The sequence below is a fragment of the Hemibagrus wyckioides genome, linkage group LG14, assembly GCF_019097595.1.
Source record: "Hemibagrus wyckioides isolate EC202008001 linkage group LG14, SWU_Hwy_1.0, whole genome shotgun sequence".
NCBI classification, from domain to species: domain Eukaryota; kingdom Metazoa; phylum Chordata; class Actinopteri; order Siluriformes; family Bagridae; genus Hemibagrus; species Hemibagrus wyckioides.
This window is the reverse complement of record NC_080723.1, coordinates 18,385,011-18,507,510: the sequence shown is the minus strand read 5'-3', so window position 1 is coordinate 18,507,510 and position 122,500 is coordinate 18,385,011. Positions and strand designations below refer to the sequence as shown.

General features: G+C 39.9%; 4 protein-coding genes across 9 annotated transcripts in view; 3 read left to right on the top strand and 1 right to left on the bottom strand.

Annotated features, from left to right (window-relative positions):
* Positions 1-5,094, bottom strand: part of hars (histidyl-tRNA synthetase) — a 16,984-nt gene extending 11,890 nt beyond the window's left edge. The window contains exons 1-3 of one of the 2 annotated variants that reach the window (XM_058408761.1): positions 4,937-5,094; positions 3,730-4,071; positions 3,122-3,211 (exon numbers count right to left, since the gene is read on the bottom strand). In XM_058408761.1, the coding sequence (XP_058264744.1) occupies positions 3,122-3,211; positions 3,730-3,840 (201 nt within the window). In that variant the 5' untranslated portion in view covers positions 3,841-4,071; positions 4,937-5,094. The remainder of the gene's footprint in view (positions 1-3,121; positions 3,212-3,729; positions 4,072-4,936) is intronic. The other variant, XM_058408760.1, reaches the window with a different exon arrangement.
* A 559-nt stretch (positions 5,095-5,653) lies between these two features.
* trappc11 (trafficking protein particle complex subunit 11) lies at positions 5,654-26,433 on the top strand. Its single transcript, XM_058408712.1, has 30 exons — positions 5,654-5,810; positions 7,520-7,752; positions 7,844-8,013; positions 8,637-8,707; positions 10,181-10,295; positions 10,427-10,526; positions 12,417-12,490; positions 12,585-12,681; positions 14,013-14,146; positions 14,426-14,573; positions 14,866-14,959; positions 15,875-15,954; positions 16,387-16,465; positions 19,024-19,078; positions 19,169-19,314; positions 19,451-19,512; positions 19,767-19,899; positions 20,748-20,878; positions 20,980-21,135; positions 21,211-21,398; positions 21,532-21,680; positions 21,780-21,901; positions 22,094-22,213; positions 22,321-22,386; positions 22,483-22,639; positions 22,723-22,834; positions 23,762-23,853; positions 24,208-24,341; positions 25,018-25,185; positions 25,953-26,433. Exons 2-30 carry the CDS (start codon positions 7,549-7,551, stop codon positions 25,992-25,994), a joined length of 3,399 nt encoding a protein of 1,132 aa, XP_058264695.1. The 5' UTR covers positions 5,654-5,810; positions 7,520-7,548; the 3' UTR covers positions 25,995-26,433.
* A 10,078-nt stretch (positions 26,434-36,511) lies between these two features.
* On the top strand, positions 36,512-59,658 carry slc22a21 (solute carrier family 22 member 21). The gene is made up of 11 exons (XM_058407661.1): positions 36,512-36,619; positions 36,988-37,324; positions 42,146-42,249; positions 46,504-46,658; positions 48,192-48,363; positions 49,327-49,468; positions 49,559-49,644; positions 50,718-50,932; positions 52,205-52,387; positions 57,519-57,654; positions 59,272-59,658. The coding sequence occupies exons 2-11, from the start codon at positions 37,010-37,012 to the stop codon at positions 59,339-59,341; spliced, it is 1,578 nt and encodes a 525-aa protein (XP_058263644.1). The 5' UTR covers positions 36,512-36,619; positions 36,988-37,009; the 3' UTR covers positions 59,342-59,658.
* Positions 59,659-61,029: 1,371 nt separating this feature from the next.
* stox2b (storkhead box 2b) lies at positions 61,030-121,840 on the top strand. Of its 5 annotated transcripts, none has more exons than XM_058407656.1 (4): positions 61,030-61,920; positions 109,650-109,802; positions 112,338-114,594; positions 119,972-121,840. In XM_058407656.1, the coding sequence occupies exons 1-4, from the start codon at positions 61,593-61,595 to the stop codon at positions 120,159-120,161; spliced, it is 2,928 nt and encodes a 975-aa protein (XP_058263639.1). In that variant the 5' UTR covers positions 61,030-61,592; the 3' UTR covers positions 120,162-121,840. The 5 variants fall into 5 exon arrangements, with proteins under 5 accessions (XP_058263639.1, XP_058263640.1, XP_058263643.1 ...); XM_058407657.1 differs by lacking the exon at positions 61,030-61,920 and adding an exon at positions 83,401-85,080; XM_058407660.1 differs by lacking the exon at positions 61,030-61,920 and adding an exon at positions 96,547-96,685 and having other exon boundaries at positions 119,972-121,839.
* The last annotated feature ends 660 nt before the right edge of the window (positions 121,841-122,500 follow it).

Genomic DNA, 122,500 nt, shown 5'->3' with positions numbered 1-122,500 from the left:
CAAAGAGACACACAAACACAGACACATGCACAAACACACACAGACAGACACGCACACATACGTGTAGACCCGTACAAGCACACAAACATTTATAATGTCTTCAATTGTTTCTTCAAGGCAGAGTATAACAGTACTGTACAACCCCCCCACCACCACACACACACACACACACACAGAGACAGACACTACACACAGACGCTACAAAAACACACAGACGCTACACACAAACACTACACACACACACAGGCCCTACACACACACAGGCCCTACACACACACAGGCCCTACACACACACACACAGGCCCTACACACACACACACAGGCCCTACACACACACACACAGGCCCTACACACACACACGCAGGCCCTACACACACACACGCAGGCCCTACACACACACAGGCCCTACACACACACACACAGGCCCTACACACACACAGGCCCTACACACACACACACACACAGGCCCTACACACACAGGCCCTACACACACAGGCCCTACACACACAGGCCCTACACACACACACACACACACACACACACACACACACACAGGCCCTACACACACACACACACACAGGCCCTACACACACACACACACACACACACACACAGAGGCCCTACACACACACACACACACACAGAGGCCCTACACACACACACACACACACACACACAGGCCCTACACACACACACACAGGCCCTACACACACACACACAGGCCCTACACACACACACACAGGCCCTACACACACACACACACAGGCCCTACACACACACACACAGGCCCTACACACACACACACACAGACCCTACACACACAGGCCCTACACACACACAGGCCCTACACACACACAGGCCCTACACACACACAGGCCCTACACACACACACACACAGGCCCTACACACACACACACACAGGCCCTACACACACACACACACAGGCCCTACACACACACACACAGGCCCTACACACACACACACAGGCCCTACACACACACACACAGGCCCTACACACACACACACAGGCCCTACACACACACACACAGGCCCTACACACACACACACAGGCCCTACACACACACACACAGGCCCTACACACACACACACAGGCCCTACACACACACACACAGGCCCTACACACACACACACACACACAGAGGCCCTACACACACACACACACACACAGAGGCCCTACACACACACACACACACACACACAGAGGCCCTACACACACACACACACAGAGGCCCTACACACACACACACACACACACACACACAGAGGCCCTACACACACACACACACACACACACACACAGAGGCCCTACACACACACACACACACAGAGGCCCTACACACACACACACACACACACACACACAGGCCCTACACACACACACACAGGCCCTACACACACACACACAGGCCCTACACACACACACACAGGCCCTACACACACACACACAGGCCCTACACACACACACACAGGCCCTACACACACACACACACAGACCCTACACACACACACACAGGCCCTACACACACACACACACAGGCCCTACACACACAGGCCCTACACACACAGGCCCTACACACACACAGGCCCTACACACACAGGCCCTACACACACAGGCCCTACACACACACACACAGGCCCTACACACACACACACACACAGGCCCTACACACACACACAGGCCCTACACACACACACACACACACAGGCCCTACACACACACACACACACAGGCCCTACACACACACACACACACAGGCCCTACACACACACACACACACAGGCCCTACACACACACACACACACACACAGGCCCTACACACACACACACACACACAGGCCCTACACACACACACACACACACACAGGCCCTACACACACACACACACACAGGCCCTACACACACACGCCCTACACACACACACGCCCTACACACACACACGCCCTACACACACAGGCCCTACACACACAGGCCCTACACACACACAGGCCCTACACACACACAGGCCCTACACACACAGGCCCTACACACACAGGCCCTACACACACAGGCCCTACACACACAGGCCCTACACACACAGGCCCTACACACACAGGCCCTACACACACAGGCCCTACACACACAGGCCCTACACACACACACACACAGGCCCTACACACACACACACACAGGCCCTACACACACAGGCCCTACACACACACACACACACAGGCCCTACACACACACACACACACAGGCCCTACACACACACACACACAGGCCCTACACACACAGGCCCTACACACACAGGCCCTACACACACAGGCCCTACACACACAGGCCCTACACACACACACACACAGGCCCTACACACACAGGCCCTACACACACAGGCCCTACACACACAGGCCCTACACACACAGGCCCTACACACACAGGCCCTACACACACAGGCCCTACACACACAGGCCCTACACACACAGGCCCTACACACACAGGCCCTACACACACAGGCCCTACACACACACACACACACAGGCCCTACACACACAGGCCCTACACACACACACACACAGGCCCTACACACACAGGCCCTACACACACACACACAGGCCCTACACACACAGGCCCTACACACACAGGCCCTACACACACAGGCCCTACACACACAGGCCCTACACACACACACACACACAGGCCCTACACACACACACACAGGCCCTACACACACACACACAGGCCCTACACACACACACACAGGCCCTACACACACACACACACACACAGGCCCTACACACACACACACACACACACAGGCCCTACACACACACACACACACAGGCCCTACACACACACACACACACACACACAGGCCCTACACACACACACACACAGGCCCTACACACACACACACACAGGCCCTACACACACACACACAGGCCCTACACACACACACACAGGCCCTACACACACACACACAGGCCCTACACACACACACACAGGCCCTACACACACACACACAGGCCCTACACACACACACACACAGGCCCTACACACACACACACAGGCCCTACACACACACACACAGGCCCTACACACACACACAGGCCCTACTTCTCCTACCTTCGCTGTCTTAAGAACAAACATTTGTTTGCCATCGTCTCCTCCGAGCCGAGCCTTCAGCTCTAACAGTTTGGCGACTTCTTCATCAATCTGTCAGGAAAAAATAACCCCAAAACTATAAATAATCATTAATACCCGTCACTAACAGCGGGACATTCAGAGCAGGACATTCTTCAGTACATGCAAACTAAAGAGGCATGCAGTCTTCTGCAGTCATCAAGAGTTCTCTAGAAAAATAAGCAGCTATGCAGAACTCATTTCCTGCACATTCTTGTCCTGGGTGTTTTTACATCCTTCTAGATGATTCTGATAAAAAGCAGCCATGACTCTACAGTTCAGATTGAGCTGTTATTATAATGCAAAAGCTAGCTCTTCATGCATGTGGCTTGTGTCTGGAGAGAAGCAATAATCATTTATAGATCTAATCTATGAACCCTTATTTGCTCTCCTTCAAGAGGTCAGCTTTATCAAAGTTCACCATTTCAGCTCTTTCTATTCAGGGTTTCATTATGATGTCTGCAGTAGGACATTTGCGCATCTGCTCCCATTCACATAAAGAATGAATGCAGAAAAGAGTGGAACTCGTAACAGGGTTTCTTTTCTCCTACCTGAGATACGGTCATCCCAGAAAGGCAGCGCAGGGGGCGGAGCCACGGCGAAGCCCGGCGTGCCATCAGTCCAGCGCAGAGACGCACACACACCAAGCCCAGGGTGGCCATTTTACAACACACACACAGTCGTCGCACCAGAGTTCAGGAATCGGACACCATCCGCAGGTCAGGTCCAGAACACGTGAAATCCAAGCAATTGGAAGCGTCCACCAATCAGGAGAGCAAGACGATGCCGATGATGATGATGATGATGATGAGTATAGAAGAAATATGGAGGAACCACAGGAGCAGCAGCAGCAAGCAGGAAGAACAGGAGAAAAGTGGTGAGCGACCCTAGCACTAGGGGCATCGCAGCATCAAGGAAGCAAAACATGAAAGCAAGGTGTGAAAATCAGGCGCAGTCTAAACTGCATCAAGAGAATAATCACACAGGAACACACTACTCTCATCAAACCAACATACCACACCGGCTCATTGACATGGACCGAGTTTCCGACAGTTTTGACTAGTCAGATGGGCAGATGAGAAGCGAGACTAAATCACTAAAGCGCCGCTGCATCACTAAAGGTGTGTAGTCGAATAGAGTTGTAGGTCACACAGGAATCCTTTAACACGTCAATAAAGAGGAATTCCAGTACAAAACAGATCTGATGATCGTGTATTAATTTTCGAGATCAATATGCAAAACTGGATTACTTTCAGGATGGATTTTTTTTTACTTAATTAACAAAAACTGACAAATGTGAAGATGAGGAGATGGATCACAGACATCGTTTGTTCGTCTCTAATCATATAATAATCAGATTATCACTTTAAATATAGTTAAAGGTCATATTTATCACCTAAGTATCATGTTAAAATCTAGCAGGCAGTATGAAAGTAGACAGTAACTCTGTGGCATTGAGCCAGCACTGCCTTCTCTCCTAACAGCTCTATCCTAATATTGCATCAGCTCCCTGCTAACACTGAGTAGCAACATGCTAAGCGTAGAGAAGCTCTAAGCTTATACCAACTGTACCATCACTGGATCGGTGTTTACATCGTGATGCAATGAGCCGTTAGAGCAAAATATAACTACAATGCTGTTTATGGTGTCGAAGCTAAAAGCACATGTTAGCATCCAGTCGCTCATGACGTCATGAGGGTAATGCTCGTACCGGGCTTGCATTAAAAACAAGTATAATCGCATATGATGCACACAGACCTGTTCCTTGCTGGCTTTTTCTGTTTTAAGTTTTCGCACCACCTCTCCTTGTACTTTGATCGCCTCTTGTATCTGCGCTTTGTCGGCCATGGTGCTTCTGCATTCACCGGTATGAGTACCTTTCCTTGCCTTCTTCCTGCGCATGCGCACTCACTCACCCACGCATACTCTTGTCGCGGACATTAGACGTCGGCACCGCTACAGGATTATTATTATTTTATTATTATTATTAATATATTATTATTAGTAGTAGTAGTAGTAGTAGTAGTAGTAAATTTCACATTAAGGCGCTGTGTCTTTACTTCATGCTCTCTATGCAAAAAGAATTAAGTCTGTTAAACTTGTGTTTTTCAACTTAAATGTATGCGATCGTGGCAAAACATTTATTACATTTATATTTATGTTTTATTCTTCTTCTAAAAACATAAATATAAATGTATATGTTAATAAAAAAAACATACATGTTAAAAAATCTCCTTAAATCGAGAAATTATCTAGTGCGCATGCGTGGATTTACAGCTTTCACGCTATTTATTTTTTTGCCATCTTTTTGTTTTGTTTATTTTTTAATCTCAAGGGCTGAGATTTGAGAGAAACAGATGAAAAAGAGACAGAGAAAACAGATGAAGAAAAAAAACAGACTGTAAATTTTATAACACTTTAACTCCTGAGGTTTTCCTCATTTCTTTATAGTTGTCTCCAGTCGACCGATAGATGGCGGTAATGTCTCCAATGCTAAGGAAGACCACCGAAGAAGAGTCGGTGTGTCATGGGTTGTCAATTAGCTTGAAGCTACACGGATATAAACACCGTGCATAAATCAATTAAATGTATTGAGGTTACACTGTCCAAAAGAGCAGAGTCACCCAGAGCGGTATGTACATGTTAATAAACAGCTTGTGTCTGTGGTTCTACTGAAATTATTGTTAGAAGAGGAGGATTTAGAAACAAGCTAGCTTAGCATAGCATAGATAGCTATGTGCGGAACTGGATAACAACAACAACAAAATAATAATAATAAAATGGCGATAAATACTGCTACTGCCAGTGTTACTATAGTAAACATCACACTCACACTGTTACCTTTTTACCATGGGGTGTCTTTATGAAACAATTATGTTTTAATCCTGTCGAAATTGATAATGTTCAGTATACTACAGAGAACATTTCTGCACAGGGTTTACGTTTAGTGGATGTAACTAGTTTACTAACTACTTGTTAACTATTAACTAGTTATTAACACGTCTTACTATCGCAACGGTTTGAGGTAAAAGTACTGAAATGCAAGCTAATCAAATCTGTCCATTTTAATGCTGTGTATTAGAAGTATGTACACTGACCAGGCATAACATTATGACCACCTGCTTAATATTGGTGTTGGTCCCCCTTTTGCTGCCAAAACAGCCCTGACCCATCATACACTGTGTATTCTGACACCTTTCTATCAGAACCAGCATTAACTTCTTCAGCAATTTGAGCAACAGTAGCTCGTCTGTTGGATCGGATCACACGGGCCAGCCTTCTCTCCCCATGTCCATCAATGAGCCTTGGCCACCCATGACCCTGTCGCCGGTTCACCACTGTTCCTTCCTTGGATCACTTTTGATAGATACTGACCACTGCAGGATAGATACTGCTCACTGCCGGGAACACCCCACAAGATCTGGAGATGGTCTGATCCAGTTGTCTAGCCTTTACAATTTGGCCCTTCATCAAACTCGCTCAAAACCCTTACGGTTGTCCATTTTTCCTGCTTCTAACACTTTGAGGACAAAATGTTCACTTGCTGTCTAATATATCCCCCCACTAACAGTTGCCATGATGAGAGATCATCAGTGTTATTCACTTCACCTGTAACTGCTCATAAATCGGTGTATTTCTTTACTTTATGGCATCTCCATGCATACGTCATCCTTACTACTGAAAATGAAAGCAAAAATACATGCTCACAAAACAGCACATTTCACCCAAAAGGACATTTTTCCTGTGTAATGTGCAACACAAACTGCCTCATCTGCCCTGCTAGATTTGCCTCTGTAGTTTATTGCTATTATTAACAACTAACTAATCAGTATCTGGATAGATAACTAACTAGTTTTTCAAGCCAGCAGAATATAAAAAATAATATAAAACACCAGTTGTTGTTGTGCATCAGACAATCTTTATTGTATCTTCATTTCCATTTACAAGTATTCATTTAGCAGATGCTTTTATCTAAGGTGACTTACAAATGAGGAAATGCAAGCAAAGTGAGAGAGTTAAGTCTTTTTTTTTTTCATATGAAGATAGTCATGGATTCTGCTGCTTGGAATAAGGTCGGAAGTTCATTCAGCCACTGAGGGACAGTCATTTTGAAAGTTCTGGAAAGGGAGCTCATAAACAATGAATGTTTTTAAGGCTGTATGTTTTGTGCTTATTCAAATTCCTTTTCTATGTCTAAGTCATTACACCACTCATAGAGCAGTGTGTGAGAATGTTCGTCCACTCTCAAAGGAATTCTGATCTATCCTGTCAGAGTTGCACCTCTCTGTAAGTAATTTATCTTCTCTGTGATGGCAGTGTAACTGATGAGTGTTATTATAGTTGTAGGTTGGTGAAGCAGCTGCTTGAAGATGAGTCCGACACAGTGGGAGCTCCCTCCGGAGTTGTGCTGCAGGCCCATGGCCTTTGTGGCTCTGACAGGCCTTGACGTGGTCTACAACGCCATCCATCGCGCCATCTGGGACGCCTTCTGTGCCAACCGACGGGCAGACAGAGTTCCCATTTCCTTTAAAGTGCTGCCAGGAGACCATGAGTACCCGAAGTGCAGAACCAAGGTAAAGAGTGACTGAACTTAAGCTCTCATACAGCAGTGACTCTTATTTATCGGCTCTGCAAGTGACTTGATGCTCTGGTGTATTTCAACAGCGAACCTCCTACGAGTGGTACATCCCGAAAGGTATCCTGAAGACAGGTTGGATGAATAAGCACCTGAACCTCGTACCTGCACTGGTGGTGCTCTTCTACGAGCTGGACTGGGACGACGCTCAGTGGAAGGAGAAGCAGTCCGAGTGCGCCACTAAAGTAGAGATCGTCAGGTAGCTCAGGAACTTATTTTGGAGTATATTTTTTTTTAGAGCTTTCTTCTGCATGATGATTCCTTTTATTGAACTCCAATGTTATCATGCAACAATATTTGACGTCTCTATGATAAGCAATAATTACTGAGATATACAGACAAACAGCCAACAAAACAATAGTGTTGCATTTAAAATAATCTAACATCTGTCTATCATCTGGCAATGATTCAGAAAATTCTAACATTAAATCAGCAGAGTTTGTTAATGTTTTAATGACATAAAAAGATATTTTGATACTTGCAGTATCTCAGAAAAGAGAAGTGTGACAGTTTAACACAGATATCTCTATAATGTTCTCATATTGTCTGTCCCAGCCCACAACCTCAGCTGAAACTGTGCAAGCTGCATTTTAGGGAAATGGATCTGATTTCTGGGCCATTATTTTTTCAACAGGAAAAAAAAGTACAGCAAATGGCTTTCCATGGCAAGAAATACAAATCCCAGTTATAATAAATTAACTTTAAAATAATTTAATCACTACCAGTATATCTGTATGTTTTTCATCTGTATGTTTAACCAGAGCATGCTTTAATGTCTCACATATTCTCTGTGGGGTTGTTTTTTTTTGTTTGTCTATGTAGGACAAGTCTGCAAGGCAGAAACACTAAAGTTGCTGTTGTTTTAATTCAAAAGAAGACTCCTCTTCCCCCTGGTATGGCTAAAATCCACTTCCATATAACCATCACATCTGTATGAACTGAAGGTTCAAATATTCATCACATCTGTATGAACTGAAGGTTCAAATATTCATCACATCTGTATGAACTGAAGGTTCAAATATTCATCACATCTGTATGAACTGAAGGTTCAAATATTCATCACATCTGTATATACACACTGAAGGTTCAAATATTCATCACATCTGTATATACACACTGAAGGTTCAAATATTCATCACATCTGTATACAAACACACTGAAGGTTCAAATATTCATCACATCTGTATACAAACACACTGAAGGTTCAAATATTCATCACATCTGTATACAAACACACTGAAGGTTCAAATATTCATCACATCTGTATACAAACACACTGAAGGACCAAAAATTCTTCACATCTGTATACAAACACACTGAAGGTTCAAAAATTCTTCACATCTGTATACAAACACACTGAAGGTTCAAATATTCATCACATCTGTATACAAACACACTGAAGGTTCAAAAATTCTTCACATCTGTATACAAACACACTGAAGGTTCAAATATTCATCACATCTGTATACAAACACACTGAAGGTTCAAATATTCATCACATCTGTATACAAACACACTGAAGGTTCAAATATTCATCACATCTGTATACAAACACACTGAAGGTTCAAATATTCATCACATCTGTATACAAACACACTGAAGGACCAAAAATTCTTCACATCTGTATACAAACACACTGAAGGACCAAAAATTCTTCACATCTGTATACAAACACACTGAAGGTTCAAATATTCATCACATCTGTATACAAACACACTGAAGGTTCAAAAATTCTTCACATCTGTATACAAACACACTGAAGGTTCAAATATTCATCACATCTGTATACAAACACACTGAAGGTTCAAATATTCATCACATCTGTATACAAACACACTGAAGGACCAAAAATTTTTCACATCTGTATACAAACACAGTGAGGGACCAAATATTCTTCACATCTGTGTAGACACACACACACACTGAAGGACCAAATGTCCATCACATCTGTGTAGACACACACACACACTGAAGGACCAAATGTCCATCACATCTGTGTAGACACACACACACCCACTGAAGGACCAAATGTCCATCACATCTGTGTAGACACACACACACACTGAAGGACCAAATGTCCATCACATCTGTGTAGACACACACACACACTGAAGGACCAAATGTCCATCACATCTGTGTAGACACACACACACACTGAAGGACCAAATGCGCTTCACATCTCTATACACAAAGTGCAGGTTGAAATATCCATCACATCTGTATACACACAAATATCCAAGGAACAAAAGATCTGAGTAACTATACCGACTATAGCCAAATAGTAATTAAAAGTAATCTATAAGCCATGTAGTTTATATGATGTGTATGTCGTACATTGCTGATGGCCGGTCGTTGTGTCCTGTCAGGCGAGGACGTAGTGGCATCGGAGAGAGCCGCTGCTCTGTGTAACGCCTGCGATCTCTCCGCAAAGTCCCTGTTTGTCCTCCCTCACACCGATCACCTGGTGGGCTACATCATCAGGTCAGACTGGCTCTCGTTCTCATACGGCATTTGATACAGCTGGAATTATCAAACACGTTCTGAGTATTGAGTATGCTATGTATTGTCTACAGGCTGATTTTGTGTCTTTCTTACTTCTTGTCCACGTGTAGGTTGGAGAATGCGTTTTACGAGCACGCTCAGACCTACTACTATAACGAGATACGGAGAGTAAAGTCTCACAAAGAGTTCCTCAATAAAACTACTCATCAGGTAATGCTGAAGGTCCTAAGAGCTCTCACACCTACTGTGATCTCTACATTGAATTCCGTCATGCCTGGTAAATACTAGAGGGTTGTTTATGTATATGTGTGATTTGTTAACCATTAATGTTTAAAGCTCTGACAGCAAGGTGAGGTGGTGTTTGGGTGCAATATTAAATCGAGATTTAGGTTTCATGGCTGAAATCTGTGCTAAGAACAGACTCAGGTGTTGTTTCTGGGGGCTTTCACACTGTTCTCTTACTTGACACCTCAGGTAGATATCCAAGATTTAAGATTCAAGAGTTTATTGTCATATGTACAGCTAACAGTGTGTTACACCATACAATGAAATTCTTACTCATCAGTGAGATGGTGTAAGTCTGATGATGAGGAGATTGTCTCAGAGTCTTAGAGGCAGGAAAAGGGATTTGGAGCTGTAATTTCTGTGACTGTAATCGTAAGCAGCCATAATTATTGTAAGACATCATGACATGGTCCAAACATAGCCATGCTATTATTTTTCGTTTTGGTGTTTAAGTGTTTTCAGCTTCCATGTCCGACATCTCCTCATATTCATTCACTAGCAGTTTTTTGTTTTTCAGCAGCACTCTGGTCTCTATGATTTGTTTTGCTGTTCATTTTTTTATTTATTTTTTTGCTTGTTCCTCATTTGTTCCTCACTTACGTATAGCTTTTTCTTTTGAACCTGGAAGTTTGCACACCTTTTAGTCACTTCCTGTTAGATTACATGTAAAACATGTACTGGTAGTTGATATAAAAACACCAAGCATTTATAGCATTTAGCAAACAGTGCTTTACATACTGTAGGGCACGAGGGAGAGCTAAACACATTCAAAAAACTTACACTATATTGCCAAAGGTTTAGGGATGTCTGCCTTTATATGCACATGAACTTTAATGACAGCCCATTCTTAATCTGTAGGGTTTAATATGGAGTGCCAGCTATAACAGCTTCAACTCTTCTGGGAAGGCTTTCCACAAGGTTTAGGAGTGTGTTTATGGGAATTTCTGACCATTCCTCTAGAAGCACATTTGTGAGGTCAGACACTGATGTTGGACGAGAGGTCTCAGCTCTGATTCATCCCAAAGGTGTTCTATCAGGTTGAGGTCAGGACTCTGTGAAGTTCCTCCACACCAAACTCACTCATCCATGTCTTTATGGACCTTGCTTTGTGCACTGGTGTGAACAGGAAGGGGTCATCCCCAAACTGTTCCCACAAAGTTAGCATGAAATGGTCCAAAATGTCTTGGTATGAAGCTGAAGCATTAAGAGTTCCTTTCACTGGAACTAAGGGGCCGAGCCCAACCCCTGAAAAACAACCCCACACCATACCACCAAACTTTACACTTAGCGCAATGCATTCAAGCAAGTACCGTTCTCCTGGCAGCACCCAAACTTAGACTCGTCCATAGATTTGCCAGACAGAGAAGTGTGATACGTCACCCCAGAGAACATGTCTCTTCTGCTCTAGAGTCCAGTGACAGTGTGCTTTACACCACTGCACTAACTTCTACACCACTTCTAACACGTTGCGTTGCTCTTGGTGATGTAAAGCTTGGAGGGGTGTCTCAAAACTTTTGGCAATATAGTGTATTTTGTATACATGGTTATTTGTCATAAATTTTTATTAAAGTGCTTTTTAAAAAGTAAATCAGACTTAAAGTAAGTAGCACTTACTTTACACGTCAGTGTCCTGTGGGCCCATGTTATCAGTTTGTTTTAAAGTTAAAATGATAAAAAGTGGTTTGTTATATTTCCTTTTTTCTATCTGAATTGAATTGAATTTTCTCTTCTCTAATTCTATCAGTAAACAAAATGTTTACGATGACCCTCATCCTTCTGAAACCTAAATGATTTTGTCATCTGTTTGTGTTTCAGCTGCTGTTTGTGAGGCACCAGTTTAAAACTGGTTTCTTCAGCGAGCTCAAACAGGACACGCAGAATGCTCTCAAGTACGCTGCAGATTCCTGTTATCTTTGCTGTTAAAGTTTATTTCCCAGGAACAACAATTTAATGCTCTTTATATCTGTTTATTCACCTCCACAGATACTACAAAACAGCCTACAGTCTCATCCACGAGCTTCGTGCCTATGAAACCAACATGCTGGAGATCAAGACTTTGGCTGGGTTTATCAATTATAAGGTGTGTTCATAAAATTTCTAATTGTTTTCTGTGATATTGATTTCAGTTGTATTTGAATCACAATCATATATGTATTGCCAAAAGTTTTGGGACACCCCTCCAAATCATTGAATGTTGTTTTCCCAGGGGTCGGGCTTGTCCTCTTAGTTCCAGTGAAAGGAACTCTTAATGCTTCAGCTTCATACCAAGACATTTTGGACAATTTCATGCTCCCAACTTTGTGGGAACAGTTTGGGGATGACCCCTTCCTGTTCCAACATGACTGTAATATGGAGTTGACCCGCCCTTTGCAGCTATAACAGCTTCAATTCTTCTGAGAAGGCTTTCCACAAGGTTTAGGAGTGTGTCTATCGGAATTTTTGACTGTTCCTCTAGAAAGCACATTTGTGAGGTCAGACACTGATGTTGGATGAGAAGGCCTGGCTCAGAGTCTCCGCTCTAATTCATCCCAAAGGTGTTCTATCAGGCTGAGGTCAGGACTCAACTATGCATGTCTTTATGGACCTTGCTTTGTGTACAGTCATGTTGGAACAGGAAGGGGTCCTCTCCAAACAGTTCTCACAAAGTTGGGAGCATGAAATTGTCCAAAATGTCTCGGTATGAAGCTGAAGCATTAAGAGTTCCTTTCACTGAAACTAAGAGGCCGAGCTCAACCCCTGAAAAACAACACCTGAATTTAATGATTTGGAGAAGTGTCCCAAAACTTTTGGCAATTAATTACTGAAATATACATAAAGCAACCACAAAGTTATTACAGCATCCCTTGGTAAGAAATATACACACACACCACAACATTTAAAATACTGTCATTTTAAAGATGCTGTTTGACCACACCATGTCTGCAGAAACTACTGTAGTGCAGAATTTTTATAGTGGGTTGCTGTTAGAAGCAAGAGAGTCACAGCTGAGTAGATCTGTTTTGGGTGTAGAAGAAGAAAACTTCTGGGCCAGAAATACGTATCCCGATGACTTCAGTGAAGTAACTAGTCAGATCCATTGCAATATTTATGCTACAAATCACCAGTTTTGTGAAGTGCAGTATATTTGAGCAGCAGATTTTACAAATTGCATCTTTATGAGAACAACACAAGAATTTACCAAACATAAAAGAGCCAGCATTTGCTTTTTAAGAGCATCATTAACATTTCCTCATTTTGTAACTATAGTTAAACCTCATGGAAGGTTTTTTTTTTTTTGCTTCAGTACTGCCCACAAGCCACACACGATCTGCACACGTTTCCTGTTTAAAAAAAAAAAAAAATTAAATCCTCCCACGGCTTGTGAAGCCAGTGTTGATCTCACCTCTCTTACACTGCCTCATCTCCCCTCAGATCTGCAGGCTGTGTTTTCAGCACAACACCCCTCTGGATGCCATCGCGCAGTTCAGGAAACACATCGACCTGTGCAAGAAGAAGATCGGGAGCGCCGAGCTGGCCTTCGAACACGCCGCCTGGATGTCTAAGCAGTAGGAGACAGTGTTTTTGTTAATATTTCTGTACCAGGCTTTAGCAGCACCTTAAAAATGATTCAGTGGTGCATGATAAATGTTTTAATCCCAGAAGTGCCTATATAATGTGTATGTGTATATATATATATATATATATATATATATATATATATATATATATATATATATATATATATATATATATATATATATATATATATATATATATATATATAATATCTCATAGGCTTAGTTTCCATTTTTTGGTGAACAAGTTCTCTCTCTCTCTCTCTGCAGGTTCCAATCATTCGGTGATCTTTTTGATGAGGCGATTAAACTCGGCCTGACGGCTATACAGACACAGAACCCTGGCTTTTACTACCAGCAGGCTGCATGTTACGCCCAGGAGCGCAAGCAGCAAGCCACCCAGCTCTGTAGCCATGAGGTATAATGCTACTCACTCACACAACACTCTTTCTCCTCAACCCCCTTCCCCCCACTCACAAACACACACACACACACACACTTGCTGTGTAAACAAGGTTGTTCACTGTGACAGAGCATTCTTATCAACTTCTCAGTTGAGCAAGAACATGATGAGCTTCAAAAGCAGGACATATCTTTTGAGCTTGAAGCTGCTTCTTCAAGCAGTTTTCTTAGAATTTTTTTAAAACAGTTATACAGTGTGTGTGTGTGTATTATAATAAAATTATTCCATGTGTGTTATTATTCTGTAGACCAGTGTGAGTTTTCCAACACCGGACCCTTTGGAGACAGTCTCCGGAGCTCTGGATTTTTATGGACAGAGACCCTGGAGACAGGGCCATCAGAGTAAGTGTCCACAACATCTTAAGGAGCAAATACACTGTTAGGGCATTGTTCACATACACAAATCAGCAGGTGAAGTTAATAACAATGATTATCTCCTCATCATGGCACCTGTTAGTGGGTGGGATATATTAGGCAGCAAGTGAACATTTTGTCCTCAAAGTTGATGTGTTCGAAGCAGGAAAAATGGGCAAGTGTAAGGATTTTGACAAGGGCCAAATTGTGATGGCTAGACCACTGGATCAGAGCATCTCCAAAACTGCAGCTCTTGTGGGGTGTTCCCGGTCTGCAGTGGTCAGTATCTATCAAAAGTGGTCCAAGGAAGGAAAACTGGTGAACCGGTGACAGGGTCATGGGTGACCAAGGATCATTGATGGACATGGGGAGCGAAGGCTGGCCCGTGTGATCCGATCCGACAGACGAGCTACTGTTGCTCAGATTGCTGAAGAAGTTAATGCTGGTTCTGATAGAAAGGTGTCAGAATACACAGTGCATGATGGGTCAGGGCTGTTTTGGCAGCAAAAGGGGGACCAACAATATTAGGCAGGTGGTCATAATGTTATGCCTGGTCGGTGTATTTGCGTTACATACATGTGAAAAATTAAATTCAGTGTCCACTAGATGGCACAGCTACAATCTCTGTAAAACTTTCTGCTGTCTGTGCGATTGTTGTCATTATGCTGCGTCTCAGTTTAAAAACTTAAAAAATATTTAACAGTATTTTATAATCTAGAAAGTCAAGAAAACTGAAACAGCTTTTAATAGGATTTTAACATTCAAACACTGACTGCACTGGGGAAACTGCATGTGTTGATACTCAATAATGATCTATGGGATTTTGTTTTATTATTAATATTGCACTTTTGTGCCACATCTGGATCTTCAGGTACTCTGTTTTAGTATGATGTCTTTTCGCAGGCATTGATCCACCTGATGCAGAGAAGGAAAAACAGGGCATCCTTGCTCTCCAGCTGAAGGAGAAAGATGTCCTGCATTCGGTAGGTCTCTTTAAACATTCCGATTTTTTACTAAAGTGTTTAAGAGAGAGCCCAGAGAGTTCGGCCATGCACGCTTGAGCAGTTTCTGATCATCACAGATTTGTCTTCACACAGATGTTGAGTTTCCTCTGTTCGTCCCTCAATTGCACAATTCTTTAAAAAGAAAAAAGTAACCTCAAAGCTGTATCAACACACATCAGGGCTAAGCCCCCCACCCCCACCCCCCAGATGCTTGCATAATTAAATGCAGTAATAAAAGCAGGAGTTATTTTTAAAAAAGTGTAAAAATTATATATGTTAATAACTTAAATATTAAGACTGTACTTCATACATTTTCTTTTTTGATTAATTAAATATGATAGTGTAATTTTTAAACAGTTAATTAGTACTGAAATTTTATCCAGCGTTGTGTGTGTGTGTGTGTTTCCACAGGAGCTGATCATCGCATTGCTCAGTAATGCCGTTGCACAATTTAAGAAGTACAAGTGCCCTCGTATGAAGAGCCATCTGAGTGAGTGTGCAGTGTGTTTCTGACCACATCACCTCCTCCTCCTCCTCCTCCTCCTCATCCGCTTGACCATGCAGAAACCTAACCCATCAAGTCGTAAACTTCTTTTACATTAGACACAGGTTTTACATTCACATTTTAACTGCTAATTTTTCTGAGACCCACACATCACTGCTTGATATGGGAATTACACAGGGTATGAATTTGATGGAATTTTAAACACGTCGCTGCTTACTGCATCCTGGACTCGACCTTTTATCCAACATAGAATTTCATTTTCAGAGAGGCAGAGATACTTTCCCATTGTATACAATACAACAAAATCTAATGTGGCAACTTTCTGAAGGCTATATATATGTATGTATGTATGTATATATATAGCCTAATATTATATTTTTTATATACACTATATTGCCAAAAGTATTCGCTCACCCATCCAAATAATCAGAATCAGGTGTTCCAGTCACTTCCATGGCCACAGGTGTATAAAATCAAGCACCTAGGCATGCAGACTGTTTTTACAAACATTTGTGAAAGAATGGGTCGCTATCAGGAGCTCAGTGAATTCCAGCGTGGAACTGTGATAGGATGCCACCTGTGCAACAAATCCAGTCGTGAAATTTCCTCGCTCCTAAATATTCCACAGTCAACTGTCAGCTGTATTATAAGAATGTGGAAGTGTTTGGGAACGACAGCAACTCGGCCACGGAGTGGTAGGCCACGTAAACTGACGGAGCGGGGTCAGTGGATGCTGAGGCGCATAGTGCGAAGAGGTCGCCAACTTTCTGCAGAGTCAATCGCTACAGACCTCCAAACTTCATGTGGCCTTCAGATTAGCTCAAGAACAGTGCGCAGAGAGCTTCATGGAATGGGTTTCCATGGCCGAGCAGCTGCATCCAAGCCATACATCACCAAGTGCAATGCAAAGCGTCAGATGCGGTGGTGTAAAGCACGCCGCCACTGGACTCTAGAGCAGTGGAGACGCGTTCTCTGGAGTGACGAATCGCGCTTCTCCATCTGGCAATCTGATGGACGAGTCTGGGTTTGGCGGTTGCCAGGAGAACGGTACTTGTCTGACTGCACTGTGCCAAGTGTAAAGTTTGGTGGAGGGGGGATTATGGTGTGGGGTTGTTTTTCAGGAGCTGGGCTTGGCCCCTTAGTTCCAGTGAAAGGAACTCTGAATGCTTCAGCATACCAAGACATTTTGGACAATTCCATGCTCCCAACTTTGTGGGAACAGTTTGGAGCTGGCCCCTTCCTCTTCCAACATGACTGTGCACCAGTGACCAAAGCAAGGTCCATAAAGACATGGATGACAGAGTCTGGTGTGGATGAACTTGACTGGCCTGCACAGAGTCCTGACCTCAACCCGATAGAACACCTTTGGGATGAATTAGAGCGGAGACTGAGAGCCAGGCCTTCTCGTCCAACATCAGTGTGTGACCTCACAAATGCGCTTCTGGAAGAATGGTCAAAAATTCCCATAAACACACTCCTTGTGGACAGCCTTCCCAGAAGAGTTGAAGGTGTTATAGCTGCAAAGGGTGGACCGACGTCATATTCAACCCTATGGATTAGGAATGGGATGTCACTTAAGTTATGTATGTATAGTCATATGCGAGTCAAGGCAGGTGAGCGAATACTTTTGGCAATATAGTGTATATATGTATATATGTGTGTATATATATATATATATATATATATATATATATATATATATATATATATATATATATATATATATATATATATAATATTTATATCTATCTATCTATCTATCTATCTATCTATATATATATATATATATATATATATATATATATATATATATATATATATATATATATATGTATGTATGTATTTTTTTTTTCAGAACTGAGGGCACAAAGCCTTTATTATCACCACATATGTATTACAGCACAGTGGAATTCTTTAATTCTTTTCTTCACATATCCCAGCTAAGGAAGTTGGGGTCAGAGCACAGGGGCAGCTATGATACATAGCCCCCAGAGCAGGGAGGGTTAAGGGACTTGCTCAGTTGCACAGTTTATTTATTGCTGGGGTTTGAGCCCTGATTCTCCAACCAACAACCTAGAGCCTTAACCACTTGAATCCCTAACTGTGTTGCCATGATTATTGAAAAAATGTATTTATTGCACATAGACTAAGCTAATAGTGGCATATTGCACAGTGTATAAAGTGACCAGAGTGAACTGTACACAGTGTGTGTACACAGTATAGCCTGGTCTAAGTACTGAAAAGCGCCACAGTACTTTCCTTCCTTAGCCATCTCAACATGTACATTTATTAGGATTTAAAATCTGGGTTAATTTCTGCACAACATCTATTCATTTTTTTCTCTGTGCATGTGTGAAACCCTTAAAGGAGAAGTCTGACTGTATTTGTTTGACTTTTTTCTTTTAATTAAAAAGTTTCTCTTCATCAGAAAATGTACTTAAATGACTGACTGTGCATTGAAATGAGTGGATCAGGGAAGCGAGCAATACACACTATTCTAACAGTGTATTTTTTGATTTGATGCTATTCATATGTGTTTGCAGTGGTCCAGATGGGTGAGGAGTATTACAACGCCAAGGATTACACTAAAGCCCTAAAGTGAGTCACTTGTTCTGAAAGCACTGTTTATGTTTAATGCAATCTGAGGCAGCTGGAGGAGTGAATTTTACACGTGTGTGTTTCCTCCAGACTGCTGGACTATGTGATGTGTGACTATCGTACTGAACGCTGGTGGACTCTGCTCACCTCCATACTGTGCACAGCGCTGAAGTGCTCATACCTGATGGGCCACATTAAAGACTACATCACCTACTCAATGGAGCTGGTGGGAAGAGGTATCTTAGTCCTCCATCACAATCTCTCCCTTCCTACACTCATTCAGTCTAAAGTATGCTGTGTGTGAGAGAGAGAGAGAGAGAATATGTAGTGTGTTTGTTAATATATTAACACTGCCTGTGTGTGCATGCCCAGCGTCCACACTGCGTGAGGATCAAAAGTCCAGGATTGAGAAGAACTTGATCAGAGTTCTCATGGTGAGTGAATCAGGGTGTAATTATGGAGCAAATTCTGTGCATGTAATACCGTACTACAGATTATTTAAAATCCGCATCTGAAGATTAAAGTGTAACATCCAGCAAATATAGAATGGGGAAGTATTATTACTGGAAATTGTCTGAGTGGGGGTGGTCTAATATTCTAATGTGCATGCTAGATTGACATGATATAATATAGAGAGCTAAAGCAGAGTTACTGTGTTAATACTCAGATTGTGTTTGTCTCTAATCAGAACGAGGTTCCTGAGCCAGAGCCGGAGTGTGACCCAGGCTCTGTAAAAGCAGCTCAGGTGCTGTGGAGTGACCGCGCCTCACTGGCCAGCAATAATGAATTCACAGTCGAGGTGCAGGACTATGTGCCCTTCAGTGAGTACTGAATGATATTAGAGATTAGTATGTGTCTGGTGTTATAAATAAATAAAGTCACAGATCCTATATATGGCCCATCATCCTGTATGATCACTACATAGTGTATAACACTGTATAACTGTCTAGTGCACTGCATTCACACTATAACACAACGATAGTATCTGCTTGAAACTATTCCATCGTCTAATACATTAAGAGCAGGCACTTTCTTGTTTTTATACCTAATTAGAAAACAGAGACTATTCTATAATTGTGTAGGAACCAGAAATAGACCCATGGATCATTTATTTTAAGTTGCACTATACCTATACCTAAAACAATTATTGGCCTTTGAATATGTAAACAGTATGGAAATGTTGAAAACAGTAAAATTATGGCAGTCATCTCTCTCTCTCACTCACACTCACACACACACACACACGAATCCATATAATGTACTTGCAGTCTTTTGTTCCACTGGAGTGTGAAATGCAGTGTACTAAATAATGTGGATTGATGCAGTTCTCAGCCAGTCCTCTTTCTCATCAAGCACATTTGAGCAACATTAATACACGTTACATCTAGACACAAAAAACGGAGCACTTGAGGTAAAACTATGAAGTATTCTGTATGGCAGAGAAGACTGAGGTGCTTATTAACGAAGAACAAAATGGGTTTGGTGCTAGACATTTTCTCTAGAATCTAAGTATAAAGAGTTCTGCCTCGAGTCTGATTATATAATTAAAACTGGAGGCCGTATGCATTCCTTGCAATTTAGCATAATTAGACTGTCATTATATGACACATTTTTAAAGAAAAGCACACAGGATATTCTAATGATAATGTGTTTCATATATCTGTCTCAGTCCAGTGCAAGGCCAAGTTCCTGTCTCCCAGCTTTCACGTAGACGAGCCTGTCCAGCTGCATGTTTACTTGAGAGCTGACTGCCCCCATCCTGTCCGCTTTGCCAAGCTGTGCGTCAGCCTTAGCAACCAGGTATATGCGCACACACACACATGCGCGTATATATCTTGATATCTTTCTCTCTTTTTTTCCTTTCTCTGAGTTCCAATTGTTGCTGTTGTCACTGTTTTCAGGAGTATAACCAGTTCTGCCTGGTGGAAGAGGCATGCAGAGGCAAGGACATCTTAGAAACATCCTCACAGCAGAACATGTGCCTCGTTCCCGGCAAGGCCCGGAAGTACTGCTTCAAATTCGTGGCCAAGACTGAGGATGTTGGAAGAAAAATCGAGGTAGGGTTTGTACAAGTACAAAAAAAAATTTTCAAAATTCCTTTTCATGTATAATTAATGACGTCTCTGATTCAGATCACGCATGTGGACCTGATGCTGGGCAGTGAGAGCGGCCGCTGTGTGTATCTGAACTGGAGGGGAGGAGGCGGTGACGCTGCATCTGGCCACGAGGCATTGCAGGCATCCCGCTCTTTTAAGAGGAGAATCTGTGTCCCAGAGCAGCAGGTCGACTGGGACGCCGTCTCCATCCAGGCTAGCACCATGTATGTTATTAGTCAATATTTTGTGATCTTTGCAGAATAAGGATGCTCAGAATCCATTACTCAGAATGTTATTGCAAACTGTGCACTCAATGAAAGATATTTTTAAGTGGGTGTGGATGTGTTTCCCGAATAGGATCATATCCCGAGTGCCCCGAATCTCTGTACAGCTTCATCACGATCCCCCAGCACTGACCAACGAGATGTACTGCATGACCGTCACCATCCAATCAGATGAAGACATGGTAGCCAGAGACGTCAGTCTCACTGCTGGCCTCAAGCCAGGTACACACACACACACACACACACACCTCCACATATCCAGAATGTTTCGTTAGACACTTATTATCCTGTAATTCACCACAACGGACGTCTGTGTTATAGGTCAGGATGCAAATCTCACACAAATGACCTACGTTACACTGAATAGTTCAGAAACGTGCGATGAAGCACATCCCGCCTTGCTCACTGATATTTCTATTGGAGAGCTGCAGCCAGGGCAAAAGGTAAAACCACACACACACACACACACACACACACACACACAAACAACTCATGCTGGTTAACAACTCATGCAGGCACAACAGATAATAGCCACAAAAGATAAAATATTAGCTTTTTAGAAAGTCTGAGATTGAGGTCAACATTAACATTTTGCTTAAAATGAAGCCGTGTGTGTGTGACTTTCTGGTTGCCAGATTGAGAAGAAGCTGTACATTCGCTGTGTGAGCACTGGATCCCGAATCTTCCTGTTTCATGTGTCCTATGCGATGAGCACCACAGTGGAGGGTAAAGACATCACATGCAGGTGTCACAAGGTGAGCTCTAAACCTCATCTGACCACAGTGCATGATTTTAACCGCAATTTCATTTATTACATTTTAAATGCTAATTGCATTTCTTTAACTTTATTGTCAATCATTAGGATGAAGCTGTGACCATAGACACAGTCGTTCCATTTGACGTGGCTTTCAAGTTTGTGTCCACTAAGGTGAGCTTTTGAAATCTTCATAGTCCCTTTTTCTCAAGCAACTTGTAGTGTGTTAGATGCGAATACACTACATGTGAGGTGTACTCTGTGTGTCAGTTCGAGCACCTCGAGCGAGTGTATGTGAACGTGCCCTTCCTGCTGATGGCCGACATTTTGAGCGCATCACCGTGGCCTGTGAATTTAGTTAGCAGTGAACTGCAGCTGGCTTCCAACATGACCGCCGTCGACGAGCCCCAGAGCCAGGTGGAAGGAGGTAAGCAAACAGCACTAAATCATTTGATCTGTACAGTGTGTGAATGCGTCTAATTTAGCGCTGTGTGTGTTGCGTATTTGCAGTGGTGCTGCAGACAGGCGAGTGTGCAAGCGAGTGCTTCAGTCTCAGCTGTCCTCCTGTTCGGAACGGCACCAGCACCGTGGCAGCAGGACACTACCTCATCTCCTGGAAGAGGTGTGACATTTCAATAATAATAATAAATACAATAATATTAACGATAGTGTTTTTCCATCTGTCTCCTGGTGGTCCAGCGGCAGGATCCCGTGCTCATATTGCTGTGGCCAGGGTTCGATATCCGGGCAGTGTGCTAACCCAGCCACTGAAGGGTTAACTCTCAGTGCTGGTCCCAAGCCCGGATTAAATGAAAGAACAACAACATAGTGTTTCTCCATCTGTAAAAGAGATCATGATGTAAAAGTGAACGTAGCTGCAGCATGACACTATCTTTCTGCACTGATTTGAAATTTTAAAAGGTGTTAAAAGTTATACACCAATTTACTACATATTAACCAAATAATGCAGAGTCACAAGATGAGGGATGAGGTTTTTTGTAGGCTAACCCAGATGTTAGCATCCTCCTGCTTCCATCAACAAGAAGCCAGTAGGATTATTCCAGTAGCTTTTGGATTATTGCAGAAAATTCATTGATTTATTACATTAAGATAATCTTCACAAATGAACATGAAAGTTTTAAAGCCAGACATAAAAAGCAGAGGTTGGGCTGCAAACGAACTACACCATGGTGACCAGCATGACTTCAATGTGATGTGACAGTGTTTACAACCTCTATTGTCCCATTTAGCCACTTGTTACCAACCACGACACATAAAACCTTAAAATATCAGGAGTGGGGTTTTACTGGTGTATTTTCTGCTGTAGAATAAAATGTGAAATATATCTTCAGCTTGTGGTACATATGTACCATATTTCAGGCATTTAATGGAACTTGTTTCTAGGGTTCAGTTTATGACAGTCAGTCAGTGATTACGATCCTGTCACATAGAATTAACTACATACACAGTGTGTTCAATTCTACATGTCACCACCTGTCCATATACAATAGCTATAAAATGATTGATACGATATAATTTTGTTTAACAGGAAATCTGCTTGTGCTGAAACACCCGTTGTCAAAACAAGCATGATCCTGCCTCATGTAATCGTAGAGACTATTCCTCTGTATGTCCATGCTGGTAAGTCAGATTTTAAGATTAAATAAAAATTATTAATCAACATAAAATAGGCTAAATATATTTTTAAATATTCTTTAATTAAACATTATACTGTATATGAAATCTTTTATCACCTCAGGCACACTGATATTTATTTAAAAATCATCAATCTGGCATTTTTTAAATAATTTTTATTTTTCATCTTTACCAAGGGTGCCAATAGTTCAAGAGCTGACTGATTATACTGCTTCTACTATTATTATAATAATAATAATAATAATAATAATAGTCAGACTCAAGTGAATCCCACAGTGAAGTGTGTTTCATGTTGTATGTGCTGCATTTTATTCTTTCTCGTGTTGTTTATGGGTCCAGACATGCCTTCGTTCGGTCGTGTCCGTGAGTCTCTTCCTGTGCGCTACCACATTGAGAATCGGACCGGACTGGTGCAGGACGTGGATCTGTCCGTGGAGCCCAGCGACGCCTTCATGTTCTCGGGACTCAAACAGGTCAGTGACTGAAAGAGATGTTGGAGTGCGGCTGTAGGGATTTACGTTCGTTCAGCTGCAGGAGCTTTACTGAGATCAGATACTGGGTGAGGAGGTCTGTCGTCCAGTCAGAGATTCAGTTCATCCTAGAGGTATTCAGTGGGTTTGAGTCTCAGATGAATCACGTATGGGTGTGATGATCAGGTGTCCACATACTTTTGCCCGTAAATAGTGGCTCCCAAAGCCGGTCCTGGATCAGTCATAGGGAATGTAAATCTTTGATTGCTTTATTTTGAGATGTAGTGCAATTAATCCTAAGTATAATGTGGTCAGAACTAACCTTTGGTCAGTCTTGTGTCAGTGTCAACTTTACCACTGAGAGAGAGATCAAAAGTTAATCCAGCAAGGTCATGCTGTTCTCCATAACAGGGTAGATTTCTGCATATGCTAAACAATCCTGATTCTCGTTATTGAGTCATGTAGCAGGGCTGGTCATCTTAATGCAGAGGGATGTCTCACACACGTTTATTTGACATTCTGTCTTTAAAATTCTACTGGATGTTAATAAACCATTAAATTTTAATATTTTTTGCACTGGGACTAACATTGCAAAACTGATAACAGGGAATATGTTTGTCTGTCTTTCTGTCTGTGTGTGTGTGTGTGTGTGTGTATTTCTGTCTCTCTGCGTGTGTAGGTACGGATGAGAATTTTGCCAGGTGCGGAGCAGGAGATGGTGTACAATTTCTACCCTCTGATGGCTGGATATCAGAACCTGCCTGTGCTGAACATCAACCTGTTACGCTTCCCCAACATCTCCAACCAGCTGCTGCGCCGTTTCCTCCCCACCCGCATTTTCATCAAGGTGAAAACTCACGAACACCTGCTGAAATTATGGAAATGAGTACATTTTCCATTTTCCTCCATAGGAAAATCTCAGTGCTGTTCCAGTTTCGTGGGTAACATGACAAGCTTCGTTTTTGTCTTATTATACTAAAGAGAAAGATGTTACAGATACGTAGTTATTATAAAGTTATTACTACACCGATCAGGCATAACATTATGACCACTGACAGGCGACGTGAATAACACTGCTGATCTTCTCATCATGGCACCTGTTAGTGGGTGGGATATATTAGGCAGCAGGTGAACATTTTGTCCTCAAAGTTGATGTGTTAGAAGCAGGAAAAATGGACAAGTGTAAAGATTTGAGAGAGTTTGATGAAGGGACGAATTGTGATGGCGAGACCACTGGATCAGAGCATCTCCAAAACTGCAGCTCTTGTGGGGTGTTCCCGGTCTGCAGTGGTCAGTATCTATCAAACGTGGTCCAAGGAAGGAACAGTGGTGAACCGGCGACAGGGTCATGGGTGGACAAGGCTCATTGATGCACTAAGGCTGGTCCGTGTGATCTGATCCAACAGACGAGCTACTGTTTCTCAGATTGCTGAAGTTAATGCTGGTTCTGATAAAAAGGAGTCAGAATACACAGTGCAGGACGGGTCAGGGTCAATAACACACTTCAGGATGTGCAGTTCTCATCCCACTACACTGTTGAAAATATTTCACTCTTTACGATTGCGAATGTTAAAAGTACATTTCTTTTGTGTGTGTTTGTCATCTTGTTTGCAGCCTCAAGGAAGAAATGGTGACGCTTCTATTGCAGCTGCCTGAGAAATGTGCTGCTGGTGAAAGCTCCGAAACCAGTTTAGCTCGATTGTCCTTTAACGCCGAAAGCCGCAATTTGGGTGGAATGAACTGGTCCGACATCGTCCAGGACAGACCTTCAAGAATAGACCAGATGTAATTATTTGAAAGTGATGAAAACAGGTCTGCAACTTTCAGCGATTCCTCCCAGAGAATCTTGTACACCATGACCGGATGAAGACAGACATTCTCTTTTCTCTTCTTGGAAATCTGATATGTAGTCAGTGTAATGATATAATATGTAACGTGTCGCCTCGTTGGCTTTCGTGTTTAATTTAAAATCCATGCTTTGTACTGAAGTGCTGTTTCTGCTGCTGTTATTAATTAATCCTAACGAATCTTGTGACTAAACATTTACTAATGTAAATCAAAAATGTGGTAATAAAATAAACAATTATTAATCCTAGCACTGGAGAATTTCTACCCATAAAGGTTGTGGATTCCAGTTGGACAATTTGGAGATTGAGCCTGCTGATTTTTTTTTAGGTCAGTATCTCTGATCAGGCTGCGTATTTCAGGACCAGAAATCAGCAGCTTTAATCTAAGAAAAGATACAGACATATTTTAAACTATACAGAATATTAAAGAATTGTCTTTGTGGATAAGCTGTGTCTAGGGATATGAGGGGAAATCCCAGCTTTAATTGAAGAATTTTAACATGTTACATTTATTATCATGCCAGTACTTTAAATGACCTGTCTTTACACTGGCCACTGATTTATTCTTCTACACTCATTGGTGAAATTGAGCAAGAAATCTGAGCTCATACCTTAATACTGAACTTCTGTCCAGTAGATTCTTGTCTACTTATTCTTGTCTAGCTTATATCTATGGTCCGTGAACAATTTTTGTGTTAACGCTGATGCATATTTTCCATCACTGTCTTGCATTGTCCAACCAGTTGTCCAATAGCTGCTACAATTTAGTGGTCAGCATCATCTGGATGCTACTGGGTCCTTGCCACCTCTACATCATGTGTTGGGAATTCACAAAATGAAAGCTTTTGTGCAGGGTTTAATTAAGGAAAGCCATCTTTATCTTCATGAATGTAGAGAAAAAACAACCTTAGGTTCCAGACATCGGACATTTCTCATAAAAGATTTTGTACAAATCAGTACTAAAAAAAATATTCATTAAAATTATTCATAGTCATTGCCACATAAATATTAATATAAAAGTAGTCATCTGCTTGTTTTCGGTTTATACCCAACCTACAATACATGTATGTAGTCACAGCCGTATACACGCTTCTTCCTGAATCTGTTGCCACCTCATTACAAGCGCACATATATAGGGTATCTTTGTATGCTGTAACATTTTAATTACGATTTCTCTTCACGGCAGTTAAGAGCTCCAGGCGTGTTCTTGCACGACAAACCCGTTTCTCTTTCTTTGCACAAAAGAACAGGAGTGGAAGAACCCTGACCTCAACCCCACTAAACACCTTAGGGACTCTTATACTGACCTTTTCCCTGAACATCAGTGTCTGATCTCAGTAATGCTCTTGTGGCTGAATGAACACAAATCCTCACAAGCATGATTCAGGATCTAGTGGAAAGAAGGTCTTCACAGAAGAGCGAAGCTTACTGTAGCAGAAATGGAGTATTCAATAAGCTCATAATGTACGTGTGGGATAGTCAGTGGTCCACCAAGCCACAGGGTGTGCCTTTCATGCCAAATCCAGCTCGAGTCTGGAGAACTCTGGTCACTCACACCGATAAACCTTCTGAATAGTTTGTTAGCATAAAGGTGGCATTTAACTGGAGATTTTCCCCTCAGTTTCTTCAGCTCATCATCCTCTTTGTCCATTGAAGCACTTGTGTCTTCTTCCACGAAGGTTCATTTCTGCTTCTTAATGATTTCACCAATACTGGATACTCATTTAATTTGAGTTTACTTTAATCATCACATCCTGACGAATGATAAAACGACTTTGCCCTCATGCTCATGCTCCAGTGAAACAGGAATTCAGGGATGCATGACCACGTAAGAGTTACAAAACGTTCAGGAGACCATATAAAAACAGTTTAATACAAATTGGAGAATAATTCAGTTTTTTGAATAAAATCGTGGAATAAATTGAATTATAAATAAATTCAAGGATATATTTCCCTTATGTTTTCTAGCCCATCTTTTTCCAAGGGTGCCTATAATTCTTTTTAGCTAGCTCTTTAGTAGTGCACGGGCCTAATAATCCAGACCCTGTATATATTTATTTCAATTTGATTACAAATTTTATTTGTCACATACACATATATTTTTTAAAAGCCTGTACATAATATAAAAGAATCCTTTTTTTAAAAAAAAAATTTGGAATTAAAATAAAATTATGATTTTATTTAAGTCAATAAATTAGATTTTATTTTAATTTTAAAATGCAATTAAATTAAATAATAAAGAAAAGAAAAGAAAAGAAAAATAATAAAATTTTAATTTTAAAAATAAGAAAAAAATTAAAATTAAATAATACATAAAAGAAAAGAAAAAACAATTTAATTGAATTTTATTTTTAAAAATCATTAAATGTAATTAAATTAAATAATAAATAAAATAAAATAAAAGGTACAATGCTAATTGGTGTGCAAAATAAGTTAATGGAAAATAAAATAAAGTGAACTGAGCAGTGGAAGATAAATAGACAAAATATTTAAATGCTAAGAAATAAAAAATTGAAACAAAATATTTAAAAAATATTTCTATGCTAAAATGCAGCATGTAAAAATGTTAAAGTGACTGAATAAATACGGTGATATGAATATAGAGTGACTTTTAGGAAGAACTGTGATGAATATAGTGCATATGTGTGTAGTTTTCACACCAAAAATTCTGTGATGCATATTAGTTTGTAGTTTTATACGATGTTGAGTGAAATGAAATCTACACAAAAACAATACATTTAGAAAAAGAAGCATGAGGAAGAGGTGTGTGTGTGTGTGTTTTAGTTTTACCGTGTGTGTGTGTGTATGCAGTTGAAATGAGTAAAGTTAGAATGTGTAAGTAGGAGGACCCGCCCAATGATTTTTTCCTGATAAGCGAATATAACAGTGTAATCTCGCGAGCCTGTTTATCTCACACACACACGGCTGCTTAAAGGCTTTCCTGAACGTGTTTCTCACTCATTCACTTTCACTTTTTACTGCTAAATATCCAAAATATCCTCTGTGGGATAAACTGTGGGAACGTTTGTAGCATGTTAAATGTTTCCTTTGCAACGCTGTGATTCTTTCTATTTGTGGGAAAGCTCACAATTCAAAGTTTTTACAGTAAGTTTATTTCTTATAATTCTGTTGTTTTTTTCTTTTTATTTGATTGACTCATGAAAATGAATTGTCTACTAAAACATTCTGTACATGGTGTAACCGATCAGGGACGGGGTAGGGGGCGGACGAACTTGAAGCAGAGCTTAAAAAAAAATGATTATTTTTCAATAACAGCACATCGTGAAGGATTTCAGTGGAAAGTAGTTGTTTCAGTGAAAACCTCAGTTGTTTTGACTGACTGGAAGGTGATGAGTTCAATCGCAACACTGCTGAGATGTTCCACAGAAGTAAGGAGATCTTTTTTAAATGCTGATTCTTGAAAAACCTCTATAGTTGGATGTAGTGCTAAACACTATGTTGCCTAGTGTCCTGCTTTAGCATGCAGAAAAGATGGACTCTGACTTGTGAAACTCGCCTTTGGAGGAGAAGGTAGAATTTTAAAATATGCATTTTTTCCCCTAAATAACAAGAAGATGACAAAAAAAAGAGAGGCCTATTCTTATTATCTTTATTATGCAGCGTATACACCGATCAGGCATAACATTATGAGCACTGACAGGTGAAGTGAAGAACACTGATGATCTCCTCATCATGGCACCTGTTAGTGGGTGGGATATATTAGGCAGCAAATGAACATTTTGTCCTCAAAGTTGATGTGTTAGAAGCAGGAAAAATGGACAAGTGTAAGGATTTGAGCTTTGAGTTTGAAAAGGGACAAATTGTGATGGCTAGACGACTGGATCAGAGCATCTCCAAAACTGCAGCTCTTGTGGGGTGTTCCCGGTCTGCAGTGGTCAAGGAAGGAACAGTGGTGAACCCGGAGACAGGGTCATGGACAGGCAAGGCTTATTAACGTACCTAAAGTCTACCACCATCATCCCCGTGCCGAAGAAGTCTCCAGTGTCCTGTCTCAATGACTGCCGTCCCGTTGCACTCACACCCATCATCATGAAGTGCTTCAAGAGGCTCGTCATGAGACACATCAAGAACCTGCTGCCACCTTCACTAGACCCCATGCAGTTTGCGTATCGTCCAAATTGCTCCATAGACGATGCCATCAGCACAACTCTCCATCTGGCCCTCACACACCTGGACAATAAAGACACTTACCTACGAATGCTGTTTATTGACTTCAGTTCAGCATTCAATATGATCATTCCTCAGCACCTGATCGAGAAGCTGAGTCTGCTAGGCATCAACACCTCCCTCTGCAATTGGATCCTGGATTTCCTGACTGGGAGACCTCAGTCAGTCCGGATTGGGAACAGCATCTCCAGCACCACCACACTGAGCACTGGAGCTCCTCAGGGCTGTGTGCTCAGTCCACTGCTGTTCACTCTGCTGACTCACGACTGTGCAGCAATGCACAGCTCTAATCATATCATCAAGTTCACCGATGACACGACCGTGGTGGGTCTCATCAGCAAGAACGGCGAGTCAGCGTATAGAGAGGAGGTGCAACAACTAGTAGACTGGTGTAAAGTCAATAACCTGTCTCTGAACGTTGACAAGACTAAAGAGATGGTTGTTGACTTCAGGAGAGCAAAGAGTGACCATTCTCCACTGAACATCGATGGGTCCATCGTGGAGATCGTCAAGAGCAAGACGTCAAGATCGTCTACAGAGGGACCATCGAGAGCGTCCTGAGCAGCTGCATCACTGCCTGGTTTGGGAACTGCACCGTCTCGGATCGCAAGACCCTTCAGCGTATAGTGAGGACAGCTGATAAGATCATCGGAGTCTCTCTTCCCACTATCACAGACATTTACTCCACTGAACTGAACTGTGCTGGACATAGTCAGACACACACACACTAAATTGTCCTGTTTGTACGCACATGCCACTTTACATCCATATATATTTATATTAATCCTGTTTACATGTGTCGCTTTAATATCTGCAATCACTGCATACTTGTTCATTGCACAAAGTCGGCCTATATGTTGTTTGTCTGCACTGTCTTGTCATGTCTTGTCTTGTCTTGTCTTCCTGTGCACTTCTGTTGTATGTCTAGTTCTTAAAGACTGCACCTTAAGTATAGTTTAATTTTTTTAAGTTTAATTTTAATTTTTAAATTATAGTTTAATTTTTTTTTATCTCTATGTCATAGCTCTATGTTTGTCTGCGTCACTGGTACTTTGTCTGTGTTCTGTGTAGCACCTCTGGTCTAGGAGGAACGTTGTTTCACTTCGCTGTGTACTGCATCTGCTATATATGGTTGAAGTGACAATAAAGCTTCATTGACTTGACTTGACTTTATTGATGCACGTGGGGAGCGAAGGCTGGCCCGTGTGATCCGATCCAACAGACGAGCTACTGTTGCTCAGATTGCTGAAGAAGTTAATGCTGGTTCTGATAGAAAGGTGTCAGAATGCACAGTGCAGGACAGGTCAGGGCTGTTTTGGCAGCAAAATGTTGACCAACACAATATTAGGCAGGTGGTCATAATGTTATGCCTGATCAGTATATATTTGGTGGTTGTTGTTGCTTGTTATTTGTGTTTCAGCTATTCACCTCTAAACATGACTGCACAATCTACAGTATATAATTAAATAATACACAAAAACCGAATGCTGAATTTATTTATTTAATTTTTTTGTTGAAGTCTACATGCTGAAATTTAGGTACAAAGTCCCTGATAGTGATTTCTGTTTGATCCTGTGATCATGGTTCATTATCCACATTCTCTGGGAAGATTTCCAAAAGTTCCTTCAGAACAATCCTATGCTCTTTTAGCCAAGTACAAATATCCGATAAAAGGTTATACTTGGGAATCACTGACGAATGTAGAGGGTACGTGAAAGCAAATACTATCATGTAAAAAGTTATGTATGAAAGAAAGTATGAAGAGACGACCTGAGGCTCGAGGTGAAAGGAGAGCTCTGAGATGTATTCGTGTGAAATACTCACATTTACATTCTTGATGGACTGGTATCTGATCATCTCTATTCCCACCTTGTTCCTGGGACGGGTTTCTGGATCCAGCGTGAACCAGCCCAGGATAAAGCGCTTACTGAAACCGAGTGAGTGTATAACATATGAAGAGAATGTCACACAAGTTCAGGCAGGAACACAATATTCTCACATTTCCTAAAGCAGGGTTAAATGGAGAAATGTGTAAGGATGCTAACCTGATGAAACCCAGCAGCAGCAAACAGGAATCACTGACCACTGAGGGGCCAAATTCTGACAAATTAAATGGAAATGTATGGAATTAAACTATGACTATAGCTCTGGAATGATGACCCAAGACATTATCGGGCAACGACGGTGTGTAAAAAATGTAACTGAACAGAGCACAGTGTGTGTGTGTGTATGTGTGTGTGTGTGGTCATTTTTAGGTGAACAACCAAAGAAATTCCTATGTGCATATTTCTGAAACGAGAAATATAATTCCACATGATGACAAACACAGACAAGAAACAAAGTTTCCTAGAAAAAACAAAACAAACTGTACAGGTATATAATATAAAAATATACAAATAACTACACTTTTACTGAAGAATGTCTGGAACGTGTGTGTAAAATGATTTACCACAATCTTACGTGTTGTGTGGACAGTAAGCTTGGTGTTGTTCATGAGTAAATCATTATCAGTGGATGAATCAAAGAATCTGTTGGAGGCCGAGCTGACACAAGAAAGCCACTGATAATACACAGCTCCGTGGATAACAATTAACCGGATGTCCATCAGACACAATTACAACTTTCTTCAGATGACTGTTTGTAAAAGATTAAACTGTCTACAGCTGCTATAAACTCAGAAGGAGTATTAGATAAGCTTTCTAAGCTCAGGCATAACATTATGAGCAGGGAGAGGTGACGTGAATAACACTGATGATCTCCTCATCATGGCACCTGTTAGTGGGTGGGATATATTAGGCAGCAGGTGAACATTTTGTCCTCAAAGTTGATGTGTTAGAAGCAGGAAAAATGGGCAAGAGTAAGGATTTGAGCGAGTTTGACAAGGGCCAAATTGTGATGGTGAGACCACTGGATCAGAGCATCTCCAAAACTGCAGATCTTGTGGGGTGTTCCCGGTCTGCAGTGGTCAGTATCTATCAAAAGTGGTCCAAGGAAGGAACAGTAGTGAACCGGAGACAGGGTCATGGACGGCCAAGGCTCATTGATGCACGTGGGGAGTGAAGGATGACCCGTGTGATCCGATCCAACAGACGAGGTACTGTTGCTCAAATTGTTGAAGAAGTTAATGCTGGTTCTGATAGAAAGGTGTCAGAATACCTCAATGGGTCAGGGCTGTTTTGGCAGCGAAAGGGGGACCAACACAATATTAGGCAGGTGGTCATAATGTTATGCCTGGTCAGTGTATGTGATGCAGACAAACCCTAGACACCAAATCCAAATTGACACCCCTAATAAAACAGGAAAAACCTGGAAAAGCTCCTCAGTTTTTGTTTCTGTCATCAAGCAATGACATGCCACACCACATTTCCCTGGAAACCTGGAAAAAAAACCACAGCACATGCTGACAATTTTTCAGCAAAGTTATCGTCATCACATAATTGTTGCCAACAACCTGTTTGACCACTCTCCTTATTCAGATCAGTGACCATGAATGTTTATGGAACCAGTTTGAGACGAGTCGTGCTTTGAAACATTATCATGCTGGAAGAAGCAGTTAGAAGAATCGGAGGCTAACAGTGATACACCTAGTCAGCAGTGATACTCAGATAAAGCTGTGACATACAAACAAAACCTGATCATTGTTAAGATAATGTGTGTCAAGGAAACATTTCCCAGATCATTGCACCAGCCTGAACAGGATACCTTTCAATGCTCACAATACAGATGAAATCTAGATTCATCAGAACGTCCAGATTCAGCGAGCCTGTGCTGACCGTAGCCTCAGATTCCTGTGCTAGGCTGACAGGAGAGGAATCTGATGAGGTTTTCTGCTCTTGTAGCCAATCCAACTCGATGTTGTGGATGTTTTCAGATCTGACATGCTTTTCTGCTCACCTAAAATGACATTCTCTGCTGAGTTTATTGACGTTTATTAGTCATTTACTGAGTGATTACATAATGAGAAACCTAACAAAAACAGATGTGTGCTTACAAAATGTTTCATCACCAATGTTCAAACTTTGCCTCCATTTTTTTTTTTTTTTGCATTTTCTCAGTATTTTGTACAGGGCAAGTAAATCTTGTAAATGTTCATTACAGTTCTTTGATACGTTGATGCTCCAGATCTCCGGATGCTTCGAAGCTACAACACTAATGTTACAGATATATTGAACATTATGTCCAGTATATCACAATACATTTCTAATATTGATCCAAAGTCTTTCCCCCACTGTCTAGCAGCAGGAATCATAAGAAATCCCTTTTTTTCCGATTTGTAGGAGTCAGGAATTGAAGTTAATAGTTAGCTATTATGATATCAATAAACAGGCTCAGAGTATAATTTTAACTGTAGGTAGGTGAGGGAGTCTGGAACTTGGATCTTGATTATGTGAGCATGTGAGCAAATGCTAAACACTGGCCATATTCAAAATCCTTTTTATTTTCATACTTCCAGAAGGCATCTTCTTATATTAATAACATCAACAGGTATAGGAAATATATTGACACCATTTGGTAGACAACCTTATCCAGAGGGACTTACATTTATACAACCAAGAAATCGAGGGTGAAGGACTTTGCTCAGAGACAGCTTGGTGGTCTTGGGATTTGAACTCACAACCAGTTGAGCAGCAGTCCAACAGCCTAACTAATGAGCTACCACTTCCCCAATACAGTACCTTTATTGAGCTCTCATTGAAAATAATAAAAAAATATATGCTGGTGTCTTTTTTATGAACACTTTAGATTGCGTTGTTGAATGTCCAAGAAACAAGTTAGTTCACTTGTTATAGCAGCTGTAAACTATCACAGAGATCATTTCAATCTAAATTAAATCGAATAATTATGCAGAATTTATCATTTAAATATGGCAATAACTATATAAATGAGTCACGTCAGTTAAGTGTGCATTTATTTAAGTTTTTAAAAAATTTAGCTCAAAATGTGCTTATGCGGGCACATTTATTTCATACTGTCACTTTTCATGTCACATTTATTTTATAATGACAATTTTACTATAAATAAATACTGTATTATTATTATTATTATTATTATTATTATTATTATTATTATTATTATTATTTCATTCTGCTGTAATCTGTTTATAGATAGATAGATAGATAGATAGATAGATAGATAGATAGATAGATAGATAGATAGATAGATAGATAGATAGATATACACTGATCAGACATAACATTATGACCATCTGCCTAATATTGTGTTGGTTCCCCTTTCGCTGCCAAAACTAGATCCCTGAAGGTGTGCTGTGGTATCTGGCACCAAGATGTCAGCAGCAGATCCTTTAAGTCCTGTACGTAACTTAAAGAACTTACAGGACCTAAAGGATACGTTTGATACTGCAGACCGGGAACACCCCACAAGAGCTGCAGTTTTGGAGATGCTCTGATCCAGTGGTCTAGCCATCACAATTTGGCCCTTGTCAAACTCGCTCAAATCCTTACTCTTGCCCATTTTTCCCTGCTGCCTAATATAACCCACCCACTAACAGGTGCCATGATGAGGAGATCATCAGTGTTATTCACTTCACCTCTCGCTGGTCATAATGTTATGCCTGATCGGTGTGTCTCCACGTTAAGAGGTGCTGTCTAACTATTTAACATTTTGTCCAAATAAACATTTTTTTGTTCATACTTCATGGAATTCTCTCCATATGTGTGTGGTTGTTGTAATTGTTGTGAACTTCTTTACCAATCTATAAAATTCGCTTAACAATACAATAGTGGAGGTAGATGGACGAGGGAATTTGTTCAATATATTAAACGAATACATAAAAACAAACAAACAAACAAACAAACACTACACTTATGGAATAACACTAAAATAATGTTATGCGCGTCTATATGGTGGTTTACGGTAACCAACCAGCGCTCCTCTCTTCTAGTTAAAACCCACACTATGGAAGCTGACATGGACGCCTTCTTATTAAGTAAAGATTTTTTCTTATTGATGAGAAAAGAAAAGATTTTTCTGATATATTTCTGATCATGTAATTTACAGTAATGTATAAAATGTATAAATGCTAAATTACCAGATAGAAATTCGCTGCAAAAAAATGCTTACATGCCTTCGTTAGAAACTGAAGTGTGTGTGTGTGTGTGTGTGTGTGTATACACGGTGTTTTACGGTAAACACCAGAGGGGCTGGGGTGACAAGCGGCCGCTCCACTGGCTCAGTTAAAATGTAGCCACTACGGAAGTTCACGTGCACACTCTCTTATTAATGACAGTAAGTAACATGTTTTGTTTTGACTAGAATTCAATTCTTTATTTTAACTTAATATTGGCCTAAAAAAACATTTCTATAATGTGCTATATAATAGCCAGATATAATAAACGGTATATTCATGGTAAGATGTCTACTCTGTTGTTTGTTACGTAGACATCATTTCACATGGATTTATTTTTAAAATAATAATAATAATAATAAAATAAAATACTTAAATAGCTCAGAAGGCAAAATTGGTAGGTTTATGTCAAGGACGTTTGCATAACAACAGTATTTGTTTATTTATTTTTTGTTGTTGGTGGTGGTGGTGATTAATATGCCCACCTGTATAAAAGTTAGTAATTAATACCCCCATTGCTCACATTCAGCACTCCGGCCCTTGAGAGAGTCATGGCGTCTCTGGACTATGAGGAAGTCACCGCATTCCTGGGGGAACGGGGCCCGTTTCAGATCAGCATCTTCCTCCTGCTCAGCCTCAGCATTGTACCAAATGGATACTCCGGCATGGCCATGGTCTTTCTCGCCGACACGCCGAGCTTCCGCTGCCGGTCACCGCACCTGAACGCCACTTGGGAACAAGTGGACACCGGCGGGGCGCGCGACACCACCAGCGGCTGCGTGCAGCACGTGAACGGCAGCAGCGAGCCGTGCGCGAGCGGGTGGGAGTACAGCACCGAGCGCTACCACGACACTATAGTGACTGAGGTAACACGCACGCTTTATTATTTTATTACGTAATCATTTTATTCTTAGCATTTTTTAATAAGTATGTGTCAGCGTGAACTGAGATATATTCAACATTTAGCCAAGGACTGGACGATATGATATGATACGATACGATATGATATGATATTATGGATATCGTGATCTGATGGATATCATGATACATTATATAAAGATATGCTTTCCAATATCATTTTAAAGAAATTATTTTTTTAACCCTTTCAAGTATGAGACCAAATTATTATTAAAACATATCCAGATTTTTTTTTTTAAATGACTTTAAAATTGCATGTTACATGATTATTAAAAACAAACAAACAAACAAAAAAACCCCACTATATACTAAGTACTATACTTTAATAATGTATAGGAATACCTTGAGTTAAAAAAAAAGCATAAGACATTTCATAGTGACGCTTTTATTTTATGACATTTTTTATAATGTCACATTTATTACATAATGGTTAATAAAGCTCTTTTGCTTCCCTGTTTTTTTTTTTTTTTAATTTCCTGTGATATTGTGGATATCATTTTAAATAAATTATTTTTTAAAGCTTTTTTTAAAGCATAAATTATTATTAAAATATATCCCGACTCTTTAGATGCTTTTTAAATTGACTTAAAATTGCATAATTTCTTTTAAACATATTTTTTTCTAAACATCGTGTACTGCATTAAAACATGTGCAGGAATACCGTGAGTAAAAAGGCGTGATATCATGTTTAAAAATTGAATGCACTTTTGTAATGCAATGTAAAGTAGCTCAAAAGATAGCAACATTCTTGACAAAACTGTACATTAGTGCTTAGGCTTAATAAATAACACCTTTGTCTCGCACCTCTGGGGTAGGGGGTTGGTTCTCACCTCTGCCCTGTGTCTGTGAGGAGTATGAATGTGTTCCCAGTGCTTTAGGGGTTTCCTCAGGGTACTCCCCTAGTCCAAAGACTTGTATGAGGCTGCCTGACATCCATAATGTGTGTGAATAGGTGTGTGAGTGGACAGTGGACACTGTCACGAAGCAGCTTTACAGGAATCTAAAAATTCAGCTTAAAAAAATTAAATTTTACATTTATGTATATATTTATAAAAAATCTATTCATCCCTAATGAGCACATTAAAGGCAGTGGTGGAGAGGAAAAACTCTCTGTGGTGTTCCCTGGCTTTTTTTTTTCATGAAAAGTGGTATGGAAAATAGATTGATGTAGGGATGAATATTGATTTATGGACATTGACGGATGGATTTGGCAGATGACCTTATCCAGAGCAACTTAATATTTATCTCATTTGGTACAACTGCACAACTGAGGATTAAGGGCCTCGCTCAAGGGCCCAGCAGTGGCAGCTTGGTGGACCGGGGATTTGAACTCACAACCTTCCAATCAGTAGTAGTAGTAACACCTTATCCACCATATCCCTCACACATGTATGTGATTTGTATGTGATTAAGGTACGCTCTATTTTAATATAATATATTAAGAGTATATTTTATCTACTACTACTACTAATAATAATAATAATAATGATAATGCCAATAATTTAATATATTACTTGTAAAATTCATGTTATTAATTAATTAGTTAGTGATTATTGATTATTAGTATAATAACAGTTATTAAAAATGGCTTGCTGGTTAGCACTGTTGCCTCACAGCAAGAAGGTCCTGGGTTCGAATCCCGGGTTCGAACAGGCAGGGACCTTTCTGTGTGGAGTTTGCATGTTCTCCCTATGCCTGCGTGGGTTTACTCCGGGTACTCTGGTTTCCTCCCACAGTCCAAAAACATGTACATTAGGTTGATTGGTAAGTCTAAATCCTCCATAGGAGTGAGTGTGAGTGTGTGTGGTTGTCTGTCTATATGTGTAGCCCTGTGATGGACTGGTGACCTGTCCAGGGTGTAACCCTGCCTATCACCCAATGTGTGCTGGGATAGGCTCCAGCAGACCCCCATGACCCTAATTAGGAATAAAGCGGGTATAGAGAATGGATGGATGTTGTGAAATATATATTTTTATCATGTAATGTATTGGATCTCACACAGCAAAATTCCTAGTGTTTAATTATGTTTAGTTTATTGTGAGTGTAAACTCCAGGTCCAAAAAGTTCAACTAGCTTTAATAAACAATGACAACAACATCAACAACAACAATATTAATAATAACAATTTATGGTAAATACTTGTAATTGTTAATATTATAATAATAATAATAATAATAATAATAATAATAATAATAATAAATACATTTGTGTTGAAAAGTTTGAAAAACCCTGCAGTAAATATGTGCAGACTTTCAGGACAAGACTTGCTGAATCAGCTGGCGGTGTCCATGACCAAAAAGTTTGATTGTGGCCTCATCTAAACCGCAACACCCAAATCCTGTTGTAGGTCTAAAGACGCTCAGGTCACGGGCTCATGGGCTGCATATTGTGAGATTCTCATAGGAAGGGTGTTATTGCAACACGTCTAAGCTGTTATGAAAGTGGGATGAAGTTTGTTAAGTTTATTTAGAAATGTGATACCAGTAAGAATCAACTGAACTGTACAGTCTTTGAGTTTCTTCACCATCCTCCTCGCTGTGTAGAGGAACACTGTGTTCATGGTTCTGATTTCCTGGCACATTATTATAGTTGTAATTGTGCTTAATGGTATTATTAACTGCTTACGTAGTTTAATATCTATTACCTGATGTTTTCGAAGGTCAACACACATCACTATTTGTTTGTTCCCATGCAAATGGATGACAAAATTTTCCATGTAGGCAAATTAATATTTATTGAAACTATTCCTTGACATCACTACAATTAAAAAAGAGATATATTTCTAATCAGATTAGTAGCTCTAATGATAAATACAGCCGTTTCACTTATTGTCTGAGTGTAAAATTTCTAGTAGTTTGTATAATGTTTATTTTTTTAGAAGGGTGCCAACAATTCTGGGTTAGTTCATTTCACTGTGTATGGTAATGTCCAAATATCAAAAGTATGTGGACACCATAGCATGCATTTGTGTCCAAGTTCTTTCTCGTCACTGGAGCTAAGAGACTTGAACCTGTTCCAGCATGACAAGCCCTGAGTTCCATGAAGACATGGTGTGTTAAGGTTGGAGTGGAAGATCTCCAGAGCCCTGACTCTGACTCAACCCCCACTGAACACTTTTGGTATGAACCAAACACCGAAACACCGGAACACCGACCACATCAGCGTCCGCTCTCACTAACGCTCTTGTAGCTGAATGATCACAAATTCCCACAGCTGCACTCCGAAATCAAGTGGAAGACACTTTCCCCCAAAGAGAATTAGTGCAAGTATGCGAGTGTTGAATGCTCGAGGATTAAAAGCCTCCCTTGGCTGTACAAACACCTCAGCCTCTAGTTTTTAGGCCGGTCTCTAGCACCTGGTTTAATCCGATAATTGTGTACGAGAAGTCAGTACAAGTTCAGCACGAATCCAAGTTCTGTTGCTGCACTTTATCTGCTGCCATTACTGTAGAACTTCTGTGGAAATGTTGACCTTGTGAGCATCATCGTTTCAAAATTCTTTTGTGTAATTCTGTAGACTGACTGCATTTACAGTGTTTTGAGAAGCGGAATGGAAAGAGCACCATGATGTAAAGCTTGCACAATGGCCCGTTGTGATAGACTTCCGCTGCTGCTCCACTGTTCTTTTCCTCACTTTCTCTCCATTGTTTTAGACACACCAGGAGGCATATGACTTTATACAGAAGAACTTTACTAGCATTCCAACCTCGGCAGCATGTATACACCTGTCCTAGTCTTAGTTACTACTAGTTACAAGAGACAAAATTACTGGTTACAATAGAGAAAATAGTATTGTGGTGTCCTTATGTCAGAAAGTTGTGTATAACACCACGAAACCACAACTTCAGGAAACAGAGCATTTCCTTTAACCAAATTTCAGCATTGTTTTAAAAATATGCTTTACTCTATATAACAATCCTCTAAGTGATATTTCTTATGTCAGGAGATCAGGAACACCAAACTTCACAGAATCCCATTACCAGGACCATATAACATTGTAGTAAATGTTTTTGTACATAGGTTTGATCACGTCGCACACGCTGACATAAACATGGACATGTGACTGAAGCGACTGAGCTAACCTGATTAGAAACTGTTTATTAGTAATGTTGCCTAGAAGTTCAGGTACATCAACAGATCAGGTTGTTGTGTTCACATCATCGTAAGTCAAAATTCTGACAGTTTTTCAGTAGATATTTTTTTTATTAAGAATGGTGGAATCCAATGAGATTGTGGGAGTGCTAAGTGCTAAGAGTAACTAGAGTGTCATTTCAGGCATACTGAGCATTTTTTGTGGTAATTTACCGACATATCTGAGAGAAATGTATACATTCCGAAGGGCTTTGACTCGTTTCTGATGTCCGTTTGCCCTCACAATGTGTGTAAAAACAACCTAAAACCATTCAAGCTCATGTTCACTAGTTTAACCCCATGTTTTATAGCTGCTTAGTGATTTACATTAGCAAAGCTGATTTTCCAGGAAAAGTGTTCTCTTAGCAAAATTATCCACTGACAGAAAACAATTTCAAGCTTAGCAATTAATGAAGATGTCTAGCAATAGAGCTAGGCTTCTGAGAAATAGAAAGCCTAGTTCTCATAATGAGAAATATTAGATCAATTTACCAAAGATATTTTTATTAGTCTTGATATCGTTCTTTGTAATTATTAGTCTATATTTGTTTCGTTAAACTGTTCCTATTCCTAAATAAAATTATGCGAATGAGATTTGATGATAAAACTGAGAGTGTGTGTCTGTGTTTATCCTCACAGTGGGACCTGGTTTGTGGAGACGCCTGGAAGGTTCCCTTCACGCTGTCCATCTTCTTCGTGGGAGTGCTGAGCGGATCGTTCATATCCGGAGAGCTGTCTGACAGGTACACAGAGAGATAAGAAATCGACATTTTTTAAGGTTGTAATTATAACATACAGGATTTTGTGAGATTTCACAATACAGTGGAACCTCGGGATATAAATTTAATTGGTTCTGGAGGCGAGTTCTTAAAGCGAAAATTCGTATTGGAATATGAATTTTCCCATAAGAAATAATGTAAATGCAGATAATCTGTTCCAGTCACCCTAAACATATTACCAGTATTCCCAATACGAAGCGTATGTAAACTGTACGGCTGCTTACAAAGAACTGACCCAAGCCAAGCATTCCGTGTCAAGGGTCCTCACAGGAAGTCGTGCCACCAAGCTTGGGCTAAAAATAGAACAGACTGCCCACGCCACCGATCTGTCAACAAAACAAAACGCACAAAATATCACATAGTTTTTAAACGCATGCCGAAGGCAACACTGTTATCGTACGTTGAGTACAGCTTTCACTGACTGGAAAAAATGTAAACTCACTTCGGTTAGCTTGGCTTTCCACTGACGCAAACACGTTTTGAATGGCTCTCAGACGTTCGCGCAACTTAGCCAGCATTCGTTTTGGTTCGTTCGTATGCCGAAAATGCTTCAAATGCCAATGTAAATTTCTTGCAAAATTTCAAATCTTAAGGCGGAAATTCATAAGGGAGGGCATTTGTATGCCGAGGTTCCACTGTATACCAAAACTGAGCTAGGCGAAGGTCAAACCTGATAATAGTAGTCACGGATCGAAGAGCTTACACGGACGATGATATCGGCAAGTCTTCGCAAAGACAATGAGTTAACATTTACTGTTGTGATTCGACATCAAATCAACATGGCGGCTCACAACATCAACATCAGTTGTATATAAACTATTATTTGCTTTAGATCAGTATACATATAGAGGTATTTGCTTGTTAAATCTATAAGGGGTTAAATGTTTTGAGGCGGTAAATATACATCACTCAGTACAGTTAGCTAACTATATCGAGGTTAATGTGTTTTTTTCCCACTGAGGTAAAACAATCCCGGGTCCGACTTCCTACTTCCGAGTGAAATCAAAGCACTGCAATTACAGCGCTGCAGAGATGACATAAACTTGTAGGCCAACCTGGTAATTAGCATCACTCTAGTTCCCTCAACAAAAAGCCAATAGGATTATTCCACTGGCTTTTGGATTATTGCAGGAAATAAGCTGAGATAATATTATCTTAACGAATGCACACAACTGTTATGAATTTTGAAGTATATGACAGGCAATAAATGAACTACATCACAGTCACCTGACTTCAGCATTCAAGCTTCAACTCTTTCAATCTTTCAAACACCATCTGCTTTTGGTGGATGAAGCTGAACGATTGAAAACTTTGAGATGGAAGTTTACAAAGCACATAATTAGTATAAACACAACAAGGGTGTAGTCGATGAGTTTCCTGTTTACCGTGATGGTGTTTAACCCCCCCGACAACCTCTGTAGTCCCGTTCAGCCACTTGTTAGCAATCGACACCTTTGTGATTTTATGTATTTTATGTTGTAGAATAAAACGTCCAAATATCTCAAGCTTGTCTTAACCACAGATCTTAAACCAGACATTTAATCAAAAACTGGAAGTGCTACAGTGCGAACCGGCTTGTAGACTCATTCCTGCAGCATTCTCCAGTCAATGAACAGGAAACGAGTGATAACTGGAGAAGAGTGGATGGAGGTGCTGTCCATTGGCATGATGGTCAATTGTCACTGGCAGATGTGACTGTAATGCTTTAACCAAGGAACAGGAAGTGCTCTTTTTTGGGATAAAATGTGTTATCATTGCTTGTCTCACATGAGAAGTTGCCCTGATGAATAATAAACAGAAATCAGTCAAACATTCACTTGATTTAAACCCGCCCCCTTTACATTAATATGAGTACTGGATGCAAGAGATTGCTCATTAAGTTAATAACTGCCCTACAGCCTGTGTTATAATTAACTTTAGAGTACACAGGTTGAAATAAACACTTATAGTAATCACTCATGCAGTGATGCAGTGGATAGAGAGAAGAAGGGATTTGTTTCGTCGTTCCTTAATGACCACAGGATGGAGTGACGCTTTAGAAAGGAGCGACTCTTATCCGCCTGTTGATTGATTTCCAATAACTACAATTACATTTTTTTATACACACTTGTTCCCTTTCTAGCTTCTCTCTCTCTCTCTCTCTCTCTCTCTCTCTCTCTCTCTCTTTAAGGTAAAAAACAAAAAATGCAGCTGGACTGTCAGTTAGTTTTATGGTGTTTGGCAGACGCCCTGTTTTTCATTTTCTTTCTTTTTAGTTCTTTTTTTGTACTTCAGGAAGTTTATAGACGTCGTTTTTCTTCATACCAGAAATTCCTCAAAACTTTCCTCTGTCTGTCTGTTTTGTCTGTTAAAAGCGACACCGGAGACATGATAAATTTCATCACAGACGAAAATAAAACTCCCCAGTTTTCTTTAATATGAATATAAATAAATATAAACAAAATTTTAAACTTTGTCATTTTTATTCCTATTTCTCTAAAGCTGCTTTGAGACAGTGTCCATTGTTAAAAGCTCTCTACAAATAAAATTGAATTGAATTTTGTTCATGTGGAATGTAGTAGTGTCACATCATTGACAGCCCTGAACTCCATTTCCCAGCAAACACTGCAGCCTACAGACATGGCAGCCATGGACTACATTCCCCACCACACACACACACACACACACACACACAGTCCCTAAGCGTCTCGCCAAGCACGTAGTGAAGTGCCTGTGTCCTGTGTCATTCTTACCAGTCGTTATCGTCTTCCTGGTTTATCTTCAATCTTTCTCTTTTTCTCATTTTCCTCTTGCCTTGCTTTATTCACCTTGTTTACTGACCACCTGACCACTGTTTGTGTATTGACCTTGGGCCTGCCTACCGATTCTGCCTTTGTGTTTATTCCCAGAGACCAAAAAATGGCTCCTGTTCGGCTGTGTTTATGTTCAGTAATGTTTTGGTCATGTCCCTTTACAGTAATGCTTAACATGAAGCTCATATGAAAGTAGAAACCTCAAGTATTTCTGTTTTTACTTATCCTACTAGGGGATATATATATATATATATATATTATTTAGGGATATTTATATATATATACCTGACCCATTTCTGCTCTCTGAGATGCCCCAAGTGCCCCAGAGTCCTGACTCATTTTATATCAGACTTGCAGCAAGAAAATACTTCATTAGTATATACTAATTGAAAATTCAATTCAATTCAATTCAATTTTATTTGTATAGCGCTTTTAACAAAGAGCATTGTCATATAAACATATAAACAAACAAACAGTCCTAGATGTTATCCCAAGTGAGCAAGCCTGAGGTGACTGTGGCAAGGAAAAACTCCCTTAGATGGTATGAAGAAGAAACCTTGAGAGGAACCAGACTCAAAAGGGAACCCATCCTCATTTGGGTGTGATTATAAATTATTCTAAACACCGGAGAGTGTGATATGAACAATGTCCTGCATTTCTGTATAGTCGATTGTGTGATGCCGATACAGTTAAAGGAATAAGGAGGTAGGAAAAAGTCCTATAAGCTGAATGAGTTGTCAGTGTACTACTGCCAAACCTGCGCTTACATCCGTCTCATCTACTTCATCCTGACAGTTTTTCCTTTGCTCTGTTATTGTGCTGTTATAGAAAATGGATCCACCCCTTCTGACCAATCAGAACTGAGAATTCAACAGCATTGTAGTATCATGCCGCTCAGTTTATTTATTTGTCAGTGGAGGAGCAACAAGGAACAAAGATTTTTTTTTTTAATTTTGCAGTGTATTTTATTTGTAGTAGGAGAAATAAAATCTCTTTGAGCAGAATGATGCTGTGAAAAGTCTTCAAGGCATTTATATAGACTCTGTTACTCCATAAATATAGACCACAAATCTATGAGAATAGAATAGGATGCATTTATTAATCCCTGGAGGGATATTAAGCTGTTGTAGCAGCTCGATACAATTTGAAACACAGCAGGGATACAAAAAACTAATCGGATAATGAGATAATGAGATAATGAAATGAGGCACCGAGTAATGAACAAAGAAGGTGCAGAGTGCAGTGGAGGTGGGATACATCTGTACAGATGTGTACAGGTGTGAGAATCTGTACAGTAAAAAAAGTACAAGAATCCTGAGGTAGTCATATGTGCAAGAATAGACAGATATGCTGGAAAGACTGATGTGCAAAATGGACAAATGTGCAATTACAGTGAAAACAGGTTCATGTCTTTGTCTCCCTGCAGGTTTGGACGGAAGACAGTCCTCTTCGCCACCATGGCCACTCAGCTGGTGTGCAGTCTGCTCCAGGTCGCCTCCGTCAACTGGGAGATGTTTGCCATTTTCTTCTGTCTTACCGGCTTCGGCCAGAACTCCAACTACATGGCGGCCTTTGTGTTAGGCAGGTGGAGGTTATCACTCACACAACTTCCCTTTAGCCCAAATATAGTCGATAACATGGTTGGCTTGTAATCTTTGCTTTCTAAATACCCCACAGCCTCTACAGTCTTGCGCCTCATTACAGACGAGGTCTGTCTCTTCCGCTGGTGTTTCCTTCGTAAACGTCTGGCTCGAATCACATCCAGTGATCCTCAGTGATATCGCGCAGACGTGCCATGTTTTAGGACACAGTGTTACTTGGTGTAATCTAGGAACACGAACAAAACTTTGAGATGGAACTGATTAACTGTACCATCAGACAAGAGTTTTGTCCATCAGGGCGGTTTGTTATCGTTCAGCAAGAGCGTTCTACAACCTAAATAAGGGTTACAGTTTGCTATTTAAACAGGATGTGCAGTGTATATCTGGGGAAATGAACATTTAAAGGAACAGTTCAGAAAGTTTAGCACAAATTACACCAAATTTATCAACTCCTTTACATTAGTGAATGTTCTGATTAAACACTTGATATAGTTCCCTAGGAGACTGTAAACTCTGATGTTTCACACCGTACATTCCTCACCCCTGGTTTAACCTCGCATATCTGTGCTGATTGGATAAATACAGCATATGAGGATGAGGTTCCCTTCTGAGCCTGGTTCCTCTCAAGGTTTCTTCCTCAGGGAGTTTTTCCTCACCACCATCGCCTCAGGCTGGCTCATTAGGGATAAAATACTGCTCGACTTGACTTTAAACTTTAAAATATTTTTTTCTATGTTTCTATAGCTCTGCTACTTTGAGACTATGGACACTGTTAAAAGCGCCATACGAATAAATTGAATTGCATATTGAAAATTTCACAGATAATACAGATTTCTTTTCAAACACTTTTTACAAATTTTATTCATTATTCATTTTTAATTTTTTTATTTTATGTTTTATTATTTTAATTTTTATTTATTTTTACAATTTTTGTTAACTATAAATAATTATAGTAAAAGCTTCACTTTTTACTATTTTTATGTCTTTTTTTTTCTTTTTCTTTGTTTTTTTTTTTTTTTACTGATTTTACAAATTAAATATAACTTTATTTTTGCATTTTATAATTAATTACAATACCTTTTACTGATTTTTTTTTTACAGATTTAAAAAAATATTTTATTTTATCTTTGCCCCCTTGTATTTTTTGCACACGTTATCTTATAAGACAGCGGTTGTTTGCTTTAAACAAAATCCTTTAAGGAGCTAGACACCTCAAAAGTAACCACAGAATCCTCCTTAAATCCTCAAAAAAAAATAAAAAAAAATAAATAAAACAAAACAAAAATTAGTTTTAGGACTTAGAAAGTTTCAGGGCCTAGACAGTAATGTTGTGGGAGTCAAGCTGCTCTGATAGAGAGGTTGAAAAAGTCAAGGCCACATGTAACTACTCTCTCTCTTCTTTTTTTTTTTAAATTTAGTTTTTCTTTGTTTCCATCTTGTTAACACTTTCATTCTTTTTTTTGTCTCTTTCTCTCTCTCCCTCTCTCTCTCTCTCTCTCTCTCTCTCTCTCAGGCTCGGAGCTGCTGGGGAAGAATCTGCGACTGGCTTTTTCAGTGCTGGGTGTGTGTGTGTTTTATGCAGTGGGTTATGCTCTCCTACCTCTATTTGCCTATTATTTGAGGAGCTGGAGGATTTTACTCACAGCGCTGTCACTTCCTGCGCTGCTCTACATCCCTCTCTGGTGGTAAGACTACAGCAGTGCAACAGCACCAATTCTCCATCCTGAGAGTGTGTAGTGCTAACTCATTAAAAACCTTAAAACATAGAGCGTGTGATTAATTACATACACATTTCTCAGCTTGCCTTTATTTGTGATTTCCATTCATTTGTACACTACCAGTCAAAAGTTTGGACACACCTTTTAATTCAGTGTTTTTTGTTTAGGGATTTATTTTCTACATTCTAGAACAATACTGGAGATTTCAAAACTCTGAAATAACACACATGGACTTCAGTAATCCATATGTAATGACAACAAAAAACAGTCAGTTGTTATTTTAAGACACGAAGGTCAGGTGTTCTGGAATAGTTCTTGCAAGAACAGTATTGTCAAGTGCATTTGCAAAACCCTTCAAGCACCATGATGAAACTGGCTCACATGAAGACCATCCCAGTAAAGCAAGACCAAAACTGACCTCTGCTGCAGAGGAGAAGTTCATTTAGAGTGACCAGCCTCAGAAATCACCAATGAACAGCACCTCAGATTAGAGCCGTTATGAAGGCTTTACAGAGCATCAGTAGCAGACATATCTAAATATCAACTGTTCAAAGGACATTATTGTGTATTTCGGCCGCCTTCAGCATTGTTTTACAATGTAGAAAGAAATAAACATCAGGAAAGACCATGGAATTAGAAGATGTGTCCAAACTTTTGACTGATAGTGTATATTTGCTCAATCCATCAAATAATGCATTATTTGTCAATTACTTTCCAATGAATCAGGTATTTTGTCATGTATAGGTTGTTATAGAGGTCCCTTTATGAAATTGATTGATTTTAGAACAATATTACAGATTCAGAAATGTTCTCTACGGATCCATAACTTTCATACCAAAAGATTTTTTTTCTTTATACAAAAAGAGTTTTATGGAAGCTTCAACCCTCCTGTCTCATGTGTGATCCGCTCTATGTTTTCTTCACCGCAAGGTTTATTCCAGAGTCTCCGCGCTGGTTGCTGTCTAAAGGCCGTGTCCAGGAAGCAGAGGATATCATCAGAGCAGCGGCAAGGAAAAATGGTATCACTCCTCCTGAGGTTATATTCAAGGATTCAGAACTGATTAAATCTGAGGTCAGGACTGCATGCTCATCTCTAAACACTCAGCAGGGATCAATGTACATGTGGGTGCTAAGGTGTGTGTGTGTGTGTGTGTGTCCAAAGTCTGCAGATTCTGTTTCTTACTCATATATGGACCTGATCAGGACTCAGAAGATGAGGAGTGTGACTCTGCTGAACAGTGTTGTGTGGTAAAATCATCATTGACTCCTTTACAGTTTAAAACAACCTTTTCTCATTTTTATAATTAACGACACTTAAAAAAGTAAATTTTTTAGTGAATTTTTTTTAAAGTGAATACCTTTGTAAAGTCCTACAAATATGAATAATTTTAACAAAAAGACTCATTTCCTTTAGTTCTTACTGTTTTTACTATTTTTTTAATAGATATAAAATGATTCTTTTTATCTTTTGCTTATTTTTCCTTTACTGCTTACTCTTTTTTTCGTTGTTATTTTTTATAAACAGTATTTTATCTTTTGCTTCTACTCACCCTTTTTATTTTTGGGAGATTTAAAGTATATTTTATTTGCTTTTTTTTTCAAACAAAAAGCAAATTTGTATAATTTTGTATTTTTTATTTTGATTTTTTTTTTTAAAAAAAACATTTTTATTTTAAGTAATTATAGTTAAATACTTTTTTCTTTTACTGCTTACTGTAGTGTTATTAGTGTAGTGTTACTGTTTTTACTATATTTTTACAGACATCTTTTGCTACTTTTTTTCCTTTATTTAGATTTTTTGCACATTTTATAAATAATTATAGTACAAATATTCCTTTCCTTTATTACCGACCATCTTTACTATTTTTACAGATCAAAAAGTCAATGTTTATTTTATTTTATTTATTTATTTATTTATTTATTTATTTATTTATTTATTTATTTATTTATTACACATTTTTGTACTAGAAATAATTTTTCCTTTTTTTTCTTAATTTTTTTTTTTTACTTCTTACTCTTTTTACTATTGTTTTTTTTCCAATTATTTATTGTTAGATTTTACACATTCGATTTTTAAAAAATTGTATTTTAAAAATTGTATTTTATCTTTTGTTTCTATATTTAATTTTATGCAGCTGTATATTTCACAGTTATATTTAGCTCTGACACCAATAAGTCATACATCATACATTATACACATCTACTAATATCACAACTAGAGCTTTCACACTAGGATCTGAGTTATTATACTATCTGAGTTATCTGAGTTAATATACTATTACTACTACAAGCTGCTCATAATGAGTGTTTCTTTTTCTCAGGTTCACCATCACCATCAGTTACTTCGGCCTGTGTCTGAGCACTCCTAACATGAACGGAGACCCGTACCTCAACTGCCTGTTCTCGGCTCTGACCGAGGTGGCGGCGTACGTGCTGACGTGGCTCTTGATCAAGGTAGTCCCGAGACGAGCGCTCATTACCGGTCCACTGCTGAGCGGTGGCCTTGTCCTGCTGCTTATCCCAGCCGTGCCTCCAGGTGAGAAACTGTAAACAAGCTGCAGTCAACCTTCAAACAGCAGCCAGGAAAAAGCCTCCAGACTTTTGTCTTAGATATAAAAAATGGCAGAATATATGATAGTATTTTTTTAATGCATTTGTAACAACTGGGATTTGCTAATTTAACTTTTTAAATATTAAAAAATTGCCAGTCAGTGTACTCCGATCTGGCATAACATTATTTTTAAAAATAATGTTATTAATTTTAAAATATGCATTTTTTCCCCTAAATAACAAGAAGATGACAAAAAAAAGAGAGGCCTATTCTTATTATCTTTATTATGCAGCGTATACACCGATCTGGCATAACATTATGACCACTGACAGGTGAAATGAATAACAACGATGATCTCCTCATCATGGCACCTGTTAGTGGATGGGATATATTAGGCAGCAAGTGAACATTCTGACCTCAAAGTTGATGTAGGAAAAATGGACAAGCGTAAGGATTTGAGTGAGTTTGACAAGGGCCAAATTGTGATGGCCAGACGACTGTGGCTCTTGTGGGGTGTTCCCGGTCTGCAGTGGTCAGTATCTATCAAAAGTGGTCCAAAGGAAGGAACATTGGTGAACCGGCGACAGGGTCATGGACGGCCAAGGCTCACTGATGCACGTTGGGAGCAAAGGCTGGCCCGCGTGATCCGATCCGACAGACAAGCTACTGTTGCTCAAATTGCTGAAGAAGTTAATGCTGGTTCTGATAGAAGGATGTCAGAAAACACAGTGCATGATGGGTCAGGGCTGTTTTGGCAGCAAAAGGGGGACCAACACAACATTAGGCATATGCCTGGTCACTGTATATGTCTTTGATCATATTGTGCAACAATTTCTTTAGCATGAATGACTGAATGATTAATCACCACTTCCACAATTACTAAGACAAATCACTGAGCCTGTTGATGAGACAATATTTTTTGTAAGGGATAAAACAGTTTGGGGAAAACAAAAGGCTCTGATTTAGCCTGATTTTTGGCTGAATAAAGATTAGGAGAAGGCACTGATACTGTACATACTAGCAATGTAATTTATTAGCTATGATTTGTGTTACTCTTATAAACCACTAAACATTAAATATTTAATAAACAAGCAACCAAATAATCAAATAAATATGTTTCATCCTAAGGTCCTGATTAACGTTTTCTAGTAGTTGTGACAGCGTATCATGTGGAGTACATGATTTCGGATAGCTATGAAGTCTGTAATTGTATGAATCCTATTCATGTAGTCGATGTAATGTTTGTTTCCGCTCCAGATTACGGCAGCGTGGCGGTGGTGTTGGCCATGATTGGGAAGCTCGGGGTCACTGCCGCGTTCGCCGTGCTCTACATCTCCACGGCGGAGCAGTTCCCCACGGTGGTGCGTGGGATGGGGATGGGAATCTGCAGCATGTGCTCCAAAATCGGCAGCACCATCTCTCCATTTTTCCCCTACTTCAGTGAGTAGCCTGTGTGTGTGTGTGTTTTTTAATCAGAGGCCAAAAAATGGAATTTGTGCCTGTATCTATGTTGAGAATTGAATGTCTTTGTCATGTCTCACTCCACAATGGTGCCTAATATGAAGCTCATATGAAATATGATATATGAATATTTTCTTACGTATTTCTGTTTTTCCCTACCCTACTTGGGGCAATATATTTTTTTTTTTTATATATTTTTTTTAATATATTTATTTATATTATATTATACGAAAGTTCCAAAAAACAGTAGGTAGATTTTTTTTCCACACAAATCTTCAAAGTAAATGTTGATATCAAACCCATTTCTGCTCTCTGAGACGCCCCAAGTGTTTGTGCATAAGCATCTAAAATGTGAAGGTGTTTATTTTCAACCACTAAAATTCTGTGTAAGGTTATCCAACAGAGGGAAAAACACACATCTCACACAGAAATCCAAGAGTCCTGACTCATTTTACATCAGACTCACAGCCAGAAAATCATTCATGTGTTTAAACGGATTAAAAATGTCCCATAAATTCATTTCAATTCGGCCAACTGAATGAAACAACAGTGTTGGTCTGTAGCGCTCCTAGTGGCCAAAATTAGTAACTACAACAAGTATTAATACAGGCCCTCTGGAGCAGGTATCATACAGCACCATGCTCAGGGAAAGAGCAGAGGACAGAAATGGTTTGTTTATTTTGTTTATAATAACCTGGGCTAGTTTTAAAATAATCACCAAAATCTTGTTTTATAATAAAGCAAATAATCTGAGTGTAATCTTATTTCCAACAAACAAAGGCAATATGTAAGTGAAGAGAGTGTGTACAGAGCCATTACTATTGTATAATATCTTATATTATTTTATCTATCTTATATCAGACATGTGTGCGCATTTTACAATGCTAATTTTTTTGGCCTGATTTCAGGTCTTTTGTGTGGTTTCTGAGTTGTTAGGACGATGTGGTGTGACACTTTTCTGGGGTTGTGTCGCGAATGAGGAGACAATGAGGCAGGATTGGGACTCATACAGTTTCTTTTTCTACTCCTGGGCCCTTCAGCAAGGCCCTTAACCCTCATCTAGCTGTATAAATGAGATAAATATAAATCGCTTTTGATAAAGGCATCTGCCAAATGTTAGAAATGTAAACTGGTGCTTGACCACATCCACACTTCCACAGATGGACATTTTGCTGATATCTGGCAACCCTGGTTAATGTTAAGTTGTCTTTATTTGTCACATATACATTACTGCACAGTGAAATTCTATCTTTGCATATCCCATTCTTGGAGGGTTGGGGTCAGAGCACAGGGTCAGCCATGATGCAGCGCTCCTGGAGCAGGGAGGGGTTAAGGGCCTTGCTCAAGGGCCCAACGGTGGCATCTCTGATCTCTGTGATCAGAGCAGAACTCAACAAATATACACATATAAAACCATCCGAGCCGAGCTAAGCTTTTGTGTGTGTGTGTGTGTGTGTGTGTGTGGGTGTGTGGGTGTGTGGGTGTGTGCAGGCTCTTTGTCTTAAAGCAAGACTTCCTGGTTTCAAGTAAATCGAATTATAATCTGAATATAAAACCCTCTGATTATCAGATTACGCCGAGTCCAAGAGACAAAGAGTTGTTCAGACAGGAATCACCTCAGGATGTCATGTTTCAGATTTTACCCAGTTTAAAAAGCGTGACTGGGCCGTGACCGTGACTTCCACCTGAACGTCATCCTTGTTCACACACAGAGCAGGTTGTACCTGTAGTAAGTTTATAATTACACCCCAGTGTAGATCAGAACTATGAAGGGTTTCTGTCTCCTTGGTATTTAAACACAGGGAAGTGTAAAATTTCAGCTAACCTGACGCACACAGCACTTAGCGGTTATTCGAGACGTCTTTTCACGAGCAGAAGGAAGCGGATTTCTCCCTCAGCACACTCACTGTGAGGTCCAGGGATCATGAGGTAATGCATTAGGAGTGTGGATCGTTTACATCTCCCATCGGTTAATGTAGCTGTATGTTGTCGTGTGCTCAGAATGTCCCGCCTGTTTAAAGCGTGTGTAACTATAGAGTTTATTTTCATTTTAATAACAGTCGCTTATATGAGACGTGACGTACGACTGAGGCCCAATTTAATTCAGGTTTGAGTTTTAAAGACTTCATGCTTGGTTTATATGGTTTTTAAAGTGTTGTATGGAAAAAGTCTCATCTTTTTGATTGAGCATGTAATGATTTACATTTCACTGGGGGACTAGCGGCAGCACAGTGGCTTAGTGGTTAGCGCTGCTGCCTCACAGCAAGAAGGTCCTGGGTTCGAACAGGCAGGGGCCTTTCTGTGTGGAGTTTGCATGTTCTCCCCGTGCCTGCGTGGGTTTACTCTGGTTTCTGTCCACAAACATGTACATTATGTTGATTGGTAATTCTAAATTGCCCATAGAAGTGAGTGTGTGTGTGGTTGTCTGTCTATATGTGGCCCTGTGATGGACTGGAGACCTGTCCAGGGTGTACCCCTGCCTTTTGTCCAATGTGTGCTGGAATAGACTCCAGCAGACCCCCATGACCCTAATTAGGAATAAAGCGGGTATAGAAAATGGATGGATGGGGTACTAGATAGAGACATATAAAAACAGATCTTACTCTTATATTACTGACTCTGACTCTTACATTACTGACTCTGACTCCTACATTACTGACTCTTACTCTTACATTACTGACTCTGACTCCTACATTACTGACTCTTACTCTTACATTACTGACTCTTACTCTTATATTACTGACCCTAACTCTTACATTACTGACTCTGACTCTTACATTACTGACATTTACTCTTACATTGCTGACTCTAACTTACATTACTGACTCTTACTCTTACATTACTGACTCTGACTCTTACATTACTGACATTTACTCTTACATTGCTGACTCTAACTTACAGTACTGACTCTTACTCTTACATTACTGACCCTAACTCTTATATTACTGACTCTTACTCTTACATTACTGACCCTAACTCTTACATTACTGACTCTTAATCTTACATTACTGACCCTAACTCTTACATTACTGACTCTTAATCTTACATTACTGACTCTTACTCTTACATTACTGACTCTTACTCTTACATTACTGACTCTTAATCTTACATTACTGACCCTAACTCTTACATTACTGACTCTTAATTTTACATTACTGACTCTTAATCTTACATTACTGACTCTTACTCTTACATTACTGACTCTTAATCTTACATTACTGACTCTTACTCTTACATTACTGACCCTAACTCTTACATTACTGACTCTTAATCTTACATTACTGACCCTAACTCTTACATTACTGACTCTTAATCTTACATTACTGACTCTTACTCTTACATTACTGACCCTAACTCTTACATTACTGACTTTTACTCTTACATTACTGACCCTAACTCTTACATTACTGACTCTTAATCTTACATTACTGACTCTGACTCCTACATTACTGACTCTTACTCTTACATTACTGACTCTTACTCTTATATTACTGACCCTAACTCTTACATTACTGACTCTGACTCTTACATTACTGACATTTACTCTTACATTGCTGACTCTAACTTACATTACTGACTCTTACTCTTACATTACTGACTCTGACTCTTACATTACTGACATTTACTCTTACATTGCTGACTCTAACTTACAGTACTGACTCTTACTCTTACATTACTGACCCTAACTCTTATATTACTGACTCTTACTCTTACATTACTGACCCTAACTCTTACATTACTGACTCTTAATCTTACATTACTGACTCTTACTCTTACATTACTGACTCTTAATCTTACATTACTGACCCTAACTCTTACATTACTGACTCTTAATTTTACATTACTGACTCTTAATCTTACATTACTGACTCTTACTCTTACATTACTGACTCTTAATCTTACATTACTGACTCTTACTCTTACATTACTGACCCTAACTCTTACATTACTGACTCTTAATCTTACATTACTGACCCTAACTCTTACATTACTGACTCTTAATCTTACATTACTGACTCTTACTCTTACATTACTGACCCTAACTCTTACATTACTGACTCTTACTCATACATTACTGACTCTTACTCTTACATTACTGACTCTTACTCTTACATTACTGACCCTAACTCTTACATTACTGACTCTTACTCATACATTACTGACTCTTACTCTTACATTACTGACTCTTACTCTTACATTACTGACTCTTACTCATACATTACTGACTCTTACTCTTACAGTACTGACTCTGACTTTCTTTCTGCTTTTTTCTTTTTCTTAACCTTATATTCTTCCAGCAATATTCCTTTGATCCATACATTTCATATAAAACTACTATATGTGAAGTTGAGTGAAGAGCTCATGTGATTTGGGAAGCTCTTCCTGGTTGAAGCTTCTCATAAAGCCGAAAAAGAAGGCACTGCTGCTATGGCTCCTGTCTCCCTCCTGACCTCCACCATTCATCCTTGATGCCTTTGTCACATGGACACCTTGCTCTTGCCCAAAGACTATGAACATAAAGATGCTCCTGCTCTCATCTCAAGAGTCTTAGTCATGATTTGCCTTGAATTTATTATACAGTTTTACTTTATCATATATAGTCTATGAAATAGTAATGATTTATACATAACTGCACTACTGGTGTCACCCAGAAGAAGATGGGATCCCATTTCAAACTTATTCCTCTAAAGAGCTTAAGATCTCAGGGTGTTTTGCTCCGTCTCTATGGCCTCATACTTATTAGGAATCTAAATCTACATCTGGCTTTCTGTAAACCTGCTTTGTGACAATGTCTACTGATAAAAGTGCTATATAATTGGATTGAATTGTACAGAACTGAAACCCTATCTTTTAGCTAATTGTTACTGTCAGAGTGTTTAAAGAGTACAGACAATAATCATGTTATTATTGTAATGCTGATATAATATTATTATTTTCAGTAGCTTTCGTGAGCAATGATAATTATTTCAGACTTCCTGTATAGTTGTGGTTGTCTCTGATTGTGTGTGTGTTGGCATTCCTGACATCTAACCTCACATTTAAACAGCATAAAGGTAAAAGCATGTGGAAAATAAACAAAACTACAGTTCAGGTTTGTTTTGTGTTGCAGGTTATTACGATCAGACTCTGCCCTACATTTTGATGGGAATATTGACACTGGTCGCCGGGCTGCTGAGCATTCTGATGCCAGAGACACGAGGCATTCCCCTCCCCGAGGCCCTCTCTCAAGTACAGGGTCTAAACTGGTATGTCTCTGCTTGCTACACAGCTCTACAGCCGCACAGTCAGCCTGAGGTGTAGCTTCTTCAGCTGTAATTATTACCTGTAGAAGAAAAGATATCTGTTCTCTACCAGACCTACATCCATATCAAACCTCCAATTAAACTTCACAGTAAAATATCAAAGGAAGGAAATGTCAGTGAACGAGATCAGGAGAGCTGTGATCCACTAGTTCAGTTACATACGTACATATAGTATTTTCCCTTCGCTTACAATCTAAACAGAGATTCTGCTTTGGTTATAGGTACGTTAATATATTAGGTAAGAAATGGGGGGATTAGCTCAAATGATAGAGTGCTCGCTTAGCACGCGAGAGGTAGTGGGATCCATGCCCGCATCCTCCAGTATACCGCCTGTTTCGGGCGGTGGTAGCTCAAGTGGTTAAGGCTCTGGGTGGTTGACCAGACGAAGCCCCAGCACCCCCAATCTGCCACTGTTGAGCCCTTAAGCAAGGCCCTTAACCCTCTCTGCTCCAGGGGTGCTGTATCATGGCTAACCCTGTGCTCTGACCCCAACCTCCAAGGATGGGATGTGTGCTGTAATGTGTATATGTGACAAATAAAGGCAAATTAAATAACGAACAATGAGAGATGGAAATAGACTTATGGGACATTTTCACTCAGTTTAAACAAATGAATGATGTTCTGGCTGCAAGTCTGATTTAAAATGAGTCAGGACTCTGTTGACTTTAAGTAACCTTACACAGAATTTTTGTGGTTGAAGAAAAACACCTTCAGATTTTAGTTGCTTAGGAGAGCAATAATGGGTTTGATATCACTATTTATTTTGAAGATAAAAAGATTTGTTTTCTGAACTTTTCTATGAATATATTGCCCCTAGTAGGCTAGGGAAAAACAGGAATACTTATGAAAAACTCTGAGTGTCTACTTTCATATCAAATTAATCATATATTCCAAATGAGGTCATTTCTCCCAAACGAACGTGACATGGACCTGTTATTAGATCCCCGTACAACCTCTAATTATAATCATACTCTGAGATCTATAATAGCGTCATAAACGCTGAGCCGAAGCGGAAGAGGTGAACTACTTCAGGGTTGAGTTTGTGTTGACATCCAGGACTTCTGACTACTTCAGACTGCTGCGTCCAGAGCTTTCATTTTTCCTGTAATATATATATATCAGGGATTTTAGTTGCTTAGGAGCATCTCAGAGAGCAGAAATAGGTTTGATATCAACATAGTATATTGTCCCTAGTAGGCTAGATAAAAACAGAAATACTTATGAAGCACTACAAATTCTTAAATCTTTGAGTATCTACTTTCATATGAGCTTCACCACTGTGGAGTGAGACGTGACAAAGACATTCAATGCTGAACACGGACGCAACAAAACAGATGGAAGCCTCTGGTTAAAAAAATAAAGTCCAGAATGTTACACAAATCAGAAGGTGTCCTTAAAGCAAACTTCAGTGTATCAACAATATTGTGTTTATGATTAGGTGTAGATGATGAGGAGTCCAGTTGCTATAGAAACTGGAGTGTATTAGATCAAGCATATTAATTGGAAAGCTGCGATTGAAGTGCGAGTGTTTGTGATTTCCACCTGTTTGTTTTCACCCAGGTGCTGCGGCTGGTGTAGAAATCGCCAGAGGACAAAAAAAACACACGAGTGTCTGGCAACGAAGCTGTGATCTGAGGATCCCAGTGCAGCAACGTGCACTTTTCTGATACTTGACCTTTATACAAACACCATTTCATATTGTTTCACTGAGTAGGTTTACACTACCGTCGATCATCTGGGGATCACTTCTATTTAGTAGTGTTTTTGTTTGTCAGATTGTGGTGTGATTTGTCTGAGCTAGTGCTAGTCAGTAATTAACAGATTTGCACATTTCTAAATATATGCATATCTAATTATGAAAATGTTTTTAAAGAGTACAATTAGAATACTTTTTTTGATATGTTCATATTTTCTATTGTGCTGATGTCATATGGAAAAAAAAACCTTGATGAAATAAATCAATTTGTTCAAATGAATCAGTACTTCAGATGAAGTCATTCCTCCCAAACGAACGTGACATGGATCTGTTTTTAGATCCCTGTACGACTTCTAATTATAATCATACTCTGAGATCTATAATAGCTTCATAAAACTGTAATGAAGCACTGAGATGAACTACTTCAGGGGTGTTGACATCCAGGAATTATGACTACTTGAGACTGCTGCGTCCAGAGCTTTAATTTTCCTGTAATGAATATCAGAGATTTAGAATGATGTACTAATATCAAATATATACAACAATCAGGCATAACATTATGAGCAGTGAGAGGTGAAGTGAATAACACTGATGATCTCCTCATCATGGCACCTGTTAGTGGGTGCGATATATTAGCCAACATTTTGTCCTCAAAGTTGATGTGTTAGAAGCAGGAAAAATGGGCAAGTGTAAGGATTTCAACGAGTTTGATGAAGGGCCAAGTGATGGCTAGAACACTGGATCAGAGCATCTCCAAAAACTTCAGCTCGTGTGGGGTGTTCCCGGTCTGCAGTGGTCAGTATCTATCGAAGTGGTCCACGGAAGGAACAGTGGTGAACCGGTGACATGGTCATGGATAGCCAAGGCTTTCTAATGCACTTGGGGAGCGAAGGCTGGTCCGATCCAGCAGACGAGCTACTGTTGCTCGAATTGCTGAGGTAATGCTGGTTCTGGTGGTCATAATGTTATGCCTGAATTATATGTATATTTATCCCCCCAAACACAGACATCAATATATTTTTTCAGACATAAGCCAAATAAAAAAATATTGTATCATGACAGCACTGAAAATGAAGAATTGCCCCTAATTAAATCCAATAAAGAATTCCAATACATTAAATTGTAATAAACTATGTCCCACATAGGTGCAGTGGGCAGTGTTGTCTCCTCACAGCTCCTGGTTCCCTGGATTGATCCGGATCTGTGGTTCCGGTCCGTTTAGAGTTTCTTTGCAGGTTCTTCCCATATCCATGTGGGTGTATTCCTGATTCTGTATCATCGGGGAAAGTGGACCGGTCACACTAGATCACCACTAGACCTAGAATGACTGTGTGCTTTCTGTCCAGGGTGTATTTGCTCTTCACACCCAGGATAAACCAGTCAGTGGAAATGGTGGGAAATGATTCAGATAACTGGCACTGGTTTAAAAGCAGGGCTTTCACTCAATAACATTATTATTATTATTATTGCCTGCGCTACAGAAAATGTGCGCGTGCACCCCTTTTTAATGCGCTGTACTGAGTGCAAGAACTGCAGTGGCATTGCGCCGGAGACAGGGGGCGCGTGCAGCCGGGGAACCTGGCAGAGCGCACGCGCCTAGGTAATAAAGTGACTCACCGGGAGGGAGGCAGAGGCACGCACCGGCGCGAGCGTCCGTGTCCTCGTCGGAACGACAACAAAAATAATATCTATACACATTTATCTTTCTCATTCGACTCTTTCGCAGTTATTTGTTTGGAAGCAGCTCTCCGCCCTGGTGGTCGTGTAGCTCGTCCTTCATGGTGATTAATGTTGATATGCTGACGGTGTCCGTGCGGATGATGCTGCTGAAGGTGAGAAAACGGATGAGATCAAACGCCATCGACGGAACCGTAACGTTATCTGCAATAACGACAGCACGTCACGACGCTTTATTTAGCCCGTTTTCCCCAGTGATTCGGTGCGGCCAGCTGAAATCGCCTTAGAAACGTTTCCCGTGAAGGAAACATGTCTCAACGCCTGCAGACCAAATATGATGAACTAAGCGTTATTTCTCGCGCTCTTTGTTCGTTAACGGCGTGAAAAAATATCATAGCAATTATAACCATACTCATCGTCGTCAGTTGGGGGGGAAAGAAAATACAACAAAACAGTCGCCTTAAATCCGAGTCATGTATGTGTTGTGATCAGCGCAACAGCTCGGAGAATGGAGCCATTCCTGCAGCTCGCGCCGCACTCGCTGGCCATCGTGCTGTCGCGGCGCGCGCCTGCGGATTCGCGCGGCGTGACGGAGAGCGCGGACCCGCCGCGCCACCACACCGGCTACGAGGTGTTCGCCGAGTTCAAGGCGCTCAACACCGAGCACTTCTGGAACAAGATGGTAGCTGACGCCATCGCGGAGACATTTTTCCTCGGCTGGCTGGACGAGCACGTGCTGCTCATCCAGGGCAAAGAGGAGCACCTGGAGGCGCTGCGCGAGGCCTGGACACGGAGATCGCTCAAAGCGCCGCGCGGCTTCGACATCAAATACCTCGGTAATTGACGAATAAACACTCTTTGCACCTACAGACATGCAACGCTGTGTGTGTGTTTTAATAATACGTTGCTGGGTGTATTTTCACTGACGCTTCGTCGTGTGTGTGTGTGAGACAGAGAGAGAGAGAGATTGAGGCCGCATCGTGCAGCCTTTAGAGCCGTATTCCGTCATCCATTTTGTTGATTGTGTAACGCGGCAGTTTCTAAGAATTTCTCAAAACCACAAATCCGTTTCATGACCATTTTTAGTTGTTGCCAGGGGGCGTGGAACCTTAAGCGTGCTGTAGTCGGGGGGGCGTGGTCCGCAGGTAGCAGTGTCCTCAGGGGGCGTGGTCACTGCCCGCAAAAGAAATATGCCTTTATTAAAGTTAGCGTTGAGAAACATTTTAAGTACAGTGTTTTGGGGAGAAAACCCTTGTTTAATCAACTACAGCTCCATAGTGGATGGATAAAGGTGGAGAATTCTAAGGCTGAACAGTAACAGCTAAGATGATGATCATTATTATTTTGCTCCACATTGCTTCTCAGGATCCCAGGTTCGATCTTGAGCTGTGATTACTGTCTATACAGAGTTTTCCCTGAGTTCTGCCTATGTATGTTCGGGGTTTTCTCCAGGTTCCCCGGTTTCCTCCCACATCCAAAATACCTTCTAGTAGGTTTAACGATGAATTTTCTTCAAGGAGTGTGTGAATGTCTGTGTGTGTGAGGTCCTGTAATGTATTAAACTGACGCCCCATCCAGGGTGTGTCCATGTCTTCATGCAGTGGATAGACAGCACAACCCTGACCAGGATAAAATGAGTCGTGAAAATGCAACAACAGTTTGATTATAAATAAACCAGTATTTATGAAAATGGACATATAATGAGCGTGAAAATTGAGAATCGCACAATTTAATACAAAATTGTCATAAAGCAGTTAACTAGCATTATGTTTCATTGCTGAATAATGGTATAGGAATAAAATCTACGTGTTTGAAGGAAAATGTGTTTTTCTTTCACTCGTGGTCCTAGCAAAAACTCATTTTATTTCAATGAGAGGAGTCTGAAAGTTTGTCCTGAAATGAGAGAATTATCTGTAAATCATACACATTGTAATGAGATGTTTCGTCATATCTATAGTACAATACACCAATGCGGCAGCACCGTACACAGGACTAGATGGCGTACAAATAAACACATGTATAAAGTGTTTTTGCACGCTGTATTTGTGATTGTACAAGGAGAGGGTTTGCTCAACAGTTTTAAAATCTCATTGGCCTGCTGAGCTGATGACATTGGAAGTAAATTCTTTAAAGCCGTATCCTGTCATTTTTAAGCCAGGTTGTATCCATCAGATTTACAATCACACACAGCAACCTCACCAGGGTATTTAATTACCATTGTGTCAGAACAGTAGATGTGTAGAGTTTTAATAAATGTTGATGATCCTATCTGGAGTTTCTGTTCTGCAGTTCCAAGCATTAAATCGCTCAGTGATGTGATTTAGCTCGAGTCTGTATAAGTTGGTTATAGGTTCAGATGTTTATCTTTTTAATAATGATTCTTGGACACTGAGAAGATCGAGATACGGCCGCCTGTCCGCCGAAACGCTTGTGCAGTGGTTCACCGTTCCAGGCTCTGTGAATCCCGAGCACTCTTTTGCTAAGTGCACTTTAAATAATGCTGTTCTTTTCATCAACAAATCGATATGCTAGTTACTTCAGTGAGCAACACGAGTAAAAGAGCACTTCATTACAGGCTGACTGTAAAGAGAATATAGACTGATACTACACTCTATCTGTCTGTCTATCTATCTATCTATCTATCTATCTATCTATCTATCTATCTAGACTCATGTGTATATCTATTTTTACCTAGAAGTTTGCATTTTCAGTCATTTAGTTCCTTTCAGAAAATGACATCCTGTTTTCTTTTTTAAACAACATTTATATAAACATGTATATGTGTTAAATTCGTATATTTAATGCTGTCGAATAGCACAGCAGGTCCCGTATATTTATCCAGTGTTTCTGAATGGTTGCCGCCGTATCCCGAGTTACTGATTTATGTCACATTTGTACCGAAATGAAAAGAAATCCGTGACATTAACAGCTGGTTAAATAATTAGTCACGCCAATGTTTCTGTTCTGCTGGTCACAGCGACTCCAGACACTTAAAAAAAAATCAGTCGTGTTGAAGTATGTGTAATGCATGACTGGCATGCTTGGATGGGAACGGCGTGTTCAGCCGTGCCTCACTCACCTCATACGTTTAGTCATAGTTTGTTTTGTGATTTCAGATTCAGAAAGACATTTGTTTTTCCGATTGGTTCATTCGGTCAATTCTCACTAAAAGCAAGCATTTGTGGTCGTTTTAAAGTTTCCATCTCATGTCGTGTCCCTTCTGTTTGGTTGGTAGTCTGTACTCATTGGCCACAATGAATAAGAGTGAATAGTGGTGCTGTTTTATCGTCAGCCCTGTTTTTTAATCTAGTTTCCATCAGAAATGAATCAAGATTTTTGTTACTACTTTCTCAGGTTGTCTTCACTTTCAAGTGTTTGTGATTGCAGTTGGACATTTTTTATAGTTTTATGACATCGTTTCGTCCCTAATTTCTCTCAAACGTTGAATTTCTGAGTGTAAATCTTACATATTATATTTCTGAGCATAAATGTGCACTTTAAATCAAGTAAAGCCAAAAAAACTATTTTATTTGTTATCTCTATAGCGATTTTTTTTTTTTAAATGGACATTTTGACAAAATTCAGCTTTATAGAAATATATAAATTCAGGATCTAAATTATACATTTATCCCTAATGAGCAAACCAGAGGTGACGGTGTGAAGGAACATCTCCCTGAGACGATATGAGGAAGAAAACTTGACTCTGAATTTTTAAGCGCTCACTCGGAAAGTTCTCACAGATGAATCGAGAAAAACGATTTGAAAGAATGTGTAACAGAAAACAGGAGCATTTCTGCTTCAGGTCCAAGCTGCTACACAGCCGAGGTGCTTTTAAAACCGAGCGGTCGTGCTACACCATGTCTTCAGCTCGTACTCCTGAGGAAGATCTTCTCGTATTACGGATTTCTGTGGATGCGGCTCGACGTTTTTGTTTTAAAATCCTAACCCTCTAGCCTTTATTCTTGGCGGTGATTCTTTTCTCCTTTATTCACGGCAATCAGAGCAGAACCTCTGGTTTAGTGTGTTGTACAGTTTATAGCCTGATGGTCTTAAGCTTCATGTATTGTCTCAGATCAGCCATTACATTAGCGCAAGCTGCCAGTGGACACGCTGCTGCAGCAGAACCATTACCGGGACATTTGTTAAAATCTCGGCAGGTTTCGGTATGCACTCTTACTACAGGCTGTTTTCTTTCTCGTCTCGTCTTTCCTTTCCATCTCTGTCATTCTGAAGCAGGAGGGAAAGCCATATCAGTGTCTTTGTGTTTGTCTCGTCTTGCGGAACGAGAGCGGCCCATTTTGCCGCGAGGACGTCTCCCAGAGCTCCCTTCCTCCCTCCCTCCCTCCCTCACTTCATCCCTCTATCTCTTAATGGACAGGACCATTCTTTATGTGTTTGTTTTCTTTACCGTGAAATTCCTCATCTTACACAATTAACGTCGGCTCATTATGAGTCTGCAAAGAGAGACGTTTCCTGGTCCATTGTGTCCTTGTCAGATGATGAGCTTGTGTTTGGCCTAGTGACTGTCGAAGCCTCAAATCCCACACTGATGGATCTTTAGAGACGGAGAGACAGGAAGACTGAGGTGGATTTAGTAAAGTAGTCACATGTTAAGTGCTTCGAAGCATTTTGAGGTAACATTAAAAAAAAAATCACAAGGTGTTTAAAAGAGGATGAACAGGATTGATTGAAAGCGAGGATTTCTTTTTTTCCCCTTTAAAGAAAAGGATTCACTTACGTTAAAAAGTGTAACAAGCTCCAAAGTATTTTTAGCCAAGTGAGGATTAGGCTAGTATAAATGGGCCATTATTCTGGTCTGCATGCCTCTGCAACATGAGATGCCATAATGTGTGTGTGTGTGTGTGTGTGTGTGTGTGTGTGTGTGTGTGTGTGTGTGTGTGCTCGCATGGACCGACCTATTTGTACCCTGAGGTGTGTGTCATCATCTCTTGCATATTTGCAGCAGGGCTGTGTTTCAGGTGTGTGTGTGTGTGTGTGTGTGTCTGTACAGGTCAAAGAAGAAGAAAAGAGGAAAAAGAGATATACTTCACTATGCTCTGCACATAAATCTTCCTCCTGTTACACATCACACATTTCTTTCTCACTGATCCCACACAAACTCCACAAAGAAATTTTCAGATTTTTGTGCGCTGAACCTACTTTAACTTGACACCTGCACTTTAGGGCATGTCCCTTCCTGACTTTTTACCACTTCCTCCCTGCTCTTGCTCCGTCCCTCATCTCTAGCAGAGGCGTCTGAGGTACGATGTAATTGTAATCGTAAAAGCCACATCAGTTACTGCTTCATAGCGATGCTTTATGTTAACGCCGAAGCGCTTTCAGGTGTGTTTCCCGACGCAGACGCTGTTATCATGGTTGAGCAGATGGCTCCTTGTTACTCAGTGGTGAATCATATTTAATGAGAAACTTGAAATGTCTTCACACCAAACTAGTTTTTGATGTCCTTACTTACTATTATCCCTTAGTATTATTATTCACATTCCTGATACTTGCTACAAACTATAAATACTCATTACATTTGTTTATATCTCTTACGTCAAGTGACCAAGACCAAAGCATGAATAATATTCCATTTTCAGCTTGCTCTGTACTTCTGCAGTTCAGATACTGTCTTGCCTTGTCTCTACCGGTGTCTCACACTCACTTGCAGCACATAACACATCACTGCCACAAAGGGAGGAAGAGAAAATATAAATTGCATCAGACGTCACCGCTCTGGCTCGTTACTAAATTCATCCTTCGCCACGTTGACCCAAACCAAACCACCCTACTCGCTTCAAATCAACCTAATAATCTCAAGGCTGAGTCCCAAATGATGTACTAGACTATACACTTGCACTATGTACTCGAGTATGAATGTTAGAAGGGTTGTATCGTCTCAAACAGAACACTATTTTTCTTTTACTTAACTGGAAGTATAAGCCGTTTCCCAGTTGATGAAACACGACCTCAAAAGTATGTAATGCAGCTCTTTTAGCTTTAGCAGAATACTGTGAATTTTTAAAATGTTCCATAAAAAATCAATAAAATGTGCATGGGCTAATTTAAAAGACATCTTTCCAGACGTCTTGGGTGTCATCAGCCATCTTTAAATTTTTCTCATCCAGTGTCAGAGCCTGGTAGCCCCGCCCCTCTTCCACTACGTAAGCAAAGCTGGAAGTGTCCAGCATTCAACACTTAATTTTTTATTTTTTATTTTAGCTTCATCCAGATTCTTGAAGTGCACAAAGAATAGTGCATATGGATGCGATTTGGGACGTACCTTAACGCTTTATATTACAGTTGCTGCAGAGATGAGTGATGCAAGGGTGTAATATTGATATTGCAAAAGATTAATGGCGTGATATATATATATTTTTCTGTGTTGTCATGTGTTCGTACTTTTATATTCTAGCTTTCAGTAGTGTTTGCTATGTTTCTTTTTGAAATGTTGCCGATAAATACTTATAAAAGAGGCTGTTTAACTGATCTTGCAAATGTCCAAACATGTTTACAAGCTACTAATTGTATAAAGAAAGCATTAAATATGTCCTGCTGTGGATTTTTTCCTAATATGTCCTGCTGTACAATTAAGATCTTGTGGTTCTGCTGGAAATCAGTGTTACGTTGTGCATACAGAGACGTAAAGGCAGCACGATTCTGAAGCTTGTGGCCAGAAAAGTGTACAAATCATGTCAGGCCTCCTTTGAGCTCTAGCATCTGATGTGTAGGATGTTAAAGCTTTCAGTTTTCTTTCTTTTCCTTGGTTTTGTTCACCTCGGAATGTTTCTGAAGATGGCACCAGCGTGTGGTGGTGTAAAGCACTCCCTCTTCTGGTGCAGACATGCAGTTACTCAGTCAGGCCTGATGTGGCGCTTTTTAACGGTGATGATCTGATGCATGATGTCATGATGCATGTATTAAATTATTACACACTGGTGGGGTCTGTGTTTGTATCTTAGGGTTATTTTTACTAGAATTTATTTGTATTTCTTTTTGCTATATTCTACTCTGTGCAGTACCTGATAGGGCATCCTACCTAAAAGATTATTCTGTTAAATGAAATAAAATAAAATATAATAATTAAAATGTATAATAAATAAACAAACAAATAAATAAATAAATATAAAATACAAAAATAAAATATGAAATTAAAAATTTAAAATGTAAAATAATATAATAAACTTTTTTCCAGGGTTACCTAATTGGCTTTGTTTTTTTAAGGTTTTATTTTTATGGGGTTTTTTTAATTCTTCTTTTTTTGGTTATTTATTGTAATATTTAATCAGAATTTAAAATCAGAAGAAATTGATTTCTTTCTTTATTTTTTAGTTAGTTTTACATTGTTTGAAATACTTCATTGTTGATTTTAAAATGTATTTGTTCCTTTGAGTTAGCTAGCTCCAGGTTTTATGTTTTAACCCGTCGCTTGCATTTGATTTTTTTTTTTTGTTTGTTTCGTTATTTTCTGTTCATTCATTTTCTGTGGGATTTAGCATTTAAAAGATTGACTACTAAAGTACTGCACTATTTAGCATGGCTCAGTGTTCCTTTGAGTAGAAAGACAGAACCGAACCATGGACCTGCTGTATAACATACAGTGTTGAAAATAGGCCTGCTTTCTGTTGCTTTAAAATGATAAATCTATTTCTTTCTATTTTAATTAACTTTTTGGGGATAATTTTCTGTCATGAATAGTCCTGGTGTCATTTTTGCTAGGTTAAATATCTGTGATTAGTAATTTAGGCGTTCTCCATAGATCACTAAGCTGCTGAGAAACTGAGGTGTTTTGTAGAAGGAAAAAACCCTGTGTACTGGAGGCTGGAGGCTTAAACCTTTGCCTTGTCGGAGCTACAGTACTAACAGAGACTCTAACCACTGGATATATAGTGGTATATTTAGATGTTCATTTCTTTTTCCTCCACTAGAGTGCAGAGTTGCACAGGACTGAAGCTTTTATTTGTCCATTCAGATCACGTGCAGTCCCTCAGACTATTTTTCTCTTCATTCAGCCTTGCAGTAAAGCTGTAAAAATTGTAATGTCAAGCATCAAACTTTTTAAAACCCTTTTAAACATTATTAATAGAGCTAAAATCGTACAATTCACATTTGTAGCTCTTTAAACTGAGAAACAACTGGATCTGATTATTTTGCTGCCGTATATAAGTGCAAGCTTTTGTACGGATGCCCAGATACGTGGTATATTTTATGTGGTATGTTATTTACAATAATGACAGTATTTTGCATTTGAAGTGTGATTTCTGCGCGGAAAAGCAGTAAATTAAAGCTGTAATATTCATATTTAAAGCCAGAATATAGCTATTTTGCTCTATATTTATTTCGGGATCATCAGAAATGTCCAGATGAATTAAAACAAAATAATAAAACTTGTCATTTAAAACCAGCATAAATCAGGGTTTTCTTTTCTTTCATATCTTTCATAATAAATATTATAAGGCTAAATCTTAGTCTTATTAAATACGACTTAAAATGCAAAACTTTAATGCATAAAACTGAGTCATAAAACTGTCAACTGTCCTAGATGATTGTTTAATTAACCGAGAGTCTCATGGTCACACTCCATTGTGCAGCACTACAGGAATGTTCATTCGGCAGGGGTTCATGTTTATTAAGCTTGTCAAGTGGTGATGTTGAGTTAATAACAGTAAAGGAGCTCCCTTAGGGGACGGATCTGTGCTGATGGGGGATAACTGTCGCTGGGCATGTGGAGGCAAAATCGATTTCATTAAGATGTCAGTTGTGTTCTAGAGGTTTTTGAAATTGGAACCCGATAAGAGCGTAAACGCTTTCCTCTGTTTTCCAGCTTAAAACCTGAGATGCTTATTATCTGTCATAAGTGTGAATTTCATCGCTATTATTAAGCTTTCACTTGTCAACTCCTCTCCATCCTTGACACCAGGATGTGTGTTTTTTGTGGTTCAATCTAACGTGATGTTTTTAAATTCCAAGCTGAGCAACAGGAACATGGGGAATATGCCCCAGAATATCGGAAAAGCCTTAAATATGTGAACGATATTCGTATTAAAAGCACTGCTTTTTCAGTGTTTTAGGTTTTACAAACGCCTGCTTGAAAAGAAGTAAAACATGACCGGAATCTTCAAATACTAGCACTTTCCAAACTATTTTAGTGTTTTTCTAGTTGTTGAATGTGATTGTTAGTTATCTGAACTGAAAAGAAAGTAGGAGTGGGTTTTTTTTTTTTTTTTGTTAGATTTTCTTTTTATCCTGCGAAGTTTGTAGCTACCTGGCTAAGTAGGCTAGCTATTAGCACTTCTGAGTGTTAGTAACTAGCTAGCTAGCTGCTTTACAGGATGTATAATGATCTGGCTGGTGAAATGCCATTGATGACCCTTATATTTTCTAGAAATTTTTCCCAGATTATTTTCAGCGAAAAATTTAGGTGTTGAAAAAAAGGCAGAAGTGACCAAAAATAAATCTTAAATAAATTTGCTATTGTATTTTACCGGTTGAGTAACTATCGATGCAAAACAGTTTCTTTTGTTTCACAAGTGACCACAGAAACCCATTATGGCGACTGTGGTTCTAAAAAAAAAAAAAAAAAAAAAAAAAAAAAAAAAAGTGTATTCTTGATATCCAGAAATTTTTAATGCATCGTAATGCAAACCAAATCCCAACTAGTCCACCTAGGAGGCTTTCACATTTTTCTCAGCAAGATCCGCAGTGTAATCCTCTCAGCACTAGTGAATAATCTCTTGTTTGATAAGTGCCATAAATAATCTTTAACAGCGAATAGGACCCAGTTCTCAACCATGAATTTCCCTGATGCCGAGTCATTCTTCGTTCTGATTTTATATATATACACACAGTGAGGATTCAGTATAAATGGATCTGGTTACACATAGAAGCATGGCTGTTAGGATGAGTATAAGCTGATGATGGTGTCTATGGCCTCATGCCATGTGAGAATCACGAATGATGGAAAAATAGAGGTCATATAGGGTCAGATACTGGTCAAACCATGTCCCTGTCCTCATCTACAGTCACATTATAGGAGTAAAGATCAAAAGAATAAATCCACAAGCCAAACTGGTGGTAGAAATTAGGCTCCTCGTGCTAATAGTAAGAAAGTAGTAACAGCAAAAGCCTTGAGTGGCTACTTTTCCAGCTATTTGAGCAAAGTGGTTTAGGTACCTTACAATGATACCCCCTGGTCAACTTTTCTGGAGCATGTCCCACTGGACACAGACCCACTGAAGAGATTATTTCTCACAGTTGGTTTTAAACATCTGGGGATCCCCCAGGAGGACCTGCAGCCTGGTGCTTTGGATAGACAAATCTGGGTTGACCTTCCCAGCCTTCTGACACCACAACCCCCACCAGGAACAGTGGATCACACAAGTTCCAGAGAAACCGGACATTTTGGATAAAAATCCTACAGTGACTGTTTTGCATAGCAGTGGTTTCTTCAATAACTGTAGTTTGATTGTTGACTTAAAGTGGTAAATTTCCTATTGTTGTATTGTTCTCTTGTGGATTTGAACATTGCGTAAAATGTCTTTACTAGCTTAAGAGAATGGTATTCTTGGCAGCAGTAAATGCAGCAATTCGGTAATTCTATTACATGGTATGTTAGGGTGGAAGGTTGACCACTGAGAAGTCATGAATAATACTGAGTGATCAGAATAGCTGGGATATTATAGTTCAAACAGTGTGATATGTGGTCAGTGACTGTTTTCTATAAAAACTGTGTGGCTGGACGTCGCCATGTGGCGTAAAAGTAGGAAAATAATTCTGATTGTTTACACAGCATCATGAAAACAGTCATTAAGGTCTGCTTTAGGGTATACAGAGAATACTGAGATGCTGAGCATTTTGCTCTTGGTCCAATGAACCTGGGTTCAAGATTGGCCTCAATTTAGATTACTGAGGTTTTTGACTTTGATTGTTTCTTTGTTGTTACATAGTTTCTTGTGAACTGAAACCTAACGACAAAGCTTTCTGACAGATGAAGGACACATCACTCATTAAGGGAACATCAGGAAATGAGGGACTGAGAGAACTGAGAGTTTGCTGCTTGGTGCTTCTTGAAACATGGTACACCATGTTTACGAACATAGTGTCAGATCGAATAAAGAAATTGTATACAGTTTCAAACCAAAACCTTGTGAAGAACTGGAAAAACTGTATGGCCACTACAGGAACAGCGCTGACGCCATGCTCTGCGGTTACACAGTGTATGTCAGTGGTCTGGCTTAGTTTAGTATCCCAGTAATCCAAAGACTGATGTTGAATTAAAAGTTAGCAGAAAGCTGAAACATTTGCTAACTGGAGTTTCATAGTTTCATACATTTTTAATTTAAGCTCCCATCAGCAATCAAAGCCGAGTGACAGAAGGTCAAGTATGAGGAATACAAGAGGAATGTGCGCGCTTTGTGTTCTTACCTTTTGAAGCTGGAGACCAGATTGGTATTGAATTGGCTCCTTCTTGTTTAGTTCAGAATGATTCTTTCCATTGGTCGGATTATTAATCAACATCACGTGAAGTTATACTGTTCTGCAGAAGGTCTATATTACTTTTCAGCTCTGCCCACACCACAAAGAACAGTAATGTTCTTAAATTCATTTCTGACAGAAATGAAGTTTTGCAGGTGGACTCCATGAAGCTATTATTTAAACGATGTTTGTATTTCATAGTATTTTAAGGTGGTACAGTGGGTAGTCTTACCACCTTACAGTTCCATGGTCAGTTGTTCAAATCATGAGGTCTAATATTTATTGGATATATTGGAATTTTTTCCATGTTCTCCCCATGTCTGCATGGGTTTCCGCCCATCTCTAAACTCTTCATCCACCTCCTACCTCCTCAAAACTAGCTCTGAGAAAACCAAAAACTAGCTCTAATGAAACTAGGAATTGACGCTAATCAAACAAAGAACTAGCACTAAGCAAAACAAGAACTAGTGTTAAGCAAAGGAAGACCTAGCACTGAGCAAATCAAGAATAAGTGCTAATCAATCCAAGGATTAGCACTAAACAAAACTAAACTGGTGCTACGCAAATCAAAAACCAAAAACATGATGTTTGGTGGGTCGGCTATGCTAAATTACCCTTAGGTATGAATGTATGTTCACACCCTTCCATGGTGTAGTTCCACCTCAGGCCCTGTGTACAAGGGTTAGACTCTGGATCCATTAGAACCCTGGCTCAGATTACTGAAGAGAATTAATAGTGATATTCGACCCTCTTAGTACTTCTAAATTTTTGTAGGAATTCTACTCTAGTTCCTGAATCCTACATTGGGTTGTTCATTAAAAGTGTTTTTCTTCACCACCACATAATAAACACTAGCAAATCCATTTAATAATCTCCAACGTTTAATCAATTTTAACCCTAATGTAGTCACAGAAAATCTGCTTCATGCTTTCACAGTAATATTGTGTTTGCCTTGACAGGCTTCTTCTGCACTGAGATGAAAATAATTTCCTTCTAGCAGAAGCTTTTCCAATGGGAATTGAATAAACCATGTGATCTCTCTACCTCAGCAGGACGTCAGTGTCTAAGTGACTTTAAAAAGATAGCAAGAAACTTTTCTTAGCTTTCAGAATATTCAATGGAGTGTAAAGAAACCCGGGGTTGCCTTATTAAAGTATATTAGTGCACCATGCTTACGAACAAGACAAAAGATACAGAGTCTACAGGAACAGCTCCAAGTTTACTAACTGAGGTCATGGTACATACACTGTATATGTTAGTGGTTGGGGTTGATGAGTATTTTTGTTATTTGAAGGCATCTGTTGCAATTGAATCCAGCTGAGAGGATAAACATTGCTGCCTGGAGCTGACTGGCTCACTGTGGAGCTTTAAAACAGCATTCATTTGCTGTCTCAACATTTTTAACGCCGAGAATATCATCGTGGATGTTGTAAAAAAAAAAAAAACAAGTATATGTATTACCTATTTTTATTACTGATCTAGTTCAATGTAGTTGTCCTGTCTATCAGTGGTGTGAGACCTTCAAGAGTCCAGCAATGTCCACTTTTCAGTTTTGCTGAGATTTAAACACAGCCTTGTGATTATTAGTAAAATCTTAACCACTGAGCCACTACTGCTTGAGCTTGGTGCTTTCTGATTAGAATGGCTTAAACCAATCCCAAGGGCATATCACATTCTAGTTCAGGAGACCTAAGGCAAAAACTAAATGAGGTATAAATTAAAAGCTTTAAAAAAGTAAAGTTTTGGGAATTTTTTTTTTTCGGGAAGAACGTCATTGATGACGTTTACATTCAGTCAGTTTGTGTGTATCAGGATTATTTCTGAAAGGGAATTATCCACATAAAATGACAAACGTTTACATGTAAATCAATTTCATGAATTTGAATGCCAACTGTCAGTGTTGTCCAGCATTTGTGTTGCTTTTTGCTTTAGCTGCATCACCTTCTGGGAAGGATTTTGGTCGTCAAAGAACACCGTGGGAGTTGGTGTTTCAAAGTGATTAATTTTGCCTGATTAGTCTGATCTTTATCTCGCCAATTTACGTACATGCGTAAATGCATGTGGATAAAATCATATACAGTCCAAATACTAGATGGATTAAATGGGGTCACTCTTGTGAAAGTCTGCTGGAGCAAAATGTTGATGAATTTGACAGAAGTCGGTGAGGTGATTTAAAATGGGCCGCGTGATGGTGTGTTTGGAGAAAACCTAAAAATCCCTTGTCAGGAAAATGAAAAACAAAATTACAGCCTCAGTAGGAACAGCTCCAAGTTTTCAAACTGAGGTTATGATGTGTTTTTTTTTCCTCTCAAAATGTGTATACGCTAGTGTTTGGAGTTGTTTAGTAGTATTGTTGGCCAAAGGCATCTGCTGCCTGGAGCTTTAAATCAGCTAAGAAGCATTTCATTGGGGAGCTTTTCATATTAGCACACAAAGTCAAGCTGGCCGCGTGGAAAAATCCATTTTTGACCTACTTTCTTTATTGATCGTGATTGATTCACGTGCCCAGTCGATCAGTGGCATGCATAGTGAGATTTGTTACACCGGAAAACTTCCAGTGTACAGCATGAAGCATAAAACCTAAAGTAATTCAATGCATTTGACAAAGCTCTACCAGGAATTTGTCTGGATTTATTTACAGTGAGAACAAATTAATTCATGAGGTTTTAATGAAATCAACGTGTCTCTGGGGAAACGGAACTTAGCATAACATTCCCATGCCAGCCTTCTTGGCTTAATGTATATTTTGGCAGCCATGGAGCCTAACTCAGTGATAGGGTTGCCTCTTGTGGGTGGGCTTCTACAAATACAGTTAACATACCCTCTTGGAATAAGAAATTGCATTTAAAGCTAAAAAATTAGGTCTGAAACTTGAAGCTTGGACTAACACACAAAAATGGTCACGGTGGCTTCATTACCAAAGGCCAGCAACACCTTGGGTTATGATGTGTGGTCTCAGCTCAGGGGTCCAAAAATGGTTTTCAGTATAATGTATGGTTTTTAATATAAAGGTAAAGTCCGCCCAGCTTGCACCTTTCTGTACAGTTAGCACTTCTCAGTCAGTGTCTGAATTTGTTTCTAGTTTTCCAACACCAGCACTGTTGCTTAAGGTTAATTTTTTCTTTTCCTCTGTGTGAATCTGGACCCCTGGGGTCCTTGCTGTACTCTGCTGTATCGACAAGATAGCGTTTCTCCTCTTAGGGCTATTATGGGTATCAATACACTGCTCAGTCAGCTGGAATCACACACACACACTGCTTACTGTTCTGCATTTTGTGCATTTGGCAATCAACAAACCATTAGCAAATGTGCTGTGAACATTTTTAGGTGATTTAAAATACTATTTATGAATGCAGACAATTCATTAACCTGGCATTAACCTGATGAAAGTGGACAAATATTATATTTAAGTGGAAATCTTTTTACATTAAGAAGAAACCCTTGACGAAATGATGCCTCTTGCCAACAAATCACAAGTTTACATTCACTTTGCTGCTGCTTTTATTCATAACAACAGGATCACCAAAATCTATTCTGTGACGTGAAAATCAGGGCTAATATTCTTCTGTAATTGCAATGTCCATGAGAGGCCTAAATTTATGTTCAACTGTATGTGCCTTGATGCACCAAGTGCTAGCCCTAAGCAAACCAAAACCTAGCAATAAACAAACCAAGAACTAGCAGAAGTATCGTTGAGCAAACTATAAAATCTAGCTGTAAGAAAACAAATAACTAGCATTAAGCAAACCAAGAACAAGCTCAAACCAAACCACAAACTTGTGCTTATCAAAGAAGACCTAACTCTGAGCAAACCAACAGCTAGCTGAAAACAAAATCTACAATTAACACTATACAAACCAAGAACCAATGCTAAACAAACTATTAACTATGTCTGAGCAAACCAAAAACTCACTCTAAGCAAACCAAGAATTAGCTCTAAGCAAACCAAGAATTAGCTTTAAGCAAAGGAAGGCTCTAGGAACCAGTAGTAAGGAATCTATGGCTGAAAGATGACCTGGGAAATCTGTAAAAGCAATTTGCGACTGATCCTCTCGTGTTAGCCAGGTTTAAGTGTACAAGGCATCGTTCTCAGTAACGTTGATTATGATAATATTGACAATGATCTAATCAGTGTTGATCTCAAACCTGGACTGTATGTGGACTCTTTAGAGATAGCGAGGTTTTTCCTGGCACTCCGTGACCCGTCCACCCCCGCATCAGCAATCAGTATCTGAGCCTCGCCGAGCAGCCTACTGAACGTGATTAAAGCTGTGATTGTGTTAAGTTGTGTTGCCAGTTTTCTACCAGCAATTTCCCTCTTTCACATGCGTGCAGCTGACGACTCCAAACATGGAATACTGTCTTTCTCTTACTTCTACTAGGAAAACAGATGCTCTTGCTCAGAATTTTTGTCCTGTCACTTTCCTAACGAAGACCTGAGTTTCTCTGTGTGATATTTCCCAGACCAGGTCACTTCAAAAGAAAGTTTAAAACGAGTTGACGAATCTTGAGAATTCGCACATGTGTATAGCACATTTCTGTGATGAGGGGGAAAAAAAAGCAGGAATGTGTTGTTTTAAATTGGTAGTGACTGAGCTTTGTTTTCTTTAAAAGTCACACCGTTCAGTCACTGTAATGCGTTTCCAAATTACACACAGCTGAGCGGAGAGTGCCCACTTCCAGTCTGTCCGCACCTGACTTACAGCAGAGTGGGGACTCTTAAATCTGCCCACGGTGGGAGCGCAGCTACGCAGGCCGGGGATAAATTACTCACGTATTATATTGCTCAAATCGTGACATGTTTCCTTGCCGGGAAGCGTGCCAGTACCCATGGCTGAGCTCTGAGGGAAAGGAAGGACACTATGAAGACGTTGGAGATAGTGAGCTATCCGCAACCCTAGCTGTAGAAGCCTTATTTACGCATCATTAGATGTTGTGTGGGCTGATGGGATGAATTTGACTGCACTAGACAGGCTGTAATTTTAAGTTTCAGAGATCTTTTTTTTTTGTCTCTATAAATGCTTGATGTTGTGATTAAGGCCGTGCTTTATAACAATATTACCCACAATGCTTTCAGCGCCGTGTTCGTTTCAAAATCATTATCAGGCAAATAAAGCCCTCAAAGAGACTCAACACACTTTTTCCCACCAGCTAAGCACCGTATTTGCCGTACAGTGGGATGTTTTTGGCAGTTCGGGCCAAGACCACAAACGCAAAGCCAGAATATTATAGTGATTGCAGGAGCCAAGCTTGACAAAGACACAGCCACCATTCCTCAGGCATGAGTAATAGAGATGCGGCTTTATAGTCGTTCCTCAGTGTCTTTGAGGAACAGAGGGGTGTCCTGCCTAATTGCTTGGGTTTCAGTCCTCTCCGTATGATGGATTGGGTTTGAAATGCTTGCGCAGAGCTCTCTAATGAAGCGTCGGAGAGCACGGCTCCATCTTGAGCAGCAGGCGACTACAAGTGAAACTTGTCTCTCCGGCACACACGACCTAGTTGCATAAATTCAGCCGAAGAGTTCGAAGAGAGTTCAGCAGCATGCCAGCCGTTGATCTCTTAATGTCACTTTTTCTTTTTTTTTTACGTTTTCAGGTGAAATATGTCTGTGCTGTTTAGATGTGATGAAATCGACAAGACACACAGCTAAACAGGTATTCAATTATACATGGGCAAGTCTGTCTCTATCCGAGGTGCCTTTGTGAGAATGGCCTTATTTTAACCTTCGATCGGGTTTGATGGTTATTCTCGGCGTCCTATAAGCCATGGATATGAGGTCGTTTTTTGTAGAAACGAACCTTTGTTGCAAATGCTGTGGCATTTATAGTGTGATCCATTGGGTACGTTATTAGATCTGCTTTTATCATTTGACTTTTCAAGCACCTACTTTACACCTTCTTTTTAACATTTTTAAAGCAAGACCCTACAGATTGTGCATGACAATAGATGACAATCACTGTTCACCAGTTGGGTTCTGATATTCTTATGAATAGTTTGAATGTTAAAACATCTGTCCCATTTTTTCTGGTCTAATGTTTTAATTAATTTATTTAAACAGCACAGTATTTCCCTTCCTCAACTGTCCAGTTCAGATGTATCCACAGACGGCTGTTTTTTCTGCCTTGAATTTCCACATTTTGTGCATTCTGAGATGCTTTTCAGCTCACCACATTTGCAAAGCGTGATTATTTGAGTTACTGTAACCTTCCTGTCTGCTTGAACCAGTTCTGGTCATTCTCCCCTGACCTCTCTTATCAACCCAGAGAACTGCCACATGCCGCACAGTGGGTTTTTTTTTTTTCTTTTAATTTTCCACACACCAACTCTAGAGCCTTATTTGTGTATGAAAGTCCCAGGAGCTCAGCAGTTTCTAAAGTGCTTCATGCAGCCCTTCTGGCACTAACAACCACACTACGCTTGGGATACTTTGTAATAAATGTGAATTCTAAGGTTTTTCAAGGAAATTGTTATGTAAATCATAATAACATAGGAAAGCTGCAAATTGCTAATTTTCATTTTATAACTACATTGTAAGACCTGTTTAAAAACCTGTGGGTTTTAGCGGTAAGAGAAAAGCAATAGCTGTTGTCATTTCCCCTACAAAGACTGCATTTAGGGAAATGGCAGCGAGCCAGATGCAGACCGTTCAGTCGATTCCTGCATTCCATTATCCAAGAAGGATTTGAACTTTATGCCTCGAGAATGAAAACAACAGTGTTGTAATGTCTAAGAGGTGGGTCTACACCTTGACTTAATGTATCAGATGTATCGTATGGAAATTAGATTAACGATAATGCGTGTGTGGGGGGGGGTTCACATTGAAGATGGTTGAGTTGCATGCACGATATTGTTTAAGCTGGTTTGTTTCAGAAACGATGGACTGTACCGTGAACTGTGCTGAAACAACCAGATTAGAAGCATCATTATTTAACCTGAATCTTTTCCTGCTGTACATATTTCTGACTTAACTTACTGCTTCATTTGCAAAGTACAACAAATTGTAATTATTTCCCTTCCTTCTCATTTCTATTTCTTCCTACTAATGACTAATTCCATTAGGGTTGCATTAAACAGTCTACATTGTGTGTCTTCCATGTATTTTTAACCCATGAATGTTCAAAACCATCTAACACACCATTAATCTTCTGGCTCCGCAGACTTGTGAAATGAGTTGTAACAGTTAAACCCTGGAGTTCATGCAGGTATGAGATCAAGTCATGCTTGACGCTTAGGCATGGTCTAGGATTTGGACCGGGGTGACAGAGTTGTGGTTTGGCTGAAGCTTCGGTTGCGATGTGTATTTATTTGCTCTAAGAGCTATTACTGTGCCCTGTTTGGAGAAAGTGGGCTACAGCAGAAAGAGACTAGATCTCTGACCTCATTGGCAATCGCATATTATTAATCACTGAGGGCATGTGGTGGCTTACATACAGTGCACCTTCTTTTCTTGTGATTTCTTTTCAAGAGCTGAAATGACCGGTTTGGATTACACACTTTAAGGTTGAGTATGGAAATTATTCTTACAACAAAATTGTTATAGTTCACTTTTTAAAGTCTGTACTTTTAAAGCAGTTTTTTTGTTTTATAGTTTTAACAATTTGCTTGGGTTGTGTGATTAATTTATTAAGCAACCACTATAAAAATGACTTCATGTAGAGCTTTAAACATTCCTTTGTTTTGTCCATCTGGACAAGATGTTAGTATTTCTATGTATTTTAGAACCCTACAAATACACCTTTTCCAAAACGTTTCCAAATACAACCCTGTAAAAACCTTACAACATTATTACTATTACTATGGTAAGTAATCCTAGGGTTAAGTAATGGCCAAGATCCTCGTTTAGCGTCTGTAAATAAAGTCTAGACTCTTAGTGTTCCATCTAGCACCCTTAAAGGGTTTGTGGGTTTGTCCCATTTGGTAGAACCCAAGAGCTTGGTGAATCTCTTTTTAAAGAGTTTTACATCTAGTGACGCTTAATGGAACCCTTGAGGAACCCATTGTTTCTTAGGGTATATGTTTAAATGATGGCTACTGAAACAGATTGCAGCCATCATGGGTTCAGCATAGTCAATAAGAACATTTAGAACTCATCATTAGAGAATCATTTTGAGGTGAATGGATCCTTTTCAAGCAGCCGAGAATGTATCTTACAGAATTTTTTTCAAGAACCCTTGAGGACCCTCTTTTTCAGGGCAAGTTTTCCACCAAAGCAATGTTGTTTGTTTTAAACACTCGAATTACTTCTTTTGATTTATAATTAATCTGTTCCACAACCATACCACAGGAGTTCCTGTTACTTGTTCACATGCAGACCTTGTACTAATTTTTCCGCTGCAAATTTTTTGGAGTTAGCATCGATTAAAAAAAGAAGTTCTGTTCTCTCTCAGGTTTGACAGGCTAATTCTTACACTAACACTGACAATATGAGGTCATCTATTGGTTCGTTCAGCAATATAGAGTGTGATTATTGTTTTCTAGAGATTTTTGCTGAGTTTCTCGGGGAGTTCTGGAGGTTCTGGGATTCAGTAGGCCATATAATTTGATGCATTTTTTGGCATGTGCAGTTCTATAGCATTAATGAGTTGTGGGGGATGTAGGGGGAGTGTGGTCTAAAATACAGCATGCTGTGGTGAGAGCAAGGTTGGACTGGGTGCTTGTGGTGATAGAGAGATGGAGAGAGATGGAAAATGGGGGAAGGGTTGATAATTCAGAACACGTTTTCTTACAGCCTGGAGGAGGTCTGGGGTCTACATAGGATGTGTGTTATGAGTTTCCCTGATTGAGGAGGGTGGGGGGGAACAGTCTGCAAATGTGTAGTTTAATCCAGGAGAGTGACCAGGCCCTGTCTAAACATAGAGGACTTATGATTCATGGGACGTTTGAGTGGTGGAATGAACAAGTCTTCAAAACATGCAAGATACACTGGCTAGATGAAAATGACCTGCATGTCAAACATACTTTCCCTTTGCACAAAACACCGAAGATTGTTTTAGTTCATTGGAGTTCTGTGTGTGCTAGCAGTATAATCAGTTGCTCACTGGGTGTAAGAGGAGTCCAGACAGGTCTTTCTGAAGACCAGATTTCGAGAGGTGTGACTAAGTGCAATCCAACTAAAGCTGTGACCTTACAACTACCCCAACACTAATGCCGTCCCTTACAACAACTCCTGACATGAAACACTTGCATTCTTGGGTCAAACGTCCCATCAATGCTCGGCTGCCACCCATTGTTGTCAATTTGCACTGGCTTGCCAGCCCTTTTTCTGCATTCCTTTCATCACTTTGGGTCCTGACATAACCCACACAGAAACATGAGGCATAACAAGGGGATGTTCCTCAGTAGGACCAGAAAAGAACCGCAAAATGCAGCATTTCTGGGAGTCCCATGCAATCCAAGCCAGGAATAAGAGAAATGTGCCTCTGGAGCACATGGAATATAAACTTCTGGTGGTTGCAAGGCATGAAATGATACGCAGGGATGTTCCAGTCATGCTATTGAACCGACGGACGTCACCATTCCAGGCAAAAATTTATTGGTCATAGAAGATCAACTGTCTGATGGAGATACTAAGAGCTGTGGCCATACCTTTATGACAAGGGTACAATCAAGAATAGATTGAAAGATTATACTCAGAAAACAGTTTATTACCGTATTTACACATTCTTATTTACTTTCATCATTAATCAATTCTTTTGAAAAGCGGGTTTCCACTGGTCAAGACACAATGCAGCACAGAAGTGCCAAGGAAGCTTAAGGTGAGTGACATTGAGCTAGTGCAGGTTTTTCTCTTCCGGGATTGTATGTGGATCAATTACAAGGCACTGTAATGCAACACCTACCATCTGGGAAGCTTCAGATCCCAATCTTCCATTTCCCTAAACTCTGATGCAGGACCAGTTCTTGGTCAAGATTAATTTGCATGACTAATATGTAGCAGCTTTGTAGTCTTCACTTCACATCGTCACTTTCTCAGAGACGAGATGCCTGTGGTGTTAATTGTGGAGGAAAGTGTCACTTTAAATTGTGGAGACATTCCTTGGTATAGTCCATCTGTCCCATGGCTGCACATAGTCTTTTGCCTTTCTGTGGTTGCTTTTGATAGACCTAGGTGGAATTAAAGATATTATACAGACTCCAAACTGGACCCAAAGATTGTGAAGTTGTAGAAGGTGTGCTTTATTGTAGACTCTGATGACCTTTGACACACGGCTTACTGGAAAAACTTTAGTTCGTTGCTGCTCAGCCAATTGTTCAGAATAAACACGTACTCCACATGATTAATGGCAAGCTGCAGGAACGAGAGAAGGAAAGTTTCTGGTCCAGTAGAATTACTTAATAACCGCAGATTTATATGGCAGTCCATTTTAGAAAACCTCACACAGACTCATGAAAAATGCAACCATTAAATACTAATTCATCACAAAATACTGGCATTTTCAATCAACCTCATACACATCATGCTTCCCATTTATCTCATTCTAATCTTTACATTTGTTTATGACCCATCAGGATATGTGTCTTCTCTAGAAAAGAGCTCATATTCTCAAGAGACTTACCAGGTTACCAAAGCTTATGTGGTACCAAATAAATATTGTATGTTGTACAGATCTTTTTTTTCTGCCAATGTGTTCTGTTATCTTGGTGTGTTCTTGAGTAAATAATTTAGCGTGGGTTTGGATATGTGTGTGGCTGAAGAGGGGAGAGCAGTATTTTCCCCTTCCCCCCTCTTGCTCTCTGTCTCTCTAAGCCGATAGGCTGCTGTCAGAGAGTGATTGGCTGTGAGGGCTCCAGCAGCTGCGCGAATGCGCTCCACTCTGGAGAGACCGGGAGGGAGGGAGCGAGTGAGTGAGCAAAGAAAACCAAAGAGAGAGAAAGCAAGAGTCCTATACAGTGTTCTCCCTACTCTCTGCACCCCACACCGCCATTCGCTCTTCCATTTCGTGTACGGATCTCTGTAATTGCATTCCAGAGGATCTTGGTGTGCAGCAGCTGGCTTTCGGACCAAAGGAAACTGCCGGGAATTGTGGACAACCCCTTGAAGAGGAAAGAACAAAAGGGGAACCTAGCAGTGGATGGCATAGGAGCTTGATTTGTCCTCTCTTTCTCTCATAGCGTCAGAGAAGGTTTATCTTCGTGCTCTCCTCCCTGTTTTTGAAACTGTCAAGCTGTCAGTAGCTGCATACTGACAGGCCATGTGTGCGTAAATAAAGCTCTGTGCTCTTATAGGCTGGGCATCAAGCCAGCAGGGGGACCCTGGAGGTGCAGCACTTTGAGAAGCACTGCCTGACTAGATCAACAAGTCTGACATGAGACAGCTCCTCTGAAAGGCATCCCACATATAAAGCTGCTAAACAGTGGTGTGTGTGCTGGAGTTAGTAGGAATGAGTGTGGCACCGAAACGGATGAGACGGCCTGGAGAACCAGAAGACAAGAGAGCATGTGTGGGTGTATGTACTGCGTTGGAATTGTTTTCACCCGGCTGTGCCTTCAACTCCGTCCACGTTTTGAAAGCCACACGTGCACGTAACAGTGTTTATCTTTCTGTCATCAGTGCTTTGGATCATGGGCGTCTCTGTCTGCGTCTTCTGGTCTAGCCTTTCATGCAAGAATGTAATGTATCAGATCACTTTAAAGTCTGACTGAAGCGATTCAGTGTTCCTCTCGGATTGCAAGAAGATCATGCTATATTTTTTATGTGATAATTTGTATTGGCTATAATGGCCGAAGGAGCTTTATTGTTGAAATGAAGGCTGCTGCTGATGGCCCCCTCGGTAGCATCTTGTTTTTTTTAAAGTCTAATTTGTTTTTAGTGGAATCCTTTGTGTTGGCCGTACTCTGCTACTGGAGCGTAACTTTGCTGAATTAAGCTATTGTCTGAACTGAGTGTTCCGTCACGCTGCTCCTTCTACACCCCCTGCAACCCCAAAACCAAGCAAGACCACCCCCTCCCTCCGTCCCTCCCTTCCTCCCTGGTCCCTTCATCTGTCCTTACTGATCCTCCTACACACCTCCTCTTCTTCAATCCTCATGGTGAAGAAGCTGAAGTGTGTATGTGAGTGTAAATGTGTGCATGCCTCTCCTTGCATGTGAAGCCGTAACTCTAAGCCTGGATTAGATATCTAGAAGGTAGTGAGCAGCTGGTTATGTTTTTTCAGTATTAATGCCTGACCAGAAGGACAATTTGCTCTTGAGGATTGTTCAGATTTGAGCAGTTTGCATGAACCACACTGCATGTGGCACCCGAGGGAAAGGAGAGACCTAAAGCACCGCTTCTGTTGAGACTAGCCATGTCGGGCGTGTAAGTGTGAGGTTTGGGAGTCAGGAGGGGAGGTGGTGAGCGGTCATGAAGAAAACGCGCAGCACCACTCTACGCAGGGCCTGGCCCAGTTCAGACTTCTCTGACCGGGCCTTGGAACGCACCCGTTCCCGCAGCGAGAAGGACTATCGACTCTATAAGCACTACCCTAAGGCTTTTATTACCCACTCAATATCCCATTCGCCCAGGATTTACATGCCTGCAGGTGGGTCTGCTTATGATGTTGTATGATGCACCTTACTTCCTCTTCCAGGTTACATGTCTAAGGCAATGCAGCAAGTCTCACTGACTATTGAATGTGATGTTCCCAGAGATATATGTATATAAGGCTTTAATCCAAATAATATGCGTGTTCCTCATATCTCTTTATATTCCTTCACAAACCAGGGATCAGTATTTCACACTGGAATTATTCTTATGTTTAGAGAGTTGACTGTTGATTTGGTATTTTTAGATTTAGCTGCTAGTGGTGTCTTGCTAAAAGCATGCCTTTCGAGGCCACATAAGATACAGGTCACCTACTTTTAGGAGTTGGTACTGCTTCCCTCAGTTGCAGCATCTGCTGGTGAGGCGCTGTAAATGATGAAGGCTCTTTAAACATTTGCTGTATGATACAAAGCAAACAGAATGTATAAGCTTGTCTACACAGTCTACTAGTTATCACTTGCTCAGAAGTTTTAACGCCGTTCAGTCTACACTAGATATATGATGGTGCAACAGGTTGTTAGATGGCTTTCTGCTGGATATTTGTAAAGGGTTTTTCATAATGTATCAATGCAGCTCCACTGATGATCATGTCTTCAAAATAAAGAAAGCAGGTGCATTATAAACCATTTAGTTAAAGTTGATTTAGTTCTCTGGTTCAACCTTGTGGCCTTATCTTAACCAGAAAAGCTTTCTAACCTACAATTCTGGCTGGCCTTAATTTAACCCCTGCATACACAACCCTGATCAATGTACTCAGATTATGCACAAGCCAGATCTGGAAAAAAGGTTCAGGCAGGTGGAGAACTCAATATTATTTAAGTCCCTTGTCTGCTATCGCAATCTTTAGGAAACGACGGATGTTTAGATTAATTATTATGCTTGATTTACATGATGCAGGGGGCATCAATGAAGTTGGCAGCCAGAAGTATCCTGGAGTATCATGGAGCCAGAAGTATCCTGTAGTGTCCACTCTCCAATGTACCACACGCTGACCCCGGAAATTCGTTTGTTTCTCCTAACTTGTGCTCAGAGTCAGCAGCAAGTGAATTGTGGCTCAGTATTTGGCAACCAATGAGCTAGATATCCTGCTAAAATGTATGCACGGCAGCATGAGAACAGCTAGAGATCCGTTTGCTTAAGCATAGGGAAGGCGCGCTGAAGGGTTTTCAGCTTCAGAGAGCACATTCAATACAAAGAAAAATGCTGAATGGATGCACAGCCAGAGCTGCCAAGTTCACATTGGTTCGACAACTCTTCATGTTTCCTAGCAACATTGAGGGTGAGAGGTTAAATGATGTGGCTATTATGGAAAATGAGTATGATTTTGGATTACAAAGGCCTAGCATGAGAGTAAATGACTGGCGAAACAGACCTGGACCTGTTCCTGTTGGGCTGTTAATGGAAGGTACAGTTTACTAAGACATGTTATTTCCAGATGTTTGTGAATTTAGAGGTTATAATGCTGTATACTTGCTTTAAAACCATAACTTTTTATTCTTTCTGGCAAGCGGAAGGAGTGTGACTTGAAGCCAGTTTTGTTCTACGACACGCATGTGTATAAAGCACTGATGTTTTTGTATAACTTCTGAATGAGATGAAATATTAGTGGCCAACTCAAAAAGGAACAGAGTTGTTATTCTTTCATAGCTATTCAAATAAAACCATGCAAGCATTGAATTCTTGTTTATGGCATGACTTCAGCATATTAAATCTGTCAGAATTTGCTCACATGATTCTGTGGCAATGTTGCTGGTCGAGTTGGCATATGGATTGTGACTTTTGCTTCGCTTCATGCCAAGAGGTTTCTGGCTCTGGTTGTATTAAGCATTGACCACACAATCAGCAGCATTGTTGCGAGATCAACAGTGCAAGCTCTGGGTTAGCACACAAGCTGTGACTAGGCTAAGCGCCATCATGTTCTTTGTCTTATCACAGTAATTATTCCACGTTTTCTTTATTTTTCTTTTTCGCAATTTTGCACGGCTTCTCTTATTTTTGTTTTCTCCTTGTGCAGACGGGACGGGTGTCTAAGAAAGATAGCGTTTCTTGTCAAATCTTGTATGACAGGATCCACAGACTTGTCTGAAAATCTACCCTTAAAGAACTTGGTTGCATCTCTAATACAATGCACATCCTTTTGATGCAAGGTTGCTTCTAAGGATCTCCGATGTTTGTCTGAAGTGTGTAGAGCTGTACATCTGAACCACCAGCACATCAGTTTCTCAGGAGCCTGTAAAGCTATAGAACATCAAGGGTCAAGGAACATCAAGGGTCACTAGAGCTTTAGATATTTTGCCTCAAAAATTCCCCTGGATTGAAATTAAAAGAGCATTTTATGCCCAAGACATCCAAGACTCCCCATTTGATAACTTCACTTGGATCTTGTAGACTTGTACCTTGCAACTGTAATACTGAAGATCCTGATTCTCATAACCTTTCAACACCCTCTGTACTGTTTGACTTGATAGTATACAATTGCGGGAGAGTAATTACTTCTAATCCCACTGTCCAGTGTCACCCAGAAGAGGATGGCTTCCCCTTGGAGTCTGGTTCCTGTCAAGGTTTCCTTCTCTTGTCATCTTGGGTTTTTTTCCTTCTTGCCACTGTTGCACCTGGCTTGCTCATCAGGGATCTAAATCTATATCCTGATTTCTATTGTTCAAGCTATACAATTGAACCGAAATGAATTGAATTTTTTCAGTTGTGCAAATCTTGAGTCTCCTCAGGAGTCTTCAAGAGATTTCAGAGCTGCAAATCTTTTGGATCTTGAGCTTGGAATTAAACACTGCCTGATGGCAAGACTGTGTGATCAGGGCTAAGTTAAGATCTCTCAAATAGTCTGGGTTTTGACAACAGTATTCAAAGTAATCTTTAATCTACAGTGATCTTCATGCTAGGATGGTTTTGGCAAAGCAGGACTCAGCCAGTTAGGAAGTGCTGGATTCCAGATTAATGCGAAGAGTATTTGGGTTTCCATCCTGGTTGATATCTTGCAGCCTGATGAAATACAGCTTTAGAATCTCTGTGTAATTATTTTGACTAACTTCTTTTGGCTCTGGTTCTCCGGACTGTTGTGGTGTACATTTCAACGTTCACAAGCCTGAGTCTCCACTGTGCTATTCTGCTGAACAAAGAGTGTTCCAGTCTGAATGTCTAACAGTTTTTCACTTGTTTTCATTTTCTGGTCATCGAGTTTTTGAGCTTGTGTTATCTCACCTGGCTATCACACAACCTAAAATTATACAAGCAGGGGCGTTTTTGGAGAAGGTCCCAGATCCATTAGGAAGATTGACTGTGTCTGTGTAAGCGAGAGAACAAGAGAGAATGTATAAGTTGAGAACGCATCATTAATTCATGGCAGTAAGGAGGATGTCTGTGGTTGTGGTTGTGCAGACAGCCAGAGAAAGGTTCGTGAAGAAGGCCAGAGAAAGTCGAAGAAGGCCTGGAACCATCACGGCCATTTCAGGAAAATTTCATTCTTTCCCGTCTTTCAGTCTGAAACTTTTGACAGTCCTTTAAAAGTCTCTTACACATGACCCTATAAGGCGATCCCAAGTTTTCAAGGCCTTGATGAGTCGCATACACATGCACAAGTCTAGTCTCACACTGACACAGAAGCCGAACTTCTTGATAAAATGCTTGCTTTGAACATTAATAAATGGGTCATTAATTTATTTTATGAATAAATAATCGTCTTTGGTGTTTTTTTGGTGTTTTTTTACTTATTATAAATCATTTATTAAAGAGACTCACTCATCATCTCTGCGGTTTCAGTAATGCACAGTAGAAGTGCTTTATAAGTTGAAGGGCAATCCCGAGCATTAGTAACAGCCTGTCTGGACCTGAAATTTTGGAACATTCGCTTTTCCCAGGCAGGACAAAAAAACCCACGCTTTATCTGTCCATGCATCTGTGCAAATAATCGTATATGACCGAAAGCGTCAGGTGAGCGGAATGTGTTCATTCATGTGCTCAGGAAAAAAATGATCATGAAAGCTTTGCATATTCCAGATCCATCAAAACATTTGTACATTTTAGGGCAAGACGATACATGAGACTGACGGCGTGTGTCGATTTTTACCCCATTACTGTCTGCTCCATGTCAAACAAGCTTAAGACTGCATCTGACAGTCATAACAATGTTCTGAATGGAGAAAAGGTCTGTTTCTCTGGTTTCAGTCATCAGCGTTTCGTCTGCTGATGACAGTGTGTTAGCTTAGCACGCAGTAAAATCATCAGCGCTGAATTGAACCCTTATAGAGTTACGCTGGAAGTAATTTGACCTCCTGGTGGCGATGCTGTGTAGAGAGCTTGGCGTCAACAGCCGAACACAGTTTCGCAGCTGAAACCTCACAGCGAAGGTTTGGCTGGAATTCAGAGGAACCCGTCTTCAAACCGTCTGATTGGTTGGCCTTGTCTGAATCCCTGGCTTATCATTTGTGATGTTTCAATGTCTGTTTGAATTTTGGATCACACAAGACGCTTTTCTGGATCTTTTTCTCCTCATATTTTTTTCCCCTCCTGTCTTTTTCTCACACCAAGTACAAATAAATAGAAAAGGAATTTGAGACCGTTTTTAATGATAACCTCTGATAACATTAGCTAGAACACAGCAATCACACATTAATTCAGTACTACTCCTACCAAAGAGGATTTTAGCCCTGGTAATTTAGTTTTCAAGGATAGAACGATCCTTTCAAAATACGTAAAAGATTTTATCAGTGTAAATAGGGCACTTTTAAAGGTTGGATATGTTTTTCCAAGTGAAATCTATTCTTTTTTTTCATTAAACTGTCTTAAACTGTAGGTTGACCTTCCAAACACGTTCCCTCATGGTATAAATTCATATTGCGATAATGTGATCGCCATCTGTGACAGAATATCTGGGTAAAAGCTGCTGGAAACCCATGACTTGTGTTCATTTAGAGTCAAAATGTATTGTATTTGGTTACAGGCACCTGAACAATATAACACAATACTTTCCACATGTTCAAGTCTGGAGAAAGTTGACTTGTCTAGCTAAAAAGATGTAATTAGGTTATGCTGGGTGTGTTGTTGTTTTTGTTTTTTTTTTCCGCTGTTCTGCATTTTAAATCCAACAATCAAAAAACATTTAACTTACGAGATATATGATGAACTGAGGGTGATGTGGTGGTGCTGATAGGTCCAGGGTAAAATCCTGACCTCTGATTTACCATCTTTGTGGCGTTTTCCCCATGTCCCTTACCCTTATCCTGAATGACATTTTTAGCTGAGGGTTAAGGGCCTTGCTCAGGGGCCCACCAGTGGACCTTGGATTCAAGTTCACAACCTTCTGATCTGTAGTCCAACCTCTTAACCACTAAGCTACCACATCCCCATATGGGTTTCATCCGGGTTCTTAGTTTTCCTCGCACCTTTCAAAAACATGTCAGTAGGTGGATTGACCAAGATAAATTCAGATTTAAGAAACGTCGCACATGCGAGAATGTTAGAGGTGCTTGTGCCGACAGCCAAATCACAGCCCTGCTGATATTCAGAATAACCGTACTCTTCTCTGTGAGATATTACTTTAATACAACAGAAGAAATTACTATCAAGCAAGTAGCATTTCATAAATGTTAATTGTTCTGCTTATTTTTGCTCTGCTACCAGAAATGGATCCCAAAGAAGCCACGCCCACTTTATAGCACATCAGATAGCACACTAGCCATCTCCCTAGCCAGTGTTTTGTATATTCCTGTCTCTTCTTCCTTTTCGTCGTCTTCTGACAAGCTTTCATATGTTAAGTCGAAATATATTATGCGCCGATTTTATCATTTGTCAAAAATATTATTTGTTGGCTGATGTCACTAACGTAACTGTATTAAATGCTCCAGACCAGATTGTGATATTTTTTCTGGCAACACGGACAAATGCAGTGATTCACGCATTGTGGTTATAGGAAATATAGGCACTCTTGGAAAACAGCACATCCAATTAAATTAGTGGACCGGAACTGTTGTATAATATTAACCCAAACCTCATGTCGCCTTCTTCCTCGCTAGTTTGTGATTTTTTTAAATCCCTGGACTTCCAGAGAGCCGCTATTCACCCCTTGAGTAAACACCCTTAACCTCATCTGTATGCTCACGTTGTATTGAGCGTCTCATCTGTAAATCTCTTCAGATAAAAGCTTCTGCCAAACGAATAAATGTAAACGTACCCTTCAGGATAGTAAACCACCAGAATGCGTCTCCCTGCCATGACCCGTCCTCACGTCCTCCGGTCGAGCGTAAATCATAATAAAAATGTATTGTATTGCTGTCAACGTTTTACGACCCTCCTTCAATCTGCCATACTTCTCTCGGTCTTCCAGAATCCCTCTATAAACACCGATGCGTTCAGTGACAGCTTCACTGCCTGTCTTAGCCATACGCTTTCTGGCGCTCGCTTTGTCTCTGAGGTGAAACTCGCAAGCATGGCTTTACTCCTGTGGCCATTCTTCTTTTAAGCACAGCTTTGGCTCATGAATATCATATCTTTAGGGATAGGAATAGTGCCGTAAAGAAAAAGCTTTTTAATGCAAGCATGATTGTAATCACCTTTTTTTTTTTTTCCAAGATGGATCGTTGAGCGTTTTCCCAGCATCATTTACATCCAGATTCGGGTTCTGCTTTTCCCACTAATAGCTCGATATTTATTTAGTGGTACGTATACTATGAGGAAAGCTCTCCACAATATGAGACAGTGTTATAGCACATTGTGAATGTGTTTTAATAACTTTATATGTATATTTGGCATGATTAATGACGGGGCTATTTTCATATACCAGTGTCGCATGAGCGCCTGCAGTTCATCATCCCACTTCTTTATAAAATGCTACATTACAGGTTACGGTCCTCTAGCGATGGGAAACTTCTGTGAACTGGTACAGCTTGAGATTTACATAATGACTCATTTGCAAGCCTCTTAATCGTTTTCGGTATCTGAATATTTGTTGTAGTTGGCTTTCAACTTTCTGCAGGATGAAAAATTGTATGCAGATTTGCAGAGATGCCTGAAAGACTCAGCAGAGTCTCTTTGTGCTATCCAGGATAATTACGTTTTGGCTCGGATCCCACCATGCTTTTGGAGGAATATCAAAGTGTCGCGATTGCACATGCATGAAATATTCTCATGCGTAAATGAAATTAGATTTCTCTTTTTTTTTGCTGTTTTGTCTCAAGCTTGGCACAAACAGGCAAGGTGCTCAAATGTCTTTCAGTCTCTTTAACGTCTTCAATATCAGTAAAGAGTTTCTTACCTCTTACTTATCGTAAGAATTGAGACGTTAATGTAGATAATGCCACATGATCACACTATACACACTCGCTGGCTACTTTAATAGAGAAACCTGTACTTCTGCTCATTCATGCGGTTATCCAGTCAATATTCATATCAAACCTCTGAATATAGTAAAATTGCACTTTCATTGACTTTGACTGTGACGTGGTGGTCGATGGCAGTATTTCAGAAACAGGATGGTCTTAAAAACAAAAAAAATTCCACATTTTTCCAGAACTTCTATGAAACTTATAAATAAAAAGATTAAGAATCTTTGCTTTGAATTAGGGCCGTCACGAATACTTGATTATTATCAATTTCTCGGTTATAAAAAGTCCTCAGTTTTCCGACTTGAATCCCTTACAGCAAGAAACAGTAATGTAAAGGATAGGAATAATATATAATCAGAAATAATAATATATTGTTTTTTATAATATAATATAATATAATATAATATAATATAATATAATATAATATAATATAATATAATATAATATAATATAATATAAAATATTTTAAGAATGTATTTTTCATTTAAATATCTGAATTTTCTATATAATAAAGATTTATATTTATATTTAGTATATATTATTTTCTAGGTAGGACTTATCTAGGGAAAAATACTAGTAGGTTTTTACAAGGCACCATGTGGATATTAATGATTTGATTATTAATTGAATGAAATATTGATCAGTATAATCAATAGTGACAGCCCTTTGTAAGACCGACTGGTCTTTGTCGACGATTCTGGATTTTCTAAGCTAATAGACGTATATTGATTGCTACACAGTGTCTAGTAGATGCTAATTATATTAGTTATATGTCTACCAGAAATGTACAACATGGCCGCAGCTCATGTTCATTGTCAGGAACACCTGGCAATAGATATTTCAATCCTCAGATGCATCACTGCAAAAAAAAAATATCACTTAAATATTGAAATATAAGCCTCAGTGTTGAAAATTTCCAGTGAGCATTTAAGAAAGCTTCAGCTTTAACATTGTTTAGCATTTCGTGCTTACTGTTGGGCTGCTAGCCAATTTCATTTAGTTCTGAGTTTCACAAAGATGTATGGAATCAGTTAAAATGATCTCGATATGTTTTGTAGTTGTGTTTGTGGACCGAAGTGTTCACTTGTGTTTCTTTGTTTTCTTTCCAACATGTGATTAAAAAAACTCAAACATGGATGCTAGTAAGCTGGAGCTGTTGGTGCTTGCTGCTGTGAAAGTGTGTGAGGGCATTTGGGGGAAAAAATAGGGAGACAATTTCTAGAAATAAAAATTTTCCTCTAATCACATTGCTTTTGTCTTAAATTTCTGCCATGAAGGGTCAGAAGCTCTTACACTGCCCTGTAATGTTTGCAGAGCTAGCATGCTAACACTAATTTAAAAAAAAAATGACTGGATGCTTTGTTTTTTCAGTTGAATTTGGAATAATATGCAGCATAACCAAGCACATCAGGAATAGTCTTTGTACCAGCATTATTTTGCTAACCTGTAATATTTTATAAAGCTTTAATTTAGCAATTCTTATCATTTAGCATTTTATCTGTTCATAGCTAGCTGTGAGGCAATAACCAAAGCATCCCTGCTTCAGTCCTTTTCCTATTGGCCGACATCAAGCTATCCATCTCTAGGACTTTTTAAACAGACATCGCTGCATATTTTTCACACGTTGCTATCCTTTGGTGCCTGTTTACTTTAATTCCTTTCTTTTGTGTCTCATGATGAATAGCACGAGCTGGGTGATGGGTACAGAAAGCGTCCTTTTGAACACAGCGTTTATTTATTTATTTGACGTTGCTTTTATTCTGTCACACACAGACACACTGCCTCGTGTCTTCTCCTTTTGACACAGCAGCTCTCATGTGCTCAGAGCAGGGCATGCTGGGATTGAAATGAACTCGTTAACCCATGGCTGGCCCTCGGCTTCCTGATGCAACATTATTCACTGCGTAGAAACACACACACGCACGCACAAAGGCTGTGCATTAACTCTCTGCTCAGATTAACCCAAAATGCCCTCTCTCTCTTTTCTTTCTAGCTTTTCTTCTCATCTCTCTGTCTCTCGTCGCAACCCTGAAAGGAAATTTATGACTACAAAACAGAAGCCGCATCATAAATTGCATAAATGTAATTTTTTTAAGCCGAGTAATTAATTTACCAGTTTAACAACATTTTTTTTCCCATTATGACTCTCTTAGGGCACTGAGCCACTCTGCACAGATGGAGGTGGTGTTTATTTGTGCTATTTTTATCCTTTAGCACTTGATAAGTGACGGCTGGGACACGACGGCCGCGTCTAGGCTTAGGTTACTTTTCTATTGACAACTCTTGTTAGCTTCGATGGAACCATGTGAAAAATATAAATGTACTGCGTGTGATTTTGTGTTAATATATTTGTGTTGGAAAGCAGCGGTGCTATGTTATATGCTAATGATACATATTTCAGTTTAAAAACTGTAGTTTTTTAATGAAATGAAAGAATGGTCAAAATCAAGGAATCATGGTCTATTAAATTGCATTGTCACAATTAATAAATTAGTGATTTCACCCAAATGGTAATATAATAGAGTTAGCAATATTGCAAAGTTAGTAATATCAGGGAATTAGCAATAATTAGCATGATCTCACAGAATTTGTAATAGAAACAAATTAGCAATATCATAAAATTAGTAATCTGAGAATTAGTATTATCACAATATTAGTCATATCGCACAATTAGCGATAAAGAATTAGCAGTAGCACAAAATTAGCAATGAACAATGTTGACTTGCTAATAAATACTAATTAGCAATGTTACAGATTAGCAATGGACAATGGTGCAGAATTAACAGTGCTACAAAAATGAACAATTTCAAGGAATAATATTCCAGTGTCATAAAAGTGCTGTTTAGTGTGATTGAGTTCCTTCCTAAATGTGAAGAAATTCATGTAACAGTTGAGGTGTGTTGTGTGATCAGGACCTGAACCAGGACAGCAGTAGAGAAGCAATATTAATACAGGAAATCTGTCTGAATAATTCTTATATTATTACATACTGGAAGGAAAACATATGGGTAAATGTGTTCCAGTTGCTAGAGGAAGCCATGCTACATTGTCTGCCAGATCAGAGGAATATACTGTGTACACCAACCAGGCATAACATTATGACCACCTGCCTAATATTGTGTTAGTCCTGCCTTTGCTGCCAAAACAGCCCTGACCCGTCCTGCACTGAGTATTCTGACTCCTTTCTATCAGAACCAGCATTAACTTCTTCAGCAATTTGAGCAACAGTAGCTCGTCTGTTGGATCAGATCACACGGGCCAGCCTTCACTCCCCACGTGCATCAATGATCCTTGGCCGCCCATGACCCTGTCTCCGGTTCACCACTGTTCCTTCCTTGGACCACTTTTGATAGATACTGACCACTGCAGACCGGGAACACCTCACAAGAGCTGCAGTTTTGGAGATGCTCTGATCCAGTGTTCTAGCCATCACAATTTGTCCCTTGTCAAACTCGCTCAAATCCTTACGCTTGTCCATTTTTCCTGCTTCTAACACATCAACTCTGAGGACAAAATGTTCACTTGCTGCCTAATATATCCCACCCAATAACAGGTGCCATGATGAGGAGATCATCAGTCTTATTTACTTCATAATGTTATGGATGATCAGTGTATGGTGCTAATTTCCACCTGCTTTTAGAAAGTGGGTAAAATCATGTGCAAAACTGTGCAGTCAAGTAATATCTATATAGCATTTTTAATATCTGAATAATGCTAAATGCCTAAATATCTAGCGGCTGAAATGATAAAAGATGTTGCACAGCTTGTGTAGTGTTTATCTACTGTATAGAAATATGATCATGACCTACCATGTGTCTGTATGGTTTTTGGCCGATGTCCTTTATATTTTTCAGCTTTTCAGTGGTTATAGCACATTTTATTAGAAATTTGAGTACAACTTGTGAAATCATTTGGATAGAAATGTCACTTGTGGGGTTAAATAAACTTCTGAGTTTTTTCTTTATTATTCTTTGGACGTTTTCAAAAAAGGATATCATATTAACCCTGCTGTATCAGGGAGGATCTGAGAAACCGCTTGTTTTTTTTATTGTGTTGTGCTTTGATTAAGCAAATTTGAGTGTTTGTTTGCGTGCGTGTTGCTGAGTGTCTGATCATGTGTTGTGTATTTTAGTGCTTGTTAGTGTTGCTTTGAGAATTAGCAGGCATAATTCTCGAGGTTTTACGGCACGTCCTACTTTTTTACAGCCACTCAGTTTTCCCTCTCACGCCCTTTTTTCTTTCTCTCATGACAGATTCATCACGTCGCAGGTAAGAAGCGATCTCAAATCCAGTCGTTTTTTTGTTTTTTTTTTCACGCTGTTAGATTTAATCGTCGTGTCGGAGATCGCATTATGGTGCTTGGTGCTGTTTGTTTGCGTCAGGTTTCCATAGCGTGTCTGCACAGTGAGCTGATTTGAATGATAAAGCAGAACCAGATGAAAGTGCATGAGCGCAGACGCTTGAAGCCTGAGCTCGGGGTTTCAGTGCGAATAATGCAGTAACAGTTTTGTTGTCTTGATCCACAATATAGCGTGAAAGGTAACGGGAAATATGTAAGAGTTGCTGTTATGCTGGAGCTGCTGTGATGTGACCTGAAGTGTTTTTCTCTGAAGCGCTTTTACTGTGTTCGCGTTAGTCTAAAATGGCTGAAGCCAAAATAAGTTTGCAGCTAGACTAAACGTAGATAAATTAAACACATTGTCTAATCAAAGAGCAAATTACACACAAGGACACACAACAGATCTTGGATTTTTTGTTGTTTTGCCTGAACAAAAGGGTTACGGTTTCTTTTGTTTACCATGTTGAGGAAACGGGTCATGAACCCAGTGCAGACATTACAGACTTGTGACATTTAAAAAACCCCAAACAAACCCAAGTGCAGCTATATAAAAGCCCTTTACGCTTGTAACAATTTGTCACACATCGTAACGTTCCACTGATGAAACCTCTATTGATATAATGCCAGGGGATTTTGGGTGGCATTGCAGGAGTTATGCGACACTTTCATTGACGCATTAAAGTAAACTTTATACACATATATACATATAAGTTTATTAAACTTTTTAAAACTTGACTACAGCCTTGTAAATCAAAAATGGTTTATTGAATTAATCATTGGTCCTGAGCGACCTAGCATGTAAGAGCTAAACGTAAATTTGAGTGTTAGCTAGCTAAACTGTTCTTTGTGCTCTTAAAATCATTTAGAGACATTGCCAGTAAAAGCAAGTTATAAGTAGAAGAACCTTCAAGTAACATCTCTCATTAGAGCCAGGAATTTTTGGACCGAACCTTTAGAATGGACAGACACATTGCCTAAACTGTCAAAGTTTTTCTAGAAATGGTATAAAGCCAGCTTTCTAAAAACATTTGGAAACTATACATAAAAATCTGGTCATGGACCCAAAACAATCATTTGAACCTATTATTTTGTTATTCAGCTATTGATGTTGTTTTAATCTCTTTATCTAATATCTTCTATCTCACATCACAGCCAGCTGTTAATGCGTAGTCCAGGGTCTATTCCCGACCAGCATGTGTACATTTTGTATCCCTTTAGGATAAAAAAGCTGTGTCCACTAGAGGGCAGGTCAGAGTTGAGAGATTCCTCTCGCACTGTAATAATAAAGAAATTTACTTTGGCCCCTTGCACAACATTGTCAACAGTGAAGATGGCAGGAGTCGAAGAGGATATGATAATGTGTATGAGGAAAAAATGCAGCAGTTACTGTTTCTTCGTTTGTGTTTATTTAGTCTTTCGCTGGTGGCGTTCACAAGGATTTATTATCTGCTTGTTGGTTTATTTACCGTCCCTGAAGCTTTATAACATTAGTGATAAATTACTATAACAGCAGAGCAAATTACCAAAGCTGGCCATTTTTTAAATTAAAGAATGATGCTTTTTACGTTTACGTTTATGGCATTTGGCTGACTCCCTTATCCAGAGCCACTTACGTTTTACCTCTCTCTCTCTCTCTCTCTCTCTCTTTCTTTTCTTTCTTTTTTTTTTTTTTTTTGCATACAACTGAACAGTTGAGAGTTTAGGACCTTGCTCAAGGGCCCATATTAATCTACATGAAGTTACATTTTAGTTCCAGTGTTATTGAAGTTTCCCTGAACAAGTCGGTTCATGTTATCACTTATCATTATATCAGTTAAAAACAGTCACCAGCTTCTCTTCCTCTCCTTTCTTGAACTTGAAACCTGAAGACTTTCCCCTGGTAAAAAAAAAAAAAAAAAGTGTAAAGCAACAACTTTGTATCTTATATTTACATTTCTAGCATTTGGCAGATGCTCTTATCCAGATCGACTTACAGTTTATCTCATTTTATACAACTGAGCAACTGAGGATTAAGGGCCTTTCACAGGGGCCCAGCAGTGGCAGCTTGATGGACCTGAGAGTTTGAACCCCTTTGGACCAGTAGTCCAACACCTTAACCACTAAGAAATGTTTTTCTTTGAAAAATAACACGTACAGAAAGAAAAATAAATCTCCTTGTTAGCATTGTATTACGTCCTCCATTTAAGTCCCTGTGAATGAGCTTTGGCTATAGAAACAATAATGCATTAGATCACATGCTTTATATATAAACCTGTGATTTGAATTACAGTCTGAACAATCATCATGGTATAATAAACGAACTGGCACTATATATCTGATCCGATTTAACAGTTCATTGCATCCGAACCATTAATTTTTTCATTCTGTACTGTATATCCTTCATCCCAGTGGACACGAGGCACAATGTGGAAACACACCGGATGCACTTGGCTATATGCATACCCATTCACACACCATGGACAATTTAGTAGACAATCTATAGACCAGTGGAGGTAACCCAGAAGAAACCCCTGAAGCACAAGAATAACATGCAAACTCCAGGCACACAGGGCGTAGGCGGGAATCAAACCCCAAAATAATATAGAATGTTGTCTGATTAAGATAATAACTAGGGGAGTTCTGGCAGGAAATAGGAAGATCTTTGTCCTCCTAAGACTTGCGGTATAGTTGTATATTGTAATAATTTTACAAAGTCTGATAAAGTAGCTAATAGTTGATCAATCACAAGTGACTTTTCTATTCATTCATTCTTCCTGATTCCTAAAGACAACAATACTCGGGCTCATCCCCCTTCTCACATCTTGCACGCAGCTTTGTGGTTTGTTAAAGCTCAGCACTCTGATGAACTCCAGAGGGAGGTTGTGATCACGCAGGCGTGCGGTGGCCTACAGAAACTCCCTCTTGCTTGGTGATTTGTTGAAGCAGCACCTGCTCTGTGTTTTCACACATCAGGAGGTAACGACCTGAAGTGCAGAGAGTGCAGGAAGAGCGCATGCTCAGTCACGGCTGAGGGAATACGCTCAGCATGCCGAGGATTTCCCTGCTGTAACACGCTGTCAGCCATGATGGATTGGAGGCCCACCACTTGGTCCTTTTGGACCACTTGGTGCCATTTAAATAGTTTGAATTTCGAAAATTGATGGTTAACCTTTTTGTCTGAATTTTAGTAAGCATAGTAAGTTCTCCCAAGAGATGGTTTAGGTTCATTATGTTTCTTTGCATTCCGTACACATGTCCCTGCTTCTTGTTTTAAAATTACTAATAATTTACAGCCGGCAACGTTTCTGAAGAAAGGACTCAAGATTTACTCTTTCAGATTACACGGTTCATGAACCGCCTTCCATATATCAACATTATCAGCATGTTTCTGTTTAAAGTCTGCGAACTCTAATCAGCCTGTTTGTGTTTGAACTTAATTACAGTAATGAACACAGCGGCTGTAGTATTGTCATTAAGAAACTGGCCTGTCTTGTAATTTAAGTTTCCTGATTGTTGGCTCTACTCCCTTTTTTGGGCAGCCAGGCGTGGGAGCAAAAAGCCATAGGTGTGTGTGTGGTGTGGTGAGGCGAGGTAGAATGTCCTCACAGGGCATCTGAATAAACCAGAGGACCTTTGTGTCACTTGGCGTCTCTTTAGATAATCTACCCATCCCCCACTCGCATACATCACCCCCTCAGCCATCTTATTGCTCCACCTCCTCCTCTCACAAACCATTGTCACCTTAACAGCTTTACTTCAGTCCCTTTGCCGCCCAACTTTTTGTGAGACTGGATTTTAAACTACTTTACCGACCGTATTTTTACCTTTTGAACAGATAATAGCGACCATCCTACACTCAGTACAGCTCACAGTTATACTTGGGCCAATTCAGCACAAGTGGAAAGCCTGACTGACTTTCAATCGCATGACCCTGTGACACTAACAACCAATCATTGGTCACTATTGACACCAAAGGCCAACTGCTGAGCACCATTGTGTTAAACTCTCTACTTGGCGACGTTTACAAGTAACAAAAGTGAGTTACTTTATCAGTAACCATTTCCCTCAAGTTTATTTCCTGACTTCTCACTACCACTGCCTCTTTTTGTTCGATTTCTTGATGCGCAAATAGTTCATTTGTGGTGCTGTACCTGAATATGTCTTCTTTCTACAAAAATGTTGTACTTTATTTCATTCTGAAGACCTCTTTACTAATCTACCATGAAGTATTTTAGAAAATCGTCCTACATTTAACATATTTTGTAAAATTAAAAACGATCAGGAGGATTCAGTGAACATGCAAAATGACGTCTGGTGACTTTCTGAGCACGCATTAGCTACTTTCTCCTTAAAAGTGTTGCCAATGCTGCTGCTGATACAGTATCCACAGAAGTATGTGTACGTCTCTTGCACTGTGTGTTCTGTTCTATTTGGTTTAGTTTGGTCAGTAACCTGTCGACCCAAATCCGAATAAAGACCGCTTTATTGCCGTGACTGTTTACGGTCTGCTATCTAAAAACAGCTATAAAAATTAACAGTGCGAGAAAGAAAGAAAAAAAACAGCTCTGACTGTTATTTAAGAGAAATAGCAATAATAGCTTACTGTAAAGAACTCTAAGAGTCTTTATCGAGTCTTTATCTATCTTTATCGAGTGATCGTAGCTAAGATTTTGCCAAACTGAAGCTTTTAGAAAACAACTACAACAAATGAGAAATAACTAATGGCATGGGAATAATAATAGGTATCATTATGTAGATATGGAGATAAGAATTATTAATTATTGCTTGTCATTAAGTATTTATCTCTCATTTGGCCTTATTAACGAATGTACTGATGTTTGTTTTCTGTAAGCCGCCGAAGAAGGAGAATGTCCCTTTCTTAAGCAAAGAAAATCCGAATCCCAAGAAAGCAAAATCTTTATCTAATCAATAACTTTAATATTGTTCCAGGTTTATTGTACCATAGGACATAGAAATGTGTTCTTGACCCTGATAGCTTTCTAGTCGCAGGAATCCCAAATGGCCTCCCATTTTATATCAGGCACACAACATACATGGTCTATGAAGTACACTATACACCGAATACAATAATATTTATTTATTAGTCTTTAGCAGACTAGCAGCTTTTAGACAACGGGACTTACATCAAGCAGAGGACAATGCAATAGTGCCAGCATATAAGATTTTAATTGAGACCTAGAGGAGCAAAGTGCGCAGTGGAGCGGTAAGAGCTAGAAGAAGCCTTTATTTTTTTTAATTACAGCACAAAGGAATGTTTTTCTTTGCATATCTTAGCTAGTTAGGTAGACTGGGGTCAGAGCACAGGGTCACTCATGACACAGCAGCCCTGGAGTGGAGAGGTTTAAGGGCCTTGCTAAAGGGCTTGCTAAAGAGTGAGAGGGTAAGAGTGCTGGGGCTTGAATCCCGACCTTCCAATCAGCAAGCCCGAGCTTTAACCGTTTGAGCCATCAAGAGTTGATGTAAGTGCAGGTTTTTGGAGTGAGGAGAGTTTAGGGCTAAGGTAAGTGTTCATGGAAGAGTTAGGTTTCTCTTTTTTCAGAATCACAGTCAGATTGTTCTGGAAAGGGAGCCTATGCCTTACTGAGTAGCACTTCCGGGCGTCGGTTTTTAAATGATCGGAGTCACAGAACCAGTTTCGAGTCACCGTACTGACAGAATTGGTGATTACACTCATAAAAGTGTCCTGTCGAGTTGCTTATCTAAGAAATCTGTGTTGTATCATCAAATGTCCCAGCAGTGCTAGAATCATGATGAGTACAGGTGAGAAAATATTTTACAGAATTTTCAGGAAAGTCCCTTCAGATGAGACACGAGCGCTGTGTCTAAAATCGTTCCTTCTTTCTTTTTACTATTTTCAGGATTAAAGCTCTGCCAAATAAACACGTAAATCTAAATGCAAGAGTTTTGAATTAGTATTGAATCCTAGCAGGGTGTTCGGTGTAGTGAGATGTCCGTGTCTCTTCAGCGGGTGTTCCCTCTCTCTCTCTCTCTCTCTCTCTCTCTCTCTGTGTCTATTGTAATGTGTGGAGCTGATCGTTTCCTGTCGCCACCAGAGACTTTTCTGAGCTTTGACAACTGTGTGTACTTTTCCACTGGCAAGGTGCAGATCTTCATCCCCAAGGCAGTTCCTAATCAGAAACCTTTCTATATATTTTTTCCACAGCCAAAAAAGATCTGGTGATGTCAGGGGGATTCAAGGAGGTATCGATTGAGGGGAACGTTGAGGGGGAAAATGTTGTTATATGGTAGTGATGAACATGCGGTCTGGGTAATAAATGAGCTTGTTACTGACAATTGAAATATATCGCCGGATTAATTTGTATTTTTCTGGTTTATTGGTCATTTAAGAGCTTTTTTTGTTGCTGGTCACTCTGGAATTCTCTCCGACAAGAAAATTTTGAGCCGTTCATTAATTATTTGTTGGATTTTCAGTGCATTATGGGTAATATAGTATTCTACACAAGGAAATTTTATTTGTCCACTCAGAAGTCAGAATGTCTGCACTCCCAAAGAGATTATTCATTCATTTATTCCTTCATTTATTCATTATCTACAAATGGTCATGGAAAAATGAGAGAGGTGTCAAACAGGAAGTAAGGGAAGCAGCCTGAGATACGAAACCAAGAGAAAGATGTGGCTCATTGGAAACGTTGCCATAACAACCCTCTGGTGAAGCCCCGCCTACTAGCTTGAGTGTCAGTGGGCAATTCAGCAGGAGTAAGTGATCAAGGAGGAGGGGAGGAGGGGATAAGGGGGAATGAGTTCAGTCACAATGTGATTGGTCACACCTCCTCTGCCTTTGTGTGGAGTGAAGCATGCTGGGTAAGGAGCCCTTGGCCGACTGAATGCTCACTCGATGTTGAGAAGAAGCTGGAAGGCTGTGTTTGGATTAAGAGTCGAAGCTACAGAGCAAACAGCAAGGTAGAGAAGCTTCTTTATTTTCTTTCTCTAGCGCCTCATGTTTGTGTGTTGTAGTGCTCCAGGGCACATCCGGGAGGAGGAATCAGGAGCCGTGTCGTCAGAATCACAAAAGCAGGGGGTGGGGTTGAACCGGGAGATGTGTGGACAAAGAAGCCTGGCTGAACAGGATTGTTTACTGCCGTGTGAGCGTCTTCTCTACTGCTACTGAATGGCGGAGGCTTCCAGAGCGAATTCAGCGATGGCTGAAGGACAGCTGCGAGTACTGAACAGGAAAACATGTCTATCAAGGTCTCCTCTCTCTCTCTCTCTCTTTCTCTCTCTCTCTCTCTCTCTCTCTCTCTCTCTCTCTCTCTCTCTCTCTCTGGTTTCTCACACTGCATTTTCTGTAGTTCATGCTTTCCGTAGCAAAACCTTGTCTTTTAGCTGTGTGTGTGTGTGTGTGTGTACGAGAAGGGTTCCCATGATTGAAAGGTTAAGATTGTCTCAGGAGAGCTTGTTGATGCAGTTGTTGTTTGAGGAGAAGGGAAGGAAAGGAAGAATTTATGGCATTAATGGATACGTTGTCATTAAAATGGCATCCATAACTGTTTGAACTCTCTCTGCAGCTGTTCCTCTGAACCCCTTCACCCACCCAGGAGAAAGAAGCAGGACAGAATAAAAAATGTCTGCCAGGCCCTCTCTCTCTCTCTGTCTGTCTGTCTATCTCTCTCTGAGACTTCATGTAATTCACTCTCTGTGCTTTCTAAGGTGGCTTTACTTACCTTGGCTCTTATTGCGTCAGGATTGAGTTGTGTGTGTGTGTGTGTGTGAGTGTGTGTGCGTGTGTTTGAGTTTGATCCCTGAATGGTCTAGGAAGCCAGACAGGATCTAGGTTTCCCGTTTGACTTGCTGTCTCACAAAAAGCTTTTTGGATTTGATTGAAAACATTACAGAAAAAAATCCCCAAACCATATTATTACGTCTCTAGTAAGATGTAATGTGCTAACAGGCCCAAAGCAGGCGTGTCTTACAAGTCTAGTTGTGTTGGGAATTGGAAACGAAAATAATTTTAGCTCAGGTGAGCCAGTGAGGCGCTTTACATACTTGGCGTGTATTGTGAATCATATTAAATTATAAAACACATTATAAAAACTTCTTCATCTAAAATGTGTGTTTTGGATTTGTTTTGCTTAGTTGTTCACATCTTGAACTTTTATACATACCATATAAATATAACTAATGCAAGAATTCCTACTTTATTCTTCTTATACCTTTGCAATCTGTCAACGATTTTACAATTAAAGATCATACTTTTTATCTGGTTCGAGTTATCATAAACAAGTTGTCACTGTAGCAGCGATAAACTGATGCTCCTTCACCAGTTGCTCTTTATTTCCCTTCCTAGACAAGATAAGACAAAAACACAGCTTATCATTTTACAGAGAAATCAGAAAGTGCAATGAGCGAAGCCTGAAGATTACACCATCGGTAAAATGTAATGTTATGAAGCATAGACATCAGAAAAGCTCATCATATCTGCAATTGCACACTTATAAATAAATAATACGCTTGCTGAGAAAACTCACACTGTCCAATCAGAATTCGGCATTCTGAAGCACTGTCATATATAAAATGTATTATAAAATTCTGATTCTTTACCTGCTCTGTGTCAGAGCCATGGAGGGATTGTGTCCTGAATAAATCTGGATAAAAGCTCTACCAAATAAACATGTAAATGTAAATGCATGAGGTTTGAATTAGTATAGAATCCTGGCAGGATGTTCAGTGTAGTGAGATGTCTGTGTCTCTTCAGCGGGTGTTATCTCTCTCTGTGTCTATTGTAATGCATGGAGCTGATCGTTTCCTGTCGCCACCAGAGACTTTGCTGAGCCTTGACAACTGTGTGTACTTTTCCACTGGCAAGGTGCAGATCTTTGTCCCCGAGGCAGTTCCTAATCAGAAACCTTTCTATATATTTTCCACTGCCAAAAAAGATCTGGTGATGTCGGGGGGATTCAAGGAGGCATTGTTTCCTCACCAAGATACCAACCTGAGGAACCTAACGTAATACAGGTCTGGGAACATTGAGGGGAAAATGTTATATGGTAGTGATGAACATGTGGTCAGGGTAATAAATGAGCTTGTTACTGACAATTGAAATGAGAATTAAATGCATACCAGAGCAAAGTAAAAACATGGATCTCATCTGGAATCTGTTATAAATCCCTAGTTTCTCTGTAGTCATTATTTTTACATTGACTCTGTAGGGAAAAATAAAAAGCCGGCACGGCAATCAAGATTCAAGATATATACACCGACCAGGCATAATATTATGACCACCTGCCTAATATTGTGTTGGTTCCCCTTTTGCTGCCAAAACAGCCCTGACCCATCATGCACTGTGTATTCTGACACCTTTCTATCAGAACCAGCATTAACTTCTTCAGCAATTTGAGCACCAGTAGGTCGTCTGTTGGATCGGATCACATGGACCAGCCTTCACTCCCCACCTGCATCAATGAGCCTTGGCCACCCATGACCCTGTCACCAGTTCCTTCCTTGGACCACTTTTGATAGATACTGACCACTGCAGACTGGGAAGAGTTTTAGAAATGCTCTGATCCAGTCTTCTAGCCATCAGAATTAGGTCCTTGTCAAATCCTTACACTTGTTCATTTTTCCTGCTTCTAACACATCAACTTTGAGGACAAAATGTTCACTTGCTGCCTAATATATCCCATGATGAGGAGATAATCAGTGTTATTCACTTCACCTGTCAGTGCTCATAATGTTATGCCTGATTGGTGTATGTAGTAGTTATATAACATGTCGTAACAGTAAAAGTGTCATTTATGAATTCCTATTGGATCTGTAAGATATACAGATAACATACAGAAAACTGAAGGATATAAAATAGCTTCGCTTCTATTCAATACTTTTCCGATACTAAATACTGAATCAGTGCCTCTGCGTTGTAACCACAACAGCTAGACGTTTCAGAAAAATGAATAATCCATTATATTGACGGTGATGTTTAAATCCTAGAGCACTGGAGTAAATCAGTGCTGTTTTGGTGTCTGATGTCCTGTTTCCTGTTCTTCGTCTGTGATAAGACTCCCTGTTCCAGGCCAAGTCCTCCAGTTCAGGAAATGAGAACGAAAAGTTTGTCTCTTACATCACAGAGCGGTGTAATCGTGAGACGGTGTATCCGTCACCATCACAGTCAAAAGTTTATTCTTCCCAGTAGTTTGAATAAATCACTTTTACCCTCTTGTTATAGTCGATATCCTCCTGATTGCACAGATGGGTAAATGAAGTGAACTGAATTCATTTTCATTTGTTAACTTTAGCGACATTTCTAAAGTCGCACCACCTTCATACTGTTACATTTCCTTTTTGTTCAGTTTCTAAGCTGGGAATAAAAGCCACCTTTCATTTTGGGGAAAGGATTAGATTTCTGAACATCCAGAAACCCTGCACCTAGTAGTGTTGCCAGGGATTTTTCATGGAGCAGCTTCTGAATAGATCTTTTTCCTGAAAACTGGAGGTTGGAAGAATGTTGGACATACATTTGAGTAATTATGCTTTTTTAAAACATTAAGCTCTATTTTCAGATCATTTGCTTGTACCTAATTCTCTACCATTCTACCATATCACACTAAAAACGTGGATTATTATTTCACTTTTTTACTGTTTAATGTTACTTATTTTAAAATTACAGACTTACCAGCACATTTGGACACCAATAATCTATAGTCTGAGCAAAAATAACCTTTAGAAAGGTTATAAAACTTTTGGCAGGCTGATATAGAAATGTAATCAGTTACAGTTACATCTAATGTTATGATGCAGCAGCTACAAAACGATTTTCCTCTTATCACGTACTTACTGTAGCACTTGTTTTCTCATCAGCTTCTTTTTCCTCTTGAAGCTGTTTGTCATATCGCTGCCAAACCACAAGACACAAATTACTCATAATAAGACACATAATTAATTAATTATGAAGTTTTTCATGTGGCAGAAACAAAACGCTAACCCCCGAGACCCCTTCCATAAATGCTAAATAAATATCTTTTTAGATCAAGCTTAACGTGATGAATGTTTAATAAATGTTTATTATTATTAGATTATCTGGAATGTCCATCATACGAATCCGTATGAGCGAGCAGTTCTAGAAATACTAGAAATACTAGAAATGATTAGAAATGTCTTAAGAGAATGTGTTAATATAAACCTGTGATTAGCCGGAACTGTCGTCAGAGCTGCTGAGAAAATAAGATGACGGTGCCATGAGTACCATGTGTCCTGTAGCTCTGTATTTTGTTGTATGAATTTATGATGTGTATCAGTAAATTGATGTATTCATACTCTTAGCTATGAACATGAACATTTTAGCACATTGGTGTAAAGGAAAGCTGCCAAATCTTTTTAATAAGAAATGTACAGCAGGGTAAAATATTACAATACCTTTAGCAATGGGCTTTATTAGTTTTGTAGTCATTGACCTGCTGTTCTGTCTCTCTCTCTCTGGTAACCGTGTCAGCAACCATCAAAGACCGCACAATCAAGCAAATCTCAAATCAACTTTTGTGGAGGATCTCGAGACTTTAAGGTTTCTGCAACCCACAGATCACTTAGTCATCCCAGGAGCTCTGTGTGGTCTCTGCTAACGTGGGCATTTCAGGCTAATCAGCTTAGCTTTTCTCTTCTATGGCCAGTGCTTTAACTTCTTCGGTCACTTTGCCTGTGTGAAGAGCTTGACCCGTATCCTAACACTGAGCTGCTCACCTGTGTGTGCCAGGCCCATCTGTCATGCCATCTTAATTATCTGCTTTGGAGCCCAGGTTAAAGCTCCTGAATGGTGGAGTGAATGGTGGGAATCTAGTTGGAGGTGTTTAGTCATATTAGTGAGTCACCCATATGAAGCATTTGTATTGGGTTCACTTTCAGCCTATCATAGAAATAAGGGCATTGGTAGTGCAATAACATATACAACGACATGCTATTTATGACGATAGGAAGGGGAGGTATGAGACGCAGCCGACCTACACAACAGCTGAAAATTCCTGTTCATTTGGGGCGGACATGATCACTTGGTACAGTGCACAAAACCTAGTATGTGTATAAAAAACGTATGTGTATACGGCTAAAACAGCGCTTTGTCGTCTTCAGCAAATGAAATTCATTTAGAGCAAGACCTGACACGACATTTTAATATAAGACAAAATGGACAGCAGAGCCTTTTTAAAGTTTAAACATGATTCTCTCCACTGGATTGTTACACATTTAGTCATGACAATGATTCTGTGCTTCTGCCAATATGACTCATAATCGACAGTGGGCAAAATCCTTGCTTGATAAACAGAGTCTATACACAATGTACCACTGGCGAGTGAGGCAGCATGTGCAGCCCTGACTCATTCACCTCTTATTCATTTTGTTCATTTAGTCATTATTTAGTAATTGGGGTTTTATTATTCAGTGCAAAATATTTGTTTAACCAGACTGGACACGCTGTACCTTTTCATCGCACACAGCCAGCTTTCTGATGCTATTTCTTTCATCTTTTCTTCTGTGGATTTGTCGCACTATTGATGTGGTATGGTACGTGGTGACCGTTCACAGCGAAAAAGAGGGAATAATGCTGTTGTTTGTGTAATGCTTCGGAATTGTCGTTTTGCATTGCAAGAATGAGTCATGAACAATTGTCATTTTGCAAGAACGGAATCGATCACAATTTTAATACGCTTGTTTTCAGCAGTACTTGAAGCTTATCTTTTTTTTTTTTGATGTCAGTAGTTACGTAACAGGGAATGTACAGGATGTTGGTCAAACTGTTCAATGCTGGTAAATGTATTTTTTTTGGTGTTCAAAAATAATTATTCCTTCCTCTTTGTAGCATTTCTTCTATTCATATATCCTTGTGTTATCAATGCAATGCAACCTCAGTGACCCATACCTTAATCCTCTGCCCTTTGCTTTTTTGTCCTGCAGGTGATGTGTCTCCGATCAGCATGTCTCCTATCAGTCAGTCCCAGTTCATCCCGCTGGGGGACATCCTGTGCCTGGCCATCTCGGCCATGAACTCTGCACGCAAGACCGTCACACAGGAGACCCTCATCGAGCATCTCGCTACATGCTTCCCAGGTTTTACTTCACACTACATAAAGTTCATGATCTCTAAATGACACTATCAGAATTGATAGTGATTGGTTATACATTGGCTTTGCTAATATCTCAGTGTTAGCTTGTCCACAAGGGTAATAAATTAAGCTTTGTGTATGTTTCATTACCTGCAACGTTTAGACTTTCGGGTTTTGTGGCCTTTCATATATACTTCCTGTATATTTCTTCAGCACAATTTTCTGGATTTTATTTTAATGGATTACAGTTAGCGTGTAATCCACCATACTGGAAATCTACGTACTTGTCACTGTATACAGCTTCAGTCAGGATTTACAATGAGCTTCATGCACAATATCTAACTGCGATTACAAGCATACACATGAATAAGGGAGACTAAACTACAGGAAGGGATACATTTTTAAAACGGTTAGTACATAGATCTCAAAGAATAATATCTGTAATTTATATATTGAAAGATATCTTCTACAAGACCACATGTAAAAATTCTGTTTCAGTTGCCAGGACACTGAAAGCTTATTTTTCTTTAGCTGCAAATCAATGATGAGGTGAGAAATGGTCAATAAGATGTGATTTCCATGCACTAGACTCCCATTATGTTCCACAACACTGCTAGTCTCTGACAGAAGAATTACAGCAATGAAACGCCACAAACCATGTGAGACGCATAACTTAGATTTATAGAGCACAAATACAAGCCTTGCGCATGCTGTACAAGAGTAAAATAAATTGTGTGGAATGTGCGCTAAGTGGCATTGCTATACTCTAGAGTAAGTCAGTAACACAAGAAATGTCACATTATTGAGTATGTTCAGTGCTATACATTTTGTATAAGCCTTCTCAAGGATATTAACATTAGTCTGGAGTACTTTAATAAAGAGGCTGACATTTATATATTAATACAACCAGGGTTCTGTAATAAGTGATATTTTAATATTAACTGAGCTTTATGGCAATGTTAGCTCAGTGGTTAATGTCTCTGTGGGTACTAATCAGAAGGTCATAGTTCAAGCACCACCACCACCACCAAGTTGCCACTGATGGACCACTGAGCAAGCCCCTTAACCTTATCTCTAAGTGGTCCAGGTGTGCAGGATTATGGCTGACCATGTGCTCAGACCTCAACACCTTAACAAGCTGTGATATACGAATAAAAGAATTTGAATGTACTATAATGTATATGGAACACATAACGCCTCCTTATACTAGATTGTAGGGACCTCCATAGAGATCCTATTCACTTCCAATTTTCCCAATGTGATCATTTTACAGTTTTCCACTTGTGAGCTAGCTCTCTCCGATTATATAACAGCATCCTGCCAGAAAGGGTGATTTCTAGCACAAGCTTCCTCCAAATCACAGGAAGTCAGCTACCAAATCTTGTTCATGCTTTGGTAAACCGGAGCCAAACACTTTGAGCTCACAGACACTGATTGGCTAGTGTTGCAGTGACTGACCAGGGAGAGAGTACCACAAGGTTTGCTCTCTTGGACTATTGGCCATGGATGGCTTTGGCATCACTGGAGTTGATGATGGGGCAAATGCTTTCCATTATTGCAAATACACATCCTGAATTGAATCATGGAATGGTTCGAGTCCTGTTGTACCAAATCTGTCTGGAAGCACTGGGGTTGTCTCGGGATGTTTACACCAGTTTGTAGCAAACAGATGTGGCACACCAGAAGGATTGTTACTTTTATCTTTCATGTCTAGGTCTTTTCTACCTCATGGAATTGACAGTGTGTGCCTTTCAAGAGTGTAAGAGTGTTGGCTTGGTATGCCCTGAGTCAAAAAAGAAAACCACACAGTTCTTATTGGTAATCATAGACCCTTTGATAAAGTTGCCTTTTCATTTAATGCTTTTCAAACAGACATACTTGCGCAAAGATTACATCAACATATGCCTTTGCATTCTTATTTGTGTTCAAAAAAGAGCCACATTTTCCTGGTGTCTCCCCTCTTCAACATGTGTACCTTTAATGCCATAATTGCCTCATGCATATTTCTGTAGTCGAAAATGTTGCATCATGCCAGACTGGCGTTAAGGGCTCAGTGATGTAACAGAGGGTAAGGGCAAGGACGCTATGTGCGTGAAGTGACGCTTTGAAAGGAATGAACCAGACAGCGAGGGCAGACCTTGGCAGTGTTGTGTCTACATGGTGTGTCGAAATCCACCCGTTTATTGAAACACTAACTGAGATGGTTGTGATAATGAATGGATATTGTAATGGCATTAAACCAGATTTGATAGACTCTGATAATTATGGCTTGAGACTTGCATAACGGAGCATAAGAGTCATCATTCCCTTGAATTTCTCTCCCCTATATGTATATATATGCCATAGACAAAGGTCAGCAGCCTATAAATAAATCACATAGTCACTATATTAATTCCTTAACGCCTTTTAAGAGGTATAGTTTAAAATGTCATTTGCTCCAAAATAGCTTGTGGCTATTTTGTTATTGTATTATGTTTCTTTATTCATGTCCGTGTCATTAGAGTTAGATCTTTTAACCTGCTTGGTGTGTTTCCTACAGGAGTCCCAACTCCAAGCCTTGAGGTCCTGCGTCATACTCTCAACATGCTGGTCCGGGAGCGCAAGATTTATCCAACCCCAGAGGGCTATTTCATTGTTACCCCACAGACATACTTCATCACACCCTCCCTCATTCACACCAATAGCAAGTGGTATCATCTGGATGAGAGGATACCAGGGGGTATGCAGCCGTGCTCTTCCCCTCCCTCCAGCACTATGACGCCCTCTGCCTCAGGCTGTGTCAGGGAACGATCACACCATAAGAACCATGCCGACCCCTACAGCGATGGCTACCGGGAGGATATGCCCAATACACACAACTCCACATTGCAGAGAAGGTCCAAGGAGCACAAGGAACCCCCACATCCAGTGTCTCCTCCTCCTCACCAGTCCTCAGAGAAGAACAAAAGTGCACTCAGCTTCGCTTTCAAGACAGAAGGTAGCAACAGCAGGCAGAAGGATGGGAGCAGCAGCGGTGGGGGCAGTGAGAAGCAATCAAAGAAGTTTGGCCTGAAGCTTTTCCGGCTGAGCTTCAAGAAGGACAAGTCGAAGCATCTTGCAACTTTCTCTGCCCAATTTCCTCCTGAAGAGTGGCCTCTAAGGGACGAGGAGACACCTACCACTGTCCCACGAGATGTGGAGATGGAGATCATCCGACGGATCAACCCAGACCTGACAGTTGAGAATCTGGCTCGGCATACAGCCGTGATGAAGAGGCTAGAGGAGGAAAAGGCTCAGAGAAGCAAAGCTAACTCGTCAGCTCAACAGAGCACTCGCAGCAAACGCAGCCGTAGTCATCGCAAGGCCCAACAGGGCAAATCCTCCCGATCCCACAGCAAAACACGTGCCTCTAGAGGGGAACGCTCTGAAGGCTCTAATCTGGATATATCTTATGACCGGGACTACAGGTTCTACAGCTCCTCTCTGGTGCGTTCTCCAAGAGAGACTATGATGTCCATGGAGAGGAACCGGGGAAAATACATGGTGCATAGCAACCCAAACATTGTGGAGTCACACTTCACTACAGCACCGGAGTGGGACGTGTCTGGAGAGCTAGCCAAGAGAAGGACAGAGATGCCCTTTCCAGAACCATCCAGGGCACAGTCACATTCCAAAGTCCATCGCAGCCACAGCCACACCCAGGAAAGGAAATCTCGGAATGAAAGGTCAGATAAGGCTAAAGAGAGGTCACGCTCCATGGACAATTCCAAGGGCCCTCTAGGAGGACCATTCTTAGGCACTGTTGATGATTTTGAGTGCAGTCCAGATGACCGGAATCGGTATTACACTGATGATGGGACTTTGAGGGCATCTGCCCAGAAGAGCCACTACTCTCGTGCTATGCACTCTGCTGCTAGGTTAAACTCTGACATTTGTGTGCCTGACGTTGGGAGGGGGGGCCCTGAGGATGCCATGCACTGTAGAACGCTGGAGAAGAGTAAAAGCAAAGACTGTTTAACGGCCTTCACTGAGCTTAAGGCCTGCTCCCTAAAAACATCTGTGGATGACTATTTCCAGCATACGGCAGTGAGTGAGGCATCCTACTCTGCTCCTTCTTCTCTGGTAAAATCCAGCCATGAATTTACAGATGGCGTTTGGAAAGGGATTCCTTCTGAACGTACAGCTCCAATTCTGACCTCACCTCGCCCTGTAGAGTATAATGACGATTCAACAATGGGACAGAACAGTATAACATTATCGGTGTCGAACCAGATGCCAGAGCCTTTGCCCAATGGACGCTTGATGCACCAACACAACCCTGACTCAGGTGACTTGGACAAAATGGCAGAGGTTTACAACCAAGAGACTTTGTTCAAACCTGTGGACTATGTGGAAAGCAGTTTCTCCAGGCCAGGTACGATGCGCAAATCTCCACACTCAAAGTCCATGGAGGTACTGGAGAACCAGGAACACTTTGAGGATCCTCTTCCGTTATCTGTACCAACATCCTCCGCTCAAGAGCAGGCGTCGTGTATGGAAACCACCTTTGACTACTACAACGTATCAGACGACGACTCTGAGGACACCAGCCATAAGAACAAAGTGGAGGAGAAAGTTCTGGAAGGTGGTGGGACGATGAAGTGGCTTCTGGAGCGGGAGAAGGAGCGAGACCTCCAGCGCAAGTTTGAAAAGAACCTCACTTTTCTCAGTCCCAAAGAGGGCGAGAGCAGCAACAGCCAGAAGTCGGCCCACTCCACACGTCTGGACAGCATGGACTCCAGCAGTGTGACTGTGGACAGTGGATTTAATTCCCCACGGTAAGGCACTCAGGAGTAGTTCCTCTGCATGAACTGGAGCAGTATGCTATTCTGTGAATAGACAAAGTGTCAGTGTACTTCAGCACATTTTTTTTTACTCAACATGACATTTTCTTTTTTTAGAAAAAACCTTGACATACATTCTAAAAATCTTAGAATTACTCCAGAATGTTCACATCTTATGCTGTTTCAGTGGTAACAACCTCTGTGAATGAGATTAATACTACTGTGAAATGACTTCTCTTCACTAATGTAGCTGTGGCACAACAATTAAAAAGCCACATATGCAAGATATTACAGACAAGCCACTACCGTAGGCACATGAAGATAAGTTGAGCAGGGGTTTCTGACTACAGATCATCATTACATGCCACCATACATGGTATAGAATGTTTGCACGAAAGCAATAATTCATCATTTAAAAAAAAAAAAAAGAAACCATCTCTGCACAACAACTCCTCTTGTACTTTTCCACTGGATGGCGCTGTACAGTACGGTACATTATACCACAGCGGTATTGAATTCTCGATTCTGATTGGTCAGAATGTGTTGATTAATTCTCTATAACATATTAATGTGCTCTTGCTAGTATTTGATTGTTTTATAGTAACGACTTATACAGGGCCCTATACCGGACTCCACATAAAAAAGGAGTTTTGGAAGGAGTCTCCAGTGTTGAAACTTGAACAGTCAGAAGTATGGTGTAATGAGAGCTTTGCAGGTTCTCTGTTCATTAACGTCAAGAGAAAAATAAGTAAAGCTAGTGAGGGAATGACAGAACGGCGTATGATGTGTAATATTTCGTAAATAGTCATTTTTGATTGCTGTGGTATAAGAGAAATTAGACTGTTATGAAAATAATCAACTTCAGATTAGTAATGGTCAATACTTGACTAAAGTATCAACTGATTATTTTCCTGTTTTCTTCCTGACCACTTGTTTTTTGCCTCAGGTTTTGCTATTTTTCAGCAATTTCTGGCCAACCCTTACAGAACTCCACCCACTTTCACAGCTTTTACCTGAGCAATGATGCCGATGCAGCTACACATACATAGAACACTTACATAAGCATACAGCTATTTCTAGATTTTGATTAACAGTATGGTGTGGTATTGCACTGTCCAGTGGAAAAGCACTATTTGTTGCACTTGGTAGGCCACAATTCACTCACCTGGTCCAAGTGTGTATATAATGTGTACTAAGTCACAGTTCTCATGAATGGCAATAAGGATGACTGATTTGTGCTATAGATATAAACGAGCATTTTTCTATTTAGGACACCAGATATTAAGTCAAAACGATAGACTTGTGTCCTGGGTCACTGAAGCAGTGGTTGCCAAACATCCTGTGTTTCAGCATTCTAACATTTGCTCACAAAATAACAATAAAATATAAACCTACCTAATTGTTTAGCTCACAAATGTAATCTAATTTTATTTGATGGTTAAAATGTTAAGTCACATGACTTTTAATTTTTTGTTTTAAAGTAGGTACTACGTCTATACCTCTACCAATTTTGTTTTGGAAGTGTTTACACTTTTTAACTGAATCATTATTTGTGTTTCATTTTCTGTTTTGTTTACGTTGTAGGTTTTTTTTTTTTTTTGTTAGTTTTTAAAGTGTGTACCATTGGTCGCTGTTGTCAGATTGTACAATGAGTGTTATTCGTATTTCTTTTGGTTTATTGTGGTTTGGTTGCATCGTGTGCTCTGGCATGTAACAAAATATTACAGTTCATAAGTAAACATTTGCAATTTGGCGATAAACACAAGTGCTACTGTACCTGAGCATCTATAATCTCTATATTATCATATCCTAAAGCAGGGTTTCTCACGTTACTGTCCTGCATAATTGTGAGTTTTCCCTGCACCACACAAACCTCAATCCAAGCAATGTAAAGAGAGTGTTTGTAACGACAGGATTTGATCACTAAAGTGCATGAATTCTAGCACAGTATTAATTAAGTATTAATGCCTCGAGCACACAGTGCAACTCCGAATTAGCCCCTGTGTTTGTGTCCTCGCCCTCAAGTCCTGACAGTACATCCTTTTTATATGTGGCACTGCCTCCCCGATGTCTGAAAGCTGTCAAACTACAGCCTGCACATTCTTTTGACATTCCCACATAACAATCCAATAGCTGTCTTTAAATGTGAGCCAAAAAAATAAAAGTTGGGATGTGAAATGTTTGAAACAAAATTTAAATAATGTGTTCCATGCAGTCGGCCAGGTCAGATTTACTCGCATCTGCTTGCAAGTTGTAATTTAATAATCCGCATTTCCCATCGTGTTGTATCGAATCGAATTCGTGAGCGAATAGAACAAGAGGTTAGTAACCTGGCACCATCGCTTGAGCGTGGGAACTCGCTGTACTCGCTCTGAAAATAAACTGTACCTCGCCTCGTCTCTAGGGATGTGCCTTTATATTCAGTACCTTCGATATGTGGTAAAAAACTCAAATAACTTTTTTATTGATTGTAAAGCTTTAAAGTGGCCCTGAAATCAAAATGTTATGTGTATTCTCGCTTTAATGTCATCGTTAACATCGATTGCTTGTTTTTGTTGCCGAGTCATACCCATGCTAATCTTGTAGCCATCCAGTTAAATTCTCTGCGTAAAACGTTGCTCTACAGAAGCAGCTCACTGGCTCTACATCTTTGGCCCAAATTACTACAAAATCATGTGCAATCTTGTTCAGATATTGATCTTGTTAAAGTTAAAAGGCGTGGGTGAAGGCAGCAGTTAGATATCCACAACACAATCCTCTCTGTACTCTGTATTATTCAGCGAATTCACCAAAGCTACCGTCAGATTTGTTTAGATTCGGTGAGGTGGATCTCAACACACACACGATACAACGTCAACATGACATCAACTTCCTGTTTTGAAAGGAGACACTGCATATCAGCATCGGATAACAGAATCACACCCGAGCTCTCACGCCAGGGAATTTAAAGTTACACTATATGCACCTTTCTAGGATGTAAAGCTATAATAATGGTACAAAAGGTGAGAGTATTACATCAGCGATAAGGAATGGTACAGTTGGAGTGCTGGAGAGAGGCTGTATAGCTTTGAAAAATTTGGACATTTCACACATTCACGGAAGCAAAAATGTGCCCTGTGTCTTGTTTTTTTTTAATTAATTATGTGAATTGTTTTTATGAATTAAACAAAGCTGTGTTTTTTCATGGTGTATTCCGTTGGCTGTGTTTATTCCCCTGTCTTGTGTGTGTGTGTGTGTGTGTGTCACCTTGCATTCATTCCCACTTGATTGTGTTGTTTTTGTTGAGATTTAACAAAAAAGCTAAAAAATTCAATCAAATTTCTAGAACATTTTTAATTTAATGTCCTTACGATCTAATTCCACCCTTCCCTTGCCCCAAAAAAAAACCCCTCCAACATGCAGATTCCAAGTGCAGGATTTCATACATGAAGCATTCCATTTGTACAAGTGTCAGATACCACATTAAGAAAATGCCAGCTTCCTTCCACATCAGTGTCATCTTTTCCTTTTTCTAACAAACAAAAACCAAACTATGGAAAAAGTGAGGCTTCCTGAAATCCCGCACTCACACTGTATACAGAACGCGTGGTTAAAGCCACTAAAGCATCCAACCTCAATCATCAAACTTTCCAACCGTTTTACGATGTGATTGGAGCTTCTCGGTTCTGGAGCAGTGAATCAAAACACGATGTCCCGAGTTTTTCTTTTCTTTGCTTTTCTTTTCTTTTTTTTCTTTTTTTTTAATAATTGGATGTGCTCAATTCAAACCACACTAATTGGTTCCAGGTGGAGCGCGGGTTAGATCGGAGACACGAGCTCTCACCCTCAAGCCGACGTGCTTTGTTATTGTAATTCCTTTGGTGTGGTTTTCGAACCTTTTCTTGAAAATGACGTGAAATTAACCAGCTTGTAGTGTCTTAAATCCTGCTAGGCATTTTGGTCCCAGTATTCTTATAGGAGGAGGAGGAGGCGGCAGTAATTCTTCTGTTTCTGTGGAGGAAAAACGCCCAAAAAAACAGGAGCCTTCTGGGATGGTTCCTGTATCGACGTCTACGTTCAGTGTAGCCGAAAGAACATTGGGCTAATTACAGGTTTAATATGAGAAACTAGAGTATAGAGTATAATATGAGAGCCATATGTCATGTAAAAATGGTCTGCAGGTCTGAATGTAGCCAGTTTCAGATCTAGAATATTACATCTAATGTAAACAGATTTTTTAAATTCAGTTTATTCAGGAATACTGTGTGTAAATCTGGTCACTTAATGCATCATGATTATGTCATGTTGGTTATCAGAGGCGGTTAACATGCAAATCTGCACACTTGACAACCACTACGTGTTGTTGCTTGTTTTCAGAATTTTGCGTGACAAATTCAGTTTCTGTCATTAGTTTTGATTTAAAAGCAGGAGTTTTGAGATGTTTTGGCTTTAACACACAACCGTAACAAATCTCTTGACGTGGCTCGCTCAGATTTACGTCTCTTTCTAATGCATGCTAAATACGTTTGCATGGTTTTGATTTGTTTTCTTTCATCCTAATTCTGAAGAAACCAGGTGTAAATGGTTTCTGATGCACATTTCGGCCAGATGTTCAACAAATGGAAATGTATCCATTTCTGCTTGGATTTTGTTTTGCTCTGCACTTTGTTCTCATGCCCATGTTGAGCTCGATGTGGAGCGTGGTAGTGTTTTAGTAGCTTCTTCTAAACATCAACTGATCAAATTGGCACGTTAATCAGCGTTTGAGGAACAACACCAGATGCTGGTTTTCAGATCGTGATATCACTTCAGTGCTTAAAATTCTATCCTTAAATAATAGTATATCTGACTTTATATAACAAATCCTAGGCAGGTCTTCAAATGGATCAGTATGTGTAAATGAAATGCTTCACTCTGAACATTTTTTTACAAAATGGTGTAAAAGAAATAGTGTTTAACTTCAAAATTTTAATCTAAAAAATTAAAGATAAAGAATTTCACTGTATTTATGAAGCTCGACACTTTGGCTTATGATCAGCTGACTGCATCTGCTTAAAAAAATAATTAATTTCGTAATTAATTATATAATAATTAATAACAAAATACTTGCATGCTGTTACGCTTCACACAATCCATATACAAGATGTCTAAAATGAATAAAAATCAATTAAAGTATTTAACTTTTTCACCATAATTACCTGATACTGTTCTTTCCTGTCCAGCTTCATTTCCTCTCCTTTTCCTTTTTCTTTTCCACATCTCCCCATTATCACTCTGTTACTGTTTAACCCCAGTCATCTTTTCTCCACCGTAACACCTTTTGCTTTCTCTCTTTCTTTCTCCTCTTCTTCTTCTTCTTCTTCTTCTTTCTCTTTCTCTCTCTGGGCCCCAGCACTCGCGAGAGCCTTGCTTCCAACACGTCAAGCAACGTGGACAATAACCGGCGACAGAACATGGTTCTGAGTCCCAGGCACATGGGCACCAAGAGACCCCCGCCTCCGTACCACGTCCCTTCTTTCCGGCCCGTTCCCGAGCCGCCAGCCACTCGTCCAGAGAAACAGGCCTCTATTACCAGCGTGTAGACGAGGAGCCAGAGCACGGAAGATGGGACGACTCATTAATCGCACTGAAGCAGTGTCAATTGAATTGAAAACCACACACATTAAAACGTTATTTTAGGAACCTTGGTATTGGTTTAAAAGAAACACACACTCTTCATAATGACTTTGTTGTATGAAACTGCTCTCGTGATTCGATTCAAATTTGTCGATCTAAGGAGCTACGGGTCTCCGTAACCCTTTTGCAGATTTGCCTCTGGCGACTCGTTCTCTACCGTGTTCAGTGTTGGTTCTCTACTCTCAGGTCAATTGTAGTTCCACACCTTGTTCCGTGAAGATGGAGATCTTTCCAGATGTTTCCGTGCAGAGACCGGTGTTTTCTCACGACCCGGATCCCATTCCTACACCTCGGTCAATCGGTTTTACAAAAACCCTTCTGTTTATAGCAGAATTGTGATCATTATGGGGGGAAAAAAATACCAAAAGGAATATTTTTCATACATACGCATCAAGCATCCATTGTGTAAAAAAATAAAACAAACAAAAGCAAACCCTTGACAAATTCATACGAATTTTGATACAACAGGTGCTATTCTCCTCTTGGCTCTGTAGCTAGGACAGGACAGAAATATGGATCCTCCCCACCAGCTGTTTTTCTGGTCAGTTTTCTATTTAAAAAAAAAAACCCGGTGCTCTGAACTACTGAACAAGACGACGGAAGAAAAACAAAAACCACCACACACACACATTCACACAAACACACACACACACACACTGCTACCTCCACATTTGTACGATGTACGATGGCGAATAGTGACACGAATGGCGTTTCTTCCATTTGGTCAAGCCCACGGTTTTGCAGCTTGCAATCTGTGACTGAGCTGTGGGCGCTTTCTGAGCCGAGACAGACGGTGAAGGTGCTAATGTTACAAGTGCTAGAAATCGAATTTACAATTCTTTACGATCACGAGCTTGAAAGAATACAGATCTCCTTTAATCATCTGCTTTGAACAGCTACACCTTTATCTTGCATTCCTATAGAATTTCTTTTCTCCAGCTCACACACTTTTCCTGAGTTAGTATCCGAGACATGTTTGGTGTCTTAACCTTTTAGGCTTTTAGGTATTACTCTCCAGGCTAACGGTGTCGAGTTGTTCAGCATCTCATGTAACACATGGTTTCTGACACTGTATGACACACTGTTAGTTAGGAAAAAAATGGACGACGGCGAGCCTTTTGGAATTCCGTCTCGTATGTTGAAATTGTAGGTCAGAGGAGCATCGGATGATTGCATACAAGTGGAAAAGCTTTCGAGCGTGAGCGTTGTATTATGGCTCACACGCATACAGTATTGCACTTAAGTCTACACTTTTGTGTTTATGGACATGTTTATTGATCACTCTCGCTCCATGTGGACTAAAAATGGGTGCTTTATATTAAAAGAATTACAAACAAAGATCAATGTCTTGATATTTGACCGTGATTGTATCCACATCTAGGCTGATTAGTACGGGACGGTGTGAGAAAACTGTGGATGCTGTGAAAGTTTGAAAGTTAAAATTGAAAACTTTCTTTTACTTAAAGCATTTTCCTATTTGATTTACATGCTCAATGTTCTTGAGCCTCAAAGATCCAGTACAAAAACTGAAAAATAAGACACCAAACATGTTTTTATTGACTACAAGGGTGTTTTTATATATATATATATATATATATATATATATATATATATATATATATATATATATTTTCTTGCACTATTTCTTTCAGGGATTTTCACACGGCCCAAACTGACTTCTCGGGCAGTCATGAAATATTAGCATACGCCAATCCTGACCTGATTTCACACGAGTAGTATTAAAATATTGTTTTATTTGAATCAATTCTCCAGGTTCCTGAACACTGCTATAATGAGCCTTTTAAGGAAGATCTTTTATTTGTTAATAAGTTTAATTTGAAACCTTTTCCTTTCTCTATCCACCGTGTGTGTGTGTGTCAGAGAGATGAGGCCAGCGCTCTGCATTCTGCTTCCTAACACTCACACACACACACACACACACACACACACACACACACTGAAGCGTGACTTTCCTGAGATGACGGAGAGAATAGTGGAGAGAACGGCGATTTTTGAAAAAGTTTGCACTAAATGCCTGATGTGTAACGGCTGTAAACAAGACCAACAACCAGACGAGCCATCCACGACGGATGCTGTGTTTATACTGAACATGTTTCATATGAAATGTGGATAGTCCATGAGACGTCTTCCCTTATCATGATGGGTTTCTTAGCGTTCTCGAAAGACATCGTTCCTCATTGTGACGTTATGTCGAGCTGTAAGAGATGTTTATCTGTCATACTCA

What these genes read in the sequence shown, in the direction of transcription:
- stox2b (XM_058407656.1), top strand. Translation starts at nt 61,593, where the DNA reads ATGGAGCCATTCCTGCAGCTCGCGCCGCACTCGCTGGCCATCGTGCTG. An exon ending in CTTCGACATCAAATACCTCG is followed by an intron (nt 61,921 to 109,649) that starts GTAATTGACGAA and finishes TTTGTCCTGCAG; the next exon opens with GTGATGTGTCTCCGATCAGC. An exon ending in AGTGGATTTAATTCCCCACG is followed by an intron (nt 114,595 to 119,971) that starts GTAAGGCACTCA and finishes TCTGGGCCCCAG; the next exon opens with CACTCGCGAGAGCCTTGCTT.
- trappc11 (XM_058408712.1), top strand. Translation starts at nt 7,549, where the DNA reads ATGAGTCCGACACAGTGGGAGCTCCCTCCGGAGTTGTGCTGCAGGCCC. An exon ending in ATGTTGGAAGAAAAATCGAG is followed by an intron (nt 21,136 to 21,210) that starts GTAGGGTTTGTA and finishes TCTCTGATTCAG; the next exon opens with ATCACGCATGTGGACCTGAT. An exon ending in CCAGAGCCAGGTGGAAGGAG is followed by an intron (nt 22,640 to 22,722) that starts GTAAGCAAACAG and finishes GCGTATTTGCAG; the next exon opens with TGGTGCTGCAGACAGGCGAG.
- slc22a21 (XM_058407661.1), top strand. Translation starts at nt 37,010, where the DNA reads ATGGCGTCTCTGGACTATGAGGAAGTCACCGCATTCCTGGGGGAACGG. An exon ending in CTCTACATCCCTCTCTGGTG is followed by an intron (nt 48,364 to 49,326) that starts GTAAGACTACAG and finishes CTTCACCGCAAG; the next exon opens with GTTTATTCCAGAGTCTCCGC. An exon ending in CAGAACTGATTAAATCTGAG is followed by an intron (nt 49,469 to 49,558) that starts GTCAGGACTGCA and finishes GTGTGTCCAAAG; the next exon opens with TCTGCAGATTCTGTTTCTTA.